Source organism: Glycine soja, chromosome 15 (genome assembly GCF_004193775.1).
Source record: "Glycine soja cultivar W05 chromosome 15, ASM419377v2, whole genome shotgun sequence".
Lineage (NCBI taxonomy): Eukaryota > Viridiplantae > Streptophyta > Magnoliopsida > Fabales > Fabaceae > Glycine > Glycine soja.
In genome coordinates, this window is record NC_041016.1 from 3,113,504 (window position 1) to 3,217,036 (window position 103,533).

Genomic DNA, 103,533 nt, shown 5'->3' on the forward strand with positions numbered 1-103,533 from the left:
TAAAACTAATTCATATAAGATCCATTTTTTTAACTGGTAATGCCATTTCTCTACTTTGTTAGTATTTGTTTGCGTTAGTTTTTTCTATAAGCATGATTTATTAAAATTATTTTTTAACTTTTTAATATTATTCTTACTATTTTTTTCATGATTGAAAAAATTTAGGGAAAGGGGATGGTATCTGATTAAGGAACATTTATAATGGTACTTATATTTAAAAGTTTATTAATTAATGCTGATAAATTTTTGGTAATAAAAATTATACTTTTATCTCTATACTGGTTGCAGACTTGCAGATTGGGTCTAGGAATCAAGATGGATTTACTTTATTTACTGGGAGTTCCTATTCACCTTCACTTTTTCTATCACACCTCCCACATGTTTTCAAAATTTTGTTATTCCAAAAATACTATTTTCATGAGAACACAATTCGGTTGAGAAAATACATAATGGAAACTCGTTTACTTTGATCAAATACATAACGAAAAGTTGACTCCATTGGATATTTTGCTTAATAGAAATTCATTTTCGTTGTGTTAAATTTTTATGATATATTTTAATTTATTATGGATATAAGTTATAAGTTAATTTTTTTAAGTGATCAAGTTAGTGGTGATATAAATTATTTTTTAAATTGAAATTAAATTAATTAAGATGCAATTTATCTTTTTAATAGTAGTTAGTATCATATAAATTATCTTTTCTAATTAAAATTCATTTAACTATATAGAAGTTACCATTTATAAAAGTAATTGAATTAATTATCATATGAATTACTTTTATTGAGAATAATCAAATTAATTCTAATACTAATTTTATTATAATTAATTCAATTACAATTAAAAAGGGTAACCTATGTCATCATTAAAATGTAAATTCAGAAGGTAATTATATAAAATTAATTAATTCTATTACTAATAAAAAAGATAATGCGTGTCGTGATTAAAATAATTTGAACAAAAATCATATTTTTGTTGAGAAAGAGAGGGTGCAAAAATTACATAAGAAAATATGTCTTCCTTCGTTGCGTAAAGTACACAACTAAAACATATTTTGTTGTGTATTTTTTACATTCCTTGTATTCAGACTAAACAACATTTGCACGATATAAAGAAGGATATTTTTGTAATAATATTTAAAGCACGTGGGGAGTTTAAATAGAAAATGTGGATGTGAGAATAGCAACTCCATTCCGTATTTTGTTTTATATATCTTGGTAGAGTCCTAAGAAAAAGAAAAAACTGGACAGCGTGACGTGACTCAATTCAGATTGCATGGGTCAGTGGCGGGATTTTTTCCCTACAGGTATTTCAAAAACACCCTTTCCTAACACTCATACTCAACTTCACACATTTACAATCCTTTAAATGTGTGACTTTTATATTATTAATATAATTTTTTAATCAATTTTATTAATAAGTTAATTATGTTATAAAATAATTAATATTATTATATATAATACTATATTTTTTAATATATATTTAATACACATATAAGTTTATATAATAATTTTTATGATAATTAATTTTAATCTAATAATTAAAATTTTACATTTATAATTTTTTATTAAATCTATAATTTTTATTTAAAATTTATATATATAAAAAATATATTATTAAATCATAATTGATTGTAATAAAATCAAAAACAGAAATTTATTTAATGTAATAATTTTTAAAAATTATAATTAAACTTATTAAAAAAATAAAAAAAATCTTTTTTAATTATTTTTTTTAAATTAGATGATATGGATTGACAATCATCATACGAATTATAAATTCATATATTTATTAACAGAAATAATTTAAAAAAAAAATATTGGATATAAAAGAAATCTTCAGGAAGAAAAGACCGTGAGTGACTCCGTCTCTGTTGGGTGCAATTTCCAGTTTCACTAGTTACCGCAGTTCCTTTAACCGAAGCCCAGCCACGCCAACAGCAGCACTTACAGTTACATTACAGATAGATTACACCCAATATATATAGGCGAGAGATTCTTGTGTTAGTTTGCATTTGTTTGGGTGGAAGAAAAAAGAATGCAATAAAATTAGAAAAAAAATATTTTGAATTAAAGTAATATATATATATATATAAGACTTACATTATTTTTTTAAGAAAAAAATCTTATATAATAAATTTTTGTCTTCCATCAAATCAGCTCTTAATAATGGTTGTCATTGTCGACCTAATTAACTGATTTAGTATATATACTTATTTGTTCACATGAACGTAAGCTGCATTAATTTTAACTCATGCAAACACATTATTTTTACCCCACGGAACGTCATAGGCCAGTGTTAATTGAAATTTCAGGAGCGATGATTTCCACTATACCAAAAAGAGAACAGGATCCATCGATGTTCATACAGAACATACTAGACCTAGATGCTTCCCAATCTCATTGTTATCAAACGCTTAGTGATTCAACGTGGAACACGGGTTTTCGATCTCAGTAATCCACCTAACTAGCTCTATGCTACTGTACGTACACGTAAACTTTACAGTTATTTTAATACCCAGAAATTAAATTAATCTCTTGAAAATGTACGCAATTTTGATCCCCACGTGCAAATTACATCATCTCTTTAGTATTGCCTTTACAAATTTGGAAGCGTGAACTTACTCGATATTACATCTCAATAACACTCATTAACATACAAGTATTCCAAATGCTATGTATTATATAAATTACATTTATTTTAATCCATGCTAGGTTATCCTGTTTAATTCAAAGTAAATTAATTCTTGAGATTCAAGAATATTCCATAAAAGGCTTGTTACACCCTAACCACAGTTAAATTAATAAAAATAGATAGACAAAATAATATGAGAATTTCTACGGTGCCCATGCTAATTTGGGGTATTGATATTATTGTTTTTTCGACCAATAAAAATTAAGAGTATTATTATATTTGTTATTTTAAAATTTAATGATAAATTTTTTATATATTGCAATTTAGTCATGTATAATCAAAATATTTTTAAAAAATAAATTGAACTTTTTAATTTCACAAAACCAAACATTCCAGTTCAAACTAAAAAAACATTTGCAAACATACCCCAATGCGGTTCAAACCAAGACCTCAACAAACTCACATTCTTGTTCAGTCTGGCTTCCTCTCCTTCTTCACTAACCATGAACCATGTACACTTGTTCCCGGCTTATCGTGGATTGATGGATGTGGATAAAGCTCAGGCTGATAGCCTGTGTAGGTATGGAGTCAAAACTTGTCATATAATGGGGTACATCGTGGGTCAAAAGGGTGGATATGATGCTCTTGGTTTTACAAGGGAAGATTTATACAACTATTTTGATAGCCTTATCCATGCTCAGATTAAAGATGGGGATATTGTTGCTTCGTTAAGTTATCTTGATGAGATGCCAGACACTGATCCCATGTTATATGGGAAATTTACGACTACTACTAATGGTAAATTGAAGCATTTTTTTTGGGCAGATGGGCACAACAGATCTGTTTTTCTATGTTTCAACGATGTTCTTACATTTGACTCAACGTATAAGAAGAACAAATAAAAATTATCCTTTGGTAATTTTTTTTGGGTGCAATCACCATTCACAAATCAACATATTTGGTTGTGTTTTGGTGTCAGATGAAACAACTGAGACATATAAGTGGGTCTTAAAAGCATTTTTAGAAGCAATGGGAAATAAACATCTAAAAGTAGTTGTGACAGATGGGAATGGGGCCACGAGGGAGGCTATAAGGTATATTTTTTCGGATACAAGCCATCGACTATGTGGTTGGCACCTGCACAAAAATGCATGTGAACATGTTTAAGAGTGTTCCATTTTTAACTGATTTCGAGGAAGCCATATACTCGATTTTCACCCCGGAGGCATTTGAAGATTTTTGGGTTAAGATCGTTGAGAAGCATGGACTTGTGGGGGAACAAATGGGTTTCTAAGACGTATGAGAACAGATCATCATGGGTCGCTGCATATTTTCGAGACAGGTTCTTTGCTCGTATACGTACTATATCGCAATGTGAAGCTGTCAATTCCACCATGAAGACATATATTGATAACAAATCTAGCATTTTTGAATTTATTCATAAGTTTGAGTTGGCTTTAAGAGGATACAGAAACAATGAATTGAAAGCATATTTTAATTCCCTATATTCAAAACCTTTTTTGACCACATCTCTTCCTGACATGGATGCTGGGAAAATCTACACAACAAAGATTTTTAACGAAGTTAAAGAGCAGATTGCAGAGGCTTGTGCGTTATTTGTTACTAAACAAGTGGTGAATGGGGACCGATTGATCTTCCAGTTAACCTAGCATTGTGATCCTAGTACGGAAATGAAAGTTGGGTGTGATACTTCAAAGTCAATATTTTCTTGTGGATAGAGACGTTTTGAATTGCTTGATATTCCGTGTTCGCATATTTTATGTGTCATGAAAGTGGAGCACGTTGACCATATTCCAAGTAGTTTGATTTTGAAGCGGCGGACTAAAGAAACTAAGAGTGCTTTTGTATCATCTGTATCATCGAAGGGAGTTGATTCTGATGCAATTAAACTTGCTTGATTTTGGGCATACTGCGGTGCGTGTACTAGGCTTTGCAAGGTAGCTGCAAAAAAAAAGGTAGACTACAATGAGGTCATGGAAGACATACTGAAGCTTACCATTAAGTATGAGAAGTTAGGTGAACATGCTTCCACACAAAACTCATCATCAAAGTGCTTCTGTGATCCCACAATGATCAAGACTAAAGGTGCTCCAAAGAAGCGTGATAGTTGCAAGAAGAGGTCAAGACATTGTTCAAATTGTAATAGCACAAAACACAATGCTAGGATGTGTCCACAATGTGATGGTACAAATGATAAGAGTATGAATGATGAACAATTATCTCATGAAGCAGAGTCATTTGGATCTAGCACAACAATTGATAGCATAAGTTTTTTCTAGATGATAACAATTACAATTTTAATTTAAATGGTTATCTTTTTCAATTGTGTAGGAAATGAGATGAATTTCTTTGATTTTGTTGGATAAATAAATGATGACATCTGATGTAAACAAGGGTTAGGACACTAGATTGCCTACTAATCCTACAAGCCATAATGACAAAGTAAATTAAGTTTGTTTTTATTTCAATTTCATTATTTTTGTCTTTGGTTTTAAGTGATTGGTTTTTCCCCTCATTTCTATAGAAAGGTAAAGGTAAAGAGAAAGTTAGTGACAAAGAGAAATTTAACCGGAAGCACAAGAAAGCAAAAAAGATGACACAAAACTCAGATCATGTAAGTACAAGTTTGTGGCCATAATCAATGTTTAGAAATTGTTATGTACGTACATGGCTTGGCAATGTGTAATATTTTTATTTCTATTTGATTTCGTGGGATAAAGAAAGGCAGACATCTGATCTAAACAAGGGTTAGGACACTGGATTGTCTACTAACCCTACAAGCCATAGTGACAAAGTAAATTAAGTTTGTTTTTATTTTAATTTCATTATTTTTGACTTTGGTTTTAAGTAAATTTTTTTTCTCATTGATATAGAAAGGTAAAAAGAAAGTCAGTGACAAAGAGAAAGTTAATCAGAAGCAAAAGATAGCAAAAAAGATGACACAAAACTCAGATAATGCTTATGTAAATCAGTGTTTAGAAATGGTTATGTATATGACTTGACAATGTGTAATTTTTTTTTATTTGATTATTTATATTTGTCTTTTATTACACAATCAAACTAGTTGTTTGTTCTGGTGGAGGTCACTTATGTCCCAAGTGCAAACTATGTTTCCTCCTACGCAGCCTATGATATCCCCAACGCAGCCTATGGTACAACCTAAAGTACCCCCAATGCAAATCCCAACATATGTCAATTCTAACCAAGGGCCATTTAGCTTACCTAACTATGGTGGAGTTCCTGTTTTTCCTCACAATACCCAAGTTCTCATTTTATCACAAGTACCTCAGGTTGTTAATTTTCTTAATTACGAGATTATAACTTTGATAACTTTTTCTATGATTCTTGTGTGTCATTTGATTTGTATGTTAAACTTTAAAAAACTTTCTGTTTCAGGATTATCATGGACAGTCAGTTGGTAACAACTACACATCTTATTTTGGATTGCTTCAAGAAGTCGTGAAAAATGGTGGTCAAACCAATAAGATTTATTAAAACCAGTTGGTAACTTCGAGTCTGTCACTGGTCATCTTCTCTTGGTTATGCAGTGCCCCCTTCGCCTTCTTTATCACATCCCGACCATGGCATGAAATGGTAAACCCCCAAATTTTAAATTAAAGATACAAAAATTATAAATTATAAAGCAAATCAAGTACCCTTCAAGTCAACAACAATACTGAGGAATCATTAGCAAACGGAATCAATCAAGGCGAGGTGCCTCACTTGGACGCTTCATCGACACTGAGGGATTTGTTGCGACAGAATCTTTGTTAGGGAGTGCTGCCATTGGCGGTGCATGGTAGTGAAGAAGGACTGAAGGAGGAAGCTAGATTGAATTGGAATGTGAGTATGTTTGTAAAGATTTTTTTAGTTTGAATCGGAATGTTTGATTTTGTGAAATTAAAAAGTTCAATTTCTTTTTAAAAAATATTTTGATTATACAAGGATTGAAATATATTTGAACCGCAATGAATGTGAGTATGCTTGCAAAAGTTTTTAGTTTGAACCGGAATGTTTGATTTTGTGAAATTAAAAAGTTCAATTTCTTTTTTTAAAATATTTTTTTATTATACAAGACTAAATTGCAATATATTAAAAAATTATCATTAAATTTTAAAATAAAAAATATAATAATGCAACTTAATTCTTATTGGTAAAAAATACAAGAGTATGAATATCCCAAATTAGTATGGGCACCATAGAAACTCAAATAATATAGCAGTCGTCATAATGGTACAGAAAATTGTACAACGCTTAGACGGACCTCGCAACCGTAAACATGGTAACCTTTGCTTCTTTTTTCTGCCTCCCTTTCTCTCTTTTTTTTCTTTCCATCTTTATATAACAATGTTACTGTGTAGTGTTTGGTTTATAATTTGTGAAGGTAACTTTTCCTATTAAAGAACATGACGTGCGTGCCATGTAGAATAGTAACTAGTAATAACTTTTTTCCCATTGCTTCCCTTTTAGTTCTATCTTACTTTGTCGATTTGAACAAATAGCATTGCTTTTACAACAAATATTTTTCACCAATGCACATTATTGACGACTCTAAGTTAAGTTGGTAAATGGTATCGGTATCTGTCATGCCATGCCATGAAGATATAGGCGAGGTCCCACGCAACTGTGAAAAGGAAAAGGTTAGAAGCGAAAGAAGACGAAGGAGAAAAAGAATTAGAAGAGATATATGATGGGGGGTAAATGAAGCAACGGAAAGGAAAGAAAACAAATCTAGGAGTCCTTTGTGTCTTGCAATCCATATAGATCACACTTGGTTCCAAACATCAATGATGCAAATTTCGCCAGTTATTTAATATATGGTAAAAGCACTGTTCTTGTTTTTTTTTTTTTTTTTTTTGGGGGGGGGGGTTGTCCTGAAAACACCGTTCAAAGACTAGCTAGTGGAATTTCACTCCAATCCACGAAACATGCATGAATTTTTGAGCCCCCTTGATTCATTCGTACCGTATCAGCAACCCTGCAAATTTAACCCACACTGCTCTTTACGTCTTTTCCTTCAACTCTTGCTAACTTTCTTGCAACAGAGATGATACAATAATATACTACTATAAAACTATTTATGACCGTGTGGTTTAATTTAAAGTTCCATCTTTATCATACTCATTTTTCTAATAAAAAGTTGAATCTCAATATAAAATAGGTTAGTCGTCGTTTGTTGCCTTTCAAGCTCATATGTTTCTCTCAATTCACAAAGACAGAATTCATACCTCCAAAACCTAAGTTATTAATTACTCGTGTGACATCTTATATCTCATAAATAAAATATAAAACTAAAACTTATAAAATTATTATTTGAAGACATCCTTATTTTAGACTAACTCACACCACATTTTTAGAATAAATAATGATACATAAATTATCTTTTATTTTAAATATTTTATTAATATTTCTTTTCTTTTTATATTATATCAATTTTTTTTTAAGTGTTAGATAATATATTAAATGTTTATGATATATTTTCTTTTTGGAATTAGGGTAACCATTTTTCTAGTCCCTAGGTCCCAATACTTTGCTGACGACACAGAGACACGGAGAGAGCTTTTGTCTGAATTGGCCTCTGCTGGTTGTGTTGCTTTATTCGTTGTTGAAAGCCAGCATTAGTCCTTACAAAAGTTATCGCGTCTGCTTTTTCTTTTTTAAAAGATGATTTCTTTTATTCTCAATAGTAGTATTATAATAATAAAGTTAGTAACTATTGGTCTTCAACATATTTGTTCGGTTAACTTTGAAGCGCACGGAAAACTCCAATGTGGACAGATGAGAAATTACCATCATAATACGTAGAAAAAAGTTCACATTTATTTTGACCAATCTTATCAATTCCTTCTCTGTTTTCAAATGCGCATATAATGTAATATGGCCAAAAATGATATTATCGGTGTTTGTATATTTGTAAATTGTATCATTCTGCTGAACAAGTTCTAGAATACTCACCAACTTCTGTTTGGTCGAATTGCATGGTTTTGAGTGGGATTTTGGCGTCTTCTAAGATTGATTCCATATCTTACTTACACTTTCAACCTCAAAAAACAACAAATGTGTACGTCCCAGCTCATGAATCTAATTTGATAATTACAACATCGTAAAGTCTTAGCTGTTGACTGACGTCGAATGTATATTTTCTTTACGTTCTCTCTCTATATAGATCGATCTCTTTTACTTTTCCTCTCCCATTCACACATTTTTGACTTGGAGGTTGTGTAAGTGAATTAACTGAAAATTAGAAACACGAGAAAGAAACTTCCCAATACAAATCTGCTGAAAGTACAATTATTGGAGCTTCCTTGGAATTCTGATTTTGGCAGAATTTTGAGGACAAGGAAAGAGCTATGGACATTAAATGACTGTCGACGAAATCAAGTTTCTGAGAAAATTTTCTCTGAATAAATATTGAGTGCGTGCAACACTAGCAACTGCTAGCAAATACTAGCTGCAGTACCCGCAAGATGCACCGTGCACGGAAGAGAAAAAGAAAACAAACAAACAAGTAAGAGAAGAAACAATGAGTGACTTACCATAATATTTAGTATATATTGTTTGCTTTATCTATATATCCGCTCCAAGATGCATGACACAATCAGCCCTTGTGGAATATCTATATGCAAAACCATATTTATGACTTTGCATTAAGATTGCCTCTCAAATTCAAATTATGATAATGTAAACTTGTGTCGATCGAGGCTGCACGATAGGAGAAAAGTTCTCAAGCTTGAAATTTCTAACAAAGTTATCCCTAGAAACACTGCCTCGATAAATGCTAATGTGGTGAGGCACGTTCTTTAATATACTGTAGAACAGTATCACTTTTCTTCTGTCTTGATACCTTTGCTTTATCGTGCTACTATCTTATCGCCATACGTGGGCGAAAACTGGAAAATTAGTGGTAAGAGAGCAATAAACTCAAGGGAAAAAAATTGCGCAAATGATATCCCAAATGATATTGCATAGTAAACAAACAAAACACAATACATGCACGCACCGTTGTACAAAGAAAGCCCAATAGAACACAAAAGAAACTTAACTCGGTGCAAAAAACATAAACAAAACCAATGACAAGAAAAATATACAATTGAAGAAGACTAAATTCTACCAGCCTGATTGGATTTCTGTTAACAACACTGACGCGTGAAGACAGTGGAACATTGGAGAGCTGCCATCCTAACCCGGATATATAAATCTAAGAGTTTATTGGTACAAATATTTTTTGGATCAATAATTATATGAGTTTAAACATGCCGAGAGAGGGGGAGAGAGAGAGATTCATAAAATGGAAACTCATTCAATTATTGATAAAAAAAAAAAAGTAACAGCACCAATACCCTTAAATTTTTGTGGCTACCATATGAATTATGACCCATATGAGTGGTCAAAGTTACAAGAGATGACTCGCTGAAGAAGATACAAGCCCTGATAAATCCGTCCATGAATAGTAATGGTTACTATTTTCTGAGACACTCAAAGGAGATCTTGACAAATTCAAGCCACCGTTATATTCCATTTTAACCCGTGCTGGGAGCTGAGTAGCCCTGGAACTTGCGGCAATATCTCCAACCAAACCTTCAACACTTTCACTTTGAAAAGGGTAGGAATTAGAAACAGCTAAAGTTGACTCAAAACCATTCAAGAAAGGAAACTGCTGGAACCGCCACTGCTCCACTCCTCCTCCTGCAGTAGCAACACTTGAAGTACCATTGCCATGACCTCCAATTTGAAACCCCATTTGAGAACCGTTCTGTGCTTGAATCTCACGCAAGTTAACACCTGTATTCCCTACACCATAGCGGTTCATACTCTGAAGAGAGGCTATGAAGGGTTGTGGGAAACGACCAATAAGCTCAGGGATTGCACTTGTGGAATTAGGAAGTGATGGTTTGTCAGTAGAAACCGGAGATTTTGAGCGACTCCGTTTGTGCTTCTTGTTCCTTCGGCATCCTCCACCAACAGGAACGTTCCTGAGAGCACCACCTCTTGTCCAATAACGCCTACATGTCTTGCAGAAGTGCCGTGGCTGAGAGAGGCTGTAATTGTTGAAGTAGCAAAACTTTGTGTTGGTGGATTCACACCGAGGACACTTCAGAACTCCTTCCTGGGCCGGAATCTTGGCCCGATCCGCCATCGGACCGGACCGGGTTTGGCCGGCTTCAACCCCCACGTGAGGAGCCTGTGGCGGCTGAGGTAGCGGCGAAAGCAGCTGAGGACTGTTAATTCCATTTGCTTGGTGTTGATTTTGTTGCTGCAGAACAAAACAAAGAAAGAAATGGATGAGTTGTAATGAAAACAAATCTGGTATATTCAGGAAGATTGCATACAAGGAATAGGAATATATAATTAGTTTTCTTTTGTGATTTGCTGAATTTATTTTAGGGTTTTAAAAACTGTGGCTGGGATTTTGAGGGAATTGAATCCTTACTTGCTGCTGCCAATTGGGAGGATCTGAATAGACTGGAATAGAAGAGAAAACCATGGTGCTTCAATCCTTTTGTGTTTGTTTTTGTTTTTTTCTTCTTTTTCTTTTTTTTTGTAAAGTTTGATGGGTCTTTAGGGAGAAGGTGGAGGTAGAATCGCACTAAGGGGAATACCAGAAGAAAGTAAAGGAAAAAAGGAGGAGGATGGAGTTGAGGAAAGCAAGAAGAGGCTTTACTGCTTTGTTTGCTTTGCGCTTATTGTTCTCTCATTCCCATCTCTTTTTGTTTTATTATATTTTTAGGGTTTCAAGTAGACGAAGTATCTTAACCTGTAAGCTTCTTTTTGACGCGTTGTTGGTCTGGATATTTGTTCGTAGAAACGGCATAGTGGCTCCCATGCATGGAAAGACTACGCCGTATATTTTATATTTAGCAAAACTAATTGTCATTTTATTCAATAGTAGTGCTAAGTTTACCTTCAAAATCCCACCCAAAAAAAACAAATTAAGTTCGCCTTCTAAATCAAAGAATTTAAACAACTATTTCTATAGAAACTTATCTAAACAGGTCCTATATATGTCAATCTTTCTCCATGTAAAATTTTATACATATAAATTCTTTATTTTATCGTTAAAAGAAAGAAAGAACTCTTTGTTTTATTGTGTATTATTTTTCAATTAGAATGACAAAATTAAATAAGACGCTAGTCCGTTATAGTAATTACAGTTGTTAAGCTTTGCACGAGAAAAAAAATTACATAAAAATATTACAGAATGCAAGAATATTAATTACGCGTAAAACTGAAGTTCTACCATATAACAGCTCCAATGCATGCATGTCGTTGTAGTAGTAGTAGTTTAATTTTGACTTTGGTGGATCATACAAATTACCTAAGTCTTGGGAATGTTACTACTATATAGGAATAAAATTGAAAGGAGGTTAAATGATTCCTTGGCTCATTAAAGAGGTAGGTTGACAAATCTGCGATGCATAAACACGTACCACAAATGATGATGGTCTCTTCTTATTCCCACCAAAAAGAGATTATTTTTAAGATTTGTATCTGTGACATTCAAATTATAACTACAAGTAATTTACCATTACAAAAGGGTTCATCGTCAATTATTGAAAAATAAATTAGTAAAACAATATTTTTCCCTATAATTCTTCATACTTTCTGGTTTTAAAAAAATAAAATTCGAATGTAATTTTTATTTTAATTTTAAAAAGTTAAAAAGTAATGTAACATCAAATAATATGTAAACAACATCTTACATTGTTATATATGACGTTATCCATCGTCTGTTCGAATTATTTTTGGGATTATGTTTAAGAGTAAAATATGCAAGAATACGAACAAAGGTGTTACCAGCAATATCAAAGCATTTATCGCGTTTAAGTAAATCAAATCACTTTCACACACTACTAGACGGATTTGATCATTTGATAAAAAAAATATGATTTACAAGAATGCGTTCCAAGGAACAATAATTAAAGAAAACTAGCTAAGTAGTAATTCGGAAGGAAAATGCAGATGCAGAAGAAAAAAATAGCAAAGCAAAACTCATATATATATATATATATATATATATATATATATATATATATATATATATAATATGTTTTGTTTTTATGCATAAAAAAGTAATTAGCACTAGCTAGTCTGTAATTGCTTTACTTTTTTCATACTTAGCCCCAGTAAAGTAGTGGCTTAAAGTTGTGGTTAGATACTTTTTGGGCACAGCACCAACCCAGTGGCTTCACGGAATAAGCTATAAACTACTAGTAATAAAAGACAAAGTAAACAAATATCATATATTCCTTTACAAAAAACAGACATATTTATTAATTGGACGTCACCAATTTGAAGTGTTGAATGCACTAAAGTTTGAAGCCAACAAGAAGATTTTGTCTACTACTTAAAAGTAAAAGAAATTTAAACAGTGTGAGCATAAAAATATTGAGTGTATATATTTATTTGCTTTCTCTATTGATCGCCAAAATTTTATTTTTGTAAGGTGGTTCATAGCCACACTCAGACGACTGATCAGGAGAGTAGGGGACTTGGTAATATATGGGTAATGAAATGCCAAAAACATCATATATAGGATCAATTTTGTTTCTTCAGTGATAAGAAATGCTGATTGTCGACCTGTTAAGATTCAAAAAAGCCTTTTCATATAATAATTAGCTGGCAGTATTGGAGTACTATACTGTAGTACGTATATAAGTAGCTAAGTTGCAAAAATAACTTTGCATAAAGTTTTATCGTCGTCATCAAATAGGAAAAAGCAGTGATAGATTTAGGGTAGAGGGGGATGGTATATTTTGTGAATGCGCACATGTACATAACTTTTTGTCTATTTTATTACAGTTTATCAGCATAGAGACTAAAAACTGCTTTATATATTTCATCTCCTTTTATCTCCAGCTTCTGGGAAAAAAAGTGTAAAATCTTTTTTTTATTTACCTATTTGATAAGAATTAGTCAGATGATTGGAAACAGGGATTTAAGAATGAAGGAAGAAGAGAGGAGGAACAAATCATGAGTTTTAATATTTTTCACTTATATTTCTAATAAAATTAACACATTAACATTTATTGAAAAAAAAAAAAAACCTCATTCCTACAAGATAGATTGATAGAGTGTCAATGACATTTGAATGACCTACTGAGGAGTAATTTAGAGAAGATTGTTGTACAAACATAAATCATAAGCAATTTACTCAATCACAAGGGATCTTCTCAATGAGAAATGCTTACTAGCTAAATGTTAGTGCCTAACAAATTTGAAGACAAAAATAAGTATTTATCTTATAAAATAAAATTTTAGATTATAAATTTTTGCAAATAATTGATTTTTAGAACAAACGTTTCTCATAATTTTCTTCTTTCTCCTCGCATGCTTTGTCTCTCTAGCACACATTTCAACCATCAATCCCATTATTGCAACACAAATCTCACCACGAAAATCGAATCCTAAAAACTTCAATAAATTTCAGGTTATCTAATGGTAAGGAAAGAGATTCTTTCATAGTCACTTTTAGTCATCAAGGAGGTGTTGACATGGTCAGGGACCTTGTGGAAATTGGTGGCATTAACGATGGTGATGATGCAACAAAGGTTCTTCGCGATGTTGATGGCTGTGTGGTGAATGGAACGTTTGTAGAGTGGAGGCACAATAGTGGAACTCTAGCTTGAATGACTCCACAAGTCAGCTATTAAGTCATCACTAAAAAAGTGAAGGGATAAAGTGTGAAAGATGAGGTTAAGGAGGATGAATATGTGTTTCGTCAAATGAAGATGAAGAATGGAGAATTTTTGAAATCCCACATATTTTGGGAAATTTCAAATTCTTGATTTTAACAAAGGATAAAATTTTTTGGAGAATTCTTCAAATTCTCTTATTAAACATCCAAACAGAACAAATTCATTGACAACAATTAAAATACTCTAAAAAATACATTATCCTCTTCAAATATTTAGTATTTTTCACCTTGGTACATTAAGTTTTATTTTTATTTTTTATATTTTCAGAAGTTTGAATTGAATACATTAAATTTTGAAAAATTTATTTTAATCTTTTATATTTTCAAAAATTTTATTTGTTTTATATTAAGAATGTTAGTGTTCTGACAATATTTTAAATTTTAAAATAATTAATTATTTTGGTTGATATTATTTTTAATTAATTATTTTATTTATATTTAATGTTCCATCAAAATTTAAAACATTGACGAAACACTAATATTTTTAATAAAAAATGAAAGAAATTATCAAAAGAAGACTTTTAAAAATATAAAGAATCAAAATAATTTTTTTTTAAAATTTAATGTATTAAAATAAAAAAAATACTAAAGCCTAATAAATTAAAAGTAATATTCAGTCATTAATTTATAAAACAATGACTAATTTAAAATAATTATTTATTAAATCGTCTATAAACTGGAACAGAAAACGGAGGGAGTTGAAAATAAGTGTTGGGCGCGGGTGTAGCGTGTGAATAGTAGTGTGGTAGGGTGCCACAATGGCCAAAGGTAGGTTCCCCTGCCCCGGCCGTTGTGCTTGTGCACGGAAATGGGGTGGTGGGCACAAAGATTGGCATTAGCAGTGTAATTTAATATATATGTGTGCTCCGAATCAATCATTTTCTCATCAGATGCTCTTGGTCGGGAATCGTTACTGCCACGTCCCCCACAACCCGTTACATTACATTTGTCTACCGAATGTATACTCTCATTGCTATCAGTGTTTCTACTCTAAGATATTTTTTTTAAGGCTAAAGATTAATTTTTTAAAATATTAAAGTATATTTAAGAGATTAATTTCTTATAATAAATTTTTTTCATATATATTATTTAAAGATCAAATTTATAATCATATATTTAAAAAATAAGATTATTTACTGGTTATGTCACATTAGATTGATTCGACTCTAAAAGGATTTTATTCATTCATTGTTTTTTGCATGTGAATTGAAATTTTTGTAGGAGGATATCAAGCCCATGATCTATGATGTTGCAGTGTTTTTAATTTCTTTTACGCTACCTCTTACAAAATAACTGAGTGCGTAATGATTTTATTTAAAACGTCTGTTATTCCAACTTTTTTTTAACGGTTAAAGGTACAAAATTGGATGTTGGTGGCGTTGGAATCTAATTCCCTATCTTTTTGACAGGTTACTGCTTTTTTGCTCATTTTCATGTGAAAAGCTTAGCACTTTCATTTAGTTGGAAAAGGCTTAAAATTGCAGCCTTAACCCTGCTGCATTCACTTGTCCTCTCTTTCTCTCTCACTCCTTATAGCTAGAGAGATAGTGGTACACAAACAAACTACAAAAGCCAGCCATGCACGTGCATGAGAAACACAGATCAGAAAAGAAGATGATAGTGGGGCCTACCTAGTTTGAGTTGGGGTCGAGTGAAAAGAAAGATGGGTTTTCCCCACAAACACGACGAAGACTAATGTGAGAAGGTAGAAGTCACCTTGGTAGGTGCCAAATAAAAATATTGTGTAATTTGATATGTTAGATATTATCAACGTTCAAATAAGTGGGGATTATGATGGAAATGTTTATACCAGGATAAATTAAAAAAAATAGAACTCACCTTTGTCCTCTTCTAGTCTTCCTTTCGTCTTCTCCATTGTCGGTGATGGTCGGGTGCATTTCCTTCTATTTCTTACTCTGTATCTCGTATTTCCTGTTAACGAAAAAGATTGAATCTCACAGCAACATCTGGATCGACATCGATTCTTTCTACGTGTGAGATGTTACTGGACATTGGAGTTTTCTGAAAATGAATTTTTGCCTAAGGGTTTGGCTCTTGCTTGAGGTTGTCCTTAAAGAGGATGAGGGAAAAGGCGAGCATTTGACGAAGAGGCGAAAAGAACCTTTGTCGCTTCAATCATATTTGCAAAAAAAGTCAAAAACCAGATCCGCATCTCTGCTTCAAATCGGTGTCTCCGCTTTGTTCTGTTTGTGACTTGAGTGCCATCGAATTTGAAAACGAATCCGACACAGGTGATCCAATTTCGATACCAAGGATGCTGAGAGCGAGTGGTTCTCTACAGTGATGGCAACATAGTCTTTCAAGCTGGGACGAAAGATTTTGTGGTGGCAACAACGGGATGGATCAGAGAGGGAGGGATGGTTGTAGACTATAAGAAAAAAGTTTCGATGAGAGAAAAAAAATAAAAAAAATATTTTTTTTTTTATCTAATGTGGATTTTCCAACCGTGAACTTCACATATTTTTGGTTTTGCATACCTAAAATACACACTTGGATTACGAACAAGTAAATTGGACCAACTTGATAGCTTTGGTACCTACCAAAGTGAGTTCCCCCTAAGCACCCTAGATCCCATCCACAAACACTACAAAGTGCAAAGAACAGGTACTACGTACCACTCCCATGCATGTGCCTGTCTTTGGGCCTCAATTTTGTAGCATTTGCTTATTGACTTGATTTTGAATTTTGATGATCACTCACCTCAACCAGTTGGTATTTCATATGACATGGATAATTGCACATGTATATGTCGTCAATTAGGTTTCCAACAAAACATATATCACCTTGCTTTTCCGAATTCTCATCATCACATTTCTAGAAATCCATACCCACTAACTGTAACCATTTCTCCTCCATATATATATATAGGAAAAGCTTAATTAGCAGTTGGTTCGTTCAAAGAAATTACTACTGACTATAAAGAAAAAATTCATTAAAAAAAGACACTAAATTCTTACTATAGTCTTGAAATTAATTTTGTTTTATGTTGGATGTGAATCAACATCCTTCATTCGCATGCATGGTTTGGTTGTTATTGAATCCCCAAGTAGATAATAATTGCAACTGTTGTACTTGTAGCTTTTGTGTTTAATATTGTGTTTATCGATAAGCAGTCAATTGAATAAGTAACATGAGAAGGTTAACTTCGGTTCCAAAAAAAAAAACGTGTGCTATTTACAGTGCCAGCAGTGTAAGGGCTCGTGTCGAATCAAAGTTAATTTGAACTTTAATTTGAATATTGTTTGTCCAGGGCTTATGGGATGGTAATACAGTTTATAGTTCGGGTGGAGTTGTTTAACTCACTTTTGGTGAGTCCTACCATAGGATTTAAGAACTTTATTTTTTTTCTTCTAATTATGTAATTCTTAAGAACTTAATGAGTCTTATAATTATCTTTCAATTCTTAAGAACCACAACAATTTTTATACAAGAATTGTGACGCCAATTACTTAATGGTACTGAAAGTGTCAAAATACATAAAAACCTATTCAATTTAAGAATCTCATAAACAACTTTATTTTTTTCAAGATATATACTCTTAGGCTAGTCTTAGCTACAAAAGCAAAGAAGATGGCTTTCTAAAATTGTAAATTTAGCCAAATAAAAATAGCTAAACCTTCATCTCTATGTTTTCTAGTTTATTTTTACATAATTTTTGGAAAAGTTTTTACTTGTTTCCCAAATGTCTGTGCCTAGATTCTCCCAACACGTCAAATTCAATCGCTGCTTCAGGAATTGCTTCTATCTGGTTGTATACGATGAAATGTGTTGATAACTGATAAGAAAAATATAAATGATATTATAATATCTAATTCAGCGTAAAGTAGTGTACTTTGACAAGGGAGAAACTATCTTTTTATATAGTCCCTAGACCGTTTAAAATTGTTGTTTTTATTCCTTAAATTTTTTTATGTTTGATTTTAGTTTTTTAATTTTTTTTATTCTTACTTTTAGTCTTTTAACTTTTTCTTTCTCATTATTTTTAATTTTTTAAGGAACTAAAAGTAAGAAAAAAAATTTAAGAGACTAAAAGTCAGCACAAAAAAAGTTACAAGAATAAAAACAAATAAAAAAATTTCAAAGGCTAAAGATAAAAAATTTCAAAATTTAAGGATTAAAATGATAATAAATCCTCCAAATTAATACTGATAGGAATTACATATTTACATATTATCCAGATGAATTGAGAATACTACCCCGCTGGCCCATGAAGTGTAACTAGATCCAACAATACCCAAAGCCTTAATGGGCCTTATCTAAGAAATGGGGTAGGTTGAAATACAAAACAATAGAATTTCTTTACTTTTTTAATTGAGTTTAATTTTAATATACTAAATATTTTTATATTGTCAATTATTTTCTAAACATTATACAGCAATGATTTTTATTATTAAAGCCTTAATTAATCGTTCATTTTCACTCTCACGTAAAAGAATCATTTTATAGTATATTTCCCCTGTATATACACACATGCATGAATAAACTGCCAAGCTTATAAATTAATTAACACGAACTTATCTTAATTTAATGGATAATTTCGAGTTCAGAATACAGACCTACATTAAATAATTTATAGAATTAATATCCATGAGGGTATTGTCTCTACAAATTTAATAGTAGATTTTACACTAAAAAATAAATGAAATGAATATTAAATATTTTTAGAATAAGAAATATTTTTAAAAATATTTAGTTACACTTTTGATCTCTTTAACTTAATTGTATATGATTTTTTCGTTTATTTTATTTTTGATTTAGTTAAAACCTGTTTGAAGCTATTTTTTACTTCAAATTTTAAAACTAGTTAGTTTTTAAAATTCTTTTGAAAACTTGTTTCAGACGCACTTTTAAAGTTTACTCCAATAAAAAAAGACACACTTTTAAAATATAATAAATACAAAACTTGTCTGAACAAAACAAACAAATAAATCAATTTTTTAAAACAAACCAAGAGAATTGTCTGGAAGATATTGGAAGAAGTTCTTGGCAACAATGAGACGATTGGAGAATGCTTTCTTTTACGACAAAATTGGCATTACTGAAATCTATTATCTACCATTTGCTGCTATATTTATGTCGTTTGAAAATAAACGTCCGAAAAACTATTACCCCATACTCTCTTTTTTTTAATTATTGAAAATATATTTTCAAATATATAATCAACCAAATCTTTATTTATCACCAACTACATGAATCGACCGGCATGCACGAATTTCAACTTAGAAGTTTTGAGTTTGAATTTTGAATACGCATTGGTGTGCTAAATACTTAGAAAAAAATTATCACTTATAGTAATTATATCCAACTTGAATAAGATTATAGGATACGTGTGATTTAAACAAACTAACAAAATTTCATCTAAATATAAAAAAAGAAAAAATATAAAAAAAATCTTTATTTTTAAAAGAATTTAATATTTATATATTAACTGTGTAAAAAAATTATTATTAAAATTGGTCGAATTTGACACCACCATTTATACTTTTATACCTACTATTCTAAAAATATTATTATTTTACTTAAATAATTAGAGATTTATAATTAATTTCGAATATGAAATTATTATGAAAACTCTGAAGTAAAAAATTGAGTAATAATATGATAAAATTTGAAAGATTTCGTAAAAATGTAAGATTAAGGTTTAAAAGGAAAAAATGAGTTTTTATTTTACATAAATTTGATGTTTTCGTTGATATGTTATTTGTTTTTTCTTTTCTTTATATTTTTTTGTCTTTCCAATCAAACATACCAAAAGGCAAAGTGGAAGGAAGAAAAGTTTTGAATTTTTGTTTTCAGAAGTCAAATTTTTTCACCTTTTTCTCCAACTAGACAAAAAGAAATTCATCTTCTTTTTGTTTTTTTTACTTTCTATTTTTTCCATTCAAGCAAACATATCATAAAATATGGTCATTGGATAAAAAAAAACTCGTTTTATTAGAATCAAATCGAATCAAACCAAGAATTGAGCCCGAAACTCATTTTAATCCTAAAAATCAGTCTTGCAAGAAAAAAAAACCTAATGTAGAACTAGTCAAACCAATTAAAATTGGACATAATTAGTTCAAATTCGTTTAGTGGACATAATCTTGCACCTATGCATAATAAAGTCAGAGACCAATTTGATTTTTTTTATCAGAAGACCAATTTGATTTATGCATAACAAAATTAGGAACTAAATTAATTGATATTCATCTTTGTTTCAGACTAAAAATATAAAATACTTGATAACTATTAAAATCATAGATTAAATTGATGAATACATGATATTTAGAACTAAAATAACTAACGAATGCTAATTCTAAGAACTAAAATATCCTTTCTCATATTTTAAGAGGTATTTGGTAAGATATTTTAGATAATTTTTTTATTAATCGAACAGTTTATTTAATTATTTGATAAATAATTTTTTTTTATTTTTAATGTTTTTTTAAAATGTTACTTAAACAAAAAAATTTTAAACACTAATTTCTAGTTTATAACTTTTTATGTATATTTTTTTGTTCTTAAATATTTATTAAAAAAAATTTAAATCTTTCTATTTAAGGTAAAATTTTATTATTTTTTTATCCTTTATGTAATTTTGTATTTTTCAGTTATTTTAACATATAATTTTATGAAACTCTTATGATTTAATAAGATGATTTTTTAACTTTCAACTAATTTTTGAAAAAAAAATCAAACATAACCTAAGTTTGACTATTTAAGGTAAAAGAATTAATAGTTAGTTTTAGAATTATTCTTATTTGAATCAATCTAATCGGCAGGGTGTCTTTCTTTCTTAATGACTTTCTTTCTTCATTTATTTCTTAATCATTCAATAGAATTAACAGTACGGTCTCTGATCAATTATTAGCCTCATTGTGACTGATTTGTCATTATTCATTATCCCCGAAAGGAATGGAAAAGGTGCTAAGCAATAAAGAAATATCAGTTTAATAACGTGTTGGTCTGCATCATACATCCTATATCTCGAATCCACATCCACGATATTGCAACTTGTGATGAAGGAAAACAAAAATGGAAAATGATAATAATAAAAATAAATAGCCCAATATATAAAAAAGTAAGTTTCATAATATACTTTTTATCCGTAAAAATTAAGATTTATAATCATTTACACATGAATCAAGTGAGATATTTTTTACAGTTTCAAATTTGAATATTTATGATCCATTGAAGCCAAATGATCCATTTGAATTGTACTGAGTTAATAGAGTGGACCCTAGAAATTGACTCATACCCAGGAAGACAGGACCACGCTAGCGAGAGTACCCGAATTCTGATGGAACTGAGGCGAATTCCAATTTTCCAGCTATTATAGAATGAATCAATTTGTTATTCCGAAATTGAAAGGCAGCAGGACTTAGGAAAGAGCAGCTAATATTATTTGAAAGGAGGAGCTGGTGCTTTTGTGTGTTGAGGAAACTTTCGGCCGAATCGCGTGATTACAACGACATCGCTTGTTGTTTAGGTATAAGTTGCTAGACACCATAACCCCATTCTCGACACGCACCGTTTTCAACTTCGTCATTTCATGTTTTGATCGAGACAGCCTCGTGGGCTTCCTATTAAATCATATACAAATCTATTCAATGTTGCTCCGCAACTTGCCCTCCAACATTGCCTATTATTAGATATTCAATCAAATATACTATCAAGATATAATATATATAAATAAGGAACCTTCCTTAACCTTTACCTTATAATTTAATCTTGTAAGGTTAAATTAGATATACCAAGCTTATAATGTTTTCTCTCACCTTCAGAATACATTAATCCTATAAAATATCATATATGATAAAATTATTAATTTTATAATAATTATTTTAAAAAGCATACCTAAAGATTTTTATTTAGTTAACACCATAAAAAAATTATTTTGACAATGCATTAGAATTAAAATTTTATTCATAATAGATTTTAATGGTGATAATTGAATAAATTGAAATTGCACTCGCATTAACAAGATCCTATTTATTTGTCACGTAATAAAAAGTATGTTAAAGGGAAGTGTATACTAGCATTTTCCTTACCCTTATTCTATAGGGGATAGGGAATAAATAAACAAAAGAGTATAACTTTTTAGAGCAAAAGATTATTTTATTTTTTGGGTGATTAGGATAGAAAAAGGTAAAATTCTTAACTTCAAGCCTTCCTACAATGTTCAATAACCTCTGCAAGCGATTCCAAATTCATTATCTGTACACCACTTTTGCTAACTGCGTTAGCATTAAGCATTGACTTTTCAGACTCAGTTAACTTTATTGTTTTTCAACTCTACATGTGAAATCTACCTTGGAACTTTCTCATGTTTATTCCTTAACCTTTAAAATTTGGGAGACAAATAATCCAATTGGTAGCTAATTTTGATTGAATTAAGCAACTGACACATATAAAACAAACGACACAGCTAGGCGCATATGACCGGCCTGAGTATAAATAAACAAATGATACCAAAGCGAGAAAAGATTATGGAAATTTCTAAAAAGAAAACAAAGAATCATTGAGACAAAAAATTAAGAAATTGGTAGTAGCAAACAAGCATCATTCACATGATTGATTAACACACAGGTTAAACCCAGAGCAAACATGGGGAATAATGGACAAAAACACGTTGCCCCACTTAGTCCTTTGCTCACTAACCAGCATCTTGAAGCGCATGTCAGTATGCATTCTATTTGTTGGCACACCATGCGCAAATTTGCAGCATATTGACCATAGCAATCATTTCAAACCACACAAGAGCTCCAATAAAAAAAAGGGGGGGGGCCAACAATTACCAAATGCTTTGTAAAACATTAAGAATTAGCAGAGTCATTTAGAAAAATTAATCTGATTAACATAATATGAAAAAAAAAAAAACAGAAGCCTAGTTGTATGGAACTAAAAACTAATGCACAATGGATGCCTTTTCAAGTGGTCTCAAAGTTGTAGGAGAAGATGCCAATGGGAGAATCTGAGATGAACCTGAAGGAAACTGTGGTAGATATTGTTGAGGCTGTTTGTGTTCTGTTGTTTGAATGAACTTAAGAAAGGACCCATCTCTAAAATCTGTGGCCAATGTTTCATTAGAACAATCTTTAACCCCACATTCTTGGACATTATTATTATCCACAGCCTTTCTCCTCGCCTCTTCCATCAATTTCCTATGCAACTTCTCTTCCGCATCCCTCATGAACTTGAATTTCGGAGGTGGCGAAGATATAAACCTGTTGTACTCTAATTCCACGGAGGATTCAAAGAGAGGGTTGAATCCTTGATGCTTATAAGAATGAAGAGGGTCCAAAGGCAAAGAACAACACTTCAAAGGCGAGGAAGCCACAGGGGTAAGAAAGGGGGTGTCAATTGTCAACATGAGATCACTCAAACTCCTTGTTCTTGACCCCTTTCTGCTCCTATCTTCAGACTCCAAATCTTCTTTAGTTTCCTCTTTGATGGGGAAGAGAAACCTTGGTGGGCCAGCCAGATTGTGCAGCCTCATCAACTCTGACTCAACAGTACCCTCTTCTCCAAAGGGCTTGTGCAGCAAATCCAACTCCATCTCTGGCTCACGACTTGTTGTTGTTCTTTCTATGTCCCTATTCACACCCCCTCTTCCAGTGTTGTTTGCAACATGCATGGCACAAGGGGTCTTCCAGCACCCCCAATAAAACGCACCCTTTGCATCCATCTCAATATCCATCTGTGTCCTTCTCTTCTTCCACCATAAGAAATAGTAAAGCTGAGCACACAGAGCCAGCAGAAGACACCCAAAGACAAGACTCAAAGCAATACTTAACCCACCGAAAGACATGACCCCCCTTACCCCTTCACTAGGGAATCGATCAATCACACATCTTCATATAAAAAAAAAATTAAAAAAATTAAAGTCCCTAACTTTTCGGTGGTTGATTGAAAGGTACCAAAGTTTTTGGAGTTATTAAGGAAGAAAGTGCTGTCGGAGGGACACTAGTTTGTGTAAATTTTTGTTAGCTAAGAAACTATGGAACAAGAAGATGGACCATGCAGGTTCTGGGAAAGGCGTGTCCTTCCATTTATGAAGGTGACGTTGTGATAAAGATAATACTCCACTAGTATATTTTAGGCCCCGAAAGACACGCTCTAGGCTAATGGAAAATTCTTCTTGGAAGGGGTAAAGTCTTAATCTTAAGTCATAGATACACTATCTTACCTCCCAAGTTTATGATAGAGGACGCGGAGTGAAGAGGCACGGATCCAAGGAAGGAACGTTAAAACTTATGCGCAGCCAAAAGCTAAGATTGTAAGTTGTAAGTAAGCGTAAGCACCAACCACGTCTTCTACGGAACCGAAATGAAATGAAATTAAATTTTGGCCGAAAGGGAGGGGTAAGAGTTTAAAAGGGATTGGATAGATATCACATGGGCTCTTTGTTTTGTTTTTGCGTGTGACTGAGCAAGCAAGGTAACCAAAAAAATCAAACCTAACATTAGTAAGAAAGACAGTTTAGTTGGCACAAGCCACAAGGTCAAAAGAATATTTACTTTTAATGCACAAATACTGAATATGATGGACCAGAGGAAATGTGGAATTTATTGCCATGAGCATCACCTGGTAAAATGAAATTTCAAAACTATATACAATAATAGAACCAGTACAATGTAGTGGAGTAAAAAGATTTTGTAAGAATATTTTAGTTTAATGAAAAAATGCTTTAATAAAAGGTCCATTGTCCATTATTATCTGATAGGAAAACTTAACACCTTTAAGCCATTCTAGAAAAAAATTACACAAACATTTATTAGGTTTAAGGAAATTAAATATGTTTTTTTTTCTTTTCTAAAATTTACACAACCCATCACCCTCGTATTTAAAAAAATTGTAAATGTTTTCTCTCAATTTTTTAAATCTACATAAATTTCCTAAATATCATTTAAATATTTAATAGCAATGAGTCATGTGTGTTTCAAATGATACTTTTTTTTCGCGCAACTTACACTTAATAAGTGTTTTTTTTTCGAAAATGTTTGTCCTTTTTCACGTATGAGACACTTTTGATAAAAAAAAAAAGGTGATAGAAAACTTAATCAAAATGTTATACCACTAAATAAGTCAAATAAACACTACCTGAGCAACAAAATCATTGTACCAACTTCATTCCAGAAATCTCACAGGCCAAATGAACAATTATATGTTTTAAAAATCAAATGAAATTATTCCAATTAAGTTATCAATGATTCAACATACAAAATTACCTAAGTCAACTCTATATCAACTATAATAAAATTAAATCTAAATCTAGATATATTTTAAAAACAAAAGAAAAATATGTATAATTTTCTTAAACCTCAAAGAAAGTTTGTGTGGGTAAAAAAAAAAATGTATATATAATTTCTTTAAACCTTAAAAAAGATTTGTGTAATTCACTCGTATGAATAACATACATGAGAAGCCTAAGTCTTTGTTCTATATGCATAACGAAAAAAATAATTGACTTAACTTGCAAAAAAAAAAAAAGTGCGAAACTCGGGCTTCACAAAGCTTAAACGTAATTTTAGAAACTTGAATTGAATATTAGCTTTTTGCTCAACTAATTGTAGGCCTCATTTTAGAAACTTAATCTACATAGAGTTTGTGATCAACTTGACTCAAATTCACTTGATGAATGATTTTAATTTTAAAATTTGAGTATAAATTAAATCCAGGCCTCATTAGCTATATTTAATCATGATCTGATTTGGGCATAGTCCAAAAAAGTTAATACAAACCAAAATTTCATCAAACTTATGGTTTATTTTAGAAGCCTAAATTGAATATAGATTTCTTAATCCAACCCATTATAACTTACAACCCATATTGAGATTATAATTAACCCAACTTGAAATTGTTTGATGAAATATAAAGGTCAAGCTATGAATTAAATACGTGCCTTTTTAACTTGTAAAAAGTTCTTAAAACATGATTTTTCATTAGGCTTGAATCTCATTTTAGAAACTTAAATTAATTTTTTTTACTAAACCCATTATAGCTTATGACTGTCTTCAAGTTCGCAATAGCTCGACCCAAATCCTTTCCATTTGGGTTTGGGCTTTAAATTTTTAATATAAATTGAATTCAGGCCTTTTTAACTTGACTAAATCACGGGCATGCCATTTTTAATTAATTTTTTACCTCTAATATTTTTTGACAGATTATTCCTATTTTACCAGGAAGGATTGATATCATATAATAAGTTAAATTTCAACTTATTATAATATTAGTCGTTAAAATGAAGGGCATAAAATAAAATCACCTCCTTTTACTTGTCTTCTCTATACTCTGTCCCGCCGCCGCGAAGCTGCAACTACACATAGCATCACGAATAGGTTTTTAGTTCACTTCCTTTCTTGTTATCACTTTCTCAACTTTCGTCTTATTTCTTAATCTTTTAATCTTTGGCCCTTCAATGTGTAAACAGGTTTTTTATTCAACCAACATGGACGTATCGGAGAGGACTTTGGATGGAGAGAATAGTGTAAGACGAAGGAGCAGAAAAAAATCCATGTCTGGAACTGCGAGTGGAGCACGAGAGCATATGGAGCAATTGCAGAAACTTCAGGAGAAGGTTAGGCTTATCGCGTTGCTGTTTCTTAGGACATTTTAGCATTATGTAATATATATAGTTTTACTTTATCTATTTTTCATTTGGCTCTTTTAATTAGGATCAAGGTCCATCATGTTTCTTGTTCTTATTTGAAATGTTCTCTATAGTTTAACTGAATAAGTTCTGTAGTTTTGAATTTATTGTCTCGAGAAAGCATGTAAGTGCTTCAAGTTTTAATAGAAAAATTAGACACATTGGACCGTATTTGGATGGGGTGGAATGGCAGGGAAGACAAGGACAAGGAAAGGCTTCAATTTAGGTTTTGATAAAGTAATTCACTAGTGCAAATGTTTGCATTTTTTGAAATTGGAACCAGATGGTGCTTGATAGGAGATTATCTTTTTTCTATACTTATTTGGTTACACGCTATTGGTGATGTTTTTAACATCTTTTCCCTTTCAGGACCCAGAATTTTATGAGTTCTTGAAAGAGCATGACAATGAGTTGCTTCAATTCAGTGATGATGATGTAGATGTGAGTATGCTACACTTCGACTCTTTTTTTCCATCCTTTTACTTCGCCATGGATAAACTACAAAGCATATAGGGTCCCTGGAATAGTATTGATTGGTTTTGATATTTCATGTAATATGTAATATCTACCAATGCCTTCCTAGAATTTGGCAACCTCTGCTTGTTTAATTAGAATGCCTTGGTTTCTATTTCTTACAGTCTTATATTTTTTATTATTCTATATTTTGTTTTCTTTTAGGAGATATTGTATCCTCTGGATCTTGTTCTTATTTCTCTTTTTTTTTCTTTCCAAAAATTATTAGAGACATTTTTGTGTCACAGCACAAGGAAATATAAATTTAATATGGTTTAGCTCATAGTGGGACACGAACGCACCAATCATTGCAAATTTGAAATCCTCCCACTCAGGGATCTGTTTCATATAGACCAATAGATCCTCTAGGTTCTGGTGATTGTTCTCCTATTACATTTTGGGAAGTCACTGGTATGGTAGGGTTCATATTTATTAGATTTGTCACTAATGATTTAGTTTTGTCTAATTTTACTAGAATCTTATGATCTTTCCTTCAATAAAGATAGGAGAGTTTGGATGATATTTTTTCTGGATTTGCTTCTTTTAGACTAATAGATTTTTTAGGTTCTGGCGATGGTTCTCCTATTAGATTTTGAAAGCACACTTAGTTAGGTGATGATGTTTAGAGGATTTTTCACTCAATGTTATAATCCCTTCTAGTTTTACTTGAATCATATGATTTATCCTTTAACGCATATAGGTAATTGTTTATGATGCTTCTTGTGTTTTCTGGTGAATTACTTGCAAATGAATGCCCATATTTTCAAGGTTATGCCTTTGCCCTGTTATATTTTAGGATTTTATGTTCATGAGAAACATGACTTCTATTTGATGCATCACTCTTTATATTTCAATGGGATCTCTATTATGATATGCAAAGAGATTGGCCTGTTTTGTTCCATTTTCTAGCTTCTTTGACTTGCTTTATTATTATTTTTCTGCCATAAAGGAATATCCATCCTCCACTATCATATGCTTTCTCCCCTTTTTTTCTATAGTAATGATGCATTTGATTTGTTTATAATTTTTTTCTTAAAAAGCTTCAAATTCTTGTAATCGTTTTTCTCCTTTTTTTCCCTTGAATTTCAAATATCATTGTTAACAAACATTCACCTTTTAGCTCTGTCTACTAAGATTTTATAACCATACCCTTTTAATGTTTTTCAACAGGAATGAATTTCTCTGAAGACTGTTCTTTTAGTAAATCCTTATTTGGATATCTTAAAAATATTGGTTTTGGTTGTGTGGTTTTCTTATTTATACATATTACTAAATAGCTCAGCCTGATGCTTCCTTAGTATTAAATAACTGTTTTTCTTCTTTTCTACAGGAAGATGTGGGTACTAACACAGAAGATGGAGATCTACAGCTAGATGAGGAGGTTAGTGAGGATGAGATTGAAGAGAAGGAACAAAAATCCTCTAAGGAAGTTATAACTACTTCTATGGTTGATTTGTGGGGCAAATCAATTCAAGAAAGTGGGAGCTTGAGTGCGGTTCGTTCACTGATGAGGGCTTTCAGGACAGCATGTCACTATGGTGATGATGGGGGGAATGAATCTATGGCAAAGCTTAGTGTAATAATGTCTAGCACTGTATTCAACAAAATAATGTTGACTGTACTTACTGAAATGGATGGAATACTAAGAAATTTGTTGAAGCTTCCTGCTTCTGGTGGAAAGAAAGAGACCATAACAGATTTGATGGCCACGAAGCATTGGAAGAGTTATGGCCATTTAGTAAAGTCTTACCTTGGAAACGCTCTCCATGTTTTGAACCAAATGACTGACACAGAAATGATATCATATACTTTACGTCGGCTGAAATATTCTTTGTTGTTTTTGGCTGCTTTTCCTTCACTCCTAAGAAAATACATTAAGGTATGAGTAACCCATTGTTCTTCGAATTGATGTTCTCAACAATATTCTTTTATTACAGCAATGAACTCTAGTCCTTTTAAGTCTGTAATCTGTATTGCATGTCTTATGATGCATATTGATTGTGGTCCCTTTAGTCCTGTACTGTAATTCTATTATAGCTTGATTAGATAGACGTCAATAAACTAAAACCTTTCTCAATCTTGCATGATTTATAGGAAGGGAGATCTCTCCCCCCACCCCACCCACCCCCAACTACTTTCCTTGGCCTCCCTTCAAATGTTGATTTACATTCTGCGGCATGTAACTTGTCTTGTGCATTGATTTTATCAGGTGGTCCTTCATTTCTGGGGTACTGGTGGAGGTGCCCTTCCGGTTGTTTCGTTTCTATTTATGAGAGACTTATGTATCTGTATTGGGTCTGGCTGCATAGATGAATGCTTCAAAGGAATATATAAAGCCTATGTTTTGAATTGCCACTTTGTAAATGCTGTGAAACTTAAACATATCCATTTTCTTGGCAATTGTGTCATTGAACTTCTTGGTGTGGATCTTCCAACTGCATATCAACATGCCTTCACTTACATCCGGCAACTGGCTACAATTTTAAGGGAGGCACTTAATACAAAGACTAAGGTGCTGTTTTATTTGTCCAGTACATGTTATTTTCTTATTAGGCACTGTAAGAAGTGGCTTGAATTTATAGTTATCCTAACAAACTGGTTATATTTGGACTTCAAAAACAGCCACTTAGTTCTTACAAGTTTGGCATGATTTTCTGTTATTTGCTTATTTGTCTGTTAAACTGGTTCTTTAACCTTGCATGTAAAACCTTCAAAGTTCTGTTATTTTTGTCTGTTAGAGCTACTAGGCACTCTTGATTATTGTTGAAAAAATAGAGTCAAGAATAAGGGTACATTGTTGTTGATGAAAATATAGAAAGGCTGTAGGTTGAAGCACAAATCTCCTCTAGCTCACACCTGTATTAGACTAGAGGGAAGAGTAATACAATTGTGCTCCTTTCTTTCAAGTTTCAACCACCCCTCAACTGTGATAGAAATAATCAATACCTAGAAACAATCCCCCCCCCCCCCCTCCCCCCCCCCCCCCCCCCAATTAATCAGTTTTGAATCTAGTGGTAGCACAACCTTAACTCATTAGACTTTTTTTAATACTATTGTTTGATTGGATTTTTTCACAAATTGATACAATTTGTTTGTGCTTTTCTGGCTCTTCTTAATTTATGGTCCTTATAGTGCTCTTTCCCTGAATGTATTCTTTAGGAATCTTTTCGCAAGGTTTATGAGTGGAAATTCATAAACTGCCTTGAACTTTGGACCGGTGCTATCTGTGCCTACAGTTCAGAGTCAGACTTTAAGCAACTTGCATATCCATTGACCCAAATAATTTCTGGGGTAGCTCGTCTGGTTCCCACAGCCAGATATTTTCCCCTTAGGTTGAGATGTGTAAGAATGCTGAACCAGATTGCAGCTTCTACACATTCTTTTATACCAGTGTCTATGCTCCTTTTGGACATGCTGGAGATGAAAGAATTGAATAGACCCCCAACGGGAGGTGTTGGCAAAGCTGTTGATTTACGCAGTATACTGAAGGTATTTGTAACATGAATCGATTTCAATGTGTACTTTTTGAGCTCCACCTAACCTTTAGAGAAATTTTTCCATATATTAGGTTAGCAAATTGACCCTAAAGACACGAGCATTTCAAGAGGCATGTGTTATTTCTGTGGTTGAAGAGCTTGCTGAACACTTGGCACAGTGGAGTTATTCTGTTGCATTCTTGGAGTTGTCTTTTATTCCACTTGTGAGGTTGCGTAGCTTTTGCAAATCGACCAAAGTTGAGAGGTTTCGAAAAGAAATGAGGCAGCTTATATGCCAGGTATTTCTATTACAATGGTAAAAAATGCAATGGTGATACTTGGATTTACTTGTATGTTTTATCATTGGCATTCAGCAGTACTCATGGCATTCATTTCTAATTTTTCATTTTTCCACATTCAGATTGAGGCTAGTTCTGACTACCTGAATGGAAAGCGCCTGTCAATTTCCTTTTTACCTAATGACCCTGCAGCAGCATCTTTCCTCGAGGTTTGAACTGTTTCTCTCTTCACTTCTGTGGAATGTGAGTTTTGACTGAAGAGAGAAAGATCCTTGAAGAATATCTCTAATTTGGATGAATGAGTCAGTGCATAGCACAGAATTCTGATATCATATTTATATCGAATTTATACAATAAGATGCACTGGAATTGTACAATAATGAATTTACATAATTAAGTTACTTAGGAAATAGATAATGAATCTAGTAATAAATAATGAGTACAGTTTCCTTGTTGGATGTGGGCTCTCTCTCTCTCTCATATGCCCTAACCTGCATAAGAACTTGGTCTTCTTTGGGCTAGTTAACTTCTTGTTTGCTGCTTTTATAAATAAATAATGTTAGTAAAGTGACATGCCATGTTATTTAGTCTTTTGAATGTGGCCTACTATCTGACAGTGCACATGCATATGAATGGGATGAAATCATTTCATTGATGTTTAATGTTTCATAGTTTACTTGTTATTTTCTTTTCCTTTATTTCTTTTATATCAATTGTTCTTGGCTTATATTCCCTCCTATTTCAAACCTCAGCATTATTGTACTTTATTTAAAAGCAATTTATATTTGAGGATTGAAAAGAGTAAATTGATCATGTTAGGATGAAAAAAAGCCAGCTTCTAGTGCACTGTCAAAGTACGTCGTGACACTCCACCAGAGAGCAGAGCAAAAAAATAATTCATTAATGGAATCCAGGTATGAACTTCGAAGTCAAGTTCAATCGCAGGCATTACTATATCCAACCGGTAATCATAGCTAGGATGGAGGTTTCTAACATACATTGAGATTTTGCAGTGTTCTTGTGGGAGACGAATCCTCTAAATTTGGGAATGAAATATCAGAAAGTGATGAAGAGGATGCGAGAAAGAATGAGGACGGTGATGCGGTCTTTAGGTCATCCTGGTTACCTGGAAATGACTCTAAGTATGATTCCCTTTTTCCTTTTTTCTCTTTCTCTAGCAAACACAGTTGCACATACACTCATGCACTTATCCACTCATTGGCATTGGCACAAGTTTTTTTTGTTGTACTTCTGTCTGAGGGTGCTTTGCTTTCAGGATAAAACAACCTACAGAAACAAAAAGAAAGAGGAAAAAGCAGCAGAAAGAGAAAGCCATTGACGACGATGTTGTGGAGGACTTAGTACTTAGTTCTGACGAAGATTTGCCTTCAAGCCACAGCCCTTCTGCTAGGAAAAATGACGGCACAGATCATTCACCTCCAAAACAAAAACGCAAGCAGAAACACAGGAAATAATGACATGTCTAGACAGCGACCTCTCTATTCAAGATTGATACTTCTGCGTGGAAAATGTGAGAGAAAAGTTTTGATAGTTTTATCAATAGTTTCAATTTAATTAATTTTGTTTGGATGCAAAAAGAAAAATAGATTTTATATAGAAAATTACGAAAAAGTAGGTGAAAGGAAAAAAAAAAAAAAAAGGCCATCGTGAAATCTGGGATAATTTGAAAAAAAAAGTTGAAAAATAAAACTTCCAAATATCAGACACAATCTAATCTAATTTTATCTTATTTAATAAAATCATTCCTAAAATATTCTCATTTAATTGAAGTTTTATTTTTTAATGTCATTTTAGATTAGGAAAAAAGTTAATATTTTAAATGATATTAATATAATTAAACGATACTAACTTCTTTAGTAAGCATATAAGTTAGTTTTTTTTTCTTATATTCAAAAATTAAAGAAAATATATACGACAAGTTTCTGAAGATAATAACAAATTATAAAACACTTAAATATTGATTAATATGCGAGTGTAAATCATATGCTATTTGGTGCAGTAAGCAACTAATTAGTATAATTCCACTTTAACTATACACATGATCATACTATATATATTTTTTTCACATATTCACATTTATTTTATTTCTCTATTTGGCCGTGATTTCAATTGAGATCTTGTGCTCTTCAATCTTAACTCATTCACCCACCAATATATGCTGGACACGTTAGCTACCAAATACCTCCAACGTAGCAGCGAGAATCCTGGTCTGGAATCTACCTTTTTCAAAAACAAAAATATAAACTGCACCCATCTCAACTTGAAGCCTACAAGTAACAATAAGTCACGCAAGCTGTATAATGGAACGTGTTGTTAAAAAAATATTAAGCCTACTGCTCGTTCTTTATACTACGGAAATTATGGAAAAAAAGAGAGAAAAAAAATAAAACAAATGTAGGTGTGTATAAAAAAAGATCTAGTGTGGTCAGGTATATACTTTAAGTATTATACTTGTTAATAAGCTAATTACTACAGAAGATATGCACCCTTAACATGTAATATTATTTAAATTTCAACTATTCTACAAAGACAATAATAAAAATAATTGAAAAACTTGTTAAAAGGTTTTTTTTTATCGACAAATGCTAATTTATTAGTTTTACTATAAGCAATGTAATTTTTAATTTATTAGTTTTATTATAAGCAATGTAATTTTTTTTTTATGTACAACGGTCTAGTAAGGTTCAAACTTAAATCTTCAAACCATTAGGCCGATCCTAGTGATTAAAAGCAAAGAAATTAATGAATTTCATTATAATTTCAAACAAACAATATAGGATTGAGATTTTCTCCCGTTATGCTTTCAACTTCGCACAAACTCTATTCTTACAAAAAGAACATTTTAAATTAAATTGAAACGTGAAATTGTCCTTAAGAAAATTAAACACCGTTAGATTTAAAACTGCACGTCATGCTGTTCAATTGTGAACTGAACAGCTGTAGGGGTTCCAATTGCAAAATTTGCTACATGTAGAATAAACGGAACATTGATTTTTTCAAACGTGTACGTCGACTCTAATTTCTTTGGTGAATACACAATCGTTATACCATAAAACATGCCTGGTATTACTACGTTAAACTCAATATCCAATTAGATAAAACTCATTTCGAAGATGAACAACGAGCTACTCAAAGAAAGTAGTAGTACAGTGTTAGTAGTTTTGGTCGATGATACTTAATCACTATCTCGATACCTTCATTCTTCAGTACTGAAAATTAAAGCAGTGTTGATTTCCAAGATGACCATTTTCGTCAACAGCAATAGAAACAAAAGATTTGTCGGTGACATCAACAGAGTGATGAGTTGTTTTTTCTTCCAAAATACCGGTTGGATGAAGAGGAAATAGAGTTAAGGCTTCACGGTTACTGGTGCTATAGTTATAATCCGGGTGTTCACTCTGCATGCCATCACATATTCTTAGCATGCCAAAGGACCCAGTCTCAATCCTTGAGCTAATACCTACACTTGCAAGCACCTTTGGTTGGTGAGGATAAAAGCTGAATCCACTCTTTTGCAAACAATATGGGGCGCAGACAACTGAAAACAACAAAAAAAAAATTATGATTTCAGACTGTTGAAGTAATTTTTTTGTTAAGACAAAATATATTAGATGATGGAGTAGAAGCGTAAAAGGGGTATCCCTCCCTGAAATTAGATCCTTGTTTATTCAACCAATAATTAGACCACCACTATAAAATAACATAGCTTTAATCCATTACCAGCTTCTAACTCTTATCATTTTCAACCGGTGAGAAGAATTAAAGCATATTTGATTTCTTTTCTTTTTTTTTTTTTTTGAAAAGAAAGCATACTTGATTTCTATATATGTATCCATAATTGTGAAAGGTAAATAAACAAAAGAGACATGTACGTACACTTAATTTTAGGTGATTTTAATTTTTTGAGTTGGTTTAATTAAACACATGTATATTATATATGCCGTAGCTGTTGGATCCCACTAATAATCATATGGAACAGCCTTTTGATCATCAACCATAATGAAGATGCATGCATATCAAATAGGCAATAGAACAGTACATACAATAATACATAAAAACGTAATAAGAGATAAGAATGAGTGAACCGACCATTTTGGCAAATGGGGTGGGAGGCATGAAGAAAGCAATTGCAGTATGCAATGCTTTGTTGCTTCTGCTTGAGCTTCTGTCTTTGGCGCGCTTTGTGATTTTGAAACCAGTAGAAGACATTTTTTCCCTCGATGTAACCATAAGCCCTAAGCCTAGAGGTAATCTGTTGTATTTGCTCAGTGCTGGGAGTCCTTATTCCCTGCTTGTAAAAGTTCTCCAACATGTCTATTTGCTCCTTTGTAGGACTCCATCGTGAAACTGATGAATGAGCACCACTTGATCCTTTCCTTCCACTCTCATCCTCTGCAGTACTGTGACTCTCCATCTGCTAGTACTTGTTCACAATCACAAGGAAAAATGGTTTTGAGCAGGAGCAAATATATATAACTCCAACAAATATACCAATTGCTAGTAGTATTAATTATGACTCTAATTTGCATGGCTAGCTTCTGCAGCTAGCTAGCTAGCATTCATTCATTTTATAAAGTCAAAGAAAATGGGTGGGGAGAGGGAATAAAGAGAGATGCGTATTGTGCTGTTTTTGGTGCAGAACATCACTGAAAACATTGCGAGTGGCGGCTAAGAGAGATGGTATTCGAAAAAACAATCGTGTTCCTGTTGGATTTGGTGCATAGTGATTAAGATTGCAATTGATTTTTCTCTCTATTTCCTAAGCCATGCATGGTGCCTTAGATGACCTCGGGAACGACAGAGAAAGGTAGTATATTAGTTGGGCCGTAAAGTGCAGGTGAGATCGAGGACTAGCTAGCTAGCTAAGCTATGCAGTATATATGCTTTGGGAATTGAAGTGAGGAAGTTGAAAGGTTTAGCTCTGAACTGCCAAGGGTTTGTTGGGTGGTAGTGGTTGGATCATATACACACTCAAAATGTAGCATGCATGGACTAGCTAGCTAGTAGTATAATAGAAATTATATTTCTGTAATTTTTTGTACTTTATAACAAAAAAATAGAAAAAGAGGAGAGAAAAATATAAAATAAATACTAGTTGAGCCGTTGAGGTGAGGTTCTTTTTAAACGTGTCTGTGTAGAGTGGCACTTAAGGGTCTAATATATAGAACATTCTATGGTTATAATTTATGGAAATTTATAAAATCAAGAGGACTTGTTGAATAATGAGTGTAACTTAATACTCGATCATGTTTTTTTTTTATAAAAAAAATACATGTATCCGATTCCATACATTAAGAGAGTGTATTAAAAAAATATTCCAAGAGAATTTCTCTTACATTAAGACTTTTAAATCGATGGAGTATATGAATTAGCTTGATAATTGCTACAACAATCTAATATTATACAATTAAGAATGATAATAGGTAAGATTTAGGAAACGTCTTATAGTATCCTTCTTATACTCATGGGTAATAACTTTAATTATCATCCTCGTATCAATTGAATATTTATATATTCATACTTATATCTATGACTCACGCTTTACTTTTATATAAAATTAACAAATCCATAAAAACATATTAATTAAAAAAATACTACAAATAAATTAAAAATTTACTCTCAAGTAATCTAAATAGTATAACATTAAAACCATTCAGACTTAATATACTACATTTGATTCTATTTATAATAAACAATTACTAATTCATTAAGATCAATATAAGTGATTAGATTAGTTAATTAATAAATGTTACATGATCCAACACACTCTTTTGAATACACCTCCCTCATTGGTTGAAATTTAGTGAGAATTACAAAATTTAGTGGGTCTCACATAGTATTTAAATTCTCTATATTGATTTCATAGTTTTCAATGCATTTTAACTAATAAAAAAGAGTGCGTATTGAGGAGTGCGTTGCTAGCACTTCTCTAGTTAATTTTACATAAATTTTAATTTTATTCTAATATTTCCCATGATATTTAATGATTTAAGAGATAGTTATTTTTTAAGTTAATTTTTAACCAATGAATATATATTGTTTTGTTAATAGCTCAATAAATGTACCCACTATAATTTCATGAGAAAAAATGCATATCATTAATCAGCCTCATAAATAAGGGATAAAAAATAAATTTAGCAATAAAGCAGTCTTATAATTCTTATAATTAGAATTAAAAAAAATGTGATCTTTAATTTCTTTATATAACTAGAACTGAAGTAGTATAAAAAATAAGTAAACATAACATTGATTCGTTCAAACTTAAGTCATAAATGAATGGCATTACAAATATAATCATCAAATATTACAAAAATAAGTTATTAAATAGGTAAAAAAATCTATCCTACTAATTTCAAAACAACACTAAATATCAATTAACAATTGGATGTCAATCTTAAAATAGTTTGTCAATAAATTCATAAATTTATACATAAAAGTAAATAATAGTTCAATATTCTTAAATAAAATATGAAGCAAATTTGATATAAGGTATGTTAAACTATAAAATTATAATTTTTTTATAATAAAGTATATGTATAATTTAAATTATTTATTTAAGTAACATATTTTAATTATATTAATATATAATATATATGGCATATATGTGTGGGGTGGGTAGTCTAGTACTCATCCCTGAAAGAAAAATATATGGCCTCATTCCTAGTCTAAAAAAAACGGGTAATTATCTTTCCTATTTACAAATACTTTTATGAATATTCACAGGATTTGAGTTTATTTTGTCACCCAATAAGTGGATAATATATTTGAAATATAAAAAATATTCATTACTTACTATACAAAACAAGTGCAAAATTAATAATAAAATTTAAAATTATTCATTTTTAAAACCAAAATCGAAAAAAGGAAAAGAAAAAAAATATAGATTATGTTCAACAAGTCATTTAAACTAGTTTTTAGCTTTTTTTATTTGCTGAAAAATTTGTTTAATGGCTCACTAAATTTAGTTTTTTTTTAAACACAAAAAAGTTAGATGAAAGCTAAAAAATCATATGGTAGTTGAAAATTAGCTAAAAGCTAAAAAACTATTTTATTGAATCATAAGTGTTTGATAAAATTATTTGTGTTAAAGTAACTGAAAAATATAAAATTACATAAATGAACACAAAATTTTATCTTAAATAGAAAAAATTCAAAAAAAATATAATAAATTTTCAAATACAAAAGGAAAATAAATATAAAAAATTAAAAACTAGAAGCCAGGGTTTTACAAAATGTTACTTCAATAAGCATTTAAAAAACACTGAAAACTATTAACAAAAATTATTTACCAAAACAGTCAAAGTAAAAAAATTAGAAAGTACCTCAATTAACACTTTTTAAACAGTAACTTCTAGCAAATGATTTTTTTATACTTCTTCCATTTTTATCCTTAAAATATTTATGAAATTTTTTATTATCCTTTTTAAATAAAACATGAATTTTTTTATTTGTTTTTTTTTCACTCATTTCTCCTACACACTTTTTATATTACACTATTTTGCTTTAATTATTATAGTATTTTTAATATTTAATTTATTATTTCATCGTTATACTTCATGAAATTTGACAATAATAAATGTTAGATTTATTTTATTTTAATGTTATATCATTTTTAAATAATTTTATATTATGTGATTTATTTTAATTATTGCGTTAATTAACATAAAAATAGAATGTCTATTTAAATGTATTTTAAAACTAAATATGTGATGAAAATCATTTATCTATAAATAAATAGTTACAGAGTTTTAAATTAATTAAAAAAAATTCATATATATCAAAACATGTTTTTATCCTTAAAATAAAATTGAATTTTATATACAATTATCATATAAATTTATTTATTTATGTCATTTTACATTTTCAACTAAATGCTTATGGTTCAATAGATTAAATTTTTAATTTTCAGCTTATTTTTCAGCTCTTATTTAACTTTTTGATTAGTTTTGTTAAACATAGATATAACTTTTTTTTAGAAACTATTCTCTCTCTCACCTTTTTGTACTTTTTTCCAATCAAACAAAAAAAATCATTATTCATAATTTTTCTTCCTTTATATTTGTTTTCTGCATCTCCAAACATATCATAAATATTAGGCAAAATGAACTGAACTTTTATCTTCTTTTTTTTAGTTTAATTTTTTATATTTTAAAAAGTTTAATTTGATCTTTTTTTTTAAATTTAATTTAGTCTTTTATCTTTTTAAAAAAATTGTTTTGGTTATTTATTTATTTATTTTTGTTTAGTCTAACTCTTCAATCCATTTAAGATTAACGAGCATTAATCATTTAAAAGTTAACTTTTTTATTAAAAATGAAGAGGAAGAAAATGGGAGAAAACTAAACAAAAAATTATTTTTAAATGATTATGGAAATTAATCTAAGAACCAAATTAAATAAAAAAGATAAATAATCAAAATAATCTTTTTAAAAGATAAAAAATTAAATCGGACTAAAAAAATATGATGAAAAAATAATTTAAAATAAAAAAATAAATGATAAATTAAACTTTTTAAAATATAAAAGAATAAACTGGAAGAAAATAAAGAAAGAAATATGTCATCTAGCTTAAATGTAATAGTCTATTGTTGCAGAATAGTGTACTCCATGATGAAGATTGAAGAGGGTTATTATTTTGGGTGTACCTGGAAGCAAAGAAAAACAGAATGGTCCCACATCTAATACAGAACTCTAAATAGGTACTTTTGAAGGCAACAACAATAGAATCGGGCTTTATATAAACATTACTGAAATGCTTTTTACAAAACACAGGATTCAATTATGACATTAAATATTTAGAGTAAACTAAAAAAACAAAAAAAATTAACAAGTAAATTAAGCTTGCATTTTTTGTGTATTTTTGAAATTATCAGACCAATTAAAAAATATTATTGATATATTTCTAACGTAACTATTATATAAATTAATAAACTTCTCCTATATAACAATTTATAACTGGTTGATAATTTTATATTATCAACAATTTCTAAATTATAAAAATATAAATTTGAAAATAATTATTAAAAAAGTGAATAATTTTCATTCTACATTAAATTATAAATCTAAATTCTCACCTTTAGATTGTAGGATTTTTATGAATTATTTGTGAATGAAAATGTTTTTTTATGAATTATTGTTAAATTAGAATGTTTTTAAGAGTTATTTTCACTATTATTGAATCACATGCCTTATTCAAATAATATGTATCGAAAATTTGATTTATTCTTTTAAAAAATATTCTTTTCTAATATATTTCTTAATTTTAATTATACATTTAATTTGATTTAACATTTAGCTAAAAAATTAATGTCTCAATTATCAATTATCTCAATTGTTCTCTTTTTATCTTTATTTTATTTTTTAACTACTTCTTTCTATCTATCTATTTATTTTTAAATTAAATTTTAATATTTTTTCAAAAAATATAAAAAAATAAAATAATCTTGTATCATGATAAAAATTATTTACCATAAAACATAATTAAAAAAATTATACACTCGCATAGTAATAAGTTTTACATAAATCTTAACTAATGATAATAAATTTATTGATTTTTAAAATAATTATTTTAAAAATATTTAACAATGAATTGAAAGATATATATAAAGAGACGGAATTGGTAACAACGAATGCTAGTTAAGTATATTAATATATTACTAGTATATACGTATGATTCTTTATATTATGAGTATATTTGAATTAAATGATTTTATCAAGGAAAGTCGAAAATGGGATGTAGTATAGAATCAAAGCTGGAGCACACATCCCCTGGACCTGGACGCACCATTTTCTCTTCCTCTTTTGTCTCTCTATCAATTATCATATCTACGTTACAAAATCCTTTCACATATACCATACCATACTATAAATACAATTCAACTCTGTTCGCTTTCTCGCTTTTCTCTTCTCTTCTATCTCTGCTTCTTCGCAATCTCAGAACAGAACACAACAGAGCCCTTCAACTCTCTCTGTCGTTGATGGCGTCACAAGCGAGCCTCCTTCTTCAGAAGCAGCTCAAAGGTGCCCCCTACCCTGCGCCCTCCCTCACCCGATCAACTCCCTTTCTCTCTTTCCGTCTTAGCGTGGATTTTCCGCACCCTTTTGATTGATCTTCCCTTTGATGCAGATCTTTGCAAAAACCCCGTCGATGGCTTTTCTGCCGGTTTGGTCGACGAAACCAACATTTTTGAATGGAGTGTAACTATAATTGGACCTCCCGATACTCTTTAGTAAGCTGTGTTCACTAAAAACCTCTTTTTTCACACTAATTTATGCGATTTTGAATTCATTATTGGGATTTTAGATTCCCTGTGCTTGTGCAGTGATGATTTCGTTGCTTCCGTGTTCTGGGGTTTTGGGCTTCCCCCTAAAAATCACGTTTTTAGTTATGCTTACTGGGGGGCTCTTCAGAGTTTTACGATTCTTTTTCTTTTTGAACAGATGGGGTTGTTTCTTTTTCTGCCCTAATAGTGTGGAATCCATTAAGATGGTTTTTTCTGTGAGCCTTTCTGGTTGCTTTGTTTAATTCTCGAGTTATAGGTGTTGTACGGATGCTTGATGAAAAGAATAAAGCTTATGTTTTTTTTTTTGGTTTTTTTATTGCGGCTTCTGCAAGAGATGATACTTTACTGATTTGGTTGTTCTTGGTGGGGTTCATTTGGTTGCACTTGATTGATTTTCCTAAGATATAGGCTTTGCTTTTGTTCTTGTTTTAGAAAATGATCCAAGTCACAACTTTCCTTTCCTTTTATGGGATTGGCTTTACTAGTTACAATATTATTTTATTTTGTTTTAATGATCTTTTATAGCACTTGAGTTTTTAGTTTTACTGACCACTCTCGGCTTTCTTATTTTGTCAATTTTTTGAATTTCGTGTAGTGAGGGGGGATTTTTCAATGCCATTATGAGCTTTCCACCCAACTACCCAAATAGTCCGCCATCAGTGAAATTTACCTCAGAGTTATGGCATCCCAATGGTTGGTTTGGCTCATTTTTATTTTTATCTTGCTTTGATTGATACATGATAATGAATGATGCTGTTCCATTTGCAGTGTACCCCGATGGGCGAGTTTGCATATCAATTCTTCATCCACCCGGTGATGACCCAAATGGTTATGAGCTTGCAAGTGAGCGCTGGACGCCTGTTCATACAGTATGTATAAACATAAAACCATAAATTTAATTAATTTATTTATTTTAACAATGAGAGCTCTGCCTTTTGTTAGGGTGTGTGTTTGGATAAACTTTTCCATAAGAATGAAAAATGAAATGAGCTTTTCTATAAGATAAAATTAGCTTATGGATAAGTAAAATCATGTTTTAGAGAAGCTAATATGCATATGCTAATTTTAGTTTATGGAGAAACTTATTTCATTTTTCCTTCCTATTATATTCTCTCATAAGTATGGAGAAGTTTATCCCAACAGGCCTGCAATTGGTGACTCTACTTTGATATAGCTGGCTAAATTGACATAGTGCTAGAAATGTGAGGTTATTATTGTTTAGTATCCCTTCAGCATGCTTTTGTTTAGTATCCCTTCAGCATGCTTTAGTATGTACATTTTTCCTCCTGCAGTTTGTCTGTATGCATAATATCCTTAATCTGAACTCTGAAGGCATTTCCATCAATGTTATTGAGTAGTGAAAGATATACTTAAGAAATACTAGAATACTTTAGATATTCAATTGATAAGTGCAATTTACTGTCCCTAGTGTTGGAGATTAGTGCAGCTTAACATTAGTAGCTCTAGCAGGTGTGATCTTGTTTGATAACAAAGCTCCAAAAGTATAATTTGTTCGTGTGCATTTGGTAAGATATAATGGGCCTGTTTGGGTGTAAGCTTCTCTAGAAGCACTTCTAGAAGAAGAAAAAAATGAAATGAGATTCTCCATTAGCTAAAATGAGTTTTTCATTAGCTAATTTGTAGATGTCATCTCATCTTTTAGAGAAGCTATATTGGTGAGCTTCTAAAAATTAACTCATTGAGAGCTTATTTTTGCTTATGGAAAAGTTCATCTCATCTTTTTTCTTCTTATTTTCTTCTTTTAGAAGTGCTTTTAAAGAAGCTTACCCAAACAGGCCCATATGTGTCAGAAACTAACTGTATCATAAATTTATATACTAGGCTTCATCTTGTGGTGATTCCTCTGTTTGCTTCATACAAATAATCTATTCTAGAGTAGATCCTCTTGTGATGCTGTCTTGTACTGTCAGCATTGCATTAACGATAGCTCACATAGTCATAGTAGGATAGAGCTTTCCATACCATGCACTGTCAATGAGAAGGGAAATATTAGTCTACTAGTAGGTATTAAAACTTCAATTTTCTGAATGCTATAACTCTCTCTTCTCAGTCTCTGAATAAAGTTAGAAGTCTGAAAGGCTCGTTAGTGGTGTAGTGGTTTCAGTTCTTTCTACTTTTTGAGTTTGTGATGGATCAAGGAAAAAAAACTATAAAGGAAAAAGTCTAAGGTTGAAGCAGGAGCTTTCCAATATCGTTTATCAAATAGAAATAACTAATTTAGGGTAACAAATATTTATCCTTAAAGCTAATTTGGACTGTTTAAAATTTCAAGGTTAGTTTGCCATAAATAATCTTTCTGGATGTTTTTGCCACTTCTTGTCCACCACTTGTGGTTTGACATACTAGTTGTAAAGCTATTTAAAACTTGCTTATGAATTAATATTATATATGCTGTCTTGCAGGTAGAGAGTATAGTATTAAGTATCATATCGATGCTTTCTAGTCCTAATGATGAATCTCCAGCAAATGTTGAAGCTGCGGTAAGTTTGACCATTTTGTGATTCTATTTTATTTCTGCAACCTTTCCCTCAGTCCTATCTTATGGCTACTTATTTGCATCCCAGAGAAGAAAAGGTAAACTGTCATTTTTTTAAAAATTATTTCAGTAGTTATTTTCTTAAGATTAGGCATTTGTTATGTGGAGAAATTCTAACTTATTGTTCATGGTACTTAAGCACATAGCTAGTGGGTGTGAAGAGTGAGATGTGGAATTGCAAATAATATAAACTTGTATAATACTTCTTTTATTAATAATTAGATGACAAAGTAAGACAATATAATATTTTTAGTATGGATGCATTTCACAAGTGATTAAATACAGTTGAAAAATAATTTTAATAGCATTCTATTAAAATTATGAGGGAAGTAGGCATTACTCTAATTGCTCTGATTTAAGCAAAACCTAGAACTTTTATGATCGGAGTTATGAAAAGCACGGAATCAAAGAAAAGCTCGAGAATGCTTATTTTAGTATTATTTCTGCAGGCTTGGCAATTGGGCTAGAATGGGTAGGTTTTTGCTCAACCCAACCCTGCCCCATCCTTTAAGATAACATTCAAAAACCTACACTAGTACCACAAGCACCATATGGCCCCGCCCTCCCTACCTCACGTTATGAATAAATTTCTGTAAGAATATTTTATTATACCAAATAATGAATAACGATCTTATAACTAATCCATCAATTCGTAAAATTTAATAGATATGTTTGAGATAAGTCTCATACTAGTAAAAGATTAACTAAGTTTAGCAGAAAGATGCAGCTTAGTATAAATTAACAATAACTTCAGTAGAAGCATAACTAGGCATGATAATTGTTTATACGAAGGGTACATGGTGGGGGATTGATCCTACACCCACAGGCCACAAGGCCTGCACTTGCCTTGACCTGTTGCTCTATTTTGTCCTGTGCCGCACTGCCTTATCCTGTCCTTGGTGAGCAGGTCAAAGTACCCTTGTGTGTTGGGGTGAGATTGCCAAGCCTTGACCTTGGATGTTTCTTTCACCAACGTGGGCATGCGTTATGCTGAGTTGGGTAGTAATATATGTATATATATATATATAAATAATTTGTTTGAGTACTGAGTAGAGAATTTACTATGACCCTGTGATTTTTTATTTTGCGATCATTTTAGAAAAGCACATTGCTGTTCCTAAGATCTTTATTGATTAAAGTGCCATGTCTGGGGTATGAAGTGCTTCAATCACGACGGTTTAAATATATTATTTTGAAAGTTTTTCTTAGAACGTGTCATGATCTTATGTTGCAGAAGGAGTGGAGGGATAGGAGAGATGAATTCAAGAAGAAGGTTAGCCGATGTGTGCGGAAGTCACAAGAAATGTTGTGATTTACAGCTTGGATTCTCATCTTCCTTTTGTGAACTGAAGGATATACAACTTAATGTATGGATTGGTTCACCTGTTACTGTTGATCCGAGTAGACTGCCGTCTTGGAAAAACAAATTGTATTGTAAGTGCTTGGTGACTAGTTTATTGGAATTTTAGTTTGTTCATTTGCATGACCTTATTGTTAAAAATATATATTAGGTGCCAAGTTTTGCCTTTTTTTTCCTTAATATTGTGATTGTGGATGTTGTTGAAATCTGAATTTTGCCATTTCCCTGTGTTATAGGCTTCTTTACCTGTACATGGCTGTTTTGCCTAGCGCTGCATTACTTTGGTTACTTAAAAGGTAGGGGAGACCATAGGGGCTGGTCTTTGGCTGTTTTTTCATTTTTTTTCCTTTCACCTCCCTACACTCTTGGAATCACACTTTTAGAATCTGAACCGATGATCAAGTCGATTAGGACACTAAGTCACTAATTAAACTGTATGACCAGCTCTATATTAAAATAATGTATCATGTAAATAAGGTAATATATAATATATGATATTGTTTGTCCTATACTCATCTTGTTCTAGGGATGACAACAAGGCTACTACGAGTAATAGTCACTCAGTACTTATCTCGTCAGACAAATACCCTTAGGGATACTCGATTAGTGGATACTTGATTTTCTTAATATCCACGTATATTTGTGAGTATAAGTGGACATTTAAACATATTTTTTAAATATTTATTTTATTTTTTTAAAAATAATTTTAATATTTTTAACAAAAAATATTCAAATATTATACACAATTAAAAATATTCATGGATAGTTCTTAAAAAATGAATAAATGTCAAATTTATTTTGTGAGTTCCAAACAAAAATTACTCTCTAAAATATAAAACAAGACTAATATATAAGTACAAATAGAAAATATATAATTTTTTTAAAGTATTTTAATGTTAACGGCTAACTGATACTCATGCGTATAAATGCCAATACCATGAAACTTGCTTGTCCCGTTAACAAACTTGAAACGGGTAGTGAAAATACCCGTTACCATGGATAATGCTGGTGTTTTATTTATTTGTTTATTTTCCACGAAGATATTATGTTCATATTTAAATATTATTTTGTATAAATCCAAACTTGTAAGTTTAATAAATTAATTCTTTATGTCTATTATCATGAAAAATGTTTGATTCATATTCTAAATTGATCTTATTTATTAAATTATCTATTTTTGCATTGTTTATTTTATGGGATAAATGTAATTTATTTAAATTATTAGTGATAAATTACCATTGAATGTGTGGATTAGCTTAGGCATGACTGTTTTAACTTAATTAGGATATTGTTTGTCATAAATTGCTTATCTTTTACCACTCTTTTGCACCTAATTAGGATATTGTTTTAACTTAATTATGAAATTGTCCTAACATTTATGTTAAATATTCAATAAATAAATTAATAATTGATCATGTAAATGGATCTTTCTTAAGACAATAATAATTTTTTTTAAACATTTTACTTTTACTTCATTGTTGCTAACACTTGAAGAAGATGCAACTTTTGATTGAGACATTATATCAAACATCTTGCCATAAAAAATAAATATGTCAGATTGAAAATGATGTCATTTCTTTTATGGAGTTAATAGAAAAAAGATGATAATATTTTAGACATAAATTTTCATTAGAAGTTATGTGATCAACATGTGCTTACTTTTTCTTAAATTATTAAACGGTGTCAAGGAGGGAGAACGTTTGGGTGTAATGTGAACTAAAAAATTAAGAAATTTTTTGTAGGATGAAAAAAAAGAGAAATATCAAGTGCAATTTTAAAAAAAAAAAACACATGGGTGTGTGAGTACAAAAAAGAAGATGAATATATTTTAAACATAATTTTTCATTAAAAATCATGTGATTAACATATACATGTGAGTTGAGTAATTAAGAAATTTTTTTTAGGGACAAAAAAGAGAACATCAAGTGTAATAAAAAAACACAAGAAGTACAAATATAATTTACTAAAAAAAACCTATAATGATACATTTATTTATTTGGTTTTAATTTATTGTTAAACTAATTATCCAGTGATATAAATATAATTTTCGTTAATTTATATTGTTCGTTATTCTTTTTTGACTTCTACATTAGTTAATTTGAATTTTATATATTATTCAAATCCAAAATACAAGCAATTCATATCCTCAATACAACAATATTACATTATGTAATTTATTTTTATTAGTTTTTTAGTCAATTTAGACTATTGATTTTATGGTATAGTACTTGTTTAATAAATCGTGTCTTGATAAGTTTATAATCTACAACTTTTTATATTGTAATTTTTTAATATATATCTCTGTTATTATTTTTTATACATGGTAGTAAATCCATCATTAATTGCCTATTTGTTAACCCTTTCTTTTCTGAAGGAACAATTTGTTAACCTTAAACCTTTTTTTAAAAAAATACTGGTAAGTAAAATTTTCTCATTAAAAATTAAAGTGAAAATACATAAATATGGTTGAGGGCGATGCTATGGTAGACAATGAATGAAGTCCCTCCATTTCTAAACCACTGAACTGATTCGTGCCGCTTCATTGACTTTCAGCGACGATCCATAATCGGGGATGCGCTCAACTTGCAAACCGTTGCAATCCTATTTCAGGTCAAGTTTTTTTGCAACTAATTTCATACCTGTTTAATTTTATTCGTATAAATTAACTGGACTTTGTCTCTGTGGAGTTTGAATCTCTGAAAATTGTTTCGGAAAGTGCTGGATATATATTCGAATTACTTCTTTCGGCATTTTAATGTCAATTTTGTTTGAATTTCATAACAATTTGGCATCATTGTGGCCTTTTAAGTTTTAACAGCTGAAGGTTTATTTAAGGTTCTCTGGTTCCTGCATCAGGTCGTGACATTTTAATTTCAAAAGATGATGGTTCATATCTACCTCAAATTTTGCACGGTTCGTTTTGGAGGGTTATGTGTTGCATTACAGATTTTTTAAAATTAACCATTATATGCGCACTGTTGATTTCTTTTTTGCTTAAACTTTCTTTTTCTTGTGCTGTTAGATGTCCTGTTTAGTTATGAGGATAGTAGAATGTACTTCTAGTATAATACGATGGTGCACTGTACTTGTTGTACATAGTGCTCTAACTAAATAGAAGTGACATTCCTATTTCAAGTACACTTGGCATGTGTTTGTACTTTGTATTTGCTTAAATTTTATGAAGGAATCGTTTCTTTCAAAAAGCCTCTCTCCTCAAGATTTTCATTATAAGCTACTTTGAACATAAAATCATGCTATAAACACCAACCGTCATCGTGTTTAAGTATTTGCTGTTTTACAAATTTCTCTCCTTGCTCTTTGCCAACTATTATTAATGTTCAAGTTGTTATTTAGTTACTTCCCACAGCCATGATGTGTGCTTCAAACCCAGTATATTTAGATTATATTCATCTTTGATACATGTACACTGCTTTTTGCCGACATTTTCCTTAGATATTGATTCTTGTATTTGAAAAGATACTTTTGTTGTACCAGAGAAACTTGACTGCCACCAGTTTACATGGGAGACATGGTGGATTATTCTGACTTGAGCAAGATCCCAAAACGAGGCAGTGTCGTGACTGAGAATAAAGCATACAAAAATCTGCTAATTGCATCTCTTCCTAAAAGTTTTGTACAGAGAAACCATGGACATCTCATTTCACTGGTCCGTGGCCGCTTTGGAATTAGAGATGTGGGTGGTATCACATTTTTTTTACTTAAAGTTGCTGCTTTAGAGATCATAAGGAGGTTCTCCAAGAGCAGATGCCCATGTATATGGCGAGGCCTTCAGGCTCTACAAATCCTATGTTACCCACCTTTTAAATGGATTCAGAGGTGGGAACCCTTCAAGAATTTGGTTGACAGCATGCAGGTTTGTTATATGAATTTGTGAACTTTTCATCTAAAATATATTTTAATAACATTTTAATGGAGAAAGCACAATATTTTCAGTAAATTATTTTCAATTATTGTCAGTTTAGTATCACCATTGAAAAATTTAAGAATGAATTTTTCATATTGATCTAGTATATCAAATTTGATCCCCTGTATCTCAGGATATATGTACCAAACTGATCCAAAAAATGAGTTATTTGGGAACATCATTGTGAAGTTTTAGGCATTGACTCCTATTTTTTTTAAAAAAGAAAATAAAGCAGCTGTCTCATTTATCCTTGGGCATCGAGAATATGTAAGATATAGCTATGTTAATCACAATCTCTTACAAGTTACAATGCGCTTACACTTTTCTTTCACAAGAAGAATGGAGAGAGAGAAAAGGGAAAGGTGCCAAAGAAGTGAAGGAAGATATTGAAGATTTTGATGCGTGAATAATATTGAGGAATACTATATGATACTTCCCCTGCCCCCTCTTACCATTTTGGTTGAGAACTAAATTGAATGAAGACTTCTCTCGTTGATGTTTGTGCTATGTTCTTTATGTTTTCTAAATGTACTAATTTAGTTACTCATGAGAGAAGATAGCTAATAAATCTCTCTGCTGTCAGGTCCTATCAAGACCGTTGCTAGCCCTTTCAATTGCAACGTTGTTTTCTGATCTATCAAAATGTAGTGATGGAAAGTCAGATTGTAGTACTGATTCACAAGATGCAGTAGCATACTCAGAATTATCTCCTTTACAGGTTGATTTGAATACAGGGTATATAATGCTCCGATTCCTCATGCTAATCTCTATTGTGAGCTTTAATAGCAACATTAGACTACTTCTTTCAACCTCGGAAAAGTAGAAAATGTAAACTTCATTGATGCAGTTTGCAGGATTTTAGAGTTTGTAAATAAAATTCCTTTTGATTTCTTTTGTGGTCGGAAATCTTGTTTCAACCTTGGTGATTTACCCAGTTCATTGCACTGTAAATTCTGTGATTTCTTTTGTATTCAGTAAAAATATCAACCTCAAGTTAAAGATTTGGATTTTTATCTTCATAACTAGGTTTACCTCTTGCTAGAGGTCTCTTGTGTTTCTCTGAAAGTAATGTAGGATATTGATATTTGTTGGACCAAGAATGTGAACGACCAAGTCCAAATTAATCTTGGTCTTTCCATATATCATATATGCAATGTGATGTGATAAATATAAAACCCAAAATTAATGGTGCATTTATGACTGAATCTTCCAGTGAAAACTTGAGATTAATTGTGGGGTTTTACTATCTTGATTTTTAAGCTCTACTTTCAAGCTTCTTACATTTTTCTTGCATTTTGTAGCAAGTGTTTGACAGATCCTAAAATTTTAGAATCTGAGAAGTGGTTGACTCTACTCATTCAAGAGCTTGAAAATCAAGGGCTTAGTTTACCAGAAAGGTATTTTACGTTTTCTGTGCATTCACCATATAGAATCCAAAACATGATGTGATACTTCCAAATTGTGCCATTCCAAAAGAATATCATGATGTGACACTCCCAAATTTACTGGATATTCATGCAGTTAAGTCTTTTTGTTGATGATGTAGACTTACAACTTTTTTCTGTTAGCAGAAATGAAAAACACAACATTAATAATTTGTTGGCAATTGCATTTTGTCTCTTATGGAGTTGGATTTGCTGAGGTTTTGAGTAAAATTTGAATTTATCACATCACCTATTATCCAGTTTTAAACTCATGTAACAGTATAGTATTTGACTACTAGAGAACCCAACTATATATAATTGATTAGTATCATTATGCCATTTGTTTCTTGTAAAAATCCTAAATCATGTGAATCAAAATGATTCTACCAACTAGACTCCTGATCTCTTCTTCCAATTCACTACCCCTTTTTTTACAAAAAAAAAATTCTAACTTATGTTTAACCTATATGGTGGACACGTATATTCGTATTTGTTTGTATGAACAACTTTTTGAAACACTAAGCAATACTTCTGACTTTTTATTCTACATTTTGTGTTAGATACTAAAATCAGGGCCAGGAATTATCTCTGCAGTTAGCAATAGCATATTTACTGCATATTTCTTGGTTTCTCCTGTTGCAACAGACTGTGATTTAGTAGGCTTTTATGCAGAATCAATGATGACGAGCTTAGCAGATTTTATGCCGCTTCTAATAATGATTTTTCATGCTTCCTTACCTCAATAAAGAAGACCATACGATGGCGAGAGACTTACAGAATTCTCTCAGAAGAAGAGCTGAAAATGTGGTCCAAAATGGTGTTCTGGCATGGGTCTGATGTGGGGCACAGACCTTGCCTAATCGTAAGGCTTGGGTTAGCCTGCAGTACATTGACATCTGAAGATAGACCTCGATTTGCTCAGGCAGTCAGTAAGTTATTCTTTTGCAAATTCAGCACTTCTTTTTCTTGTTATTTTCTCATGTTTGCTTATTACCAAAATAGATAAGTTATTAGATTTTGCTTTATTTTGAGTTGAGAAAATTATTTTTTTCCCTCTTTCATTTCTTACTCCCTCTACAGAGCATCAGTCAGTTTTGTTTGCTTGACGTATAACTTTTTGTTCTATAGTTTTATGACATTTGGTGATCGTTATTTCAGTATCACAGGTAGAATATGGCGTCTTGCACTTGGTTGATGCAGGCAACCCACAAATTACAGTGTTGGTGGACTGTGAAGGGTTGCCACCAGTGAGGATTCCCATGCAAATAATCAGATCTTGTTCTTCTCTTCTGCAAGACCACTTTCCTAATTGTCTTGGTTGCATGTTTGTCATTCGACTGCCGGCCAATGTTCTTGTTATTTCCCAGACTTTTATTCAGGTAAGTTATCCTTTCAGCTTATTCAGCCTAAAATGACTAAGAAAGTGGCAAGAGAAGGTGCATCGGGTTGGTTATCATGAAACATGTAGGGGTATCAAACAAATTGTTTGATTAATGCAATTTAATTTTTCAGTGGAACACACCAACCTAGATAATAATAACCAAAGTAGTAGATCTATAACGTAATATGCGCTTTACTGAACAAACTAATCCGTGCATCTGTGTCAGACTTTGGAGCCTGCTACGAGAAACAAGTTGAAAATAGAAGGGGAGATGTATCAGAAAGTTCTTTCTGACTATCTGCCAAAACTGCCTTCATATCTTGGAGGCTGCTGTACTTGCATGAAATGCTCCAACATTGACCATGGGAATATGCTGCAAACTTATGCAACTGGGACCAGCAGGAGAGATGGGTTGGAGGACACCACTGACAGAGACAATGACAATGAGGATTCTCCAACATTGCATCCTTCCAATGAATTAGAAGGCAACTTATATGCTAATTATGACCAGTTGTTAAGAACTGCTATAGTAGGTATTCTTATGTTTTGGGTTTTTATAGCTCTTGGTGCTTTAGTATTTGATCCCAGCAATCTTCACTAGCTCTGATAATCAAGACACGTCAAATTTAGTTTGTATCCCCTGACGAGTAAATCTTTCTTGTGGGCGGCATAATCCAATTCCATACAATAACACAACATATTATTGTAGATTCTTCAGATAAAAAATATCTAGTTATCTTTTCAATTTTATAGTCTTGTAACAAATAAAATAAAATCACGTCAATATTCTACCTTACTGCCGAAAATTGCTTATGACTATTATATTGCTTAACCCTCTACAATACATTGAAATTAGCATCAAGAAAACAGCTTAGAAAATCTGGGTTGAGATGTTAATGTTATTTATGTTTGGACTTATAAAAATCGTTGAAGAAATTTATAAATTTGTTACTGCTTATTTTAGGAAGCTTTATCAAAAGAACTTATCAAAATTAAGTTTTTTCCATTTATATTTTTTTTTATCTTAACTCTTTGGTTCATTAAGGAAAAACAATATTAACTAGTTTGAAATTTAGTCGGTAGATAAGTAAAATCTGATTAGTAATTATTTTTGTCAAAGATCAAATTCGAGTATTATTCGAACAATTCAATCTTTACTTTGTTTAATCATTTGGGTTTTTTTTAGTTCATTTTTAGTATAAGTTTATTTTCAACCTTATAAATAAATTCTTATTTAGTTAGAGTTTATAAATAAGAATGTAATCAAGTTATTTACTAACATGCCGTAAATCTTTCCGTCTAACTTTATGGAGTTGTTATTATACATTCAATTTTGTTTATTTTTTGGATAAAATTTAGGGAAGGGATGGCGCTCCTGGTTTTATACATTCAATAATATTCAATGATACTCTTTCTAAAATCAACACCGGACCACGATAGCGGTAAGTTTTTTGTATTTTTTTGGTATTATAATTTTTTTTATTAGGGATGAGAAGTACTTCACAAATATCGATATTTCTGATTAGGAATCTGGAAAACACCTGTAAAACTTTCCATATGTGGCTATATATCATTTGTTTGTGTGTAGCAAGTATTAATTATCGCTGTTTTTATTTGGGGCTGTTAGATTTTTTTTAGATACATTAATTTGTTTGTTAGATTTTCTTCACCACTTTTGTTGACTGGATCCACGGGCAAGTGGAAAGCCTGAAGACCAGGAATTAATTAAAAAAAACAATAGAAAATAAATTTAGACTAATGAAGACTCTGAAAAGTACGTAGGCCACTGAAGTTGGAGAGAACTACTTGTATGTATTTTATAACGTATAGACAAAGGTGCAGTACTTTCTTACATTGATGGGCTGCATATCCTAAGTTTTCAAGAAACTAAAACCTTTCTTGACCTAAATAAATTTTGGCAGCGTCATCCACCCCAATAAAGATGGTGCGTGGGTCCTCAACACTTTCTCTGCAGCTGCACTGTTTAGACATAAGTAGAAGACATGAAGAGACATTCATACTTATTTCATCATGTCTCTTTCTCTCTCGAGCTGAACAGTGTGCAAAATATATATACTCTGCTCTTCTACTTACTTTTTTTAGTGTTAATAATGTAAAACAGAATAATCTCTTTTTGTTATACTATACCATGCCTGCTACACCACTCAACTACTTCTTATCAATTCAGCATCATAAGGAAAAGGTAATATAATTAAACAAAACTAAAAGCACTCATCATCATGAATATGTCACCATTTGTGGCGAGAGTGCCTCTCATCTGCGTTCCGAACAGCCCTAGCGTTACCATAGTGGGAGACGCCTTCCGTGTCTATGCCACCCTTCAGATCATACGCCCCGCCATCTTGAGCTTGTGGGCTGTCGGACCAGGGCGGCTCTCTAAAGCCACCACCGCTGCGGCGGTGGCGCTCGCCGCGTTTGTGGTGGTTCTTCCCTGGCCTCAGAGCACGAATTTGATAGCTAAACGCATATCATTGGGTCAGATATGCTCGTGTACGTCGTGGCTTATGCAAATGGTGTTCGCACTGATCCTATCATGCACCCTATAAGCTTGGCTGCTAGCACCGCCTTAGGTGTTTTCGCTTGCGTTTTTGCGCTGTTGCTTCCATATCCGCGTCTTGCTTCCTCCCAGGTAATCAAATCTTGAGTTCATCTGCATGTTATGTGAATTAGTTTGGATTAGAATTTAGAAACTACATCATTTATGCATTTTTTATTTATCCGTGAGAATTAAAGACGATATAAAAAAAAATCACAACAATTCATGCACTTTACTTAACTGAGTTGAGTTAGACTCGCTCGACTCATGTTACATACTTAACATGATTTGAATTTGTTTACCTTGAAAGCAATGAACTATTATACTAATTAAACCTTAGTTTGAGCTCTAAAAATCACGTCAACATTTAATATTTTGGCCTCTTAAAGGTAATTTCGGATGAAACATATGAATGACAATACTGACTTTATTGACTGGTATAATATTTTGTGCGACCTTTTTCGGGTGTATACACGCCACAAAAAACAAAGAGAAAGAACCGTATTAAGAAACACATGATAGTTAATGGAAAATGTTAAACCTACATCCCCATTTTTGGGGTGTGCGAGTGGAAGGAAAAGAGATAGAAAGAAAATCCATTTAGGTATATACTTTCACTATTAAATTATTTTAGGAAATTATTATTTTATAACTTTATGGATATGCATTTCATCTAAGGTGATTTTCGCGGGAAAATTTGTTTAAAAAGTTACTCATCAAACAGCAAAAATTCTTATGGAAACCCAATCCTATTAGAATAGAAAAACTTTGAGAATTCCTTATATATGATCGAAACGTTTTGCATTTAAGTGGAATCTTCACATCATCATCCACTATTATTAACTAGCATTACATAATACACAGGTGGTGTACGTAGTAATTGCGATTCCTCGCTGTCAACTGGGTAACAGGGTGCAGGAATGACAATTAATTTAACAGGGACATACACCACCCTATTTTTGGGTAAAAATGGAGGTAGAAAGAGGAGAGAAATAGAAGAAAAATGAAAAGTAGAGATATATAAAAAGGGATATGTAGCAAGTAATTAAGTTGAGGTATATATAATGTGTGTGTGTTTTATAAATATTTCTACGATCTAAATTTTGTTTGGTAATTAGTACAGATGAATCAAAGCTACAAGCAATTAACAAAAAATATCTTGAAGAGATTGAAGCTTCTTGTAAAAGTGATATGCGAGGAGGACAAGACAACCGCGGTCAGATTAATGTCTCATGCCAAGTCTTTAGTAACTAAGCGAACCATGCTCCTTTCTATCATCATGCGCTACAAAGTAAGCTCAAAATCTCATATCATGAAAGCAATTAATGCATCTCCATATATAAGTTTTTTTTTTCATTAGCCACAATCCTGTTTTAATAATTACAATCATATTTTCTTTTCTTTTTTGCACAGGAGGGCATGCAATTGGGAGAGACTTCCAATTAAAACTTTCAGACCAAATTGCTTAAGCCTAATAGAAAGACTTCAAGAGGTAGATACCAATCTGAGAGGCATGGAGTTGGCTTTAAGTTGCACCAATTCATTCCCAATGAGCAATTTTCTCGACCAAGACCTTAAACATGTTCTTAACAGCCTCGAGGAGCATGTTACCTTAACCATAAAACAAGCTAAACAAAGCTTACGTGGCGGTTCACTAACTGTTCCCGAATCCAATGCAAAAACCATAACCCTCTTTCTCCAATCCCTTCATACCATTCCAACAACTCACCAAGATTTACCCATTTTCTTCTTCTTATTTTGGGCCAGACTCCTCCACAAGAAATCATTGACCGAACCTCCAACTTGTGCTCAAGACCTACCCGTTAAGGAAAAATGGAAATTCTCCCAAAGAAAAGTGGGCTAATTTGATAGCAACGTTAAGAAATACAAATCTTATGCCAGCAATTAAATTCTCTCTCTCTTTGGGCCTTTCAGCGTTCATGGGCTTAGTGTACAGCAAAGAAAATGGGTTCTGGGCTGGGGTTCCAGTGGCCGTGAGCTATGTTTCGGGAAGGGAAGCCAAATGGGCATTGCTATGTGCACCCAGCAAAATTACTACTACACCCAAAAATTGCGTCATTTTCCCATTTTACTCTTCCATAAAAGGGATATGGATTGGCTAATTTGTATGCCTTATACAGAGCCCAATCCATAAGTTTTTTTTTCAAAAATATGTTTTACGAATTAATTTAAAATTAATGACTCAAGTAGGAGTTAAACCTGTAACTTTCGCGTTATTAGCACGACACTCTAACTAACTAAACTAATAGATCAATTATGTTATAAAATAAATAGTATTATTATATATAACACTAAAAATTTTAATGTATATTTAATGCGCATGTAAATTTAAATAATAAATTTTGTGATAATTAATTTTGATATAATTTATACAGATTAGCTACTCCGTATGTTTTTTTAATAAATAAATAAAATTTACTATTAAAAATTTTCATTTATTAATAAATTTAAAAAAACTTACAGATTGTTTAATCGCTTAAGGACATTTTTAAAATTTTCTTTCAATGCTGGGTGCACAAGCAAAATGCTAGGTGCACCTAGCAACACCCAAGCCACATTTAGAGCAGCAAATGTTAAGGCCCAAGGAACCGTGTTTGGATCTGTGTATGGCGTTTTGGGTTGCTTCGTATTTGAGAGATTCTTGCCCATTAGATTCTTGTCTCTACTTCCTTGGTTCATCTTCGCGAGCTTCCTTCAGCGAAGTAAAATGTATGGGCCTGCTGGTTATTGGGGCCATTCTAATTCTTGGTAGGAAAAATTTTGGGCCACCGAGTGAATTTGCTTTAGCCAGAATCATTGAAACCTTTATTGGGCTCACATGTTCTATTTTCGTGGATCTTATTTTCTTGCCCAAAATAGCCTCGACGTGAGCCGAAATGGAACTCTCGCAATGCTTGGCCACACTTGGTGAGTCCATTGGGTCGTTGAGTCTACTTGTTGCTGGCAAAACCGATTTGGAAGACAACCAAAGGAAGTTGAAAATGCAAGTTAAGGAGCTTAGGAAATTTGTTGTGGAAGCAGAAGTGGAACCTAACTTTTGGTTTCTACCATTTGATAGTGTTTGTTATAATAAGTTTTGGGGTCATTATCAAGAGTGGTGGATCTCATGTGGTTTGGAGAACTAGCGTTGAAGTTCCTCCAACAAGAATTCCAACGATGTGGAGCTTGTGAGAAAGAGGATATGAAGATGCTAGAGGGTGAAGTTGGACGCTTTAAGGAGTTGATTTGCTCTTCAATCAAAAGTCTTGCGGAGATTTCTAGTACGAACTTTGTTGCTAAAGAGGTTGAGAAGAATAACAACTCTTGTGATCTCGAAGCAGGAAAGTCAAATGGGGGTAATAATACTTGCATGGTTTCGGGTTTAGGTGAAGATGGAATTGAACAAACAATTGGCTCTTTTCTCCAACTGTCGAGAATTGTTGTTGATAACTTATATGGTGATGAAGGTGAGAAGGAAATGAAGAGCCAAGTTGTTCTTAGTTTGAGTGCGGTGGGATTCTCCTTGTGTGCATGTATACGGGGGACGATGGAAATTGAAGAAGCAATCAAGGAACTTGTTCAATGGGAGAATCCCTCTAGTGAGATTAATTAATTTGGGGGAAATGGTGGGTGAGAAGTACAGGAATGATGAGTGATAAGAAGTAAGATAGAAAGAGAGAAAATATAAGAAGAAAAAAAACTATATATATATATACATATATATTGATAGAGTGTTTATAAAGTGAAATGATGTTGACATATCATTGCTCTTAATTTAGTGTGAGATATCATGATAAGCACTTTTAACAAATGAAATTGGAAGTTGAATTTATATAGATGTATTAGAATGTTGACAACTAAAGTATATAATATTTTTTTTTATTCGTGAGAATCCAACGTAATGTCAAGAAGTTATTGTGAGTCTTTTATACTTTTTTAAATTCTACTCATAAAAAAAATAGATACTGTACTTAATGTGTTTGATATATATTCACTTCAATTTGTTTTTTTTTATTGGGTTCACAATATATATTCCAATATAGTATCAGCGTTCAAACAATGTAAGATGTTAGGAAACATGATTTCAGAGAAAGAAAAAGAGAGAAAAATATTACTCAAAGTAAATGTATATTATGATAAGTAAAATTGAGTTACAATGAGGATAAAGAGGCTTTTATATAGCGAAATATAACAACTAATTTCCTATCTCTGATATAACAGTCCATATTCATATTGATCTAAGCAATTCCGAAAAGGATGAAAAAAAAAATAGATAAAAGAAAACTGTGGCTGAAGAAGCACAGGTTCAAGTGAATCTAAAAAATATATATATCCCAACTTATTTTTTATTTTTTCTGAAAATTATAGATTTATGATTAATTATCATTAAACAGTTTAATAGTTTTATAATTAATTACCACACAAAAAAATACTTCTATTTATGATGATAAGAAAATAATTGTATTTCTTTGTTATTTTTTAAAATATTGTATCTATATTTGTATCAAAAGTTACTTAATTATTTTCCAAAAAACGAGGAACCCTCAAGTTCGACAAAACGAGGATCATTGTACCTTATCCTAACTCACTCATCAGCTCACGTTGCAGTGTGGCACTGCACAATGTGCAACCTTGTGCTGAGAGACTAATCCATTCTCATGCACTGCCACTATATTCTATTTTGTCTCTCACTGCACCACTCTTCATTACCTTAATTACTCAGAGAGAGAGAGACATGATATTCTTCAAAATTTACATTTGATATTTTTGTATCATACGATCCATTTGTCCTGTTAGGTAATTAATTATAGTCATAGACACAAAATTCAACGTGGGGTTGGGTTTGGTTGGGTCGGGCTTGGTTTTTCTTTTCTGAATCTTTACTTCAGAATAATAGTTTGGTGTGATTTCCATTACTGTTGTCGTTGCCTCGCAGCTTTCATTATGTCCTTCAACTTTCCGTGACTTTCAAGGTTTCCAAATTGAATTACTATTCTTTTCGGAGGTTAATTTTATCTATTATAAACTTATAAAGTTTTGTTTTTTATTTAATTCCCTTCCAAATTTGAATTTAATGTTTGGTGGAAGAATTTTCAGATTTTGGTTGTCATTTATCTATATAAATAGGTCTATGATCGTGGAGTGGTAAGGCAAGAGTGGTTAGGGTTTTGGGCTGGTGTTTTTGTGAAGCTTGAGATCAGGTTCTTGACTTGCTCTATCCCTTTCTTATTCTTATTGCTTTTAATGTTATTTGTATCTCGTTGCCCTCTCCCTGGCTCCAATTGACCCTTTCATTAAATAGATGTGAAGTCACCTGATTTGGTTGGGGAATTTGATATCCCATTTAAGTTTATTTGATCTGTGCACGACATTGACCACCCCAAAATTTGTGTAGGAATTAATTTCAGTGGTTCAGAGAATGGCAACGGATTCTTCAAATGGTAATGGACATCACCAGACAACAACAAAGCAGCCTCCTTTGCCATCTCCCCTGCGCTTTTCCAAATTTTTTCAGGTGAAGCATTGCATCTTCTTATTTTGATTACCATTTTCCATGCAACATAATTTACGTTGCTTGCTTGATTCCAATTTCATGGTCATTCAGACATTTCAGTTATTTAATGTTATGTTTTTTAGTACAAGTACACCAATGACTGTGACGTAATAGTAGATTTAGAAAATGTTTACTTTGTGGATTGGCCATTCGTCTGCATTGTTATTTTACATAAAGGTAAAGTTAAACATTTTGGTTTTAAGATTTGGATGTCTGTGCTAAATGTGATCATAATAATATTATGAATATCTTCTTGTTGATTACAAATTTTTTCTTAAATTGCACTGCAACTCAGTACCCTTTACTGTTGCTTGGAACACAAACACCAGAAGAAACTTAAATTAATTGAAAATGCTGTCAAATGTGGAGTGATTCTTGTACTCGATTATATATTATAGTTTGACCACAAGCACTCATCTAAATGTTGACAACAAACCCAATGTTTTATACTGTGAATCTTCTAATAAGATACAAGGGGAGAGGATCAACAAAAGGTTGAAATTTACTGTTTTAAATTTAATTATTTATCTATTATACTGATCTGTTAAACTGTAAAAGGTTTTTCCTGTATTTCTATTCTTTTGCATAGTGCTACCTTTGGTTCTGCATTATGTGTATGAGAACATCTGTGTGTCTTACATCCATTGGTCAAAATTTGTTTAGTTGTTTGTGAATGTGGCTTTTGCAGAAGCAACTATTTTGCATGAGCCTCTTTTTTCTTGTCTTGATGCCTTGTTTACCAGTATTCTTTCATTCTTGATAATAGTCCAACATGAGAATCTTGGTTACTGGAGGAGCTGGATTCATTGGGTCTCACTTAGTTGACAGATTGATGGAAAATGAAAAAAATGAGGTAAGAGGGTTATCTATTTGCTCATAATGTTATATTTCTGATGTTCACTCATGATTTTACTGACTTTATACAGATGGCATAACTTGCTATCATCCTATATGTGATAAATAAGATACAGCATATAGAACTAAGTTTGATTTGATAAAAGTTCTGCCACAAAATCTTTGTTTAATCAGGTCATTGTTGCTGACAACTACTTCACTGGATCCAAGGATAACCTCAAAAAGTGGATTGGTCATCCAAGATTTGAGCTTATCCGTCATGGTATAGTCTTTCATCTTTGTTTACTGTCAACTATCAACTATCAATGCCATTAAAATTGTCACATGTTAGATGCACTAAAGTTTTTTATTGATTTATCTTTTTCTCATTGGGCTGCATATATTTGAGCTTTTAAACTTAGTTTGTCAACTGGTTTCTGTTAACTTATGGCATGCAATCAGCATAAGATTCAACATTGTTACACCATGAATTAAAGCATTCGTTATTTCAACTTTTTTTTAAAATAACCACAATTAAATTAGCCATCTGATGTAGGAACAGTAATGATGATGCTGTATTGTGTACATAATGTACTATGCTCAGCTTCACTTTAAATCTGTTTGTAAACCAATGATGCTGATTCTCATTATCACTTTTTAGATGTCACGGAGCCTTTATTGATCGAGGTTGATCAGATCTACCATCTTGCATGCCCTGCCTCTCCTATTTTCTACAAATACAATCCAGTAAAGGTATAGTTTGAGAGTCTGCTTTTGTATATCTAATAATTGGCCTTTCAATTGAAAATCATACTTATTGATGTCAACTGTTGAAGAAATTGCATTCTACTTCATTGCACACTCACTGATATGGTTATCTTTTCTTGGGAAAAAAATTGGGTGGTGGAGGGGGATTATACTGAGCCCCTTCTCTTGTCTGTCCCCTTTCCTGTAAAGTAGTTTCATTCCCCTGCTTATTGTTACATTCTTTCCATAGTTATGTCTAGCTACTGCTAGTATCATTGGTCAATAAGTTCATGTTTATCTGACCCTGAAAGACTATCTAATTTATAATGAAACAATTACTTTACAGACAATAAAGACAAATGTGATTGGCACACTGAACATGCTTGGGCTCGCTAAGCGAGTAGGAGCAAGGTTGGGATATTTTCTTAAACAATAATTTCAACTGCTGCCATTAGTTGGTCTTAATTAGTTTGAATTTTATTGGCAGGATTCTGCTTACATCAACTTCAGAGGTATATGGGGATCCTCTTGTGCATCCCCAACCTGAAAGTTATTGGGGCAATGTTAACCCTATTGGTAGATTCCTTCATTTCATTCTCAACTTGCTAAAGCGCTTATAATAAGGAACTATTTCTGTATCTTTTTATACATATTAATAAAGATGTAGACTGAGGACTTAAATATATGATAATATCAGGAGTTCGTAGTTGCTATGATGAGGGGAAACGGGTGGCTGAGACATTGATGTTTGATTACCATAGGCAGCATGGAATTGGTAATTTATTGTCTTTTTTTCCTTATAATTTCTTCTCGTTTTGTTTAAGGCATATCCAATAGAGATTTTTCTTTGTTTTTTAACTCCTTGAGGTGTTTATATATCCTTTCAACATAGAAATACGCATTGCAAGAATCTTTAACACATATGGACCACGCATGAATATTGATGATGGGCGTGTTGTCAGCAACTTCATTGCTCAAGCACTGCGGTAATTACTTTACTGTTATCTGGTTTAAATGCATGCTATAATGTTGTTACTTCTGCATGTCTTTTTTATATATATTCTGATGGTTTTGGTTGTCAGAAGGATCCCTTTAACAGGTGCATGATTTGTTCAATGATCATGCTTGCTTGCTACTTGCTAGATCAATTATTGATTTAATTATTTTAAAATTTCAATACTTTAATTTTGGTGACTGGCTATGTTTTCTATTTATGTCTTATCCCTAATTTTATATTGATTCCTACCCTTCTCACATAATGGTCCATTATAGGGGGGAACCATTGACAGTCCAATGTCCGGGAACACAAACTCGAAGTTTCTGTTATGTCTCTGACCTGGTAAATGTCCCATAATCTATGTATCTTTAAATTACTACCTGAATAGCTGAATGTGATTATGAATTTATGATATTTATGAGATGTCTTAGGTTGATGGCCTTATCCGTCTCATGGAAGGATCAAACACCGGACCAATCAACCTTGGAAACCCAGGTTATATTTCTTCTGCAAGGCCTGTCTTTGAGTGTCATATTTCTTTAGCTGGGAAAGTATCTTTACTTTCTCTTCCCTCGGTTACTTACTTGTGTATCTTTAAATTTCAGGTGAATTTACAATGACTGAACTTGCTGAGACAGTTAAAGAGGTCAGTTTTAAGCATTTTTTTCTTTATTAGTACCACTCACTTCTCCTATTTTGGTTTACATGTGCATGTTTTCCTTTTAAGTTAAGCTGTGAATAGTAAAATGTGACTTGGAATTCTTGGTTACCCATCCTATGAATTCATTGAGCTGATTTTCTTAAGGTGGATTGCATGTTCATTGTACCAGATCAATACATTTCACCCATATTTATGTGCAAAGTGTGAAAGAAAATTTTGGCAAGAAGTTTTTATTTGATGCTTTGTGGGTGGTTTTTCAGCTTATTAATCCAGGTGTGGAGATCAAGATGGTGGAGAACACTCCTGATGACCCACGACAAAGAAAACCAGACATCACAAAAGCAAAGGAATTGTTGGGCTGGGAGCCAAAGGTCAAGTTGCGTGATGGTCTTCCTCGTATGGAAGAGGATTTCCGTCTGAGGCTTGGAGTTGGCAAAAAGAATTAACTTGTTTTTCGCTCCTTTGGTGACATGTTAAAGTAGAATAATAAGTGAGATGGGTCTGGCCCGTTTTCAAAATTTTCGTCATTATAGTTATTGTTACGATTATGATACTGAGAAAGTTGGGGGGCCTGAAATTTGGCATCTACAGCTATCAGATTGCTATATTTGTTGTTTTGTTTAGCAAAAGACTGCAGCATGTCACTACAAATTTTGCTGTTTGTAAGACGATTGAATTGAAATTCTTTCCTTTATTCTGGTTATCTTTTCAACTTTCCTTTGTTAAGTGTCTTTGAGAACTGAGCTTGAGGAATTTTAATTACATAGTCCGGAATCATCATGCCATTTACTCTGATGCAAGGTGTACACACAAGTGATGATGTGAAATTGATTCACAATATCTAGTAGAATTTTGTTTTGAATTGTATAATTCAGCTTGTCTGGAGCTAGAACTAATCTGTAGTTAGTTTTACATGATTATTTTCTGCAGTCTCAAGAGTTATGAGAATAGCAAGAAAATTCGAAGGAGTGTGTCATGAGAAAAAAAATAGAATTTATGATGCGTGAATACTGAATAACACTGCAGCGCACGCTGAAGTTTGATAAAACAAACGGTCTAACTTAACTTCTTTTCTATAAAACTTTCCATGTCCTTCATCCTGTTTCTAACAAACAAGGTCCTGCTTAGTTTACACAATGCTGGCTAAGTTAATAACAAGTAGCAGCAATCTTATGATCTATATTAAACGTGTCTATATTAATTCATAAATCGAATGACATTCAATCACTTGAGTGAATTAAATATATTTCTTTTTAAAACTTAATTAGAATATAATTGTATAAATATTTTTTTGTGTTACTATTATTTAATCACAAATCATCTGTTAAATTTTTTTAAAAGAAAAAAAATATTAAAATTGATACATAAATAAATAAATAAACATAAAGATCGATAATTAGATTTTAAATATGTGGTTTTAAGTTTAATTTATGAAAATATAATGAGTCAAACGAATTTTATCTTAACAGTTTCCATTTATTAATTACGTGTGGAAAAGCAAAGTGTAGAAATCCAGGTCCCTCCAGAATTTACTTAGGTGACATCAACCTAACGTGATAAGTAAATCGGTACCAAACATGGAAACACATTAGTTAGACGAGAAGAAAAGAAAAAGGTTAACCATAACAACAACTAACCAGTAAGTAACCACAAATATGCCGCCACGTCCAAATGCAGTGCCTTCTACAATCACCATTCACCATTCACCATTCAGTTGCAACTTGCAACCATAACCATGACAGTACAAACAAGAGTGTTCTCATGTCATGATAATAGATTTCTCTCTTCAACTTGGCATGCTCCCAAACCTTAACCAAACATCGTTTGACCTGCCAACTGTTACGTACAGTTTTAGCTGCCTCCTATGATGGGAGGAGTGTCTGGCGGCGGCGACGACGACGTCGTTCAAATCCAGCAACCGAACAAGCCCGGCGACCCTTTCATCATCACCGTCAATTGCCCCGACAAGACAGGCCTCGCTTGTGATATCTGCAGAATCATTCTCGATTTCGGTCTCTGCATCGCCAAAGGAGGTCTCACGCTTTCTCCACTTTCATTGAATTCTTCGTTTCAGATCCTCTTCCGTTGTTTTCTTAATTTAATGGACCCTCTTTTGAATATATCATTCAGATGTTTCAACCGATGGCGTGTGGTGTTACATTGTGTTGTGGGTTATTCCATACTCCGTGTTGCTTCCTATGAGCTGTTCTTATCTGATTCTCAAAGAACGACTTCAGAAAATTTGTCCGCCTTGTTTAGCCTCCTTTTACGTCATTCAGCAACCTTCGAGATCTTCTCCTGTCTATCTGTTGAAATTCTGTTGCCTTGACCGGAAGGGCTTGTTACACGGTAATGGAAATTTCTTTCACTTGATATTCTGTGTGGTATGATTTTTCTGATTGTCTTCTTGTTGATACTGTGTTGTAGATGTAACGAAAGTGCTCTCGGAGCTTGAACTTACCATTCAAAAGGTGAAAGTGACCACGACCCCCGATGGCAGAGTCTTGGACCTCTTTTTCGTAACAGATAACAAGTGAGTGAAGAGTTTGATTTGATTTTTTCATAAGCAAATGTTAGTTTGTTAGCAATGGGATCGAACCCGCGACCTTTTCCCTCTTCCCTTCTCTTTTAACCATCAAACTCACCTTATATTTCGGAATAGTTTGATTTGTAAAATGCAGAATGTGAAGTTTTTCTAAATGTCTCGGTGGAATATGTTGTTAATCATGATGGAATCTATATACATGCAGTAATGTTTTAAGTTTTAATATTTTGTTGTTTTAATTCAATTAACTCATTTGCAACCACCGGAACGTTAGGTCTAGCTGAAGGGGTTAGTCAACCACAATGTTCTGAATCTCAATGAATCATAATTCAAATCCCTAATGAGAGTGGTGCTTACATTTAGTATCCAATTATATCTCAAATAGGATTATCTCCCTAGCAACTCAGGTGCAAATTAGAGTTAGTTTGTCACATACCTTTGTGTTGACTTCCCTAATAATAGTTCTATGCATTTACCTCTATGTCATAAGCCTTTTGCCCCAACTTTCTATTGATTCCAAATAGTTCTACCTATTTTTATTTTTTTTTACTTGTTTTAATGGTGATAGAAATCCTGCCTAGGGTAGCTTTGCTATTCTTAGCCGGTCCCAAGCCCGGATAAAAGGAGAGGGTTGTGTTAGGCTTTCGACAGCCAACGTTAAACTTTGTCGAATCTCTATGACATGGATCAATTACGTAATAATGTGAATGCTAGGTCGTTGCCCGGAAGCAACGCGCTGTATGGCTCGAGTACAGTATCAAAAGATAGAAGTATGGTACTTGATAGAACATTATGGCGGAAGTTGATCCATGTAGCCGACCCCACCTAGTGGGATAAGGCGTTGTTGTTGTTGTTGTTGTTGTTGTTTTAATGGTGATAGAAGCTTATCTGCTTGGCCAAAACGGTAAGTTTCAACCTTTTAAGATACGGGTGATTGTATCATCTGACAAATTAATGTCTTATCCTTCTGTTTCCATCATGCTGGTTTCCCATATGGCTTACTGTGTGCTGCATCTTACTACCAATCAAGGGAGAAAGGGATGAAAATGGCAGGAGGAGAGAGAACAGAGAGAAAGAAATGAAGTATTTATATTTCTCTTTATAAATCCTAAAACTCTAATAAATGATATTGCAAGGGTGCGGTTCTTCTTGTATGGCTGATCAAAGTTATTAGCAATATTTTGGTTATGTCTAACATCTTAATGCAGTTTATCAACTGCCAGTTATATTTTGAGTGCATACTGTTGCTTATAAGTAATCATCACTTGCTTCAATTTTCCTTTAGGGAACTTTTACACACAAGAAATCGACAGGATGAGACATGTGAAAGATTGAATGCTGTTCTGCGAGACTCGTGTATCAGCTGTGAACTTCAATTGGCAGGTCCAGAATATGAGTATAATCAGGGTATCTCTTCTCTGTCTCCTGCATTAGCTGAGGAGCTATTTCGATGTGAGTTATCAGATAACGAAGTTCGTGCTCAAGCTCTTAGCCCTGATATGACAAAGTTGAAGAAAACCAATGTAACAATGGACAATTCCTTAAGCCCAGCTCACACGCTAGTTCAAATACGATGTGCTGATCACAAGGGTCTTCTTTATGACATTATGAGAACTTTGAAGGACTTGAATATGAAGGTATTATTTTCTCTACGAAAATTATTTGTAGCACAGCATCCTTTGCTAGCTCCTCACTTTCCTAGCTTACTCCAAGCTCAATGTCCTTGTTTATGAAGGATATTTGATGTTTTCATTTGGTCAAGTTTTGATAGATGGTAGCTGTCAGCATAGGGTAAAATGTGTCACTTCTGTTAGTAATTTTATTGGAGTTCAAAATTAGCATGCTGCTCATACAATTAAACAATCAATATCATTTTCCCTTTTTACCCAGTACTTGCAAAAAGAAACAGTTTAACTGAACAAAGCTGACAGATTTTATCACAATTGACTGTTCTGCAATCTCAATTTTATTATTCAGTCAGCTCCTAGCAAGAAAAACTACAATTATGCATCCAATTTCGAAAATCAGTGGGTTGATTTCCTTCTTTATCAGTTTTGTTTACAAGTGGGCATTTTAGTTGTTTTTAGGAGCCATTATTTTGATTGAGGTGGTTTGATGGTGTAAACTTCTGAAGTAGCTTTCATATATCACCAATCATTCATCTAATCATGGATAAAATTTATTTGTGTGAAAAATTGAAATTATGTTAATTTCTGTTTGTGCTGGCAACTATATAGCATTCTAGCAGTTTGCTGACACTTCTGAACTTTTCTTCTTAGATTTCATACGGCCGATTTTCACCCAATTCGATGGGGTATCGTGATTTAGATATATTTATTCAGCAGAAAGATGGGAAAAAGATTTTGGATCCGGAGAAGCAGAGTGCACTCTGCTCTCGTTTGAAACAAGAAATGCTTCATCCATTGCGAGTAATCATTGCAAACCGAGGACCAGATACTGAACTGTTGGTCGCTAATCCAGTTGAGCTATCTGGAATGGGAAGACCTCGAGTTTTTTATGATGTCACATTTGCTCTCAAAACAGTTGGAATTTGTGTTTTCTCGGTAAGAAAATTTCAGAAATGTGATACCAAATCTTTAATATCTTTGGTTGCTATAAAAATATAACTGCATTTCAAAATAAGCATTGATATATACTGCTGTCATTTAGATAATAAAACATTATGCTTATAAAAAAAATCAAATCTAATTACTTAATTCCGTTTTTGTTATAGGCTGAAGTAGGACGGCATTCAACTTCAGAGCGTGAATGGGAGGTGTACAGATTTCTCTTGGATGAGAACTGTGAGTTTCAATTAACAGGTGTTGCTGCTAGAAATAAGATTGTAAATAGGGTTCGAAGAACCTTAATGGGTTGGTAAGTAGTAGTATATTTTAAGACAATAATATGTATTATGTAGCATCCACCATCTGGTGTTGCAATGTGTGCCATGTACCATTGAGTGTCTTCTGATTATTTTTTATATGTTGATGATCAATTGTTGTTCGCTTTGTAATTCAGCTAGCCTGTATTTGATCTTCTTGGTGTTCTTTGCATTACAATTATCATAAAACCCGGTTTAAGGGTTTTAAGAAAATAAGAAGATTGCCACATTGTAAAATACAGACAGCCAAAGGGATGAATCGAGATGGTTCAAATTTTGTGTTGCTTAGTGCTTACTATGAATAATTTGAGGTTGAGCCATGAAGGATTTTGTTTTTCTAAACATCAGGCATTTTTCATTGAGAACCTTTAACCCTCCATTTGGATTGAAGGAAAGAAAATGAAAGAGTAAAGAAAATTTTAAAATTTGAATTGAGTGGAAAGAAAATTTAAAACTTTTGTTTCTAGTAATCAATTTTTTTCTCCATTTTTTTTTTCTCATTCTCTCCAACCAAACAGAAGAAAATACATCGTTATAATTTGTGTTTTCTTTCATTCCTATTTTCTTTCCTTCAATCCAAATATACCATTAAAGAAGATTGTATAACGACATAGGATTGAATGCATGTACAAGCTGTTATCTTGGGGTATAAAATCTTATTTTTTCTTCAGGGTCTGACTCTGACACATGACTTCTGTCTTCAGGCATTGCATAGATGGCAAAAGTTTGCACATCTGTAACTTGAAAACAGAAAGCGAAGATGCATCTCACATATGTAATCCCCCTTTCGGATTAGTTTGTTGTGAATTTAACAGTCATACACAATAAATGTAATTTACACGGTTAATTAATTTTAAAAATTCTTGTGACTTCTAAAATACTCCAGTAATTATTACCATAAAAATGAATAAACTTAACACAGATTACAATTTGTGATCATTATTTTACACCAGATAATAGTGTTATAATATATTGGTTTTTTGGCGCAAGGAACAGCTAATAAATTCATTTTTCTTAAATACAGTCAATAAAACTTGACCCGCATTCGACTTTTACAGTACAGTAGTATATTTCTATGGTAAAATGAAATTTCTTTTTTTTTTTTTCTAGATCCCGTATATCTTCTACTAATCCAAGTTTAAACCTAAGATGTCTGATTAAATAGGAATAGTTTCACAACCGTTAATTCACGTACTTGGTACTTGATGTACTTGATGGTAAATGAAATCTCTTTAAAGCAACCAAACTCAGGTTGTTACGGCAAATTATACTAGATCAATATACCAAGCTGCCAATGATTCCAAATAACAGCCAATAGGCCTAAAGAGCAATTAACAGCATGCAAAATTTTCTTTTTCATCTGCAACCACAAGTTCCAAACTGCAGCAACATCGGAGTTTTTCGAGCTTCACAATCCAGAGGAAGAAGATTGACATTTTCCAGTGTAAGTCCTGCTGCCAATGAACTTTGCAACCCCTCCCATGTAAATTATGGGAAACATAAATTATCAGTATACAGCCTCCTTACATCCAATCATCCTCCATGTATATGCTAACACAAATTCTTATTGAATAGTCCTCTCCAATCAAAGTCAAACATACACAGGGCAATGCTAAGGAATCACTTTGCTTCCAATTCCAAATTTGCGATAGCTAAATTGAAAGTAAAAATAATGCAATTTACCCCCAAAAACATACTTTAAAATAATTCCAAATATGAAGACTGAAAAGTGCTTGCTACAAAGAAATACTGTAATCATAAAACATGAATTAATTAAGGTTAAAAAGAAACCCTTAACGCATCATGACAAGGCAGATTAAAATCCAACAAAGCTTCACACCACCAAAAATCAGATCAAAGATAATCATGCGCACAAATGTGTTATAGTGCATTTGGTTTTCTTTTAGAAACCTCCTAACATTCGTTCAACAAAAAAATTACACATTCTTGCTTCTCATTATTATGCTTTGAAAAGTGAAAATTTCTTGTTTGTGTCAGTTTGCGTCAGTGCAAACCAATTACCAAACACTTAATATTTTTGAAAATGCAAGTCAAATTTGTATCTATTTATATATTGTGCATTACTATCTTCTTTTAACATCTTGTATTTTTGTAAATGTCATTAAACATTTTAAATGATGATCCTTTGAAGAAAAAAATCACATGTCTTTTGAGAACTCTATTTGCATTTCCTTACTTGGTTCAATGGAAATGTGATCAAAGAGGAATTGATTTCATGCCTTTTCAGAACTCTATTTGAATTTCCTTACTTGGTTTAGTGGAGACGAGAGTAAAGAGAAATTTATAAGGAATGGCAAGAAAAATAATTATTCTTGTTTAATTCACAATGTTGTAACCGAACATTATAAAATTCATTTTTCCTCTCCCTCCAAATTATCTCAATATTGAATAGAAACTAAAATTGAGTGAGAGAAGATTTTATTCCATCATTTTCCTCCTAAAAATTGAATTAAACAACAAAAAAAGTTATTTCAAATACCTTCCCTCCTCTTATTTCCCTCCAACTCCAACATGTTGAAGATTCCAAGGTTTTGGAATTTATCTTTAACTCTTGATGATATCACATTCATCTAAAAAAAATAGAGATTACATTTTCAAGAGTTCTTAAAAATATCAAAATTAATTAACATTCATTTATTATTATTGGGAAATCTCTCCACTATATAAATAGGGGCTTAGGAGAAATTGTGATAAGCACACAAGTGAGATTCCTCAAAAGTGATGTAGTAAGATAAAAAAATTTTAATCCTCTTCAAGAAAAAAGAGTTATATATTTTCACTATACTTGTTAAGTGTGTTTGAAAAATTATAAATTATCTTATTGGATAAGATTGACATCACTGTAACTCTACTTCATAGCGGAAATATTTTTCTATAGTTGATTCGATAATTTTTCTCTTTCAAAGAGAGTTTTCACATAAAAATTTCTTACTAATATAATTATTCTTCTCTTACTCTCTTAATTTATTTTTTTTATTGGCCAACATATGTTAAAAAAATAATAACTTATTTAAAAAGTCAAAATAAAAAAACAAATCTTAGGGAACATAAATATATAAAATACAAAGAAATTTGGATAATTTCTGACAAATTTTTACGGGGTATTTGTGATAAATTTTGCATTTATTCTTGAAAGGAAAATTTATTCTAAGGTCATAGACTTGAATTTACACAAGCTTCCCTAGCATGTGCTGTTTTCAATTTCTCATGATAAGTAAACAGGATTGAAGGCATTTTACCTATATAAGTGTTGTATATCGGAAAAAAAATCTAATAATTTTATTAAATCCATTTAATTTATGTAATAACATAGTTGTAAAGACATGTCTGTTAACACCATTACTACGACCATCACTTTCCACAGCGTTGACAAAAAATTCCAGGTTCCGAAGAAGAAGATAAACAAACTCCAGTCAACACCTACTTCGTCATTGTCAGGTCTCAACATAAACAGATGTCATTCATCAATCTGAAAACGCATTTATTAACCTTTGAAATTTCAAAACTACTATACATTTACCAAACCTGACATTGGACAGATTTATAGGTATCCAAATGAATACCAACAAAACGACATCGGCCAAAACGGACATTGTTTAATTCAAATAAAGTTACAGTCTACACCAAGCCCATAGGAACTCAGCACGAAACTACTTAAAGTTCAGTTTATTCACCGCTTCTAAACAAATTACTTCACTTCAATGCAACTGAATCAACATCTCATAATAAAAACAAAAAGGAGGTAGAGAGAATGTTGATTGAAAACAAGGGGGTTTCCACTTTTCATTAACGAAGCAAACTCACTCCTACAAGCAACAAATTGGGACAAGAATTACAGTGTTTTCGAAACACATAAAATATCCTGTTACACCAAAAGCACCTAAACACCGATATACAACACTAAATTAAATATGGAAAATAAAAAAGTAATCTAAGCTTTCTTAGGAGATTTGGTAGCCTTGGATGGAGATTTAGGTTCCTTGGAAGCCCTCTCAGTCTTCTTAGGCAACAAAACAGGGTTGATGTTTGGAAGCACGCCACCATGTGCAATTGTCACTCCAGCAAGCAATTTCCCCAACTCTTCATCGTTCCTCACTGCCAAAAGCACGTGTCTTGGAATAATCCTGTTCTTCTTGTTGTCACGTGCGGCATTCCCAGCCAACTCAAGCACCTTCACAATACATATCCACATTTCAATTTCGCAACACAAAAATTAACCGTAATCAATCAACATTAAGAGAAGCAAATTAATTTAATTGATGTAGTGTTATGTCACGTTACCTCGGCAGCTAGGTATTCGAGAACTGCAGCCAAGTATACGGGAGCACCGGTACCGACACGCTGAGCGTACCTTCCTTTCTTCAAATAACGGCCAATTCTTCCGACGGGGAATTGGAGACCGGCTTTGACGGACCTTGAAACCGGCTTCTTCTTTGGGCCGCCGCCCTTTCTACCTCCGGCGCCCTTCTTGATCTTTCCGCCAGCGTCCATTTCGGAACCCTAGAATTTAGCAGCGGTTGAAGGAGGTGAGGAAATGGGGAATGAGAGAGGTTAAGCGTTGTTGCGAGAAATGGATGAGAGAAGAATTTGGCGTTGGCACCGTTTTATAGATAGAGCTTTCCACGCTGCTGTTGTCATTACAGCGATCCGGCTTTGAGACATACGTGGACGGTTGGATTAGATCCTATCTACGGCTCCCGATTCGCTACATGGCGATCCGTGTGCTTTCATATTAACCAATGGAGTGCTGCTTTGTCACGCACTCTTCTTTTTCCATTTGTGCACTTTCAATTTTTAAATGTGTTCTTTAATGGAAATTAATTAATAGTAACTAAAAAGTCTTTTTTTAACATTACGCACATACTTCTTAATTTAAGTAAAGTTTAACAATATGCATTAATAAATAAATAAGGTTTGGTTAAAAATGTAAGAATAGAAAATATTGTTGAATAGAAAATATTTACATTATTTTGTTTTTCTTTTTCAATAAAAGAAATTAAATCTTGTATCGTCAATAATAAGTTTAATAATTGATGTTGATTAACTAAGAATATTACTATGAGTTGAATAAGAAAATAAGTTATGCTCGTCAAATATTTATTTGAAAACATTAAATTTATTAACTCTAAACTTGTCTAAATGAAAAGCTTTACTATTAACAACTTGGATTGAATAAATTTAAAAAATAGTATTTGGGAAACAGAACACATTGGGAGCAAAATCAAACCCATGAAAAAACAAATTATTTGAACCTGCAGTTTTTAAAATCATATATATTCCTCATAAAATTTAATGAGGGCATCAATGGAAGTTCTCATATAAATTAGTTTTGTTTTGGATGCAAACAAGTTTTACCACAAAATGCAATTGTTTAGATAAAATTATACTACTACACCATATATTCTTCAAAAACCAAGGAACTAATTATGGGTTGTTGTAGGATTGAACTACAAAGCTGAATCAGATTCTATAGCCAAAGATTCATCAAGCCTCCTCTATTAAAAGCTATCTCAATAGCCAAGATGGTACCCATTAGCTTTGCAAAAAAGGAATTATTTATACCCAAATTTCGAGAATAACAACCAACACAGTTAGCTGAATGATCCCTGAAGATGTTGTCACAATCCGCTAAGCAAGGAAAGCCATTAGTCGAGCTGTCAGAGTTGTACTTAACCCATCCATGTAAAAGGGGTTCCAAGTGACTAGAGAAATGTGATCTGCTCTCCTAGGATGATCAATAATACCAAGTTGCTTCCTGATGACAAACTCCTGGATAAAAGAGTTCATACTAGCTGAATAAGCACTGCTTGTAATTTTAATTTTCCCAATTATCAACGCAATAACTCACTCGAAGGAGATGGCTTTGTTATTGAGGCACTTGTTGTTTCTACAGTGCCATATCGTCCAAACATAAAAAGTAGTCATTGCCAATGCGATGTCTTGCACATGCTTGGACCAACCCGCAAAAATGAAGGACATAAGCTCATTGTTAGAGCTAAGCCTCATCACACAATTAACCAAAAACTAAACCCAGTTCCAAATTCTAACAGAGAAAGGACATTGAAAAATTAAGTGCTCGTAAAACTCGTAAGCACCCTCTTAGAGGTTACACATAGGGACAATGTGACAACCTCTCTCCCAAAGCATGTCATCAATGGGAAGCTTTCCATGCATGATTCGCCAGAGCAAGAAAGAAGCTGAAGTCAGGATCTAAGTGTGCCAGAGGTCCTTGAAACTAGATTGAGGGGCAACAAACTATTGAATATGACAGTGGGCATCTTTGAGATATAGATGGTCATTGTTGGAGTTGTTCCAAAGAAACCTATCTTCCGCATGATGAATTGGGATAACCATAGATTCAATTTCCCTGGCTAACTCAGAAAACATGCTTTTAATCAAATCGGAACCAACCAGGAATTGTTATGGATAAAAAGATCAATTGTGGCTTTCATGTGAGGCTAAAAAAGGACAGGGAAATTTGCTACTTCAATGATAGGCGGGGATAGCCATTTGTCCCGCCAAAAATTGATGGAGGATCCATCAAACAACAACCAATAAGTGTTGAGTTGAACTTCACAGAAAACACTTTTAACAGCCAGCCACAGCGAAGAAGAGATATAATGGGCTTTGAGAGAGCTACGGGCAAAATATTTAGCTCTCAACACACTTTGTTCAAAAGTAATAAGTTTAACATATATTGAATGTAACCCAGTGTAGGCGGGTTGACATATATAGATCACAATTAAACCATAATAAATACACATACCCTTTTATATATTTATTTTGATGAATAAAAGAAAGCAATTCAATTATTATATGTGATGTCAAATTAAGCCATATCCTTAATTAACATTACTCACGATCCAATGGATTCAAAAAGATCCAGTGGAATTCAATACCACCACTCAATTACCTATTAAACTCGCATAATCCAATTACCATGCATGATATAGACAAATTCATTTCTTGCTTATACTCGTAAACTTGAAAGGTATGTGACTAGTGCAACACCATGTCCCCCTAAAAATATCACCATTGTTGCTGACTATTCTCTAAGATCCGACCTTCCATTTCTGATTTCTTTCTACCAACAAAGTGCCGCAGCATATGCAATTCAACATCACGCATATGCAAGCCTTGAAGTGCATTGTGTGTTATTTAAAGTCTACCATTTCATCTAACAAAGTATACTAATCGCAATCTCACTACTTTCTGTCATGTTAATTGGGGTGGTGACGGGAGATACACTAGACAAAAAATCAATAAGTGTTTACCTAGTCTATTTTTTGTTCAAAAACCAACCAATAATTGCAAGATCATTAACTTAGGTAGAGTATGAGCAAGATCATTAACTAAGGCAGAGTATGGGGCAATGGCTATATAACCACTACTATATAACCACTACTGGAATACTATGGCTATAGAAGCTTCTTCAAGAACTTGATGTGCCCACTACTAGGACTACTTCCTATTTAGACAACATCATTGCTTAATAATTGGGTTTGCATCACTAAAGTACAATCAAAGTCTCTCTGTGAATTCGACACTTGCACTTCCATTTTAATATTTACTATTTGTAATAAAATTGGTACACTTGCTAATAAGTTAACAGGCGTGTTGGTGTGGCAGTGTATCATGCTTGATATGAATTAAATGATCGCAAAAAAAAAGGCTACCCATATAAATAAGGAAAAGTTTAAGAGGCTATATGTGGTTATGTTTATTATTTAATTACTTTATATTAAAACCAATGTCATGGGCTTCTAATTGATAGGAATTGCAATTCATAATTGTCACTCTAACAGAGTGACAGACACGATAAATTGAACCAACAAGCTAAAGACATAATTTAATGGGAAATAGGTGTACAAAGATAAAGGATGCCTAAACACTTAGGTGCTTTGCAAGGTGTGACATGAGATTAGTGGCATATAAACTTAAAATATGATTTGTAGGGTGGGTTTGATTATCGATGATGTTAAAAATCCAAAATCAAACCCCCTCAGCACTACTTGTTCTAATTCACTTTTTACTCACTCCAACTTGTATATCGGACAAACTCATTCAAAAATCATCTATTCATCTTTAGTTCATTAAAGTTTAGATTGGATGTCGAGTTTTTGCTCACCCTCTATCTAACACACTTATTCAATGGATTGTCATAATTTGACTATATTAATTTTTTTGTATATGTTAAGGTTAGGACATGGACGGGTGAATATCCAACAAATAAAGTGAATAATGATTGGAAAGAAAAATGGTGGATGAGTGGCACATGACTCTATAACAAAAGTTTACAAAGGAAGTATGTAACACAAAGTTCAAGATTTTATTTTCATAATTAAATTATTAGTTATATGTAGATATCAATTTAAATATCTCATCGATACAAGCATAAAATCTTTTTCTCTCTCGCACACGATACATACATGTGGATGTGTCGCATGCATGTGTATGTATATATAACAATTTATTAGTCCTTAACTCTAGACTTATTTCCAACTAGCGAGTATTTACTATATTCCATTGTAGACTTTTTTTGGGCATATACCCATGGAATTTAAGTATAATCATGATCCTTATGCATGTGGCCATTTGGTGTTGTGAGGGAGCTTCTCTTGATTTTCACTTCGAGAAGCCAATAGAGATTATATAGAAAGTGAAAAATGGCTCATTAAGTAGGTTTGTAACACTGCTTGGGAAACCTATGATGTCATATTGATTTTGTTAAAGAAAAAAAGGTTTAAAAAGCATTAATGACAATGGAAAAGTTGGATGACAAATTGTTGAGTTGCAAATCAACATGGAGAAATCCATTATGGAACTTGAAGTGGAGAACAAAAGATTAAAGGTGACTAACAAAGAGTTACATTATTAGTTTTATGCCCTTCACGCAAAATCTCCACCTTTAAAATGTATAAAAAATAAAATTTCCATAAAAAATGTGAAAGTGTTTCATTCACCAATGTTATCACACAAATAAATAAATTTGGAAATTAAAGAAGACACTTGATCAATGTAAACCCTTTTTACTAGATAGCTATACAAGTTTTTGTTGTGCCAAGATGAATAACTTATTTGAGTTGTGTGTTGTAGAACTATGTGCAAAAAAATTTAAGAAAAAAAATATCAAATAGAAAAGGACATTATGAAATCAGGTCATAAAAAGATATCTTATAATAATCATCTCTTTTAAATATTAGGCTTAATTGCAAAAATAGTATTCCTATTTATCTCAACTCACTAAATCGGTCCTCCCTTATGTAATTTAATTCACCAATTAAGTTTTCCATTTTTTTAATCTAGTTATTTGAATCCTCATCCCCAAAATTAAATGTTGACTACCACATATCATAAATCCTATTGTACGTTCATTGTCACATGTTATAATCTTATTGGACATTGATTACCACGTGTCATAATAAGATTATGACATGTAAACATTACTCATTAACAATCAACACCTAATTTTGCAAATTTTGGAATTGAGTAGTTAAATAATCAAATTAAAAAAAAAACAAATTACTCAACTGGTGAATTAAACTACAGTGAGACGGATTTAGTGAATTGGGATAAATAGAGAGAATATTTTTACAATTAAACCTAAATTTTAATATTCAAATATATATGAATTTGCAATGGATGTGTAAAAAAAAAAAAAGGTAAGAATGAAAATCCGATAGAAACGAGTATCGCGTACCCCATTGGCCAGTTTTCGAACTGCACGGATCGCCACGCAAGTAATCCTGAGTCGTAGATAAAGTTCAATCCAACAGTCAGCATCTTTTTCCTTCATTCGATCCTGACGGAGTGTCCAAAACCTCTATAATATAAAAACCTTGCCAACGCGTTTTCATGTGCATCTCACCATCACTCTCGCTCTTGCAATTATTCCTCTTCTCGCAATCCGCACTAAAATTCTAGGGTTCCGAAATGGACGCTGACGGAAAGATCAAGAAGGGCGCCGGCGGAAGAAAGGGCGGCGGCCCAAAGAAGAAGCCGGTTTCAAGGTCCGTCAAAGCCGGTCTCCAATTCCCCGTCGGAAGAATTGGCCGTTATTTGAAGAAAGGAAGGTACGCTCAGCGTGTCGGTACCGGTGCTCCCGTATACTTGGCTGCAGTTCTCGAATACCTAGCTGCCGAGGTAACGTAACATATCACTACATCAATTAAATTAATTTGCTTCACTTAATGTTGATTAATTATGGTTAATTTTTGTGTTATGAAATTGAAATGTGGATATGGATTGTGAAGGTGCTTGAGTTGGCTGGGAATGCAGCACGTGACAACAAGAAGAACAGGATTATTCCAAGACACGTGCTTTTGGCAGTGAGGAACGATGAGGAGTTGGGGAAATTGCTTGCTGGAGTGACAATTGCACATGGTGGCGTGCTTCCAAACATTAACCCTGTTTTGTTGCCTAAGAAGTCTGAGAGGGCTTCCAAGGAACCTAAATCTCCATCCAAGGCTACTAAATCTCCTAAGAAGGCTTAATTGACTTATTAGTTTATTGTTCTCTATTTAGTGTGCACAATGTAAATCTGTGTTTAGGTTCTTTTTTCTATCACCATAATTGTAGTTCTCAAATCGTTGTTTATTTTTTGCATTTTCACTCAATTAGTCGAAACAGCAAGTTCTCAGTAAGGGATTAATTTAATTTTCTTATATTCGTATAATTGTATCCTTTCTCATTCTCTCTCTCAATCGAGATGTTGTGAAATGTTACATTGTTGAATGCCTTTGCAATCGTTTTTTTTTTTTTTTTACTCCTGTTTGAAAACTATTTAGATGAGAGTTTCTCAGAATTTGATTTTAATTTCATCATACTTCTTGTTTGGAGTTTGGACTGGTGTATGTGTGATGCAATAAAGAAATGGACGTAGAGAGTATGTTACCTTAATGCACTATTGAAGGCAGTGGCAAGAGTGTAATGTCAGGTTTGAATGTCAAATTGAGTCTCAGTTCTAGTGCAGGCTCTCCCCGTCTTGCTATCCTATAGACTTTAGATCGACTGAAAGTCAATTTGAATGGACTGTTTCGTTGCTACTGTGTTTGACGTGGATGTAATCAGCAAGTTACATAGCGTTGACTTGTAGCTTGAACGGTTAAAAATTTTCATCTTGAAATTTTGTTGTTATGATAAGATGGAAAGGCAGAATATTTACCTGGTTTCCACTTGAAATTGCTTTGCCGAATTTCTCTTTTTTGGTGCTTGTTTAAATTTGTTGACTCTAGCTTTGCTAGTGTGGTGTCAACTTTTGTTGTGGTAATACAGTGAGGTGTCAACTAGTAAAATGATATCTTAAAAATTACATAATTTATCAGTTCAATAAGTTTTTATAAAATAAATCAAGTTTATAAAATTTGAAATAATTGATAAAAATTAGTTTATAATTGATGGTTCCACTTTATTTTAACCTATAGGCCATCACAATACTCACTGCTCTTAAATTTAAATCCGAAAATTATGAAAATGGAAATGAATTAATACAAATAACTAGTATTTTAACAAGTGCTCATGATAAATGTTTATTTTTTATATAACCAAAATTTATAATAAACTCACATGACTAGTATTTTACATGACTTAAATTTAAGTTATATCCGTATTTAAGTTATCATATATATCATTTTTTATTCCTAAGAATAAAAAATAAATATAAAATAATTTACAATAAGTCACATAACTTGTCTAACTAATTGAAGTAAATTCTCGTACTTTTTGTTGAACCAATTTTATCACCCACAAGTAAAATGAAGTTTAAAATTATGTATTTCCTATGTTTTTGTTTTATTTATATTTTATTTTCATCTTTAGTTCTAAACAAACACTTATCATTACGTGTCAACCAACAAATTCGGTGAATATACTTTGCAATAATAATTTTATTATAAAATTAATTATTTTCATTTTATAATTTTTTAATTATCATTTTTTAATTTTACAATCACTCCATGATATTATTAGCATGTTTGTTTTATTATTGCAAACATCCAGATTTTTCTTTTGTAAAATTGAGTTTGTAAATTATTAAGTTTATCTTAAAATTCGTACACCACATTTTAAATGGAAATTTAAACATAACGTATATGTTAACTCGGTTAGTTAAGTAGTGTGTTTGAATTGCTTAGGAGCATGTTTGTTTTTTGTTTCACTTTGTGGGCATGCATTCCAAAGCATAGTTTTGTGAAAACAACATATTCTTGAACGTTGGTTTAACAAAGATGTGTGTTTGGTTTGTATTTTCATTTTTTGTTTTCATTTTCTGAAAATTGTTTTTATTTTTAAAAGATTTGAATTCTGAAAATATGTTTGATTTGACTTCTTGTTTTTTATTTTTAGGAAATAAAAACACTGAAAATTTATTATATATTGAATTTTTGTCTTTTTTGTATTTTTATATTTGCTTAAAATTACATTTTTTTCACCGCGTTTTTATTTTACGAAATTCCTGTCTTCAACTGAAAATACTGAAAATGAGATTTCATTGTTTTCATTTTCTGCTTGTTTCCTATTCACTGAAAATGTTTTCAAAAATTCAACCAAACACATCTTCATCACTATTTTAAGTTTTCAGTGAAAATGATAACAGAAAACAACCAAACCAAACGCACCCTAAGTTTCTAATGCAAAAACAAAAACACCATAAATATTTTAAAATCAGAGTTCAACTCTTCTTTCAAATTAAAAAATAATTTGGTGGTGATGAAAATAATTAATTTTCAACCAAATATTAATCCCAAGTTAAAGTTTAACGAGTTGAATGTTTTTTTAAGACAACATGTATTATCGTTTAGAGGAGTGAAATACGATTATTATCAATAATAAAATTCTTTCTTTAAATATTTAATATAATTACATACGGAATGAGTTTATTATCTAGTTTTGTGTAATGATCATATTAGTTTGAATATTTAGAATTTTTTTATACAAAAGTTTAAATTTAGATAAAAATATATAACTTCAAATTTGATAGATATTAATTTATAACTTTTTTTTTTAAAATATAAAGTTAAATTTATAAAGACATGTTAACTTAAAAATAAGTAAGGCCTAAAACAAAATTTGATAGAGACTTTTTTTATTTTAAATAAGAGAATTGTATGCGAGACTTTTTTGCTTGTATATGTAACCTTTTTTGTTTTAAAAAATTAATGAATAAATACTTTTTTATTGATAGATTAAAGCTTAAGTTGTAATCACTTTATGCTTGGACTGCCCTACATAAAGGTGATATTAATATAAATCTAAATTGAATGATTTTAATATGAAAAATGCATTGATATTAAGATTGCTATTGTTAACGCTTGGTATGATGTTGTCACTATATTTTGTACGGATTAAAAAAAATAATAAATAGATAAAAAAATTAGAAAATTAAGTTTTTATTATCATTAATTCATTTATTTATTTTATCGTCCACCATTAATAATATAAAAGATATCATTAAAAATAATGATTAATGTTATATTGAAAAGTTAAAATAATAATTATTTTGAGATAATTTTTTTCATTTATATGACCATTATAATGAGATGAAAGGAGTACTTTTAATACACTGATTTATATGTTATTTTTTTTCCTATTTGAAATTAAAATTTTAGGATAAAATGAATTCATATTTATTTGATCATTAAAGAAAAGATGAGCATCTTATTAATTCAAACCGTAATAAAATGTTTCTTGTTAGTAAAAATTAATGCATATATTTTTTTACACAATATTTAATGAATAAAATTTACTTTTAGACACTGATTAATAAATATATTATTTATTCTTTTATTTTCTTTCAATTAATAAAACATGTTCATTGCATGTCTTAGTTTTAAATGTTGTTATCCTCACATCTCAACTCATTTTAAAATGGAAAGAAAAGTGTGTGGATTTTTTTGGTAAACATATAAGAAAAAAATTACCAAAACATACAACTCCTCCCATTATTTACCATTACATGTATGCTTATAAATTTAGGATTGGGAGACTTGAATTTATACTGTTTTTTATTTTATTTTTTTGCAAAGTTCGTTGAGATTTTGGATTCTCTCAACCCGAATTCTCAACCTGATTTTTAATTTTTTTTTATAAGAATTAATTTTTTAAAAGATTTTTAAAAATACAAAATAAAGGAATTTAATAAAATTAGTGTCTATAAAGTGTCATTAGTAGACATGTGTCATTATGATTATTGGTCATTATAGGAAGAACCACCATTATGTGTGAATTCAATTATGAGGAGAAGTAAAAAAGATCGACCAAAATCAATAAATTAAGGACTAATATGAATGAGAGAGAAATAGGTCAACTAAAATATTGTTCAATTTACAAGCTAGTAGGTCATTCAAAAAATAGGTATCCTTACTGTTTTGAAAGTTCTAATCAAACAAATTAACTTTTTTTAATATTAATGTATTTCATTTCAGATTATATATAAAATAAAAAAAATCTTCAATGATAGTATTTTTAACTAATTATTTTAAACTTTATTATCTTCTCTAATATTATTAATTTCCTTTATTTACATTTTTAAAAATCTTTAAAAAAAATTAATTTTTCTAAAAAAATAAAAATAAAAAATCACGTTGAGAATTTGGGTCCGAGAGACGCGAATTCTCAACGGATTTTGCAAAAAAAAAATTTAAAAACAGTGCAAATTTAGACTCCCAACCCGAATTTACCCCATGAAAGTAAACATGTATATGTATTGATAAATAACAGGACATGTATATGTATTGATAAATAACAGGGGAGTATCATGTTTTGGTAAAAAAAAAAAATTATGTGAAAAAAAAATCAAAGTGTGTGCCCTACAGTGGCATCTTATTGGCTGGTGCCGAAGGACACGGATTGCCAAGCAAACAATCGTTAGCCGTGGATAAGTTCTGATCAAAGCTTCCACGTTTTTCTGCGCTGGATCCTCGTGAAGGTGTCCAAAGCTTTATAACATAGAACCGTGCCAACGCGTCTTCCCATCGCTCTCACACCTGTGATTATTCCTCTTTTAACAATCCACACCCAAATTCTAGGGTTCCGAAATGGACGCTGGCGGAAAGATCAAGAAGGGCGCCGGAGGTAGAAAGGGCGGCGGCCCAAAGAAGAAGCCGGTTTCAAGGTCCGTCAAAGCCGGTCTCCAATTCCCCGTCGGAAGAATTGGCCGTTATTTGAAGAAAGGAAGGTACGCTCAGCGTGTCGGTACCGGTGCTCCCGTATACTTGGCTGCAGTTCTCGAATACCTAGCTGCCGAGGTAACATGACATAACACTACATCAATTAAATTAATTTGCTTCAATTAATGTTGATTGATTACGGTTAATTTTTGTTTTGCGAAATTGAAATGTGGGTATGGATTGTGAAGGTGCTTGAGTTGGCTGGGAATGCCGCACGTGACAACAAGAAGAACAGGATTATTCCAAGACACGTGCTTTTGGCAGTGAGGAACGATGAGGAGTTGGGGAAATTGCTTGCTGGAGTGACAATTGCACATGGTGGCGTGCTTCCAAACATTAACCCTGTTTTGTTGCCTAAGAAGACCGAGAGGGCTTCCAAGGAACCTAAATCTCCATCCAAGGCTACCAAATCTCCTAAGAAAGCTTAAGTGTTTTTATTTTATTTTATTTGAATATGTAAATCAGTCTTTAGATGCTTTTTATGTGAAAGAAAAAATTATCTATTGCAAACACTGTAATTCCTATCGTCTCGCATGTAGGAGTTTGCTACATTAATGAAATCTTCTTTATTTTTTTTTGGGGGTCAGAATGTCTTCCTATGGTGCTTTTTGTTATGGTGCATGTCTCAGTTGCTGGGAAGTGAAATGTTTTTTATTTTTCTAACTTCGTTGATCCTTTTTCTGTAATAAATTTCATTTGTTTGAGATCAAACTTGTTTTGTTATTATTAGGAGTGTGCTTGGTTTTATACTAGTGGATAACTGATTTTGAATCCATAATTAATTTTAGATAAATTTTCATATCATTCGTTTCATGTAGATTGTCCGAGAAAGATTTGGAATTAGAAATGATTGAGTTGAAATAAAGTTGAGTAACTTTTGCATTGAATGAGAATTTTTACTGTATATCTTAATTTGTTTTATTATAAATCATTTTACTCAAGTATGTTCAAAATGAATTTTCTCAATGCTTATACAAAATTACAGACGCACACTGAAACTATTTTTTTTTTCATTCACTTGGTAAAATCTTCCGAGGGGTCAACGCAACGGGAAGCAAGTGGTCCCGCTCTTTTTTGGTTTATGAATTTGTTTGCCACGTAAATTTTAATGGAAGGAGGGAAACTTATTTCGATGCGCTTATGGGTTTTCTCACTACCATTTTAAAGATTGAAAGCAATGGGATTCATTGGAATTGTGTAATAATGATGTGTAACTCATTCAACCCTGACATTTGTTCCTCAATTCCAATTTAGTACTATTCAGGAGTGATTATATTAAAGATATAGTATTTTGTTTTATTTTTTTCCCTAACCGAATACAAGTATTATTCTGCTTTATGCAAGTATGTTTAAAAGTAACGTGATAATTTGTTTTTAGACAATTATCAAATGCTAAAGCAACACAGAATCCAATCGTGCAAATCTTTTGCACCGCTGTCTCAATTGGATACTGTATTCTCACAATGTAATGCCTCTTGTTAGAAGATTGAAGAATACGAAAAAATATTGCATAGCTGGTTTATTACTCTGATTGATCAAGTTTTGGTCTACATCTGATGAATGTAATCACTGTATATAAGGCACTGTCTCTTCTAGGTCATTTCTCATTTGCAAGTTCAACCAAAATCAGCCTTCCACTAACAATCTGCACCATGCAGGAAATAAGAATTATGTATTGAACAATCAAAAGTCAATTCGATAGAACATACAGGTGCTATGTGTATGCCTAGGATTCCTTTTATTAGTATTTAGTGGGTACATTGATAACAACGAGAGAGCTAGACGACTAAGAACATATCAAAGATGCATATCAAGGATATTGCAAGACTACTGATTCTGTACGAGAAAGCTAGACAACTCAGACAATATCAAAGATATAGCAAGACTACTGATTCTGTTTCCGCGCTAGATGCTTGCATGGCTAAGAATTTCCATGTCCCAGCCTTTTCTTGAAATTTTTATCTATCATACAGGCCGCATAACAAAAATGGTACAATCTTGATGTGTGTAAAGGCAAACATGATCATTAATTATCAAACTACGGTAAGCCATGCAGTGTAAGAGATGAACATTCGGCTATAATTACTTTCCATATGACTTAGAGAAACAATTAGGCATGCACAGGACATTTCCAACAAGGGGACAAGACGAGAGACACAACATAACCTTTTACAGAATACATATCATAATAGTAGAGGGTTACAAGACAGGATTTTGACTATGATGGTACACAAATATCAGTATGGAAAAAGATTGTTGGACACCAAATAAATGTTAACACTTAGATAGGGAAAGAAAGAAGTATGATTTGATAGAAAAAAAAAAAGAGAAACAAAGAGAAATAATAGGTGTTAATAGAGTGTATAATATATAGAGCCATAGAGGTGTCTAAATATCATAACTCTAGTATTTTTATCAATGCAAGGTAAGAAAAATACAAGGGTCTGTTTAGATAAAAAAAATTTAGAAGTACTTTTAGAAGAAGAAAATAAAAAGAAAAAAAAATGAAATGAGTTTTTTTATAAGCTAAAATTAACTTAAACAACTAATTTGTAGAAGCTTTCACATATAGATTTTCTAAAAGATGTTTTTTAACTTACAAATAATCTAATTTTAGATTATGTAAAAGCTCATTTTATTTTTTGCTTCCTATTTCCTTATCCGAAAAGTGCTTTTGGATAAACTTATCTAAACAGACCCTAAGTACATAACTAAAAAAATTTAATGGTGTTTCATGAGAAACTCACAACGAGCAATCGAGCATTATAATTATAGAGCTTTCTCTCATAATAAATAAATAATGGTCAGATTGTTGATCACAAAAACATTGATATGCAGTGAATATATTCCGCATTTAGATTATAATTTTCGGCATGGGTACACATGCCTAAACCCAATAAATTTACCACGCGTTGAAATACATTATATTTATTCTCTAAAGGAAGATATAATTACATCCATTTTCCATCTTTATGGCTTCAATCTAGCTACCACCACTTGAGGCAGATTATTAAGTTGAGGACAATGTTACATGTCTTCCTCATGTGTCAAGCAAGCAGCTTCCAAAGTAGCCATTAATCAACTTTCCATCAAACAAGGGTACTCAATGGAAGTCCTAACATGGAACATAAGTAGTTTGCGAAAGAAATCAAGTAGCTTAGAGTAATTAACTTTGTTTTTAAAAAAATCATCAAGTCTACCATAATCATAAATGCAGCCAAAAGGCATTCACTACAACTTGATGTGGTAGTACAATAATGTTTCCATGGACCGACAAAGGCAAACAAGGATACGTTGTTCATGTCATAGAGATTAGAGACACAAATAGGGAAAGCTAAACTATAAACCGAACTAAGGATTTAAATCCACACGAATATTATATATCTTTATAAATTGCAATCACCAATCAATCGGTCATTTCAACAAACACCTTCAGTGCATAGTCACTTACAACAACAATGTAGTTAATCCAAGCATACCAATATACGATGCCTAGCACATTTTTGTTTAATAAAGTGGATATAGATAAGAGAAAATTACCCTGCCATTCATGGCTCTCAAAGCCTTTTCCGCTTCAATTTCAGATTTGAAGGAGACAAAGCCGAACCCTTTGGGCCTTTTGGTTATAGGATCCAAAGCTAGATCAGCTGAATGATAAGGGCAGAGTCAGCAAAAGGGCATTTGAGAAGAGAGAGAAAGCGCAAGACAAACAGAAACACACCTTGGGTAACTAGTCCGAATGGAGAGAACAACTTCTTGAGCTGCTCCTGTGTAGTGTAAAAGCATAATCATGAAAAATGAAATGAAGCAATGGTGAGAGAGGGGTTGGGCTTCAATTTATTGAAGAGAGGGAGGAGAGAAGAACCCTAACTGTGGACGAAGAGCTTTGTCCCGATTCTCCGTGACATCTCCACTTTCCGATTGATTTTAATGTTTACCCTGCTTCTTCTTCGTCAAAGGATTCTACAACGTCTAAATTCAAGGATTTGTTTGGGTAATTTGATTATAGGCTATGTTTTGAAAAATATTCAACGTACTTTTATGGGTATACCATAATAAAAGAAAACAGGTATAAATTATTCAATTTAATTTGGGTGTTTTCTAACTTTAACATTATTTTAATGGGAAAGATCACAATTAGATGTTTAAAACCTAAGGAAACTTTTTTTTGTTTTTTCAATAAATAAATTTAGGATTAACTTGTTAAGTTAAGGAATAACAAGTTTGAAAATAAAGGTCTTTATTTGAAAAATTTGTGAAAAACATTTATTGATTTGAAGACAAGGATGAATTATAGTAATTTGTTTGGATCTAAGAGGTAAACAAAGACAAGTATAATATTTTAATATAGAATTTTATAATTTATCTTATTATATATATATATTATTGTATTAAATATCAAAATTTTATAAGAAAAATGATTGATTGATATTTTAAATTTGAAATTTTATTTCAAAAATTGTATCTTAGATTAATCGAACTAAATATAATTAATATAGAAAAATTGAATATTAATTCTAGGTATAAAATAATTAATTTAATAAAGGATTTATGAGATTTTTTTAAAATGAATATTAAATATGAGAAATTAAAATTCTCAAGATTCTCAAGAAACTAAAAATCTCTCTCCTGTTGAACCCTTCCGTACCTAGTTGTGAACTTATACCCAAAAAGGAAAATCAAAATATTCACTTATATTTTTATTATAAAATTTACTTATTCATTAGCTTTATATGTTGAATAAATTTATTAATTACTAGGTATAAATTGCATAACCTATGGTATACTTTTAGTAATAAAAAAAACCATATTAATTATGATTTGTGATGAAATGACATCAATTTATAATTTATGACCATTAAACTCAAAGTAAAAAACAAGTTAGACTCCCTTATGGAGAATATTTGGAGCCTACAATATATAAAAAATGATAATTTTAGAACAATGAATGAATCTGAATCTGAATCTGGAAACAGCCTTACAACAAATAGGGTGCCTCTATAGTCGGGGAAAGCTCCCTAGTTGAAGGTTGTAAAAAAAACTCCAAGTTATATAAAATATTAAATAAAAACTACAAACTTAGACATCGCTCCTCTCTCTCTAAAAATCTCCGGCGGTTCTTCAGTTGAACCTTGGAGATCTCCTCTCTCTCTCTCCCATTTTCCTTTCCATTTCGGATCTGGTTCTTATCTCTCTCTTGCATTCCATTTTTTCCGTGTGCGAATTAACTCGAAAATAATTCCCTTTATTTTTGGATCGTATGCAGATAGGAATAGACTTCGTCAGTGTTGAAATCACGAGAAATTGATGGCTGCTCCACCGGCAAGAGCTCGTGCGGATTACGATTATCTCATAAAACTTCTCTTGATTGGCGATAGTGGTAAGTCACTCCTCATAATTTCCTCGATTGTTCCTACAGGTTATGAAAACACAAAACATTGCAAACAAAAATGACATGATTTTTGTCTCGAATTGTTGATTTTGGATTTTGAGGCAAGTATATTTAATCTTAGAGTTTTAATCTTTTCATGATCTAGCTTGTGCAAGTATTTGAATAATTGTTTCTATTACCGTGATACAGTTAGGAGATTCTGTTAAGTGATGTTATACAGACATATCTATATAAAAAGCACTCCGTCAATATTATTTTTCTCTCTCTCTCAGATCATATTATTTATCATATCTATACTTTTCAGAGTTTGGTGTCCACCGAACTTTTCCCAATTCCGTTTTATCATAGTCTGATATCTGAACATATTGGATAACTTCTCCATCGTATATAGTTAGGCCCCTCTCTACCTTGACAATGATATGTTTTATTGCAACTTGTACTAAATTAATGACCACTTTTTATTTTGCTGCTTCTTTAGAGAGTTTTTTTTTTTTGAGTGATTATTTAGTGGGAAAATAAAAAAAACCAAAACATGGCAACGGAAGTTGCTTTTTAGCTTTGTTTTCTTGCGTACTTTTAATCTGTTTACTCCATTGGGAAGAAGAAATATGACCGTAGCTTGGCGTTTCACATGAATTATTTTCATTTACTACAGTATATATGTCATAGATATTCCATCCTCTCTGTTTATTTTCTTTTTAGAGGATCAAGGAATAGAATAAAAGTATTATAGTAACATAAAGAAATTAAAAAATACTGTGGCCATAGAAACTGCAAGAGATGTGCATTGGTATGCAAATTCCTTAATTTTCACAAACCTTTTTTGGTTATTCTTGGTTGCAGGTGTTGGAAAGAGTTGCCTTCTTCTACGATTCTCTGATGGTTCTTTCACAACTAGTTTCATCACAACCATAGGGTGAGTTTTCACAATTTAACATTTAATTGTAGAATCTTGTCTGCCAGAAGTTTCCTTAACATCACAAGGTCTACCCTCCCGGCGCAGCATTGATTTTAAGATAAGAACCATTGAGCAGGATGGAAAACGGATCAAGCTCCAAATTTGGGATACTGCAGGTCAGGAGCGGTTCCGAACAATTACAACTGGTAAGTTCTATGTTAGTTGCAGACGCCTTAACACCACTCTTCTTCTTTACCTGAGCTTGGGATCGGATATGAAACCATAGGCGGATTTATCCCATGCCTAAGCCTAAAATAAATAGTCTCCACTTTCTGTTTGGGTTCCTATTGTCTCAATTGCCAACCATGTAAGATTTATAAGCAAAATAGTTTTTGGGAACGTCTCCCTTGTTGATTTTTTTAATTCAAAATTGATCAGTGATTAATGTGATGATCACTAGTGAGTTTCTTCTTGAATTATCTAAAATGAACTTTCAAGCTAGTGGTACCTGTTGTTTCTCTGTTTGACGTGTCATGAGTTAAATTCCATATCCATTTGAATGGGTACTATTTCATTGCTGTAAGTGTAGAGTTCTTTTATTCTTCATTGATTTCCAAGCTTTGTGTCAAATTTGAGTATCTATCGAGCAATTTATTTTGTGCCAAGCCTTTACTGAATTCCCTTTTTTTTCAGCTTACTATCGTGGTGCTATGGGCATATTGCTAGTCTATGACGTTACAGACGAATCTTCATTTAACAGTAAAGTTTCTATTTGTTACTTTGGTTTAGAATTTTGAGATATGTGTTTTTCTCTTCAAAGGCTTTCTCATTTGGAATAATCATCCAGCTTGTGCCAATTTCAGATATCAGGAATTGGATTCGTAACATTGAGCAGCATGCTTCAGATAATGTTAACAAAATACTGGTGGGGAACAAAGCTGACATGGATGAAAGCAAACGGGTATGCAAACATCTGGGACCTTTCTCTCTAGGAGAAGTATCTAGGAACTTCGATGCACCTATTCTGTGCAGATCTAAGTCAATGGAGCTCATGAAATGACCCATTATTATCATCAAATATACTTTCTTCTTACTATTATGCAAGATTTAGTCTTGATTGCACCATAATGCAGCGTGTTTGTTTTTTCATTTAAAACCTAAAATGGACAAGTTGGAATTTGTAGTTTCTCATAAAACTAAGTTTGTAAAGTGTGCCCACATAGTGAAATGGGAAAGCAAACATGCCCTTAACAGTCAATACAACACACCAATTCACGTTTGCACACTTAATCATGTGCTTTTCAAACCACTTTTAGTTGAAACTGGTTTTTTCTCCTCGTAACATCTGTTCGCAAATCCAAAAGTTTAAACAAACATGCTTAATGATGTTAGAGGAACCATGTTTTAGACCATTAGCAAATGAAACATTTTTGTTTGAGATAGAGAGCAATGTGGTTAAAGGGATTATTTCTGATTTGATGCCATTGATTGAATTAGTAACATTCGGGATCCTCTCTTTCTCAAATGTTTGTCAACTTTGAGATTTTTGGATTTATGTATGCCTTTGTTTTTCTTTCTAGGTTGTGCCTACCTCCAAGGGCCAAGCACTGGCCGATGAGTATGGCATCAAATTCTTTGAAACAGTAAGTGATGCTTACGTGAAAATGTGGAAACTTAATTTTTTTTATCATCGCCAACAGAAAAAATTTATATTGCAGAGTGCAAAGACAGATCTAAATGTGGAGGAAGTTTTCTTCTCTATTGCAAGAGATATAAAACAAAGGCTTGCTGACACTGACTCTAAGGCAGAGGTATTTGAATTTCATCTTTCTTGAATTCAAGGACAAGTTTATTTGTATTAATAACCTTTTCTCTCTCCATCGTGTTGAATGTCTCGCCATATTTTCATTGCAGCCAGCAGGAATTAAAATCGACAACCAAAAAGATCAGGCAACGGCAGGGGAAGTTGCACAAAAGTCAGCTTGCTGTGGTTGAGGAGGCAACATTACTGTCCAAGAACAAGAAGGAAGGAGGAAAATACATGCATGATGATAAATTGATGATGATTCGTGCTTTGCATTTTACGCTGTCATTCTTTAATAGTTTCTTTCCTAGATTAAGTTATATATTAATTCAAAGCTAGATATGATTGTATCAAATCCATTGATCGTTGATATTTTGAATGGATAATTGCATTGATATTCTTTAAAACTTAATAAAATTATAGACGACCCCATTCTTAGTTTTAAAAAATTACACTAGTTATTTCATGTTAAATATTGCTAAGCAAATATTTTCTTGCTCTTTTATATTTTAGATAGATTATACATATATCTACTTTGAACAACATTTTATATTTCATATAAGTACAATTATACTGAACTTATTTATGAAAACTAGAAAGGAGGTCATTATAATTTTGTTACACGAGATCTCCATGCATTTTTTTTTCTTTCATTTTAATAATGTTTATCAATCATGCGATAACTGACATTTTTGTCATCAAATGAGAAACTTCTAGAGAAAACTAACAAATTTAAGAATAATCTTTATATTTTGTATCTAAATAGTGAAAACATTTTAAATGTTCCATTAACTATAAATAAATAAGTTGTCATATTTGCTATATGTTTCATAATTTTTTTCTCTTTAATACAGGAATATGCTATTATTAGTATAACATTTTTTTATGGTAAGATAGTTCAATCGAGAAATTTTAAAAAGTTTATAATGATTTCTTATAACAATCAAAGGTTTTTTTTTTTTTTTTAATGTATGACAGAATCAACTTTTTTACTAACATATAAACACTATTTGGTTGGTTATAAATGTTGTTATACCTTAATTCTAGCTAATTTATGTTTACTAAACAATTGGGCATTATATTTTTAATGATGCTTTTATATCTTATAAAGTACAGTTAATAAGCTTGTAGATAACCAAAATGCAATCAAGGTGGAATACTCCTTTCTATAGTAGTATAAACTATATACATGTTATGCTTGAATGAGGAGCCCAATTAAACTAATTATGCATCTTTCACAAAAAAGCAACTAATTTTTCACACACAAAAAAAAAAAACAAATTATGCACCTTGTCCTACTACATTGATATTTTTTTTTGCTCAACCTACTACATTGATATATTTGACAATTGACATAAAATGAATGAATCGTGATGAAAAAAAATAAGACAGACGTGTGATGCAAGCTGCCCGAGTTGAAGACAACAGTTAGATCATGACATATAAAAAGGGGAGGGAATATATCTTGTGTTGAATTTTTATGAGTTAGTCACATGGAATTTTTGTATTTATCTTTCTCTTTAATTGTAGGTGTTAAATAGGTAAAATTTAATTAATATTTGTGAACATTTATAAAGAAAGAAATGGACATATATATAATTTTGCACACAATGTCTCATTGAGAGAATACTTAAAAGAATCTTTATAGAACTTATTTAGATTTATATTATTATATATAAATAATTAAACTAAAAATGACATGTAAAAAATTAAATTTATGAAAATCAAACAATCATTCATGGTGAATATTATTAAAATAAATTTATTTCAATTGCGCTCTCAATTTTGATAATTCATTTCATATTTGAACTGCTTATAATGTATATGATCTCTTTCTAATTTTTATGACAGTTTTTTCTTAAATGAAGAGATTAATCAAGTTATTTATCAATATGTTCTAATTGCTTTTCTTTGTGCTATATTGAGTGACACATGTTCAAATGTACATGAGCATATGTTTGGATTGGATTGGATGGCGAAAACCTTTATTTTGGTCTTTGAAATTATGACATGTTGTCACAGTACTGACAGTAGGCTATGAAATCAAAAAAAGAAGTCAAATAAATTCCTAAAATTGAATTTTATAAGTCAAGCTAGTCCTTATTGACATTAGTCATTCACTAACTCTATTAGCCAATGTCTAATGCGGCACATCATCTATCATTTTGACAGATACATGTGATAACACACATTTAAGAACTAAAATAATGATTTTAAAATTTCTTTTACAATTATTTCAAGTATGAATGACATTTCATTTTTAGGGATTATAATGTATGATAACAATTTTTACAACATTTATAATATTTTTTCTTTATACTCCTCCATCACATCATTTAACTTATTTCAACCTTTTTGTTCTCTTCCTATATTTTTCTTATGTAAAAATTACAGGGAAAACTTTTGTTATAAGAGCATTACTCAAACAAAAATATACATATAGAATAACTTTTTTTTAAAAAAAAAAGATTAAAAAAGTTGATTTGTCCAAGGTGGACTATTGACGGGATTAAATTCTGATAGATGTTGTCTATATGTGAGAATTTCATCAAAATGATGATGTATATGCTACAAATGACAATGAAAGTATTTATAGGCTCTAATGTAATTTAGATTTCTTACATGGAACTTAAGGCCTTTCATAGGCAATAATATTTTGCTTTTGTGTAACAAGACAAATTTATTTTTGCCGGAATGTGATTCATTGTTAGCAAGTGTATGTTAAGGCTCATGTTTCTCGTGTTGATTTCTTATAATTCATAAAAGAGATATTTATATTTCTACAATTTTATTAGATGTCAAATTATAATTAGTTGTTGGAGATATTTTTTCTTCAAATCCTCTTTTTTAAAAAAATAAATAAACAAATAAATTGTTCTTGTATTAGACACAACAAAGACTCTCTTTTTTTAAATAATAAGGTGCAACTTTCTTTTTAACTAAAATATGAAGAAAAAAAAAATGTAAAACCACAGTTTCAAGTGATTGATATGTATGAACTCGATCAACGTACACTTATAATTTTAGGCTAATTCAATGTTGTCCCAAAATGGATTCAGATTGAGCTTAACAAAAAAAAAAAAAAACCATTTTCCAGAAAATAAGAATTATATGCGGTAGCCGGCCAGTCAGTCAGCAAAACTGGATAAGAACTAAGAAGTTTCGTATTATGAACACAATATGACTACAAAATGAGCTACCTATAGGTCGTACGTATAATAATAAATTACGAAAAATACACATTAACTATATTAATAAGAAAAAAAGAATCTGGTTTAGTACAAAATTAATTTCCAATCAAATGAAACAATTGAGCACGGGCGTCCTTAGGTTGAGCTTAAGATCATCCTCCTCCAATGGCGTCAAGTTCAAGTTCAAGTCCAAGCGCAAATTCAACTTTTGATCACCATCTTTCGATGATTCCTTCAAGATGGACAACGAAGAAGAAGGTTTACCACACAACAAGCCATCATTAATAGCAGTTCTATGCTTTCTCATGTGCCCTCCCAAAGCTTGTCCAATAGCAAACTCAAGCCCACAAATCGGACACGGGTGCATCCTAGGTTGTTGTTTCATGGTTGGGTTCGGTAACTCTTGATGGCACGAAAGATCTGTGACCATGAGCTTTGGTTTTTTGTGGCTTGCTCTATGGCCACCAAGGGCTTGAAAAGAAGAGAACCTTCTATTGCAAGTCTTGCACTTGAAATCACCAATATCACTACCCTTTGATATTGGGTAATTGGTTTCACTCTCTCCAACTTTCGTCAATAGCATCAAGCAATTAGCCATGTCTAACTTACTCTCTTCTCTGCCTCTCTTCATGGCTACTACGTAGGTCGGTTTAATTAATGGGTTACTATAGCAAAACAGTGCACTACACGAAAGTTGTTGAGATTGGAGAAGTGCCCTAGCTAGTTTCTATGTAATGAGTTATGAGAATTTTGAAGGCACTTCACTTTTAAATTTATACATATAAGATATAAGATTCTCGAATGTGTGAGGAAGGTGCATGTGGCTACGACTATGACTTGATCTTCGGAATTACGCGGATAAAATGGCAAAACTGGCCTTGCTTTTCCTTTGCATTAAGAATTGAAGAATTAATAGTGGCAATAGGTGTAAATATATATCAAGTCGAGGGACCAAAATATTATTAATTTGTACTGGGTTGGTACTTGCTAGTTGCTAGCTAAGTTTGCGTGACCGCGTATCCAAAGGGGCGAGGCCTATCCGTCTATTTGTTTTGTTTCTTCATTTTTGTTTTTTTTCTTCTTCCCTTAACTGCCTAATTAAGGTCTTTTTCCTTTTCCAGTAGGAATTGAAAGACTTTGATTCTTTTAAAATGTGTTTTGTAAAAGTCGAATTCAAAATTCTCTTTCACTAATCTCAGCATATATTTTTTAAATAGGCATATGTTAAGTTGTTAAATAAATCACGCACCACTAACAAGTTGTTGGATTAAGTGATTGTGGTACTGAATTTGATTTGTTTGAGTAAGATTTTGAATTCAAGTTAGTTTTGTGGATGAAAAAAATTATAATTAAAAAAAAATCCCACTAAATTAATTATGAACAACCTCAATAAATATTCCATGTTAATAATATAGTGAAAAAAAATCACATACTTATCTCTGCCTATACTTACAACTACTTATGGGTGATCTGTCTATGCTGAATAATGAAGAATCCAGCTGAAATTGCTAATCATGTAATATAACTATGCATGTCCTATTGTATTCTCTAGAACTTTTGAAGAAAAATAACGCCAAGTGCGTCACACGAGTCTTGTTTCGGTCCCGCCTTAATATGATTACCACTTTTCTTTTTTGCATGTACTTGAAGATATTATATTAGAACTGAGTTTTCATGTTAAGAAATTAAACTACTTGCGGTCTGAAATGGAGAAAGTACATATTTATTTATTCAATTATAAGGAAATGACAGTTTTTGAAATGGAATGATAGGCCCATTGAGCGTAGCGTGTGGGCCTACTAAAATTTGGTGAGTATGAAAGGAAGAAGAAAAAAAATGCTGTATGTAGATTAAGCAGCACAAAAATATAGAAAGTATTAAATATATATCTATTTTTTTCTTCTATTTAATTTTCCTCATTTTTTTTTCTTCATTTCTCATCATATCTTTTTTCATTTATAATTTTTTTCTTTATTCAAAACTATGCTTAAATCAAAAGCTATTTTACCAACGAATCAAAATTTTTATTTTTATGTTTATTTTATTTTTATTTATTGAATCTATATTAAAACAGATACATTAATATTTTTAGTTGTAAATCAAATATACACGATATGTATATCATTTATCATAATTATATTTTTTTATTTCTCTCTTTTAGGCGTTGAATAGATTTTTTAATTGTCCAAAAATCATTTTACTAAAATTTAATGATGTAGCTGTTGAAGGTTCTGACAAGACAAATGACAAGGGCAAACGTGTGTCACAGACACTAAAACGTACGCCGTTGTGCATAGAATTTAATCAACAACGTACTACGCGGTGCGTTAATACACACTTAGGTTAATAAAATAAATATCATTAAATTAATTTTTTTAGTTTGTTTATCTAAATTATGTTTTCTTAAAAAAATATTTTCTACTTTATTGTGAGAAACAAATTCTATTTATGTATTATAAAAAGCAATTTTAAAAAAAAATATTTATTCCAAAATTATTTTTTAAAAAAATTAAACAAACCTGCACATAACTCGAATGAAGCTATGCTAGTGTTACATATATATATATATATATATAACGTTTAGATGTGGGCTAGTAAGGCACAATTAGGTGATACGATCGAATTGATCAATATATATAATTTGTCAACTTTTTTCAAATATGTGATGTGGGGAGCCTTTGGTTTAAAGAGGCTGAAATATTCCACAAGATTGACGCGGAATTTTGGTTGGATTGACTCAGTGCATGCATGTTTGCTTCTGCGATGCGTTCAAAAATTCAAATGATCCGCATTATAGAAACTACTCTTGTAACTTCTCTGTTATTTTTTGTGATTGAATATAGTCCTAAGTGATCACTACCTATTTGGCGTTGCATTTCCAACACCGACTTCACTTATTTGCCAAGAGCTTCTCCAAAAAAAAATAATTAAAAACTTATTTGCAAAAATTCTTACTTTGATATGGCCATGTAAGTTTCATCCTTCTGACTGCCATATTCTTTTTTTTTTCTTTTCCCATATTAGTTAATTTCTCCTTTTGCCAAACATTATATTCATTCATTTTTAGTTTTGATTTTCTGCTTCGGAAAACCCTTTTCTATCTACGTATGATATCGTCATATTGTAACCTGTATTTGTTTTCACATAAAAAAGAAGAAGTGCATTTAGTTTTAATCCTTTTAGCAAATAAATACAATAACATTTTCAGAATTTCTCCAATCCATTCATTCATTCAACGAAATTTTTTGAATCCGGCCATCCATTACTTATATGAAAAGGCGCGTGGCATCAATCAAGGTAAAGAGTCTAAATGGTCATAATTAAACGGGAGGCCCACTACGGCATATTTCAACGATAAAAATAAAACCATTTTAGGTACAACTCATATGGAGACAGAACGAATAATTAATACTTCACCAATAATAATAATTTGAAAAAAAAATAGAGTGAAAATAAAAGTTGAATGTTGGATTGCTTGATTCGAGAAAAAATTATGAAAAATAAAGTGAAAATGAAACGATAAAATTATTTGGTTTGAATGAAATGAGATGAAAAAATTTAACAAATCTAGAAATTTTTTTTTTACCCTTGTAAGCAAGCACTATCAATCACCGGAAATTACTCCCACTAGGGACTTTTCGTCATTGCAAGCAATCACTTTATAAAAACATCCAACCTATCGCGTGTTGAGTTCTTTCACTCGAAAAAGAGAAACTACTTTATGAGATCCACGCATTCAACTTATTTTCTCATCTTCACTCATCTCAACCAAATCATCCGGCCACATTTTCATCTTTGTCCATCCGCTCCAAATCAATGCTGCCAAACAAAACATTATTTTTGGTGTATACTTATCATAAATTAAATTAATGAAATTCAGTACATCAATTCAATATTTAAATATAACAGTTTCTTTTATAAATTTCATACATTTTTCTATATGAATTATGATATTTCAATATTTATTAACTTACCATATTGTTTAAACTCTATTTGTATATTTAATTATACTTTTAATCCATCTATAACAGTTAATATATGATTTTGGTCTCTCAATATTTTTGAGCGAATTTAATAGCTCATTTTTTTCATGATTATTATAAATAAATAACTTCTTCCATATCCCCTTCCTTGTATTTAAAATTCTCATATTCTTATTCTCGACACAGATTAAATTGTTTAAACCTTTCTTTTACATAAAACTCATCAATCAAAATATCAAATTTTATCTACGCATCCTGCTAGATCCATAAACTTAAATTATTTTTTTACTTTTAAAAGTTGAAAATGATCATGTATCTCAAATCCATTATATCCCCAACTATATGAATAGAAAACTGGATATCATTAATGGTTTTAAGCTGATGAAAATAAACATAACCGATATTTATTTATTTATTTATTAAAATAAATAAAATTGTTGAAAAAAATTAAGAGGTCGAAATTGTACACGGTGTTTTGTGTGTGTGTACTTTACACGATCTGTGGTCTTGGGTGTGCTGTACACGGTCTACATTAGAGACACCAAACTTATAAGTGGGTCCTAATTTTATCATAGCTGATTTGACACAGATATAAACGGAGAACTAGTAAATTAAGTTTTCTAGCCACTTGCGGCCATTAGAATTTAGAATATTCTCGTGTCAATTGAATGCTAACTAACCTGATTTGAGGATGGACTTAAGAAAGGTAGCTAGGGAGAATTTCTCGTGGGAACTCCTTCACTATCAACTATTCAAGACTAAGACAAAGTAGTCCAGTGAAGATTGAAGGATGGATGTTTGTTTTTTAGTATAGAATGGTGACAACAAGGTTACAACTTACAATGACCAATCTTGTCTATGCTACTCAAATCTTCCAATATTCTAATAAATTTTAAAGAATGAATGCTTGTATTGTACCTTATACAAACGATATCTGCTTTGTTTTTTCTTCTTCAAGGGAGAAGATATTTTATTTTTTGGTACATATGAAATTATGAATAGAAAAATGACATTAAATGATGAATGCATTTTAGACCTCGGTTAGAGGGGAGCTGAAGCTAACTCTTTGTTTTAGTTGAAAATCAAAAGACCCATTAAGAAAGAAAAGAAAAAAACAAAGAAAATGTCATCCATTACACCTTTTTGGAACGCGTAACGTATGGAAGTAAGAAAGTATATACACGGGTTTCACATATAAATGTGTTAAGTAAATATATATAAAAAAATATTTATTTATCTTACATCAATTTCTTATGTGCGATATTTAAATTATTCTATATTCATATTTTCTCTTCTTTTCACTCTCTGTATATTCAAATAAGAGAAAATGTTTTTTTTATTTATAATTTTCTCTTTACTGAAAGAACTTTTTTTTTTATTATCTTCGTTTCTTTTCACTTCCTTTCTTTCATGTTTTTTTTTTAAATCAAACATACCCTGAATCTAAACACGACAAATGATAAGTAATTCTCAAGCTGTCAGCAGTACTGTCACAGTTGCTACTTGCTACTGAGCTGGATTAAGTGATTAACAATGTTTTGCTGTGATTCCCACTTCTTAGGAAGGAGAAATGAAGCTTCGTTGGGGGTCCTACTCCTACAATGTTTTACAAGTAATAATACCCCCAAACCTCAACATTCAATCATTTTAAAATTTAAAGATTTTATAAAATTAGTTGTTGATAATTGATACAAATTTTTATAATTATGTGTATAATTTTTTTGTTATTTTTTAATTTTAACAAAAAAATACGGGAGAAAATAGATAAGAAAATGAGACAGTGAAAAAAACAAAGAAGTGTATTAATTAAGAAAATATATTCAAACTTCAATTCTAGTTACTTTGTGCCAAAAAAGTAAAAATATAACTCTATTTATATATTTTTATCATACAACTTAACATTTTAAGATGATACAAATCACCGAACTTCATATAATTAAAGTTGCACTTGACTATTAAATCAAGATCAATTGTTGTGCTGACATCTGTCTAACTTAGGTCACGTGAAGCCGAATATTCATATGTCGTGCTTTATGTTCGTCCCCATTGGCTTTATTAGTTTAGCTGTTTTTCTGTTTTTTCTAGATGATAAATCCGATATGTGCTATCTTTTAATATATATATATATATATATATATATTATAAGTTGAGTGATTATATACAGATATTTCTATATATTATACATTCAATTAATATTTATTATTATTTATTTTAGCATATTATGTTATCTAGCTATCATATTTATATTCTTTATTTTCTTCTTCTTTTTTTCATCCTTTTAATTAGTGTTCACCAATAATTTTCCTTTTTTTCACTAGAATGAAATAAAACAGTGAGAAATACGAATAAATAAATAAATAAGTTAAAAAAAAAGAGAAATGGAATAAAAAGATGTATTATTTAGATAGACAAATAATAAAAATATTTTATATTAATTAAAAAATAAATTTAACCTGAATAAATAAAAAAATTATTTATTATTTTTTAAATGTCTAGTGTATAAAATATTAAATTTTATAAAAATAAAAAAGAGAGAGAAATTATCAATGTACATGGGTCATGACATGTGAACCGTGTATTATTTTCCCCAAGTTTATTTGCATCTATTTTTTTTTTCCCTCTCCACACCCTACTATTCTTTTTATTTTTTTTCATATTCTTAAAATACCCTTCTCCTTTTCTCTCAATTGCTCCGCACCTCTTCTCCTCCTATCTTAACGCACTAGTGTAATATCCTTAGCCTTGCTCGGATAACAAGTTATCATATTATTATATTTTAACGTATTGTTTAATTATTTTTAATTCTACAAAAATATATGTTAGTAAATGTATAAAAACATTTAAAAATTTATGTAGAGTGGAAAATATTTGGTATATGTATTACAAATTTACAACCCTCATAGATAGAATGGGTTGAGCTTAATGCAACTTTTATGTTTTGTATTCGATACAACTTAAGAACCTTCAACAAGCAATTCAAAGATCATGATCTAAAGAAAGAGTTTTTAGTAAGGGTAAGGAGTAAAATGTAATATTTAATAAATTTTTAACTTATGTAATCATTTTTTATTGGCAAAGTATGAACTATGAACTCATACAACCACGATGTGAGACCAAGCTTTTTACATTAATAAAAGAGTTCCCGTAAGTTGCAAAAGGGTTAGATCATATATTTTGTAGAGTTTCAAGTCAAAAGATAAAATGTATATTGAAAATTGAATTTTTATTATTAAGAATTAGATCATATATTAAACGAAGAATAAATCGAAACTTCTTTATTCTTATGTAATTGTAGCATATGCATATTGTAAATTAAATTACATTTTTTTCATTTCATTAATATATCGACTAGATCAAACAAATTTTATAGTGTATAAATAAATTTCATTTAATTCGTAATAAAAATTTGCTTCCTCAATCATTACCATAATAATCATCGATCTTAATTCATTTCACTTTATCATAATAATTTTTTTTTGTCATGGAATGAATGCTTACATGAGCGCCCACACATATAAAGTTGACAACAAAAAATATTGACAATATCATTAACAACTTTTATATTTTAAAAATAAAAATTGAGAATATCCTTATCAACTTTTAAATTAAAAAAAACTGAAAAAGAACTAGCCAATAATATTATAATATTGTGGACTCTTACAAATTAAAATTAAAAAATCATTGATTAATAATAAGTTTCTCTAAATTGAACTTCTCACTTAGCCTAATCTATTAATTACTTATTGTAAATCAATAAAGCTTTACTTTTGGCGTGTAGAATTGGCGGCCAGCCATTGATGATGGCGGTGCTCAAAACCGACACAATCTCACGGAATTTCAGATTCTCACTTCCTCACATTTTCGGCTTCCCGATGGCTGGGTTCGTTCTCGAGTAAAGGCCCCCTGCCTCTAACCCTTCTCACGTTGACAGGTTATATATCTCTTTTTCTTTCCCAATCATCAATTATTATTATTTATTCACGAATCCATATGTCACTCCCATATACCCACGGCAATTTAAGTGTTAGTGCTACGTTTTAAATTTTCACCACGGTAGAC

At 31.7% G+C, this 103,533-nt stretch overlaps 14 protein-coding genes and 1 pseudogene across 20 annotated transcripts; 9 read left to right on the plus strand and 6 right to left on the minus strand.

Annotated features, from left to right (window-relative positions):
* Nucleotides 1–9,589: 9,589 nt before the first annotated feature.
* Nucleotides 9,590–11,368, minus strand: LOC114386960 (dof zinc finger protein DOF3.6-like). Its single transcript, XM_028347044.1, has 2 exons — nt 11,086–11,368; nt 9,590–10,908 (listed from the first exon to the last, which is right to left on the minus strand). Exons 1-2 carry the CDS (start codon nt 11,137–11,139, stop codon nt 10,048–10,050), a joined length of 915 nt encoding a protein of 304 aa, XP_028202845.1. The 5' UTR covers nt 11,140–11,368; the 3' UTR covers nt 9,590–10,047.
* Nucleotides 11,369–22,894: 11,526 nt separating this feature from the next.
* On the minus strand, nt 22,895–24,691 carry LOC114387363. The gene has a single exon (XM_028347537.1). The coding sequence runs from the start codon at nt 24,161–24,163 to the stop codon at nt 23,261–23,263; it is 903 nt and encodes a 300-aa protein (XP_028203338.1). The 5' UTR covers nt 24,164–24,691; the 3' UTR covers nt 22,895–23,260.
* Nucleotides 24,692–26,601: 1,910 nt separating this feature from the next.
* Nucleotides 26,602–32,885, plus strand: LOC114387362 (nucleolar complex protein 2 homolog). The gene is made up of 11 exons (XM_028347536.1): nt 26,602–26,693; nt 26,786–26,932; nt 27,374–27,445; nt 28,848–29,396; nt 29,727–30,029; nt 30,677–31,006; nt 31,086–31,292; nt 31,415–31,501; nt 32,112–32,206; nt 32,306–32,434; nt 32,569–32,885. Exons 2-11 carry the CDS (start codon nt 26,804–26,806, stop codon nt 32,765–32,767), a joined length of 2,100 nt encoding a protein of 699 aa, XP_028203337.1. The 5' UTR covers nt 26,602–26,693; nt 26,786–26,803; the 3' UTR covers nt 32,768–32,885.
* A 1,475-nt stretch (nt 32,886–34,360) lies between these two features.
* Nucleotides 34,361–35,755, minus strand: LOC114387285. The gene is made up of 2 exons (XM_028347437.1): nt 35,403–35,755; nt 34,361–34,851 (listed from the first exon to the last, which is right to left on the minus strand). The coding sequence occupies exons 1-2, from the start codon at nt 35,725–35,727 to the stop codon at nt 34,517–34,519; spliced, it is 660 nt and encodes a 219-aa protein (XP_028203238.1). The 5' UTR covers nt 35,728–35,755; the 3' UTR covers nt 34,361–34,516.
* A 5,276-nt stretch (nt 35,756–41,031) lies between these two features.
* Nucleotides 41,032–45,849, plus strand: LOC114387895 (ubiquitin-conjugating enzyme E2 7-like). 2 transcript variants are annotated; one of them, XR_003661423.1, is made up of 7 exons: nt 41,032–41,332; nt 41,439–41,541; nt 42,191–42,288; nt 42,364–42,464; nt 44,019–44,096; nt 45,387–45,586; nt 45,749–45,849. XR_003661423.1 is itself a non-coding variant. In XM_028348140.1 (6 exons), exons 1-6 carry the CDS (start codon nt 41,041–41,043, stop codon nt 45,462–45,464), a joined length of 750 nt encoding a protein of 249 aa, XP_028203941.1. In that variant the 5' UTR covers nt 41,032–41,040; the 3' UTR covers nt 45,465–45,745. The 2 variants fall into 2 exon arrangements, 1 of the variants encoding a protein (XP_028203941.1); XM_028348140.1 differs by lacking the exon at nt 45,749–45,849 and having other exon boundaries at nt 45,387–45,745.
* Nucleotides 45,790–52,992, plus strand: LOC114387894. 3 transcript variants are annotated; one of them, XM_028348137.1, is made up of 8 exons: nt 45,790–45,808; nt 48,066–48,122; nt 49,008–49,386; nt 50,021–50,172; nt 50,739–50,834; nt 51,522–51,790; nt 52,020–52,240; nt 52,469–52,992. In XM_028348137.1, the coding sequence occupies exons 3-8, from the start codon at nt 49,033–49,035 to the stop codon at nt 52,841–52,843; spliced, it is 1,467 nt and encodes a 488-aa protein (XP_028203938.1). In that variant the 5' UTR covers nt 45,790–45,808; nt 48,066–48,122; nt 49,008–49,032; the 3' UTR covers nt 52,844–52,992. The 3 variants fall into 3 exon arrangements, with proteins under 3 accessions (XP_028203938.1, XP_028203940.1, XP_028203939.1); XM_028348139.1 differs by having other exon boundaries at nt 51,534–51,790; XM_028348138.1 differs by lacking the exon at nt 45,790–45,808 and adding an exon at nt 48,369–48,425.
* Nucleotides 52,993–54,488: 1,496 nt separating this feature from the next.
* Nucleotides 54,489–58,481, plus strand: LOC114388062 (annotated as a pseudogene).
* Nucleotides 58,482–59,376: 895 nt separating this feature from the next.
* Nucleotides 59,377–64,377, plus strand: LOC114388504 (UDP-glucuronic acid decarboxylase 6). 3 transcript variants are annotated; one of them, XM_028349019.1, is made up of 15 exons: nt 59,383–59,596; nt 59,736–59,804; nt 59,927–60,000; nt 60,195–60,314; nt 61,120–61,206; nt 61,383–61,470; nt 61,849–61,940; nt 62,281–62,345; nt 62,422–62,510; nt 62,632–62,709; nt 62,827–62,920; nt 63,207–63,273; nt 63,363–63,426; nt 63,537–63,577; nt 63,853–64,377. In XM_028349019.1, exons 4-15 carry the CDS (start codon nt 60,219–60,221, stop codon nt 64,036–64,038), a joined length of 1,047 nt encoding a protein of 348 aa, XP_028204820.1. In that variant the 5' UTR covers nt 59,383–59,596; nt 59,736–59,804; nt 59,927–60,000; nt 60,195–60,218; the 3' UTR covers nt 64,039–64,377. The 3 variants fall into 3 exon arrangements, with proteins under 3 accessions (XP_028204821.1, XP_028204820.1, XP_028204819.1); XM_028349020.1 differs by having other exon boundaries at nt 59,377–59,772; XM_028349018.1 differs by having other exon boundaries at nt 59,383–59,804.
* An 810-nt stretch (nt 64,378–65,187) lies between these two features.
* LOC114386423 (ACT domain-containing protein ACR9-like) lies at nt 65,188–69,309 on the plus strand. The gene is made up of 6 exons (XM_028346431.1): nt 65,188–65,625; nt 65,723–65,941; nt 66,020–66,125; nt 67,423–67,774; nt 68,417–68,701; nt 68,872–69,309. Exons 1-6 carry the CDS (start codon nt 65,457–65,459, stop codon nt 69,016–69,018), a joined length of 1,278 nt encoding a protein of 425 aa, XP_028202232.1. The 5' UTR covers nt 65,188–65,456; the 3' UTR covers nt 69,019–69,309.
* Nucleotides 69,310–72,796: 3,487 nt separating this feature from the next.
* LOC114388647 (histone H2A-like) lies at nt 72,797–73,629 on the minus strand. Its single transcript, XM_028349247.1, has 2 exons — nt 73,324–73,629; nt 72,797–73,213 (listed from the first exon to the last, which is right to left on the minus strand). Exons 1-2 carry the CDS (start codon nt 73,531–73,533, stop codon nt 72,974–72,976), a joined length of 450 nt encoding a protein of 149 aa, XP_028205048.1. The 5' UTR covers nt 73,534–73,629; the 3' UTR covers nt 72,797–72,973.
* A 5,260-nt stretch (nt 73,630–78,889) lies between these two features.
* Nucleotides 78,890–79,780, plus strand: LOC114386416 (histone H2A-like). Its single transcript, XM_028346426.1, has 2 exons — nt 78,890–79,185; nt 79,296–79,780. Exons 1-2 carry the CDS (start codon nt 78,976–78,978, stop codon nt 79,533–79,535), a joined length of 450 nt encoding a protein of 149 aa, XP_028202227.1. The 5' UTR covers nt 78,890–78,975; the 3' UTR covers nt 79,536–79,780.
* Nucleotides 79,781–83,998: 4,218 nt separating this feature from the next.
* Nucleotides 83,999–84,792, plus strand: LOC114388501 (histone H2A-like). The gene is made up of 2 exons (XM_028349014.1): nt 83,999–84,284; nt 84,395–84,792. Exons 1-2 carry the CDS (start codon nt 84,075–84,077, stop codon nt 84,632–84,634), a joined length of 450 nt encoding a protein of 149 aa, XP_028204815.1. The 5' UTR covers nt 83,999–84,074; the 3' UTR covers nt 84,635–84,792.
* Nucleotides 84,793–85,505: 713 nt separating this feature from the next.
* Nucleotides 85,506–88,231, minus strand: LOC114388502 (small RNA-binding protein 11, chloroplastic-like). Its single transcript, XM_028349015.1, has 4 exons — nt 88,078–88,231; nt 87,928–87,996; nt 87,747–87,853; nt 85,506–85,851 (listed from the first exon to the last, which is right to left on the minus strand). The coding sequence occupies exons 1-4, from the start codon at nt 88,112–88,114 to the stop codon at nt 85,804–85,806; spliced, it is 261 nt and encodes an 86-aa protein (XP_028204816.1). The 5' UTR covers nt 88,115–88,231; the 3' UTR covers nt 85,506–85,803.
* Nucleotides 88,232–89,142: 911 nt separating this feature from the next.
* LOC114386863 (ras-related protein RABE1c-like) lies at nt 89,143–92,749 on the plus strand. Of its 2 annotated transcripts, none has more exons than XM_028346920.1 (9): nt 89,143–89,234; nt 89,473–89,586; nt 90,442–90,514; nt 90,602–90,702; nt 91,190–91,255; nt 91,360–91,457; nt 92,077–92,139; nt 92,215–92,307; nt 92,411–92,749. In XM_028346920.1, exons 2-9 carry the CDS (start codon nt 89,514–89,516, stop codon nt 92,489–92,491), a joined length of 648 nt encoding a protein of 215 aa, XP_028202721.1. In that variant the 5' UTR covers nt 89,143–89,234; nt 89,473–89,513; the 3' UTR covers nt 92,492–92,749. The 2 variants fall into 2 exon arrangements, with proteins under 2 accessions (XP_028202721.1, XP_028202720.1); XM_028346919.1 differs by having other exon boundaries at nt 89,168–89,388.
* A 2,693-nt stretch (nt 92,750–95,442) lies between these two features.
* Nucleotides 95,443–96,249, minus strand: LOC114387165 (zinc finger protein ZAT12-like). Its single transcript, XM_028347296.1, has one exon. It carries the CDS (start codon nt 96,120–96,122, stop codon nt 95,598–95,600), a length of 525 nt encoding a protein of 174 aa, XP_028203097.1. The 5' UTR covers nt 96,123–96,249; the 3' UTR covers nt 95,443–95,597.
* Nucleotides 96,250–103,533: the final 7,284 nt, after the last annotated feature.

Coding starts and splice junctions, on each gene's coding strand:
- LOC114386960 (XM_028347044.1), bottom strand. CDS start 11,139: ATGGTTTTCTCTTCTATTCCAGTCTATTCAGATCCTCCCAATTGGCAG. Junction 10,909..11,085: donor CTCCCAATTGGCAGCAGCAA/GTAAGGATTCAA, acceptor TTTGTTCTGCAG/CAACAAAATCAACACCAAGC.
- LOC114387363 (XM_028347537.1), bottom strand. CDS start 24,163: ATGTCTTTCGGTGGGTTAAGTATTGCTTTGAGTCTTGTCTTTGGGTGT.
- LOC114387362 (XM_028347536.1), top strand. CDS start 26,804: ATGGACGTATCGGAGAGGACTTTGGATGGAGAGAATAGTGTAAGACGA. Junction 29,397..29,726: donor TCCTAAGAAAATACATTAAG/GTATGAGTAACC, acceptor TGATTTTATCAG/GTGGTCCTTCATTTCTGGGG. Junction 31,293..31,414: donor TGAGGCAGCTTATATGCCAG/GTATTTCTATTA, acceptor TTCCACATTCAG/ATTGAGGCTAGTTCTGACTA.
- LOC114387285 (XM_028347437.1), bottom strand. CDS start 35,727: ATGGAGAGTCACAGTACTGCAGAGGATGAGAGTGGAAGGAAAGGATCA. Junction 34,852..35,402: donor CCACCCCATTTGCCAAAATG/GTCGGTTCACTC, acceptor TGTTGTTTTCAG/TTGTCTGCGCCCCATATTGT.
- LOC114387895 (XM_028348140.1), top strand. CDS start 41,041: ATGGGATGTAGTATAGAATCAAAGCTGGAGCACACATCCCCTGGACCT. Junction 41,333..41,438: donor TCTTCAGAAGCAGCTCAAAG/GTGCCCCCTACC, acceptor CCTTTGATGCAG/ATCTTTGCAAAAACCCCGTC. Junction 42,289..42,363: donor AGAGTTATGGCATCCCAATG/GTTGGTTTGGCT, acceptor TTCCATTTGCAG/TGTACCCCGATGGGCGAGTT.
- LOC114387894 (XM_028348137.1), top strand. CDS start 49,033: ATGGGAGACATGGTGGATTATTCTGACTTGAGCAAGATCCCAAAACGA. Junction 49,387..50,020: donor ATTTGGTTGACAGCATGCAG/GTTTGTTATATG, acceptor CTCTGCTGTCAG/GTCCTATCAAGACCGTTGCT. Junction 51,791..52,019: donor TCGATTTGCTCAGGCAGTCA/GTAAGTTATTCT, acceptor TCGTTATTTCAG/TATCACAGGTAGAATATGGC.
- LOC114388504 (XM_028349020.1), top strand. CDS start 60,219: ATGGCAACGGATTCTTCAAATGGTAATGGACATCACCAGACAACAACA. Junction 62,921..63,206: donor TTCATTGCTCAAGCACTGCG/GTAATTACTTTA, acceptor GGTCCATTATAG/GGGGGAACCATTGACAGTCC. Junction 63,274..63,362: donor TCTGTTATGTCTCTGACCTG/GTAAATGTCCCA, acceptor GAGATGTCTTAG/GTTGATGGCCTTATCCGTCT.
- LOC114386423 (XM_028346431.1), top strand. CDS start 65,457: ATGATGGGAGGAGTGTCTGGCGGCGGCGACGACGACGTCGTTCAAATC. Junction 67,775..68,416: donor TGAAGGACTTGAATATGAAG/GTATTATTTTCT, acceptor TTTTCTTCTTAG/ATTTCATACGGCCGATTTTC. Junction 68,702..68,871: donor TTGGAATTTGTGTTTTCTCG/GTAAGAAAATTT, acceptor TTTTTGTTATAG/GCTGAAGTAGGACGGCATTC.
- LOC114388647 (XM_028349247.1), bottom strand. CDS start 73,533: ATGGACGCTGGCGGAAAGATCAAGAAGGGCGCCGGAGGTAGAAAGGGC. Junction 73,214..73,323: donor TCGAATACCTAGCTGCCGAG/GTAACGTGACAT, acceptor TGTATTGTGAAG/GTGCTTGAGTTGGCTGGGAA.
- LOC114386416 (XM_028346426.1), top strand. CDS start 78,976: ATGGACGCTGACGGAAAGATCAAGAAGGGCGCCGGCGGAAGAAAGGGC. Junction 79,186..79,295: donor TCGAATACCTAGCTGCCGAG/GTAACGTAACAT, acceptor TGGATTGTGAAG/GTGCTTGAGTTGGCTGGGAA.
- LOC114388501 (XM_028349014.1), top strand. CDS start 84,075: ATGGACGCTGGCGGAAAGATCAAGAAGGGCGCCGGAGGTAGAAAGGGC. Junction 84,285..84,394: donor TCGAATACCTAGCTGCCGAG/GTAACATGACAT, acceptor TGGATTGTGAAG/GTGCTTGAGTTGGCTGGGAA.
- LOC114388502 (XM_028349015.1), bottom strand. CDS start 88,114: ATGTCACGGAGAATCGGGACAAAGCTCTTCGTCCACA. Junction 87,854..87,927: donor ATTCGGACTAGTTACCCAAG/GTGTGTTTCTGT, acceptor CTTATCATTCAG/CTGATCTAGCTTTGGATCCT. Junction 85,852..87,746: donor TGAGAGCCATGAATGGCAGG/GTAATTTTCTCT, acceptor TGCATGGTGCAG/ATTGTTAGTGGAAGGCTGAT.
- LOC114386863 (XM_028346920.1), top strand. CDS start 89,514: ATGGCTGCTCCACCGGCAAGAGCTCGTGCGGATTACGATTATCTCATA. Junction 90,515..90,601: donor AGTTTCATCACAACCATAGG/GTGAGTTTTCAC, acceptor CTCCCGGCGCAG/CATTGATTTTAAGATAAGAA. Junction 90,703..91,189: donor GTTCCGAACAATTACAACTG/GTAAGTTCTATG, acceptor CTTTTTTTTCAG/CTTACTATCGTGGTGCTATG.
- LOC114387165 (XM_028347296.1), bottom strand. CDS start 96,122: ATGAAGAGAGGCAGAGAAGAGAGTAAGTTAGACATGGCTAATTGCTTG.